We start from the raw sequence: 143,331 nt of genomic DNA, 5'->3' as shown, positions 1-143,331 counted from the left end.
AACTACACTGACTTGCCCAAGTTTCTATAACCAGGAAGCAGCAGAGCCAGGATTCCTTCTGACTAAAGCTCTCCATCTTTACTGTCCTTCGTATTTTTGAGGCATAGTAATTGCCTGAAGAATGAGCTTGTAATTCCCAGTAAAATGTATGCCATTGTATTTTTTAATTTCCTGGATTGGAAGTGAATATTCAGACCAAGTTGTGAGTCATTTGCTTGAGTTTTTTGGGTCAGTCTTCATGATAATCATTTCTTAAATATTTCCTGAGCAGATACCAGGTGCCAGATATGACTGCTGGAGGGACAGAGATAAAACAGTAAACAGATAGCCCAGCAGCCTTGTCTTCAAGGAGCCTGCACTCGAGCGGTGCGGAGATGGAGCATTAACACAGCAGGGAATGTGGACTTTGCCAGGTAGAGGAAAGCAATGTGGAGTGAAATAAAGCAGGGAGAGAGTAAGGGGGGGCCAGGGACAGCGTGCAATTTCAAGCAGTGTGCTCAGAGGGGGCTTCAGTGAGCGGAAGTCATCTGAGTAAAGACCCAGTGGAGGTGGAGTTGGGTGGCTGTCTGGGAAAAGCCCACTCTAGGATTGGGGACAAAAGGGACTCAGGTTTTCAGGTAGAATGTGTCACTTTTCTTCAGTTAATGGCAAAAGTAAATTAATTTTATGAAAAAGAGTCTAATGAGTTGTTTGGGATACTAAATGCGCCCCCCCCCCCCAGAGAGGTGGGGGGAATCTTTAAATTACTCTCTTGAGATACAGCCAATCTCTCTTGAAATTCGTGGTTACCCTTGAAGAGGGTGGTGCTGCCAGTACTAACAGGAGAGGATTTGCACCTTGATCCAGGTGGGGTTAAATGCCTATCATCACCTGCTGTGTACTTCACTCTATGAAGTTAGACCTCATTTTTTTTTCTTAATTAAAAAAAGAGAGGTTTTTCACTTCTGGCCTCTGAGGTTACATATCTGCAAGTGGTGTAATATCAGAATTGTTATTGCCCACTTCATGTTTTTTTCTTTGCCAGCCCTGCTCAAGGCCACCAGAGTTACTCAGAAAAATGAAAGCTTAAAAAAAAACAGGGTTCAACAAAACAGCAGCAGACTCACAGAACCCAAGAATGGCAACAGTTACCAAAGGGAAAGGGACTGCGGAGGGTGGGTAGGAAGGGAGGGATAAGGGGGAAAGGGGGCATTATGATTAGCACACATAATGTAGGAGGGGGCACGGGAAAGGCAGTATCTACAGAGAAGTCAAGTAGTATAGTGACTCTATAGCATCTTATTATGCTGATGGACAGGGACTGTAATGGGGTGTGTGGGGGGGACTTGATAATTGGGGGGAGTCTAGAAATCATAATGTTGCTCATATAATTGTACATTAATAATACCAAAATAAAAATTTAAAAAAAAAGACACCAGGGTTCAAGTCTTTGCTCAGCAATCATGGGAGAGTTGATTATTTTCTTTGGACCTGAGTTTTTAAGCTACAAAATAGGGCTGATAGCGATGGTATCTCCCCCTCACAGATTTATTGGGAGACCGAAAGACAATGTCTATGAAAATTTTTGTTTAATGATATAGGGGTGTAAAATGTGCCCTCTAAATTGTTTATTTGGCATATGGATTATTTTATGCTAATTATTTTAAGAAACAGAAGACTCAAGAAATTTTCCACTTTTGCTTCTCCCCTAACTGCCTAAAGAACTTAGATAGCGGACCTGCTCCAGGAAAGGCGCTATCAGCGCAGGTGACTGCCGGAGAGCGTGAGCTGAGTGTGGTAGACAGTGGGGGACGCGGCTAAGCCTGTTTGTTAAAATTCCTCTCTGTGCCCCATTGTTTCTTTCGGGTCCAGTAAACATTTGTTTACCAAACATTTACTGTGTTCCATCTTCCTGTGAATTGTCTTCCTTCCCTTTGAAATCCCAGGCTCCTAGCTCCCTCTCCTTTGCCCTGGAGGGCAACTAAGCCTCATTGCCTGACTGCCCATGGCTGCATATTCTGATGGGGCTCCTGTACATATGTGATCCAATTCTATTTTCTCCTATGAATTTGTCTCATGTCAGTTTAATCCTTGGACAAGTCAAAAGAACCTCGAAGGGTAAAGGAAAACTATTTCTCCCCAACAAAGCAAGATCACAGAAAAATACTACTTCACATTACAGTCGAGGCCAGCTCCTCAGGGGCAGGACCTAGGGGGTCGCAGCTGTGGTCAGCACTACCTGGGCTGTGCTGCAAAGGGCTCCATGCTCGTCACCCTCCGCTGGGTGCTGGCCTCCTCGGGGCAGCAGGTCCCTCGGCCACGCGGGCATTTGACAGAGCAACTCCTGCTACTTTTGAGTGATACTCTGGTGGGAAGGGCCCTAAAATTTCACAGGGTTTAATCAGCAGCCTTTTGTGTTCCCACCACCTCCACCCTGAAGGACTCAGACGTGAGTCCCCTGGAAAGGGAGGCCATTGTGAGAGGTGACAAGGTTAATTCGTGTATCAGGATCCACAAACTAGAAGTGGCATGGCCCACATCACAAATCTAGACCTAACTCAGCACACACATAGGGGAACCTAATATACACTAGCTAACCCCCCACTCAGCTTGAGATCACCTTAGCCTGGAAATAGGACCTGCTAGCCTTCTAAGGACACCCCCAGCCTCCTAGCCCAACTTGCCCCATTTCCCCATTGCTGCTTCCTACTAGAGCTCAATAAACTTCGCACTTGCCCCACATCCCTTGGGAACAGTGCCCACCGCTTGGAGCCCCTGCACTCTGCCGTCCATAGGTTGCTTTTCCTTGAATAAGGATGTCAAACTAGTTACCAGGTTGTTGCTTTTTCATTCTACAGAGGAAAAGGCCTCGGTGCTGAAGCCCTCTGCAGGGAAGCCTTGTGACTGGAGCATGCGTGTCCCACCTGGCTCCTTTGGGCTGTTTGCCCAGTGATAGCTGTTGGGGAGAGCATTTTCTGTACAGAATTCAGAAACATTAATGAAGCTGAAGTCATTCAAGCTTTTATCATCACCATGCGCCTACAGCTCTAAACAAAGTCAGTGGTACAAAGTTCCCCGCCCCCAAAGCCCCCCAAACCTTACACTGGTCTAAGCGCTAAATAGTCTCTGTGATTACCACGTTTAATTGTACACACAGACACCCACTTAGATACTCCGAATCAGCCCATTTCATCACTGAGTTTTAGCAAACACTGTGGCAGTTGATTTGGAGAACCCCCAGGTTATTATCCGACCCGTGAGGGCCTGGCAAAGGCTTCTGCTTACAGTGTCCCTCAGGGCCAAGGGCTGAGAGTGCGCGGAGCTCCCTGCCGCACACAGGCCATGGCCCCACTCCTGGCTGCATCATCTCTTCTGGCACTGAAACAGTTGATTTGAAATAAACCGTGGGATACATTTATGTTTTGGTCTTCATCCATAGTTCCTGGCCCGCAGCTCCCCAAACCCTTGGAATTTCCTGAACAATAAGAACAATGGGAGCATCTTTTGTTGTAACACTTGGTTTCTTTCCCCTGTTCCTGAAATAGCTTCAGAGCCGGTAAGGGTGAAATGGGTGTCCTGTTATTCACAACGAGCTCCTTTCAACCCCAGCTGAGTTTATATTAATGAGGCCACTTTCGGAGAGCCTCTAGGGATGGGGGCTGGGATGAGAGGGTCGGAACTTTCAGTGCCCCCCACCCCCCCGACTCCACACCTGGGGTAAGGGGGAGGGCCTGGAGGCTGAGTCCATCACCGATGGTCAATCATTTAATCCACTATACCAATTGTAACGCGCCTCCATAAACACCCAAAAGGAAGGGTTTCCGAGAGCTTCAGGTCGGTGAACCGGGATGTATCCACATGTGGGAGGACGGCACACCGCAGATCCATTGGGACAGCCTTTCTGCATCTCACCCTGTGTGTCGCTTCATCTGGCTGTGGATTCCCATCCTTTCATATCCTTTGTCATAAACTGGCAATCAAGTGAGTAAACTGGTTGCATGAGCTCCGTGAGCCACTCTAGCAAATTAATCCAATGTTGAGGAGGGGGTCATGGGAAACTCTGATTTATGGCCAGGTGGTCAGGGGCACATGTAACAAGCTGGACTTGCGATCGCATCTGAAGGAGAGCAGAGCAGTCTCAGGTGCCCAAGCCCTCCACCTGTGAGGTCCAACGCGGCCTCCAAGCAGTGTCAGATGGAGTTAAACTTGTGGGACACCCGGCCAGCCTCCGCTAAGAACTGGAGAACCGCTTGATGGCACTGAAAAAACACACCCTGGAAATGGTGACAGCACAGTGATTTTAAAAGCAAAGAAACAATTCTGGTGACTTCAGTTCTGTCATTTTATATAAGGACTTTAGAGTCTTATTTGCGTTTAAAACCTAAAACAGTGGAACAGTATGAACTTCAAGGTGTAGTGTTTTCTTTGGGAACAGTCCATTTCGGGTCACCCATGAAGTACTTGACTAAACTTGGATGGTATCTTCCATATTGCTCGTCTTTTCTCAGTGGTTGTTTTAAAACTAAAGAACGAATTGACAAAAATGATTATTACATGATTATTATGGAAAATGTTTCTGAGGAATAGAGGGAGGAGGTGTAAAAAAAATTATCTATTGTTCAGAGCATTGCACTTAACCATGGAAAAAGTTATAAGATAAAGGAAGTGAAGATTTCCCTATTAATTCCAAAACTAAAGAAAATAGCAACAGATGAAGGCTAAATATCTTAGTCTTTTAAATGGCTACAATTATATCATTTCCAAAATGTGCCTATTAAAAACTGAGGTTTATAGGAGGGAAACACACTCTTATAAAGTAGTAGTTGATAAACAGGAAACCCATTTACGTTATTATATATTTATAAGATGAGTCCTAACCTGCTGTGGAGACACCAGTAATTGGAGAGAAACTCCCTCATAATGGAGAGGCAAGCAGAGTCCAACACCGTCCGAGCACTTAGAGAGGCTCTGGATGTGGCTCTGGAACATGTTGTAAAGTGTATTCTCCTGATTTATTTAATAAAAGCAATTCTTGCTCATTATTCCTCTTATTATCATTGGTAACAATAATGACAGGGTGTTTGAACATGTTACTTTAGCTCTGGGATTGGCCAGAAGGACAAGCTTATATCCTACTGTTTATTACTCATCTAATAGTGGAGAACAGTGAACTGACTGGTGTGGCACCCGATGGAGAACAGACACTGCCTTAAGGGCTGGGGGCGGGGATGGCCAGGGCTACAGATGTGTGCTGCGGGGAGGAGGGAAGGGATCCTCCATCTACGTCATTCCTCAGCAATATGATGCTAAGAAGATGCTGGTCCTGTTTGTCCCTCAGATCTGTCAGCAGGATGTCAAACAATACGGGGCAAAATACTTCAAAACTGACTGTGACTGCTTTGCACCTTTCCCTGGCATCACGGGTATTTGAGCCCATGTTCTTGCGGTGACATGCAGACACCGTGGTGGCATCCTCCGTTATGCATTTGAAGAGACTGGTTAACAGGGGCAGCTGTAATATATAAGGAAGACAAAGCCTCTATTTTGGACTGTGATCTAGAAAGCTAAGCAGGGCAAACCCATCACACACTGAAGCCAAGTCCCTCTCTGTAAGAGCATGGGGAGAAATGCTCTCTGCTTTAAAAATCATGACTAGCAAATTCCCCATGTGCTGGAGTCTACAACAGGCTTACCCACATGCAATCTCCCCTGTATGGGTCTGGACTTCCTGTAGAACATGCGTTCAGCCCTTCTTGCCCTGGACTCAAGTAGGGACCAGCAAAAGCAGGCTCCAGCATTGACTTGGAGCTCAGCTCCTTCATTTACCAGACCCGGGATCTTTGAAAAGTTATTCAAATGTTCTGAGCCCCGTTTTCCTCACCAGTATAGTATAAACCGTAATAGCAAGCATACCGCCCATTGTGAGACTGACAGAAAATGAGATGTGACCAGCTGGCATACACGGCATTCAGCCACAGGTAACTACGGCTCTATGACTCCACCCAACTACATCCCCTCATGCTGTTGTTTTGGTGACAGTCCAGCCCGTGTGGGTCTGCGGCTCTCGGTGCTCTTTCCTGTACTCAGTCTCAAAAAATTCTCCTTTTCATGTTTTAGTAAAGATCAGAATACAGAGAGTGAATTGGACTATCTTCATGTATTGCCTCCCAAGGAACTTAAAATTCAGTTTGACAGCTTCACTGGTGTTTAAACCTGTGCTGAGGGAATTGTAAAATGACTCCCAGGCTTTAGATGGAGAAGCAGCCCTGGAGAAGTTAAGTGAATTGCACAGTCATGGAATCAGTTGGAGGTTTTTCTCAGTGGTACTGGAGTTTCTTTTTCCTCTAAGGGTGCTTTCCACTATTACCATGTTTGAGAACAAGAAAAATCCTTTGTGCAGTATAAGCAAAATGAATTGGAACACAATTGATAAGCAGAGCTCCTGACAGTCTACTAAGCACTTTCATACATACGCACAAAAATCTCCCTAATTGTGTGCATTGTTACTTGTGAGACAGGTATTCCTCTTACCCTTTTGCAGGTGGAACCGAAATTCTGAGATGTTCCTTGACCTGTCCGAAGGGCTGGTGCTCCAGCAAGCAGGGCCCAGGTAAGTGTGTCCCCAACACCACTCCCCCATCACCCATTAGACACGATTCTTGAACATGTGAAGTGAAAGTTGTGTGGTTATTTTGCTTAAAGTATATGTCCCCACCCACCCTCTTATCCCTCATCATCTATCCCCGCATCTTTTCTTTCAGCCCCTGCAGCTTCCAGTTTTCAAATCCTTGCTCCATTGTTAAGCCTGCCTTGACTCATACCTTCCTGTTGGATCTTAAGGCTGACTCTGTACATCAGCCATGTACGTACCCCTGACCCTCCAGAGAACATGAGATGTGAGGCATGAGCTCGTAGATGTCTATTTTATCTTCTGACTTTAAAACCCGTCCCCCAAAAAGGATAAACCAAGGTTTATGGAGACCCCCTCTGGGAAAGGAAAACAAACGCTTTTCAGGAGGGGTCCTAAAGGTCATGCTTCAGAGAGTCACAGCAGATTGACAGAATCGCCTCTGTCCCCAGGTGAGATGCAGCCCCAGTCCGCCTCCCCTCAGCCGAAGGCTGATCTTGCAGGCTTAGCCCACTTAACTCTCACCGCACAGTCAGGAAGGTACGCTGATTTCCAGTTTATGTCAACTGCTTTTCATATTTTAGTAAAGTTCAGAATACAGAGAGTAAATTGGACTATCTTCTGTATCTTCATGTTCTCCTCTGTAGTTTATTGTTTTCAACTCAAAATTGGAGTTTCTTGAACTCAAGATCCTGCTTTCTATTTCTTGGTAGGACGTCTCATGAGCCCAGCATTATCCTAAGTTCATAAATGTTTTATGAATGAGTGGATGTTTGAACAGATGAATGAATAAGGAGTACTGTTCAATAATTACTTGAATTTATAGCAAAAAAAATGCAATGATTATAATAATTACCATTTACTGAGTGTCTATTATGATCCAGTCACTCCTCATCCATTATCTCACTCATAGCAACCCTGCAGGGTAGAAATTATTATCTCTAATTTATAGCTGAGGAAACTGAGGCTCTTAGTGGCTAACTGCACACCCAAGTTAATATAGCAAGTTGCAGACCCAGACCTGATTAGCGCTAAAGCCCAAGCCTCACACCATATCTCAGAAGCAAGAACCGGGACACTTGCGGAACTGTGTCTGGCCTCACCTGGCACCTGCTCTGTGTTGGCCTCACCTGTAAATGAGGAGGTGAAGGGAAATCCCTTCCTGCCTTAACAGGCTTTTTCTTCTCCTCCTCCCCTGTTACCACAGCACCTTGGACACACTCTTCCCAGTAACATACTAGTCACATGAATAATTTGAACAGTGGACAAAATTTTCCTCATGGGTCTGTAGTAGGAAGTAAAATGCAGTAAAAGTTTGCTTGGCAGAGTAACCATGCCGAGGACACCAGGCTGCTGAGAACTACACCTTGACCATGTCCTGGGCCCCAGCATTGGGCAAGAGGCAAGCAAGCCACTCTGGTGCTTCTGCCTCCTCCCACCCCAGACTGCTCTGCAGATAAACTAGCAGAAAGATGCGCTTTGAGGTCTCTTTAGACCAAGAAGACTCTGGGATTATACGAGAATGTGAGGCTGGATGCCAGATTCCCACCAAGTGCTAGTAATGACATCTCTCTCAGGCAATTTTTGCGTGATGAGAATGTGGTGGTGCTTTTAAGAGGTTTCAAGAGCCTTAGGCAAAAGATGGTCTGATAACTATGGAATGAGGTGCTCTGAGGCTTTCATTTCATTATCTCACAGATTCTCTCTAGACCTTTGGGGTGTGGAGGAGGTAGTCATAGTGCTTCCCATTTTACAGAAGGGACATTGGAAGCCCAAGAGTATAGAACACAGAAGTTCCCAGTATTTATTCTGGTTTTGGCTTAGCATGTGATTACCCCAAATACAAGAAGTTTCCAAAGGACAGGGCAAACTAGGATTTACCTTTTGCATTACAGTGTAGTTCAATCTAGCATCACAGAAAATACTTATTTTAAGAATGCTGGTTGATGTGAGAACAACAGTCATGCTGACAATGCTGGTGGTGACCTTGATGACTATGACCATCACCGGAAGCCTGAATTAATTCAGGAGCAACAGCACAGACACTGGAACAGCTCACCTATTTCCAAGTCCTTAAATACCAAGGCCCAAAGACCCTGAAGAGTCCTCCCAGACTGGTGACACAACATCCCAACATAAGCTGCAAAAAAGGCAGGCAAGGAGTTTGGAATCAGCCTGCTTTTTAGTTAATAGTGCAGGTCTCTAGTCTATGGTTCTGGAATCCCAGGTTATTCCCTGAACTAGAATAACTGATTCCTATAGGGATGTCTGGCTCCGTCTGGGGCTCTGGCAGATGAGGACATGTACTGCTGAGACCCCCTTTTAAGAAAGGACTTGGGGAGTGTGGCCAGCTGATAGGTCCCAGCAGCAGCCGCAGGTTCCACTTCTGCTTTGTAGGAGGGGTGGGTGGGCATGAGGTGGGAATTCAAATGTGTAGCAATTTCTCCACCACTTGGGACTTTTCGGCTGGGCCATCTTTGCTCAGCAGCTCCCCACTGGGCTGGCAGAGACTTTGATAGGTGTACATCACGGGCTTAGGGAGCCCTTTGCACAATTCTGCTTCCTGCCCTCCTCTCTCACAGGTCTGTCTCCCTGCAAAGCCTTTTGCATTCCGACCTCCACTCAGGCCTGCTTTCTGGAGAACCCAAGCAAAGCACCTGCCTTAACCTGCAGAGTAGTAGAGGTGCCAAGTGCCTGAATGAAACTGGAAACATCAAGATCTTGTACTTAATAGGAGAAGGAAGAACCCAGCCCACAGGTCACCAGGAGGAGTGAGTAACATGACTAAGTGGCACAAGACCTGCATGGCAGTGGCTGGAACCAGGGCTACAGATAGGCTACCAGGGCCAGGCATCAGGGTCCCCTCTGAATGCAGCTAACTGCCCTAAGGCGGTAAAGGCAAGACACCACGCCTTTACTCCAGGTTCTAAGGGGCTGAGTTGGGAGGTAAGGCTCTCTGCAGTTAAGTGACTCCGAAGCTTTGGTAAATTGTTTTACTGCTCTAAACCTCAGGTGCCCCAGATGTAAAATGGGACAAGTAACACATGCTATTAAAGTTTACCTTTCCTTCAATCCCAAGATGATTCAGTTCTTAATTCCCATATCTGGATCAAGTACACTGATCTTCTTGACCTGGACTCCAGGCCCAAGGAAGAGACAAGACTCAAGGATGTCAAAAATGTCCAGTGCCCCATATGGTCTTGCAGATAGCTGACCCGAGTCCGAATAATAGCCTGACCCCACCCCACAGCTGGAGTTTACCCTGAGTGTACAGGGAGGATATATATCTGCACACAGTTATACTCAGTAGCCCTCAGTGTGTGATCTGGTGGAAGTTCCTTGCCAGAAAGAGAACAGCTCCACTCTAGCTTAGAATCAAAAAGGCTTGGTTAACTCCACAGGTGAACCCAACCTGAGAGCTGCAGAATCTCCAGCAGCCAGGACTTCTGGTTTCCATACTTCCCACACTGAGTAACTGTGATGGATACCAAGGAGTAAGAACTGAGTGCTTTTTTAAAACATTAGATTCACTGAAGTAGGATACATATCAAGAAATACACATAAATCCAAATGTTCAACATCACTGGTCATCAGGGAAATGCAAATCAAAACCACAGTAGGTGGTTCACACACCCCTAGATGGCTACCATCCAAAAGTCAGATAACAACAAGTGCTGGCAAGGACTTGGAGCGCAGCACTGCTGTGCTAATGGTGAGGATGTAGAATGGTGCAGCCACTTTGGGAAACAAGTCTGGCAATTCCTCAGACAGTTAAGCACAGAGTCAGTAATCCTGTGACCCAGCAATCCTACTCCTAGATATATTCCCAAGATCAGTGGAAACACATCCACACAACAACTTGTAATGTTCATAGCACAGTATTCATAATAGCCAAATACTGTAGAGAGCACAACTGCCCGTTGCCTGATGAATGGGTAAAAAGTAGTGTTATCTATATATTGGGATATTATTCAACCAGAAATGAGAAAAGAAATGAAATACCAATACATGCTACAACACAGATGAATCTTGAAAACATTCTGCTAAATGAAAAAAGCCAGTCACAAAAGACCACATATCCTATGATTCCATTTATATTAAATGTCCAGCACATGCAAATCTTTGGAGATAGGAAGCAGCCTAGTGGATACTTAGTCAGGAGGATGACGCTATAGGAGGGTGATAGCTAAAGGTACAGATTCTTTTGGAGGTGATGAGAAGTTTCTAAAATTGCAGTGACAGTTGCACAACTCTGTGAATATACAAAAACCACTGAATTGTGCACTTTAAATGGGTGAACTGTATGGTATAGGAATTGTATCACAAAGCCTTGCCAGGTGAGGCTAATTAGCCACATTTTGCAAATGAGGAGGTAACTGAGCGGAGTGTTGCTGGTGGGGCCAGGCAGTGACTGTGTGGCCCTTCCACCCAGCATCTGTATCCCGCTTTAAAGGAACAGGTAAGGCTGCCCCAAAGAAGAAGCAGAGGAGACTGTCTAGAAAAGGAGGGAAGGGAATCAAGAGGAGGCAAGGAGCGCTGGGACCTGGTCATAGCATCGTCTTCAGGGCTGCAGAGGCCAAGCCTGTCTTTGCCCACTCCCCAAACTTCCACCATCATGCTCTAGGCTCACTTAGGCCAAAGGGCAGGGAAAATGGAAGTTCCATGGCCAGGATCCTCACCTGCCTCTCGTCTGCTTGTGCACTGCGCATGTGCAATGCTAGCAGGCCCAGGCTTGCACACGTGTGGGCAATGCGCTATCACCGACTCCATATAAAGGGCTCTGCCCAGGGCTCTGGGGCTGGAGAGGTGTTGGAGAGGCCTGGAGGCAGACCGGATTCTAGCACTTGACCTGCCACCATGACAATAAAGCTTGGTGTAAGACCTTTACCCTCAACGTTCTGTTGTCATTTTTTGGTCTCACTGAATCCAGAGTGAACTTGCCCAGGGCTGAAACCCTCAGGTGAGACACCAAGGAAAAGGGATGTTCTTACTTTTATCCCCAAACCCATTCAAAAGGACCAAGAATACAGCCCCAGACACAGAGCCAGGATCCATGAGGCGGGACATGGGGAGATGAGGTGGGGGTAGAACCAGAAAGGAAGGAGCTGGTGGAGGAAAAGGGGGAACACAGACATGGCACAGAAAAGGTTTGGGGACACTGTTCCAGTGGAGGTCCTGCCCCCTTCCCAGAAATTCCGATTTCAGATTCCATTTTTCCTGAAGGCCTCCTGCTGTGCAGCAGGATCTGAGCTGGGTACTTTCCTGGGTGGCAACCTCTGTGGCTCCCCTTGGCACCCCTGTGAAATAAGAACATCATCCCAGGAGGGGATGGCGAGGCCAAGGCTGGCGGGGTTCGGTCCCACACTGGAACCAGGACCAGCCGCTGCGAGAACCTCTTCCTGACATGTCGTTTTAAAAAGGCAGTTTCAGGCTCACTCCTGACTCCTCATTTGAGCTACCACGAGACCACTCACTCATGCCACCCTTCCCAAGGCCTCAGTTTCCCAATCTGTGAGCACACGGTGTGGGTAAGGGCTCTACCGTAGCTTAAAGAAACTGCTAAAAAGAACAAAGCGGTGCTTGTTGGAATGTGGACCCAGGCAGGGGCATCATTCAGGTGTCACCCCTGGTCTGGGCCGAGATTGCTCAAAGAGTTGATCATAAAGAAAACTGCTCAGATGACTGAGACTCGGGCAGAAGATGTCAAGAGGTTTGACAAAGTCGTTCTGAAAGCAGAGGCTGGATGCCTCTCCATCACCAATGCTTCTGTCTCTGGGGCTCCGGCCCAGGCTGCACACTGTCAGTGTGCTTCAGTGTCCTTTGACAGAGAGCTGGTGAGCAGAGGAAACCTGCCTTTTCCCCAGATGCTGAAGTGCACGTTTGAGAGGCGGCCATCGGCACCATGCCGTGAGTGCTCTGACAGCTTCAACTTCTGAACATTTACTCAGCCGCCCACCCACCTCCTGGTGGCCTGGCCCTGGTCCAGGCTTCGAGCCTTATCTGTCAGACCCTTAATGAAAGCAGGAGCAGCTCTCTAATGACCCAGTGGCTTACTCTGGCTCCTTTCTTGCCTGGTCTACGTGGGCCCTCTCCCATGCCACCCAAATTCTGAAGAAAAGGTTTTCTTAACTCAGCAAAGGCCATAAACAAACAAACAAAATCTTTTGCTTCTATAGCTTTGGCTTAGAGCTTAGCCTCTGGAGCTAGAAGAGCTTAGCTTCAGCCCACTGTCCCTGGGTTGGCCACATCCAGGGTGCCCAAACCTCTCTGCCTTCTCATTTCTTTAGGTCCACATCTGTGCAGGTCTTGTGAATCCTTTAATCAGATCAATCAGGATAGCCAAAGAGTCTCCCCAGTCCATGCCAGTTAGAACACCAGGCAGGCACCAATGATGGCTTGGTAGCTCACATTTGCTGTCTTCTGCTTTAGAGGACCCAAGGAGCACAGGGCCTTGTATGACTCAGGACTCCCTGCCTTGTCTGGGTCAGATTGCTCCCTCCTCTAGGTCTAACAGCACTGACTATGTGTTCAGCCTCTTCAACAGCCCCTGTAAGGTTTTGTTAAGTCCTCCTAAGCATGTGAGCTCTTTCCCAAATACTGTCTATACATCTTAAGGAAGGGAGAATGTATCTTATTTATCCTTTATCATATTTCCCTCTCACATAGAGCCTAGCAGGTAGTACCAGTCATAATAGCTATGAGTGTCTACTCTGTTCCAGACACTGTTGAAAGAAGCTGTCAATATATTAGCTTACTTTACCTTGATTAGAATCATGCAATTAATTTTTAAGACAAAGAAATTTAACAGTTTTAAGGCAAAGAATTAAGGATCATATTCATTAAGTGACTTATTCCAGTTCATACAGCTTATAAATGCTAGAATCAGCATTCAAACCCAAGACAGTCTAAGAAAAAGCTGTATTAGTCAGGCGAGGCTAAACTATGCTGTGTAACAAGTAAACTCTGAAATGTCAGTGGCTGTATATAACAAAAGCATGTTTCTCATCCATGCAAAAGCTGCTGCTGATTCCAGTGCCTCTCCAGGATTGTTTTCCATCTCATATTTCCGCCACCCCGGTGTGTGGCCTCTGCGATCCACTGTCTGAAGAGAGAGCTGGGACATTGTGCTAGAGTTGTGCTGGGTCTTTCACGGTTAGACCTGATGGTAACCTGATCATACCACCTCCACCCACACTCCACAGGCTAGTCACTCACATGCTCCCACCCTCACTTCTCTATTTACAGGAAAGAAGAAACTCAGAAGCTGCTACAAAAGTTGATGTGCATTCTATGCTAAGCTGCCTCTAAAACCTAAAATAAAAAATGAAGTTCTGGCTGACATCAACACTAAGGCTGTCACTTGGATATAAAAGATTATGATGGGGGACGTGGCAGAGGGTTCCCTCTGGAGACAAAACGCAGACTTTGATACATTTTAATCACCCCCAAAATCCCCAACCTAATTATCCCCCAGACAGAGGAGCTGGCCTGCCCTTTCCTTCACCCCAGACTGATTGTTGACCTTCTGTGACTTCTTCTCACCAAGGTGCCCCTGGTATTCTCTGTAACTTAAGTGCCCACGTACCAGACATGCCAGTGGTGCACACAGCGGAGGGAGGAAGTCAGCAGGCAGACACAATATGTGCAATGCTGCATAGTGTACAAAATGTGTTCACATTCATATTCTCATCTAATCCTCACAACAAACCAATTTGGTGTAGCTCTTGGTACTTTCACCCATTGAATAGAGCAGGAAATTGAGCCTCAAGGTAATTAAATAACTTTCCCAAAGTAACATACTGAGATCTGATTCCAAATCCTGGGCTTTTTCATTCCACTCATACCCAAATTGCCCTACTCTTTTTATTTCCTGAAATAGATTTCAGTTCCCTGAACTATACTCACCATAATACTGATTTTGTGATACACTTTTATCCTTGTCTCATACATAATCTTACTGGTATGTTTAATTATTATTTTCAGTGACACAGCAAACTCCCAGAAACACCATCCAACACATGGCTTTTTTCTCTGTCCCATCTTCCTTGCCTCCCCCGTATAATGTAACAATTTACTAAATTCTATATGAGTCATTTCCTTGCTTTCCTTTTTATAGAATTTTAATTTACTTTATATGTATACCTAAATGGCATGCATTTTTACTGTATTTGTTTTAATTTTATAAAAAGGTTATAACTGCAGTAGGTTATATTTGGGGATTTGCTTTTGCAACTGAATATGATGTCCCTAGGCTTTATCCATATTGTGTGTCACAGCGGTTCATTCATGTTGAACACTGCATAATATTCCATTGAATGAAATATTCATATGATAACCTGATCATACCATTTCCACCCACACTCCACAAGCTAGTCACTCACATGCTCCCACCCTCACTTCTCTATTTACAGGAAAGAAGAAACTCAGAAGCTGCTGCAAAAGTTGATGTGCATTCTATGCTAAGCTGCCTCTAAAACCTAAAATAAAAAATGAAGTTCTGGCTGACATCAACACTAAGGCTGTCACTTGGATATAAAAGATTATGATGGGGGACGTGGCAGAGGGTTCCCTCTGGAGACAAAACGCAGACTTTGATACATTTTAATCACCCCCAAAATCCCCAACCTAATTATCCCCCAGACAGAGGAGCTGGCCTGCCCTTTCCTTCACCCCAGACTGATTGTTGACCTTCTGTGACTTCTTCTCACCAAGGTGCCCCTGGTATTCTCTGTAACTTAAGTGCCCACGTACCAGACATGCCAGTGGTGCACACAGCGGAGGGAGGAAGTCAGCAGGCAGACACAATATGTGCAATGCTGCATAGTGTACAAAATGTGTTCACATTCATATTCTCATCTAATCCTCACAACAAACCAATTTGGTGTAGCTCTTGGTACTTTCACCCATTGAATAGAGCAGGAAATTGAGCCTCAAGGTAATTAAATAACTTTCCCAAAGTAACATACTGAGATCTGATTCCAAATCCTGGGCTTTTTCATTCCACTCATACCCAAATTGCCCTACTCTTTTTATTTCCTGAAATAGATTTCAGTTCCCTGAACTATACTCACCATAATACTGATTTTGTGATACACTTTTATCCTTGTCTCATACATAATCTTACTGGTATGTTTAATTATTATTTTCAGTGACACAGCAAACTCCCAGAAACACCATCCAACACATGGCTTTTTTCTCTGTCCCATCTTCCTTGCCTCCCCCGTATAATGTAACAATTTACTAAATTCTATATGAGTCATTTCCTTGCTTTCCTTTTTATAGAATTTTAATTTACTTTATATGTATACCTAAATGGCATGCATTTTTACTGTATTTGTTTTAATTTTATAAAAAGGTTATAACTGCAGTAGGTTATATTTGGGGATTTGCTTTTGCAACTGAATATGATGTCCCTAGGCTTTATCCATATTGTGTGTCACAGCGGTTCATTCATGTTGAACACTGCATAATATTCCATTGAATGAAATATTCATATGATAACCTGATCATACCATTTCCACCCACACTCCACAAGCTAGTCACTCACATGCTCCCACCCTCACTTCTCTATTTACAGGAAAGAAGAAACTCAGAAGCTGCTGCAAAAGTTGATGTGCATTCTGTGCTAAGCTGCCTCTAAAACCTAAAATAAAAAATGAAGTTCTGGCTGACATCAACACTAACTAAGGCTGTCACTTGTATATAAAAGATTATGATGGGGTACGTGGCAGAGGGTTCCCTCTGGAGACAAAACACAGACTTTGATACATTTAATCACCCCCCAAATCCCCAACCTATTCTATTCTCTAATTATTGATATTATGAACAATGCTGCCATAATATGTCTTTTGGTGTGTGAGAAAACTTTATTTATGTAACTAGGGGTAGAATTGCTATGTGGTAGAGGAGGCACAGGTTTTCCAAAGTGGTTGTAACAATTTATACACCCATAAACAATGACAGCTTGGTGGACCCATATCCTCTGCAACATTTGGTTTGGTGAGACTTTTTAAGTTTCTAACTGAATAAATACAGTTCATTCAACTGTATTGATATGGACTGAGTATCTCTGTCTCTTAGTTGCACATGTTCCCTCTTCTGTGAATGTCTGTTGATGCCTCTTGCCCATTTTTCTGCTCTGTCATTTTTTGCTCTTCTTTTTGACTTGTAGGAGTTCTTTCTATGGTCTTGAAGCTAATTTGTTTGTAACTTGTCTTTTCAGTTTCTTTAAGGGGCCATTTAATGTTCTTTGCTCTGCATACCTGCAAGATTTACACTTTCTGTGATTTGTATGAGAAGCCTCTCCCTGTTCCACCATCTAAGACATTCACCTAAATGTTCAATCAAATTTAAAATTTGAAATCTAAAGTTCAATTTTTTTAAAACTTCTATTTTTGACAGTTAAGTCAATCTGAAGTTGTTTATTTTTATATGGTGTGAGGTAGGGACCAAATTTTCTCTTTTTCCATATGGATAACACTTTTTCTTTTCAGCTTTGTTGAAGAGTTCCTCTTTTGCCATCAGCCATGCTGCCTCTGCCACATCTCAAGGTTCCAGAGACGCACTCATCTGCTGCAAGGGTCTCTAGTCCATTCCAACCTTTGGCACTACCACAATGTCTTAATTACTCAAGCAGTGTGATGTTGGTCTCTCTTGGCTCTGCTTCCCACAGCATTGGCAAAGACATCATCTCTTTCTAGAACCTTCCAGTCCAAATGAATTTCCTTTTCTTCCTGACTTGCTCAGTCACAATCTGAGATTCACCTCAACCAAAGCGCTTCTACACATAGAAGTTGACAGGTCAAGAACTTGATCTTATCAGGCAGCACCCAGGGCACTCTTGCCTGGCTCACCCTACAGTGACCAGGGCCCAGGACTGAACACCTGCTCATCTCCAGCACTGGGCACCTCTGTCTAGATGACCCCAACAGCTCTGGTCACCTGTGGAGGCCCAGACAATATTCCAGCTAGGCAGAGTTCCCATCTCCAGTTTTGCTAAAACCCAGGGAAACTTGTGTGATGGAAAGAGAAAATCTCCCCAGTCTATGGGATTGGCTCTGCTTTGTGGATGAGTGAATCCTGCCTTCCTGGAATTTAACCCAGCCCAAATAAAAGAAACTGTAATTTCAGAGTTTCTCTTGGTTCTTCATGTATGTAATGATGGGATATCAGGGGTACAGGGAAACTCCTCAAAGGGACTTTTGGCTATGCAAAGAGAGATCTCAGAGGTCAGTGTGATGTAGAATTAAAGCAGAATTGTTTTGTGAGCCACTAACAGACATTTTGAAATTAAACAAGGTTGGACCCTGGAAGAGGATAGATGTGAACAAGGGTCTTCAGAGAAGGGGTCCTCAGCAACCTGGAGAGAACATGGAATTAAATGAGGACATGGCCAGTGAAAAATATCCTGGGTCACAGAAGGGCCTAGTTTCTAGAAAGAGTGGTATCCTTCAACGTGTAGTTTTTCCTGCCATACGCCACCCAGCCAGTATTCCTGACCCTTGGGAGAGTCTGTTAAGCCCAGTAGCTTTGGGTTAGTTTTGCTTCAGGGGAAGGAGAATGGACTATAGTCTGAACTCTAGAAAGAGAGGGATGAGGAAGAACAACTGCCCTGGCATGGGGGTAGGAAGTGAGAAGCAAAATGTAAGAGAGTTGAGAATTTCATAAGGGGAAGAATGAGAAGGCAAATGACCATGAGACTAGAAACCCCAAGCAGAATCCTGGGAAATGTTGGGGAGGGCTCAGGGAGAGACTCTGGGCTTCCCCTGGGGCCGGCATGCATGCCCAACCATATTGTTTGGATATTAAGGCAAAAGTAACAAACAGGAGACCAGAGGATGTGGATTGTTTAGTGATGCACAGGCCAAGCAGCAGCCAGGGATGTCATGGTCTTGAAAACTTATGGGGCTTCTTCAAGTCTGACCTGAGCCCCTCATTTCATGGTCGCTTTGTGGGAGGAGCAGAGATGACTAAGTGAGCAACCCCAGAAGCTGAAGGATTAATTTACCGAAGCTGAAAGACAAAAATCCATACCTTCACAACCTGTAACCTAACAACAGGCTCTTCTCTGAGCAGGAGCCAGCCAGGAGCAGACGTTGGTGGAAACTTCCCTGCTCCATCCATCTTCCCTGCTGCCCACAGGTATGAGCAGAGAGCATTTTTCCGGTCATCTGAGGACAGGCTGCACTAAGGCACTGAGCTACCATTAAAAAATCACTCTCTCTTCCTCTCTCTCTTTCTCTCCCTCTCTGTGTTCTTCTATTGTTGTAAAATACACATTTTAGCCATTTTTAAGTGTATATTTCAGTGGCCTTAATTACATGCACAATGTTGTGCAATCCTAACTACTATTTCCAAAACTTTCATTACCCCAAACAGAAATTCTGTGTCCATTAAACAATAAGTCCCCATAATAAATTAACAAATAAATAAACAACAGAACTTCCCCCACCCAGCCCCTGTAACCTCTAATCTACTTTTTGTCCATATGAAATTTGACTACTCTAGATGTCTCATATAAATGAAATCATACAATACTTGTCCTTTTCTGGCTTATTTCAGTAGCATAATGTCTTCAAGTTTCATCCATATAGTAGTGTGTATCGGAACATAATTCTTTTTTCAGGCTAAGTATTAGTCCACTGTATGTATATCCGTTTTCTGTTGATGTAGACGTGAGGTGTTTCCACCCTTTGACTACTATGAATAATGCTGCTATGAACACTGATGTACCTGTATCTGTTAAGTTCCTTCTTTCAGTTCCTTTGAGTGTATGTCTACGAGTGGAATTGCTGGGTCATAGGCTAACTATGTTCAGTTTTTTGAGAGACCACTAAATTGTCTTCCATAGCAGCTACAGCATCTTACATGCCACCAGCAATGCATAAGTGTTTCAATATCTCCATATCCTATCATTTACTATTTTCCATTTTTTAATAATAGCTATTCTAGTGGATATGAAATTGTATCTCATTATGTTTTGTGAATTCATTCATTAATTTAAATGAGTAGTGATGTTGAGCATTTTTTGATGTACTTATTGGCCATTTGTATACATTCTTAGAGAAATGTCTATTCAAATCCTTTTCCCATTTTTTAATTAGGTTATTTAGGATTTTTGTTGCTGAGTTTTAGGAATTCTTTATATATTCAGGATATTAATACCTTATCAGATATATGATTGGCAAACATTTTCTTCCATTCTATGAATTGCCTTTTTATTCTCTTGATAGTATCCTTTGATGCACTCAAGTTTCTTTGGTGGAGTTCAGTTTATCTAATTTTTATTTCATTGCCTTTTATTTTGGTGTCATAAGCAAGAAATCATGCCAAGTTCAAATCATGAAGTTTTCTATGTTTTCTTCTGAGAACTTAATAGTTTTAGTACTTTTATTTAGGTCTTTGATTTGTTTGAGTTAATTTTTTAACATGGTGCAAGGTAAGATTCTAACTTCATTCTTTTATATGAAGCATCATTTATTGAAAAGACTGTCTTTTCCCCCATTGAATGGTCTTAGCTCCCTTGTCAAAAATCACTTGGCCATGTACTTGAAGACTTATTTCTGGAATCTCTATTCTATACCATTGGTCTATATGTCTGTCCCTATGTCAGTATCACACTCTTTTGAGTATTATAGCTTTGTAGTAAGTTTTGAAATCAGGAAGTGTGATTCTGTCAACTTTGTTCTTTTTTTCAAGCTTGTTTTGGTTATTCAAGGTCCTTTGATATTCCATATAAATTTAAGATGGGTTTTTCTACTTCCACAAAAAAAAAATCATTGAGATTTTGATAAGAATTGCATTGAATCTGTAGATCAATTTGGGTAGTATGATCATTTTAATATTGTCTTCCAATCCATGAACACAGAATGTTTTTCCATTTATTTATGACTTCTTTAATTTCTTTCCGCAATTTTGGTTCAAGTCCTTCACCTCCTTGAAATCCATTCCTAAGTATTTTATTCTTTTCGATGCTATGGCAAATGGAATTTGTTTCCTTAATTTCTTTCAGATTTTTCAATGTATAGAAGTGCAACTGATTTTTGGCTGAATTTATTAGTTTGCTTTAACAATTTTTTTGTGGAATGTTTAGGGCCTTGTGTGCGTGTGTGTGTGTATATATATATATATATATACACACATACACACACACACAAACATATAATATTATCTGCAAACAGAATTATATATATATATGTCATATTATCTGCAAATATAAGTCATTTTACTTCTTTTTTCCAACATGGTGCTTTTCATTTCTTCTTCTTCCTTAATTGCTCTGGCTAGAATTTCTAATGCTATATTAAATAGGAATGGTGAAAACAGACATATTTGTCTTGTCCTTGATCTTAGGAGTGAATCTCTTTTACTAAAAAGTGATCCATTCACTCTGCTGAAATGAATGAAGTTTTAAATGCATCTGGGAGAGCATGTGGAAGCTAAAATCATGGTAACAAGTGAATGATTAATATTAAATCCTCCCTTTGGAAAAATTCTTACAAGATCAGATCTTACAGGAGGAACCTTGCAGAACACTGTAGTTGAACACCTGGAAAGGTAATGTGACTTGCCTAAGCCCATATTGCAAATTGGATACCAAGGCAGGACTAGAAGTCGGGACTTCTGAATAGCGTAAAGGTGTTAGTTACTCTGTAGCACACAGCAAGCACACAAAAGAAAGGCCTCTGCAGCTCTATAAATGAGAAAAGGATCTCAAGAGATGCAGGAGAGGCACATGAAGTGGGTGAAGCTTTGTGAAGCTAGACCAGTTTTTTTTGTTTTCTGGGTTTGTTTTTTTGCTAGACTCATTTTGAAAACAGGTTCCCATTACTTTATAATTTAGCTAGAATGCAACTAGAAACAAATTAAGTTGCACAGTCCCTACCTACTGGGGTTCAGGTTAATGAATTCATTCATTCATTTAAAAAAGTATGTGAGACCTACTATATGCTAGGTACTTGGAATAGAGAATTGAATAAATACGTAAGGGTCCTGCCTCAGAGAGCTGACATTCTAGTGCTACTCACTCCTAACCCCCTCTTGGAAAATTTCCTTCTTTCTACCTTTCTGTGGGGTGAGCCATGACATGCAAAGTAGGAAAATTCAACTGAGGTCAGAGATCCTATTAAAGGTTGGAACATGAAAATAACAGCAGCAGGGGGTAACAGCAACTTTGACAATTCTGAGGATGTGAAGACTCTCTAGTGGCTCCTGTTGGTCCTTAGGACAATGAAGAGTCGATGGTAAACTTACTCCTGGTGCTAAGTACTGGCTGATACAGTGGGAGGAGCCCTTCAGCTCTGCTTTTAAGAGATCCTTGGAGCTCACTCTACCTTCTCAGGTTGAAAACCCCATACCAAACCCAGCTGTAACTGGGATACTAGCCCTTTTTCTGAGAAAGGCATGGCCTGGATCTGAATGCCAGAAAATGCTCTTGTGGAGTTCAATCCTAGAAACTACAGAGGAAACAATCACAGGAATCCTCAGCTGGCAGCAGCCTGGCCTCATATCAGCATTCCGAGGGCTGCTCCTTGCAGCTGGGGCTCTCCGCTCCGCCTGCCTGAGTCGGTTGGCCCATGCTCCAGCCCCGCCTCACTCTAGAAGGCAAAGGGGAAGGGGCAGGGAGCAGGCCAGGTGAGAAAGCCTTCTCAGGACATGAGGTCCGTCTGCCCTTGGGTGCAGGGGAAGGCCAGCACCAAGAGTCGGAAAGCTTGGGCTCTGGTTCCCTGTCTTTCTTTAGCTAGTTGGTGCTCCTAGAATAAATCTTCACTGTTCCTGACCTCAGCTTCCTCATCTGGAAAGTAGGGAACTGTGTTAATTAAGGAAATACCAGCTACTATGCCACTGGGAGCCCCAAATCTCAGTGGCTTGGGACAAGAGAAGTTTCTTGTTCACTTCAAGCTCCCCAGCACCAGGGGTGGGCAGCTGCTCCACAGCATCACACAGGCATCTGGGCTGACAGAGACTCTGCCTTCTTCAACAAGGCTTCCCAGGATGCCTGGCAGTGGCATATACACATGCAACTGCTGGACAGGGGACGAGAAAAGTGAAGACTCTGTGGGACTGTCTAGGGACCATGTGCGTAAATGGCAAATATCACACCTCATTCATTCAGGACAGATGTCTCACCACAAGGTAGGTGGGGAAACAGAGGAGCTGTATTCCCAGGAGGGAGGAGAAGCAGACAGAGACCCTACCCTGGTGCAGCTCACCTTCTAGGGCCTCCCTCATCAAAGTGAGGGCCATGGAGCACCAGCATCAACATTTCCTGGGAATATATTGGAAATACAGATCTCAGACCCCACCCGAGATGTACTTAGAATCTATCCTGAGCTCCAGGTGGTTCATGTGCACATTGAGAGGTTGAGAGGGCTGTCCTAGGGAGGGGAAATGGTTCTGGTCTGGCGCCCCAGTTACTTAGTCAGCAAGGCCTATGGACTGTGGTGAGCCAGACTGGATTCTGCCTTTCCACTTGCAAGCTGCATAATCGTGGGCAAGTTACTCGATCAAGTCTCAGTTATTCCAATGGGAGCAATGCCAGTACTTAGTGCTCGGGGCTTGGAGATTATCAAATAAGATCATTTACAATCCATGTAAAGTCTTCATCACAGGGCCTGGTGTAGAGTTTGTGTCCCAGAGATGCTAACTAATATTAATCTTATGTTGCTGTTCTTTTTCCCACAAATGAGAGTCCTTTATTTTCCTTTAACCAACTCCAGCTCAGGGACAGCAAATACATGGCATGCATCTCCCTTTGTTATTCCCTATGTCCACAACAGACTTGCTAATCAGTCAAGACACTCTCCCACAGCCCAGGCTGGCCTCAGGGTCTGTCTCACACAAGGTCCCAGGTAGCTGTTACCAATTAATTGAAGTAAGTATGCAAGATAAAACCTGTTTGCCATCTCTGGGTGACTTAGACATTCTCAAGGACCAAATCCTCCCTTTACTCTCACCTTCATTCATATTCTTATGAATGACTGATTTGGGGGCAAGGAAAATGGGGAGGAGGGCAAAGACCAGCAGGACATGCCCAACCTAGGAGACCAGGAGCATGGTGGGATCATTACAGATGAGGGGATCAGAGGGGAAGTTGTTCTGAGGAAGGTACTCACTGGGGGTATGTTAGATCTGACGTGTCTTTAAGACATCTAAATGGGAATGTCAGAAGGTAGGTGAAGACACGAGACTGGATTTCAGAGAAACACCTGGGTTAGAGGCAAAGATCTGGTCACCATCTGTGGCAGACACTGTTGATTATCCAACAAGCATTTCCCTCTTTTTCTTAGCTAAATGTAGCCCACTTTTACTCACATGTATAGCCCGCTTTTACTGACATGTATAGCCCACTTTTACTGACATGTATAGCCCACTTTTACTCTAATCCAGCCTCTGATCCTAGCATTATGGGGGAATCTTGATGAGCCCAACACAGTCTTAGATATTTCCATTCCTCTTACCAGTGTTTCAGATTGGGAACGTAATGCAATTCTGGATGATGAAATGAGAGGGGATGTATGAAAAGAGAATTCTAAAAAATTTCAGAATTCATTTCTTTTTTAAAAAAAGATGAAAAAAGAATCTTCCTTTTGTCTGCCTCTGCCTCAAGGTGTGGCTCTGTGAGGAGGCATTGCACGCAGCTGCTGCAGCCATGTTGTGACCAGGAGGGACAAGCCTGGGGGCGAACACCAATATGCTAAGAATGGCAGAGCAGAAAGATGGAAAGAAACTGGGTCTCTGATGATAGCATCAAGCCATCCAATAATCCATCCCCAGAAATGTCCTCAGGACTCCCTGATAATAACGTGACAATAAATGTTCCCTTTATTTAAGCCAGCTGAATCAAGACCTCTGTTTCTTGCTGCCAAAGCTATTTCATCCAATATAACATCCATGCAGGTAAATATCTACATGACAGAGTGACCATTAAAGCCATGGGAGTGTGTGCAAAAATCAGTGGAGTGTGCAGGGAAGAGAAAAGTCATGGGGAAAGCCAAGAGTATGAGTGAGAGAAGAAAAGGAAAGAGCAAAGGAGACAGAGCAGGAGCACCGACAAGGGCAGGGAGGGAATCAGAACCACCACCACCACCCCCGCCCCAGCCATTCAGGTTAGCAGAATGAGAGGTTCAGGAAGAAATGCACGGCGAGCGGAATGACACGGCATGCAGAAAGAAAGCTGTGTTCACTCTGTAACAACAGAAGGGTGCAGAAGCCAATGGGAAGGCGGGAGGGGAAGTAAGGACTGCCTACTAGACTGACTGCCTCTAGGATGGTTTCTTTGACAGCCCTGCTCCCCCAGATACTATTCCTCAGTAGCAGGGATGACCCCAGAGTCCAGGACTTGGGAAACTTGGAACCAGTAGGTGAGAAAGAAGCATCTCTGTGGATATGAAAGCCACACGCCCAGGGCTTCCAGGACAGCGCGGTTACAGAATGCTGCCGTTGTCAGCCCCGTCCTGACACCTGGTTCTCACCCTATCTGCTGTAGACAGAACATGAAACACAGAGTTGTGTTTATCAGTTGTAACTTGAGGGAAGTCACTTTGTTGCATTCTTGTCACCAGGATCGGGAGCAGCCCCTGGCTTCCCCGCTCTCCTGCCTCCTTCTTCCTTCCTCCTTGCCCCGTTAGTATACTCTGCGCTTCCGGCCTTTGATCATAGGGCTCCTTGGGCCATGAATGTCCTTCCTCTTCATCCCATCCTGCTTTCTAGTCTCTCTTCCTGTCCTTCAGGACTGGCAACTCCTCTGTGAAGCCCTCCCCATCGCCCCCACCTCTCAGGTGGAAATCATCTCTGGCATTTAAGTGATCCCATTCCACTCGTCTTGAACCTCTGTTCTCCTAAGCACCAGGGGAAAGTATTTGGGGCATTTGGGGTCTCCAGGGAGGCAAAAACATAGACCCAGAAAGAAATTCACCTAAATAAATAAACACAAAGGCTGCACAAAGTCTGTTCTGTGTGCTTGCAGATGGCGGGCAGAGGGGAAGTAGAGAATTGACCAGACCCTCCTCCCAGAGACAAAATAGCCCTTGCTCTCTTCCCTTCTCAGATGACCTCTAGGGCAGGACAGCCCTGGCAGAGCAGGTGGGAGGGTCTCGAGACATAGGCCAGGAACAGTGCTCCCAAGCCAGCCTGGGCCCTGCTCGAGTTCTCCACCTGCGGAGGGTGATGACCCCACAGGCCTTGGGTGACTGTCCTCTTCCTTCGGGGCAGCCGCCCTCAGCTTGACCCCCTCCACCTCCCAGCCTTCTCTCCTGGGCTCCAGGCCCAATGTTTGGCCCTCTCTGTCCACTTCTCTCTCCTTCCTTGTCTGGCATTGTTTCCCTCTGTCTGCACATCTCTCTGGGACTCTGTCCTTGTCCTCTGTCGCCTCTCTTCCTCACTGCCTTGTCCCTCCCTGGCTGAAATGAGGGTCCTCCAAAGAAAACAGCTTTCCTACACACAAGGAGCTATCGACCGGGTCAAGCTGGAAACAGACCTGATGAAGATGGCTTCAAGGTGTCTGGTGCCGAGCAGCAGAGACAAGTCCACGTGTTCATCAGACTTGGTTGGACCTTGGAGTAAAATCACTGGCCAGGGTCCAAGAAGCCTGAGCCAGAAATGCAACCTGTCCTCTCACTAGCGTCTCTATCAATTTTTTTTTTATTTGAGCACTACCCTCAAAAGATGCATATCTGCCTATTTCTAAGTCGTAAGTTGCCTCCTGCTACCCCTTTGCCATTCCTCTACAGTGTTAGAACCTCCCAGCTGGACACAGAGCCATCCAAAACGAAGGCTGTATGTTCCCTATCGGAGTAGCTGTGAGAGCCATTGGATTAGGTTCTGGTCAATGGGATTTGAGGGCAAGTAACATGTAAATTCTGGACCATCCCCACCCCTCACTTCCCCCATGCTGTCCCTTGGAGCGTGGACTTGGTAAGAAGCCACCTTGGACTCTGTGGGCAAGGATAAGAGCTAGCAGTGGGGAGGCCACAGGAGAGGAGGGGCCTGGGCGTCTGGGGCTGATGGAGCAAAGGCTTCACACCAGGCCCCGCCGCCGGCCTCTAGACGCTTCTCCAGAGGCTAGTTGGAGTCCTGCTGTCACGCATCTGAACCTGTATTTGAACTATGCTGTACTCTTACAATAACATTGTATATATAAAATACAGACTATGAAAAGATGGTATTTTTAAAATAAACTTTTTATTTGAAAAGTCTAGGTTCATAGACAACTTGTAAGAAGAATTCAGAGAGTTCACATATACCCACACCCAGTGTCCCCTAGTATTAACTTCTTGAGTATGGGTAGGTTCATCACAATTATGAGCCAATACTGGTACATTATTATCTTTAAAACCCTTGCTTTACAATAGTATTTTTTAAATAAATAGAAAACTGCCTTTTTCTCCCTAATCCCATGCATCTTGCACCCCTCCATATATGTGCACCCTGGGGGGGAACCACTGCTTAGGTAGCCCCCGTGAGCCCTCTGGCTGGTCACATGGCACAGGAGCAAGGCACCGAGAGGGGACATGAGGGGACAGGAGGCCAAAGAGTGTGAGCAGTGGGCAGGTACTGAGAAATGAAACAATTGGCATCACCAAGGATCAGCTCAGAAAGCTGCTTGGAAGTCGGGCTTTGCCAGGACAGATGGGGACTGCTGAGAGAAGGATCTGGCATTTCTAAGGTGGAGCCTGGCCCACACGCAGACCCCAGAGCGGGATGGAGCAATGGCGGGTCGCGGAGGCTGTGAGGCATATTGGATTTGCATCAGGAATGCAGGCTGGGGAGCGGCAAGGGCCAGGCTGACTCAAGGAGGTGGGTGGGAGGTTCCTGTCCCAGGTCTCGGGTGCTTTCCTTGGTGCAGAGCCTGTCTGTCTGTTTTGGGGCCCAAGGCTGCCTGTTCTGCTGAGTTCTGTGCATCCTGGTTCCTCATTAAAACAGTGGGGTTTTCCTTGCCCCGTGGGAGTCCGTATATCTGGAGGGCAGCCATAATCTTGGAAAAAATCACAGCAAGACTCCCCTTTCAGGACAAGCCAGGAGATGGGAGCTTCTGGGAGAACCAAGGCCTTTCTGGAATATATATGGAACGCATTCACCGTGTACACTACATGCCCCATGCAGGCAGCTTCTGTGCAAATTCTGGTTCCCATCAGGGAGCGAGAGCTGAACCCAGGAGAAACTCCTGGTCCATCCTAAACTGAGGGTGGAGGAGAGTGGGCAGTAGCAGGACAAATTGGAGCCTGGGTACCCTGAGCCTTCAGTCAGTGACAGATGGGACAAATGAGGACAGCTGTAGTCACAAGGTCACTGCTCACCTGGGCTGCTTAGCTCTGACCAGGCTGAGGTCCTGGCTCTCGGCAGTCTTCGTGTGGGTGGGAACATACTATCAAGTACAGACAACTTTGTTCAAACCGAATTTTTGAACAAATCTCTAGCACCTAGAGAATGAAACTTACCCAGATATTGAGGAGGGAACTCTGTACTCGGGCTGGTTCTGCCCACATCCCCGACACTGTCTTCCCACTCTCACTCCAGCCCCCGCCCAAATCACTCACTTCCCCCAACATACATGGTTCAGTCAGATTTAATGTGGGTCATTTCTTACACACCACCTTTCCTGTTCCCATGCCTTTGCCCAAATCTTCCTATACCTGGGAGTGCCACCCCCAAACTCTCCTACCAAAATCCTACTGTCCTCCAACTTCTGAATTAATCCTACCTCCTCTAAGCTTTCCTGATTTCCCTGGCCCCCTGCTGGGAGGTGATGAAAGTCTCCCCACCCTCTGTATCCCCAGAGCCACATTTACTCCCTGGCACACAGTCTGCTTTATGTACAGCTGTGTCCAGAAAGAGACCATGAGCAGTGGGGGCGTGGACTCTGACCCCTTGGTTTCTGACCCTTTCACCCATCTCCAGCTCAGAACCGGGACTCCTGATGCATCCTACACTCAAGGTTGGGGACAGTGATCATAGCATTTTCTCTGTGTGGGAAGCACAGAGCTTTCTTACCTGTCCACCCTCTGAATCAGAACATCCCAAATGGACTGTTCTTCCCTGAAGGTAGGGGAGGCCAGGACTATGTGAGGACATAACGCTGGGTCTCGGGAACCATGAGATCAGCCAGGGATCCTAGGAATAGGCCTGTCAGACAGCAGGAGCCTCTGGACTCCGGAGGAGGAGGCTGGGCTGGGAGAAACTGGTGGCTCAGTCCTTGGGAAAGGTCACCAGATCCCCAAGTGGGCAGAGGGGCTGAGTTATGGATTCCCAGGAGGCTCTGTGGAACAGGAGGAGGCGAGGAAGCAAGTCCGGACATCACCACGAACCCATCCAGCCCCTCTTCCTGTTCCCGCCTCCCCGGTATCCCAGGGCTCTGCTTTCCCTGCTGCTAGAGAGACAGATGGGGGAGAGGTGAAGGCAGAAGGCAGAGGCCAAGGGCATGCTGGCCTTCCCTTTTTGGAATAGTCTTCAATACCCTTGTAAAGATGGGCTCCAAATACACCACCCAGAATTCTATTTTGAATCCAGAACAAAGCATATAAAGTTAGTACTCTTTGTAAACCATCTCTCCCTGGTACAACGAATGATCTGTTAAACGAATGTTTAAAACTGTTTCCTCTGTGGAAGGTTCTCCTGCAGCAGGTCAGCTGCCCTGTCAGGCAGTGTTCAGGGGCATGGCCATAGTTGCCACCTCCCACCTGTCTACCTCTTTTCTCCTCAAAAGGTCTCCAGAGACACCCAGCAGCCCCCAGAGTTGCTGGGCCCAGAGCTTCGGCAGGACCCGTTCCCGTCTTTAGCTTCCCCTACATCCTCCATGCCAACCCTCCCCTACTCCCTCTGCGCCTTTTCCCTCCAAGTGCCGCTGGGATCCTGGGATGGAAGGCACGTGGCAGCTCCATGGATTTCGCAGGCAGCTTCCACTCCCCCAGACTCTGAATGCTGGCAACCTTCACCCCAGTGCAGCCATGCTCTTGGGCTGGGAACCAGAACCGTTTAAATTCCTTTTCCTCTTCCTTTCCAAAGGCAGGTGGGGTGGGCTGGCTTTGGGAAGCAACGAAACTCCCCACCACTCTGGTGACGCTCAAACTCTGACTATAGTCGAGAACAAGAAAATTGCCTGGGATTAAGTTCTCCAGGCTTCCCTGAGCAAGGTCAGCTCACCTGCCTGGGAAGCCCCACCACCGTCAGGCAGAAATGGCCCAGATAATACAAAATCATGAAGAACCTCAAACCAATTCTGTTTGGTTTTGAAGAACCTGATGATTTTTTTTTATTTGCCTGCAACTGACCTTCCTGACTCTACTGAATATTAAAATCTATGCATTCCCTAGACAGGGGTGCAGGAATGAGATGAGATCTTCCTGATGAGATCTGGCCCATGTACATGAAAATGTCTTGAGAGGCTATTCTCTGAGAAATTTTTTTTTTTTTTAATCACAGGAATTGAAGACAGTCTAGGTGCTGTCTAGGTTCAATATTTTCTTTGCTTTGGAAACAAAACCAGAGTCATAAAGTATCAGCACTGGAAATCATTTAAACTAACCATTGAAACCATTATGTCCACCCCCGACCTTGTACAGTGAGGAAACTGGAGCCCACATGGTAGGTAGGCTGCAACTTAAGATGACAGCACGCTTCCCCGTCTTCATCAAAACCTGGAGTCATATTCCCTTTTACCCAGAAGCCAGCGGACATGCCCAGCTCCCTTCACCCTACAGCTCTTCAAATCCACATGGAGATTTCTGCCCAATTGTATTTTTATGCACCTGCTGGGTGTGTCCTTTTGTATGTGTCATCATGTACATTTTAATGACTTATTTCCCATATTAGACTGAAAGCTAGAGAAAACTGAGTCCTTGGGTTTTTTTCTTGTAAACCCCATGTTAATGACTCATTACTAGTGACTTCTCACTAACTGCCTCTTGGCAGCCTTCTCTGGTGTGCTCCAGCCACTGTGTGGAGTTCAAGTCCTGATTCTGCTCCTTGCCAGCCCAGTGATCTTGGACAAATAACTTCCCTGTAGAACTGACACCAAGGGAGGGCTTTAGTCCTCATATTTGTGTAACCCAGTGAGTAAAGTAAAAACAATGCAGAGTGAAACCCAGCTTCAGAATGCATCCCTTGGCACCCCATCACCTAATTATAACCCATTAATTAAGTTGATTAAAATTCTGAAACTGCTGCTGCACCCCCTCCCCACCCCCCACAATGACATCATCTGGAAAAGGGAGAAAATAAATATCACATAGGGTTATTGGGAAAGTTAAATAAGATAGGCCAGGTGACATACTTAGCACTTTGCAGACCTGTTTAGTACATGTTCACCCCCAGCCCTGTCATAGGTTAGGGAGTCAATGACAGATAAAAGGTCCCTGTCCTGAAATGCTTACAGACCCACTGAGGAGCAGACACTGCCTCCCAGTGTCTAGGGGGATGAGACTGTGCCACAGGGATGACCTTGAAGCCCAAAGCACTGAGTGGCAGACTCTCCTGTCACTGGCCCTGCACTGGAGCCATCCTGCTCTTCCAGGTGGCCGGGCAGAAGGGACAACTGAGGGTAACCACTCCTGCCCATGGGAGCGACTGGGAAACCCTGTCCATTTGGGTGCCCTCCGGTGGGCGAAGTTGTGCTGGTGTGCGGGCTGAGGGGGATTCTGTGTGTTGGGAAAGGGGAGCGGGGAGGGGACAGAGGGAAAGAGGGGATCTTTGTACACTAAGAGCAGCAGGTATGTCTCCTCCATTGGAGGAGAAACCAGCCAGCGACAGCCAGGCTGGACCCCATCCTCCTTCTGGTTTTGGAGGGCAGTGTGCCTCTTACACCCTGCCTGCTGGCCCCAGACCTCTGCAGCACCACCCACAGCTCTGCAGGCAACCCCGCCCCACACAGAGCCCCCCACACTTCACTGGCGCCGAGAGCACGAGCTGGCAGGAGAAAGGCTCTGCCTGCCTCTGCTCTCCACCCTCCAGTTGTCGCTCCCTCCATGCCCACCACCTTGGCAGGGGGCAGCCCCCACCCCCCACCAGTCTGATCCAGCAGGCACAGTTTAAGTTTCCACAGAAACTCTGACTTTCCTGGGGTTTGGAGCAGGCTGGGCAAGAAGGGTGGGGGATGGTTTCGGCCAGCCACAGTTCCAACTGCTGCTGGCTTCTGGAACCCCTCTCCTCCCCCCGCTTCTGGCAGGGTATGGCCACCATGGACGCTTGGCAGATTCGGGGAGGAGGGGGTGGGAGAGCCTATCGTGGTCCCTCTCCCTCCACTCCCTGAAGCCAGAAGAGCAACAATCACACTTGAATGTCACTGTCAGCCTTTCAAAGAACTTCCCAAATTTTATTTCACTTAATCCTCATTATTTCCCCAAGAGGCAGCAAGATAATTAAGATGAACCCCTTTGGCCAAAAGAGAAACAGAGTCCAGAGGGAGTGAAATTACTTGTCCACGGAACAGTGGAACCTTTCCCATGCCCCATCACCACCACTCCCTCCCCGGGTGACACACAGGACTCCCAGAGGTCCCCTCGAAAATGTCTCTGCACTTTCCACAGCCTCCCCTTGCATGAAAGAACCTGAAGGTGCCCCATTCAGGGAGCACCTGGGGCAGCGGGAGGGTGAGTCCCTACCGGGCACCAGAACTGCCCTCCCTTCTCTCCTAAAGAATGACTCCCCTCCCAATCTTGTGGAAATACGTGCTTTATGATCAACTCAGTGTCCTGGGCAAGTCTTTGTCTTTATCAACGGGAACACCCCAGAAAGAGAGAGGCTTTGTCTGTGTTTTTTTCCATAGGGGTAATGGGAAGCTTCAAACGGTAGAGGAAATTAGAGAAGATTGGGAAGCAGGTGTGCACAGTGTGTGTGGCCCGAGACAGGAGTTTTTGGGGTTCAGTCCATATCCGCCGACCTCTGGGAAGTTTCTTGTGTGGACTTACTGACCAGAACCCACTCCGGCTTAGGAAAAGAATGTCTCCACATGTTGCATCCCAACAAACCCATTGCACATTGAAAATACCTCAAGTTGAAAATGCACTTATGCACCTAACCCATAACTACTCATTCCTAAATCTACAGGACCAGAATGACTGAGTCCATCCCTCTGCCTCTGTGCCACCCATCTCTCAACTTCCCCCAGTGAGGAGTCCAAACCCTCATTTTGAAGGTTGCTAGGGAAGGAGATGCCTTGAACATCTGTTCCTGGATCTCTAGGCTCAAGCGAGTTTGATGTTTTTCTTTGGGTCTAGACTTAATCTTTCTGGCTGTATTTTTAAGACCTCTTCTGATCTCTGTGGAGGGGAGCAGGCATGGTGCCAACAGGCAGGAAATGAAATCACAGCGCTGATGGTTTCTCTCTTTCCTTTCCTTCCTTTCTGCCCTCCTCCTCCCCTATCACCCTGCCACCCCCACCCTGGGGACTGCTCGTTAGGTGTTTTCACTGCAATGGGCAGCCGTGTTTTCACTGCAATGGGCAGCGTCCCGTCCGTGTATGTGGTGCCTCTGTGGGTTACAGATTTTTGCCGTGAGCCTCAGGGCTTCTCTCCTTGTAGTCCTGACAAGGGAAATCCTATAATGAAGGATTTCACGGAGCTCTATGGGCTGGGAGAGGCTTTTCTTTCCATCTGTCACTTTACTTCAAGCCTTGACCTTCCTGTTCCCAAGCGCACCATCCCAGGCAGAAGCTTGTGCTGGGGAGTGAATGTGGGCTGCGACTGAACTGGGCTGCAAATGAACCAAAGCCAGTACCTGGAGTCCGGATGGCATTACAGTGGGGAACTAAGGAAGGCAGTGCACACTGCAGAGAGTGTGGATGGGAGGTAGGATGGGTGAGAAGAGTTAAAGAAAGGAGAGCCCCTCAGCTTCCCTTTGGCAGGAGGTCCTATATACACGAAGAATGGCAGAAGAGCCCAGCAGCCCCTGGCAGACCATCCCTAGTGGGACACTCAGGGATAACATTTTTACCAAAGACAGTAGAGGCCCTGGAGTCCCGAAAACCTGAATCTGAATACTGATTCAACTTTCTTGTTGACCTTGGGCCAGTCAGCTAACTTCCTTAAGTTTCAGTTTCTTCACTTGAAAGTGAGGGGTGGTAATGCAGACTTCGCAGATGAAATAGAATAATGTCTAGTGCTCGTCATAGCACCTGCAGACAGGTAGTGTGAAGCTGAGGTGGCTGCCAGGACAAGTCTTCCTCTGCTTATCAGGGAGTTATGTCCCAATAAATCCATAATCATAAATTGAAAATATTGCAAGTTAAATTGAAATGCATTTAATACACCTACCCTACTGAACATCATAGCTTAGCCTAGCCTGCCTTAAACCTGCTCAGCACACTTACATGAGCTCGTAGTTGAGCAAAATCATCTGACACAATGATTTATAATCACTGCCTGTTTTATAATCAAGTGTCAAGATCTCATGGGATTCATTGAATATTGCGCTGAAGGTGAATAGCAACATGGTTGTCTGGGTACAGGGCAGGCATACGGTTGTCCCCCCTTGTTATGGTTTGGCTGGCAGAGCTGCAGGTCGCGCCCTGCCCAGCATCACAAGGGGGATAATAGGGCGGATCGCTAGCCTGGAAAAAGATCCAAATTCACAATTCGAAGTAAGGTTTCGGTGGAATGCAGATCACTTTTGCACCATCATAAAGCTGAAAAAGTTTAAGTGGAACCATCCTAAGTTGGGGACTGTATGCCCTTTCAGAGGACAGACCCTCTCCACCTGGAAGGTAAGAGAAACCAGGAAGCCTGCTCTGGCCTCTCCCTACTGACTGGATGCCTGAAGCTCTCCAAAGGCGTCTCACCGGGACAAACAGCGGCTGGGAAAGCAAGCCCGGGGCTTTGATGCTAGTGAAGGGCCATCGCTGACTAACTTTCCCATGTCAGGTCGATAGGGAGACTGAAAAAAAACGCCCAGTCTCCAAGGCTCCATGACCAAATACCCACCCGGCGCTGCTTTCAAAGGGCAAAGCCTTCGAGATGCACAAGGATTGTGATTGTTTGAAATGTTGGTAACATTTCATCTTCCCAGAGACCTTGTTCATTTATCAGGGTTCTTAAAACCCTTTTGTTCATAAGCTGGTGGTGAGCACAGAAAACATTCTATCTACTATCAGAGCACAGCTGTTCTGCGACAGAGAGACTTAGGGACAAAGCCTTTGGAAAGGAAGGGGGGAAAATCCCACCAGGGGTACAAACATGGGAAAAGCAACCTGGGCAGAAAGGCGGCCTTGCGAGCAACAGCTGCCTAACCAGCAGTGTGAGAAAAAGAATTGCCACACTGACAGCGGGGCCCTGAGCTCTCAGTAAAACTGCGACCGAGGGAAGGCCCAGGGCTGGGCTCCTCTGTAGGGATCCTGGCAATCAGGCATGAGGCCCCAGCCAGGGCTCCTAAAAATGTTTGAAGTAGGTGTGGAGCCTTGAGTAACATCTTCTTAAGGGCCAGTGTGGCTGGAAAAAAAAAAAAAAAGCCTAGTGGAAAACTCTGTCCATCCAAGGCCACAGAAGCCCAGGAAATATTTTCTAAAAAGGGCTTTGATTGCTCCTGAAAGCACAAGACAGAGTGAGCCGGTCCAGGCCAAGGTAGGGACCATGTGACGCTAGCCATTGGCTGTATGAAGTAGGGGCAGACAGGTCGGGAGTCCAGGATTTATTTTCAGCTTTTAATTATTTAGTTGGGAGTCGTGTAGAACTTCACGAATTCAGATAAAGGGAAAATCACGTCCACGTTTGTGAAATGTCTTTAGAGTAGAAATTGTTTTAAATGTAATTTTATTTCATAATCAAAGCCAAATTCTAAAAGGGAAGAAAGATAAGTCAGTGGAGGTAAATTCAACACTGGAAATTAATTTGCCTTGCAATGCAATGCTCGTATGTTACAAAAGTTATAAGCTTGAGCTCCGGAATCAGAAAGACCTGGGTGTGAACTCTACCGCTGCATGACCTTGAGTAAACGTTCTAACCCCTCTGTGCCCGGGATTTCTCATCAGCTGTACTGAGAACAAAGGCACCTACTTCACAGGGTTGTTGAGAAGGTTAAGTGAGCTTCTTCTAATGTTTAGAAGAGAATGGGAACTTACAAAGAAGCCGCCATTGTAATGAGATGAGGTTATAATATTTTGTTGCAATCAGAAAAGCCCAGCCAGGAAACTTAGTGGTGGCGGTGGGGGTGGGGGGGTCTCAGCTTAACCACTAATTGGATTCCTTAAAACCTCCAGGCGTCAGTTTCCTCTGGAAATAATACCTTTCTACTCTATATCTGATGTGAATGTCAAAGGTCACAGAAGCTTATGAAGTGTGAGGACGTATATAAATATGATCTATGATGATTATAAAGTATCCCTATTATGCAATTTATTTCCCCTTGTTTAGTAAACACTCTAATGAAAGAACTTTGAATGATTAGCTGATTATTCTACCTGATATCTGAGATCTGATCTCTGGCTTTTTTTTGGATCCTGATTTTAAAAACAGCAGCAGGAAAAGAGAGACAGACAACCGAGGAAATTTGATGGTATTAAGGAAATATTGTTAATTTTTGTTAGTTGTGGGCATTGTATTGTAGATATACATGTGAGATATGAGAGAGTTCTTACACGTTATGCATGGAGTATTTACAGAAGAAATTACAGGAATATTGGATTTACTTTAAAATCTGTGTAGGAGGGGGAACTGGAGACAGGTGTAGATAAAAGAAAATTGGTCATATGTTAATAATTGTAGAGTTAGGACACATGGGAGGTTTTTATATTATATTCTTTATACTTGTAGAATGAGGGGCACATGGGAGTTTTTTAAACTGTAGTCTTTATCTTTATGTTTGAAATTTTTCCACTGTAGAAGGGGCAAAAATCCAAAAGGGAGATCAATGACAGCAGCTGAGGACCAAATAGAGTGTCCTCCCTAGGGATGATCAGATATTTTGGATATAAGGAAAATGCACAGTAGTGGGAGAAAACTGGGAATTAGCTCACCACGGACAAAGCCTTTGATGTGACAAGTCACTTAATTTCTTGAAGCTTTAAAACGAGCAGGAGTGACTCAATGCCCCTTTCAGCTTTAACATGGTATGCTTTATAAGGATTTCAAAATCAAGTAAATTTTGCCAGATTTTCTGTATGGAGTATATAAGTCTCACTTTCAGGGGAATGAAACCATTTAAAATGCACCAGAAATGCTCTCAATTTAAAGAATCACCGAGAGAGAATGTCTAGATAAGCAACCAATCCTTTGGTGAAGTGCGTACCTTCTTCCCCACTTTTTCTGCAGCTTGCAATTTATTAGTAACTCTTAAAGGCCAATTGACCAAAACAGAGTTTGGAGATGTTCTTCCAAATGCCACTGTAATGAGTTGAAGGTCACCTTGAAAAAAATACTTTATGTTTCAAACCTTACAAAAAAAATCTCTCAAAAACTGAGTCTACTTTCACATCTTAGCAAGGACAGAAAAATGATGCAACTTTCTTGGTGATCTTGGTTAGGAGCTTCTTCTGACTTCACACCACCACTGGGCACTAGCTCTTATTGTCCAAGATTGGAGATATAGACCTAGGAGGTAGAGATCAAATCTAGTCCACGCTGCTGCCTTGGAATCTTCTGGAAGTTGCATTTTCATCATCACTCCTTGTATGAGTCAGTTTTATTTTATATTCTCCTACAAGTGGAGGACAGAAGAAGAGTAGTTAATAAAGTGTTTTTGAGTCAATTAATCAAGGTTTTACTGAAATGGGTTGTCTCTCAGCACCCCTCATTGCCAACTGCTTCTTACCTTTCTCTTTGCTAATATAAAAGTGTGTTTACTCATACTTCTGACACCAAATGTGTGGGCTTTTCCACCACACCAACCAATTCTCTAACTCTCTAAACACTAACTTGGTGTCTTACAATTCAATTCATTTATGATACTAAATACCTGGAATTAGCACACACCCTACAGGCAAGACAAAGTGCTCAGGCCCACAGACTGTACCCACGTTAGATGCCAGTTAAAAGTACCATGTTGCCACCTGTAATCCTGGCCAACTGACTGTAAATTCAGGGATTCCCACAACACCTATCTCAGTTTGATAATTTGCTAGAATGACTCACAGAAGTCAGAGGCAGTTTACCTACTATTACCAGTTCCTTATAAAGGATAAAAATAAACAGCCAGATGAAGAGATACATAGGGTAAGGTCTCAAAGGATCCTGAGCACAGGAGTTTTTGTCCCCACGGAGCTGGAGTCACTACCTTTCTAGATACAATTGATTAAACCACTGGCCACTGGTGAACTATGAGTGGTCTTACTAGAACAAGAATGCTCCTATCACCCAGGAAATTTCAAGGGATTTGACAGCTGTGTCAGGAACTAGGGACAAAGACCATTTTTTTTTTTTTTGGTGTGTGTGTGTGTGTGTGTGTGTGTGTGTGTGTGTGTGTGTATTTATTACATCACAGCTATCCTAAAGACTTATAATAAAATTTTCTAGGGTGCTGCCTGCAAATCTCTCACTTCCCCCAAGAAGTACCTGAGTTTGGCTAGCAAGGATTCAACACTATTTTGTCCTCTCAAAAGCATCCTAACTCACTGATCTGTGAAAATGTAGATTATAAATGTCTTTGAACATCAATAAGCCAACATTTATTGAGCAAGTACTGTGTACAGGCACCTGCTAGGAGCTATAGGAGATACACAGGAGATGAAGGTCCCTGACTTCTCTTTGCCGAGGACAAGCCTGGGAGAAATCCCAAAGTTTGATGCCGGGGGTTTCAACACTGTGTTCAAGTCCCTGCTTGAGTCTTAGCTGCTGAGGACTTGGGCCTCTGCTTCGTTCTCTGTAATCAGTGACAATAATAACATTGACTCCTAGGGTCACTGGGAGGATCAAGTGAGATAATCCCTGAGAAGCAGTTAAACAGTGCTCAGCACATGCCAAGAGCTGAGTGTTGTGTGAGCATCTGAGAAATGCAACCATGAGAAGCAGCTAACTCCAGAAGACACCATACCAGAGAGGTGACACCTAACACCGAAGGCCAAATGAACAGCAGAAAGTGCATATTTGCTGTAAGAACGGACTGACTGGGCTGGATTCCAGAATGTCTGGGGCTTCTGTCACCTGAATGACTGGTCTAAGCCTCAGTCCACTGGTGAGCCCCGCCCTGAATGAATGTGAACTGGTCTGAATCTCAGAGTACTTAGGCTTTTTGTCCCCTGAAGAAAACTGAGTTCTACAGCTGTTGGGGGGTGGTTGGTCAGGGAGGGTTTCATGGAGGAGGTGGCAGTGTAGCCAAGGCTTCAAAGATGGATAGGGTTTCAGAGGTTAGTGGGCAGAAATAATGAAGAAGCCAACTTAAAGCCCACCCATCTCCTTTCCCTAGTGGCCCCTCTTTTGGGCGCAGTGTCTACAGCCACCTCTTCCAGGTTGGAACATTGTGCATTGTTAGGGACCCATCTTTACTCCTAAAACACTCCTGCTTTTGCCCAAACAGAAACCTTTTTCTTGCCTGGCTTTTGAGAGAGTTGCTACCTACATCCCCTATTTCACAGAACAGCCCTTCTCAGAGCTGAAGGCTGAGGTCATGCCAGCCCCTCCCTTAGGTTTTCTCTTCTCCCAAGGACCATGTTCTGCTGGTCTCCTAAAAGCCACGACTCACCTTGGTGCACTGCCCAGCATGGGGGTGCCAACCCCAGAGTGGGCTTTGAGGCCTCCCCTGGCAGGGCCCCAGGCCTGCGGCTGCCTGCTGTCTCTCCACCACCCTCCATCTCCAGAGTTACAGGACGTGGCTGTCCCTGGCACCCCTCCCCAGTTCAGAGCCGAGAATACATTCTCAGTACCCTGGCATCCCTCTCTGGGCTGCTGCAGATTTCAAGTGGAAAACAAAACAAAAACTGAGGAGTGTTTTTTATTTTACCACAAAATATAAGCAAATGTAAATCCCAACTCAGCCTCTTAGTGGGGTGAACTTGGGCAAGTTACCTAACCATTCTGTGCCTCAGTTTCCCCATCTATTAAACAGAGATAATCATGGTCCCTATCTCAGTGCTGTTATGAGGACTGAGTGCATGACTATAAAATAAGAATTTGAAGCAGAACCTTATACAGAGTGAGGCACTATTATGTCATGTGCTGCTACTGTGGCTAAGAAAAACAGGGTACTGAATCAGGCAGGCAGCAGGATGTCCCTTCACCTGGCTGAGCTTCAGTCTCTTTGTCTTCGTAAAATGGGGGTAATAATAGTACCTAGTTCATTCTGTCAGAGGGCCGGACGAGATGCTGCTTGCTAATGGTTTTAGGTCAATGATTAAGGGCTGTACTTTGCAGAGGTTAAGTCAGTAAAGGTTTATACTCTGTTAAAAAAAAGAAGAAGAAGAAGAAATAAAGAAGGAAAGAGAGAGGAAAGAGGGAATCAAGGAAGGGAGGGAAGGAGGGAAGGAGGGAAGGAGGGAGGGAGGGAGGGAAAGAAAGAAAGAAAGGGCAGACAGACCCTGGTTAAAAAACTAATGCCAAACCAACTCATCAGAGAAGCAAGAACCCCACAGCCTGGCCTCCCAGATGCCTGCATTTTTCAGCCCCCTCAGAGAGTCACCACACCTGTGTCATCTCAAATGCCCCCCACTGCACCCAGCCTGGGGTCTTGCATAGCACAATCCTTGAAGTAACCCAGTGTTGAGTGAGCAACATGCCTACCTGACCCCAAGGAAACCAGGAGAGGTAAAAGAATCCCTTTTAGAATTCTTCTCTACTTGCTCAACAGAGTTCCCCCATCTGGGAGGGTGGCTGCTGTGGGTGGCACAGATCATGTGGATCAGCACATGGCACTGAGCACAGTGGTCAGGAGCCCAGACTTTGGCTTTTCAAAGACTGGTTCAAATCTTGACTCTGCTAGTCAGTGGCTGCAGGATTTGGGTAATTTTTTTCCTCCTTCCTAGCCTCACTTTCCTCCTTCGTAACATGGGAATTGTGATAATTATTTTACAGTGGAATTGTGAAAATTAAATGAATTATCTGTAAGATGCCTAGCACTGTGTCTGGTAAATGCTTAATTAATTGGGGCCATTATTATCAACCCTGGATTCCTCAAAGCCCTGAAGGCAGCATTGCACTCCATTCAGGAAGTAGTTTAGGGAAAATCTATCTATGCCTTCTTAATTTTTCTGGTTGGGGTCAGGAGAAGGGTGTAGCCATGGCCTGAGCCCCTGGAGCCCTCCGACCAGTGGCCCAGCACCACCGACACACGTCCCCCTGCATCAGGGTCACCATGCTCCTCTGGCTGTAACTGTCAATCCGTCACCATCAACACCCCTCCTTCTGCAGAGATGTGAGCACACTGGCATTGTTTTCTCCAGCCAGTGGCTCCTCGCTGGCCTGTGATTGGTACCCCAGGCATCCCAGCTATGTCAGCGTGACTCGAGTTGTGTGTGTCTGACATCCACATGGCCCCGTAGAAGGCCGGCTCCAGCCAAAGGTTATTTGGAATGCTGCGGAACATTTCAGGGCTGTCAAGTTATCTTTTTGGGGTTAGGCCATTAAAGTCGCATCTGATGCTTTATGGAACAAATGAGATAAACTGCATGTCGAAGTTCATGGGGGCATAGAGAGGATTTTTATGGATGTATACACAGTGGCAGCTAAAAGAGGTAGTTTGTTTTTTCTAAAACTTGGGAGTTTTCCTTCCATGTGGCTCCTCCACTTCATTTCAAAGCAGAAACAACCCCCAAAAGCGAAGCATACAGTTGGCTGTGGTAGCAGATTCTGGAAGACCTGGGGCTGCTCGGTCAGCTGTCAAGAACATGGACCCATCTGTTTGGCTCAAAGCACCCCAGATTGCTGTCTGCTGATCCTTAAATTCTCCACCCAACCTTCATCACATACCCTGGAGAAAAAATTCTCTTTCAGGCAAATCTAACTCCCTCTTGGGTGCCTCTTAGCCCGCATGCTGAGGTCTCTCCATTCCCGTGCTTCCCCGAGGTGGCTGATGGTTCCTGCCATGCCAGCCCATCCTTAGCCCCCGCTGCAGAGCACGCACTTGCCTGTCTCCTTTGTCCAGAGCATCTTTCCTTTCCATCTCTGCTGCTAGGCGTCCAACCAAGTGGTCTAACTAAAAGTCCAGACAAATAACAGGCACACTGCCAGGTGAAGATGGGAAAATAAGCAGACCAAGATCAGAGGCTTCCCTTTCTCAAGCGGGAACTCAGTTGCCGCCGCCTCCATGCTGCCCTCTCAGTCATCTACTCAGTTGAGCTCCTCAGTCTCTCCCTTCCTGCATTCCCATAACATTGGCGTGACCCCTATTCCCCTCTCTCCTATATTAAAGTGAGAGTTATGTGTGCGTGATCCCTTTTACACTGTAAGGCTATTGAAGATAGGGGCCTCAAGATGTTCATTTCCTTTCTTGGACCTCTTAATTTACAGAAACAAGACTCCAACATTTTTCTCCTTCCACCCCCGAATGACCAAAGAATCAAAGTACAGTGACATCTGATGGAACATTACTTATAAAAGCAGAAAGTTGGTGAGGGTGGGCTCCCAAATGCCTCTTAATTATAGGAAGTATTAAATTATGATACATTCTTACTATTCAGAAGCATTCTGCACTTACTATGAATGAAATAGATCTGTATGTACTGGTGGAGAAAGACTCCAAGAGATTACTGTCAACTGAAAAAAAGAAAAGTCAGGTTACAAAACAGTACATTTGGCATGATCCTATTTTAAACTCTTACTCAAAAAAGAAAACCAAAAAGTAAAGATCTTTCCTATGTGATTAGGAAGGTGGTAGGTTACCTGAAAATGTTGGGAAAGTGAAAATCATTAAAAAAGTAATATAATATTTTAAACGTTTTTTTGAAGTGAATACATGTTTATTTACCAATCTCCTGACGTCTGTCTAAAGCTTATTTTTCTCACATGGGTCTGATGATAGAGCTCCACATCACCTTTCTTCTTTAAACCACACCCACAAGGTTTAAATCTATGATTTTTAGTTTCATTTTCTGTAAAGTGGAATGAGAACTAGCAGGTATGGATACAGTGATTTTAGTGCAGGCTCCTAAATCACAGTATGTACAAGCTGGGTGAACTTGTCCACTTAGTAAACTCCCCAAATATCAGCTTGTCATTCTGTAACACAGGGCATACATAAGAGTCGTCATAAGTAACTGAGAGGAGAAAAGATGATTGTGTGTGTACAATGCCTAGAACTCAGTAAGGCTTAGCTACTCTATGAAGTGTTTGGCTTTCCTATTATTATGACACAGTCAGAAGATGAAGAAGCACCAGAGGACCAATCTACCTGGGACTCTGGCCACCTTCTCTTTCTGCCTCAAATCTGCTCAAAGTCCACAGATGGGAGACATGAGTATCCTGGCATAAAGTGTAGGAGAATGAGAACCTTCTAGGTGATGGAATGGTACTAGGCGGCATGGCAACATACAGCTTAGTAAGTTAGTGTCTGTTCTAAAGGACATTACAATCTCATGACAATATATATGTGCGCTGTATTCAGTATCCAACATGTATAGACATAGATATTGGACACACATAATACACATGGGAAAGTAATAATAATATAGAGTATCAGGATATTTTCAGTTGTAAATGATTTTTAAAAACTAAGGAAACTCAAATACTACATTTTTTAATTGGCTCAGGCAATGGGTCAGGGGGACTTCAGGGGACACTTGATCAAGCCTCTGGTTCTAGCTCTCTTCGATTTTCTCAGCTCTGCCTTACTACATGTTGCAGGGTGTCAGCTTTGTTCTCAGGCTTACTTTCTGTTTGTATTAAAAAAAATTTTTTTAATTGTTCCAGCAAATTCCAGGCCTCAAATCTGAGACCACATCACCAAACCGCAGTGCTGAAAGTCATTCTGGACTCATCAAATTCATGTACACATTTCTTACTCACTCATTCTGGCAAGACTGTTGCTTAGCTTGGACCAGTCAGAACTCAGCCCAAGATCTGGTAATAGAATCAGTTCACTGAGTCCTTCTTTCGTGTATCAGACATTGTGCTACTTCTGCACAGCAACTCTAGGAGGTAAGTGGTTCCAGTATCTCTAGTTTGTAGTTGAGGAAATGGAGGCCCAGAGAGGTTAAGGAATTTTCCCAAGGTTGCATAGACTTGTAGTAGAGCCAGAATTCATACTTTGGCCCTCTGACTCCAGACCCCACATTTATAACCACTTAAACTATAGGGTCTCCTAAGATCTAAGTCCCCAAGTGGGGCCTGATGTGTAGTGCAGACAATATCTAGTGGGGAAATTGTGAGGGAAGAAAATGTGGCCAGGCTAAGGTGATGATGGAAAAGGCAGGCTTCAGCTCGATCTTAAGTCAGGGTGGGAAAAATAGACCCAAGTGAAATTTCAGAGACAGGAATCATATTATAGCAGAAATAACAAAGGCAATGGAGTCAGACAGTTGCCGGTTCTGCTACTTATATATAATCTGGGTGACCTTTTCCAAATTATTTGACTTCTCTGAGCCCACAGGTAGAAAAAGAAGGCATCAGAGTGAATCAAAGATCCACAGGGAGAGTCTAAGGAGAGAGGAAGTCATACAATCATGGAAACCCTAACAGGGGCTAGTAAGAGTCAAGCCCATTCCTATGGAAAAGTGGGAAGCCCTTTGGGAGAGTAAAGAGGAGGACGACACAGCCCAGGACTCACTACAGTGGAGTTGACATAGAGCTTTATTCTACAGCAACCTTACCACTGCCAGCTAGGAAACAGGAAAGAGGAGAATAAAGAAGCCTCAGGAACTGTAAGAATGTTCTAAGAAAGATAGCTCCTTACGGTCACCCACTCCTGGAACTGGGTGGGACACTGGACGACATGTAGCACACTCTCTTATTTTAGACAAGCAGACACTTATATATAGGGGCTTGTATGTAAAGTGCCTAACACAATGCCTGGTAAACAGTAGGTGCTCAATAGATAGTAATTATTATTTTTTGAAGTAACATATCCAAAGTCTCAGAAGTTGGTTAGTGATTTAAAAAGAAAAGGATAAGAATCCATGTCTTTTCATGCCCAGTGTAGTTCCTTCCTTTAGTTTTTTTTCTTCTATGACAGGTTTGAGATGAAAGATGCCAGACAGCACTAAAAGAAGGGAGAGGAAAGAAGAGTTATTTAGTCTCTGTCTTACCCAAAGCCAGCAACCAGAGTACCCAAAGTGGAGAACATTATCATAGAAGGAAAATGTTTCAATAAGGACTAGACAAGGAGTTTGGAAACCACGTCTGCCATTAACTAGCTCAATGATCTAACCAGGGTGAGCTCCGGTTTACTCATCTATAAAGTTAGACATTTGGAAAAAATAATGTTTCCTTCTAACTTTGAAATTCTATAAAAGTAAGTTCTGCTCTTAACACTGTAGTAGCTTTCTTTATAAGAGAATATAACTGAATTCTAGGGAAAAATTTACAGGGCAAAGGTCACATTAAAATGGAAAGTGAGAAAGGACATGAGAGTTGGCTTCAAATCTACGAAAAACTCTCTTGTCACACAGGGCAGGGTAGAAATAAGACCAAGGAGCACAAGCAGCAGAGGCGGGTTTCTGCTCAGTGCAAAGCAGATATTTTTCCATTTGTTTTGGGGGCTCTTATTAAGTGTATATTTTTATAATTGTTAGGTGTTCCACATGAATTGACCCTTTTAATATTATAAATTGTTCCTTTTTGCCTCTATTAACCATTTTTGTCTTAAAGTTTATTTTGTGTGTTATTAGTATAGTTACTTCAGCTTTCTTTTGGTTAAGTGTTTGCATGATATATATTTTTCCATTTTTTAACCTTAAACTTATTTGTGTCTCAGAATCTAAAGTTTGTTTCTTGTAGAGCACATATGGTTGGGTCATGTTTTCTTTACTATTCTGTCAATCACTTCCTTTTAAGTGTTCAGTCCATTTATTTAATGTAATTACTGTTAAGTAGGATTTACATCTACCTGTTTGGCATTTGTTTTTTATATGTATTATATCTTTCTGTTCTCATTTCCACTAATATCTTCTTTTGTGTTAACAGTATTATCTAGTGTGCTATTTAAATTCTCATTTTATTTCCTTTTTTAAAAGAACATAATTTTCTTGGTGTCATGGGGATTGCAGTTAACATCAGGTTAAAATGTAAAATATCTATCTCAAGTTGGATTCATATCAACTTAATTTCAATAGTATACAAAATTTTACTCCAATATAGCACTGTTCCATCACTCCTTTGTGCTATTGTCATACAAATTACATCTTTATGCATCATAAGCCTATCAACACAGTTTTATAGTTATTGCTTTTATAGTTTTATAGTTGGATTTTACATTAGATAGAAGAAAATTGTTACCAGAAAGAAAAAACCAACCCTACATCTATGTTGTCTCTTATATTTGCCTAAGTAGTTACATTTACCTGTGCTTTTTATTTATTGGTGTGGATTTGAGTTACTGTCTAGTGTTCTTTGATTTAAACAGGAACTCCCTTTTGTAGAAAGGTCTGCTAGCAACATATTCTTTCAGTTTTGTTTATCTGCACATGTCTTAATTACTTCTTCATTTATGAAGGTTACTTTTGCCACATACAGAAATCTTGGTTGAGTCTTTTCTTTTTTGCACTTGGAACATGTTTTCCCACTGCCTTCTGGCCTCCATGGTTTCTGATGAGAAATCAGCTGTCAGACGTACTGACAACCCCCTGTAAGTGATGAGCTGCTTTTTGTCTTGCTGTTTTCAAGATTCTCTTTTTGTCTTTTGAAAGTTTGACTATGGTGTGTGTAAGTGTGACTATTCTTGAGTTTATTCTACTTAGCTTCTTGGGTGTGTAGATTAATGTTTTAAAAATAAGTTTGGGAAATTTTCAGCTATAATTTATTTAAATATTCTTTGTGCCCTTTTCTTTCCTCTCCTCTGAGACTCCCACTATGTATGCTAGTATGCTTAATGGTATCCCACAGGTCTCTGAGACTGTTTATTTTTCTTCATTCTTTTTTCTTTCTTTCTTACACTGGATAATCTCAATTGATTGATCTTCAAGTTAGCTTTTCTTTCTTCCACTACTTCAACTCTGCTGTTGAGGTCCCCTAGTGAATTTTTCATTTTAGTTATTGTACTATTCAACTCCAGAATTTATAATTGGTTATTCTTAATTTATCTCTTTACTGATATTCTCTATTTCCTGTATTTAATTCCTTAGAGAATTACATTTTCCTTTAGTGCTTTGAACATATTTTATTTTACATAACCGATTGAAAGTCTTTGTCTAGTAGGTGCAATAACTGGGCTGCTTCAAGGATGGTTTCTATAGATTTTTTTTTCTCACTACTAAAGGCCATAATTTCCTATTTCTCTGTGTCTCATAATTTTTTATTGAAAACCAGACATTTCAAATAATATAAAGCAGCAACTCTGAAAATCATATCCCACACACAAATAAAAATTTGTTATTGTCGTTGCTGTTTGTCTACTTAGTGACTTTCCAGGACTAATTCTATAAAGTCTATATTCTTGGTCATGTGCAACCACTCAAGTCTCCATTTAGTTTGCTTCATGGTCAGTTAATGATCAGACGGTTTCCTTAAATGCCTTAAACCAATAATCTCCTAGTCTTTGCCAAGGGACTGTATATATGTATGTGGGCATACCTTCAGCAACCCGGCAGACAGTTTAAAACTTTGCTTAACTGTCACTTTGTTGGCACAGAGGCTCAAGATCAGCTGTGGCAAGTTATTAGGGCTTTCACAGGTATTTCCTGGGCACATGCAAAACCATGCACATGCATGTAGCTTTCCAGATTCCCATGAATATGTCAGAGCTTTTCAAATCCCCCATGGGTAGCAAATTCCCCAGTGTTTCTTTTAAATCTTTATAGCCAGCCTCTTATTAGCCCTAGTGGGTAAGTGGGTATTGCCACTTCAGGAAGTTAAATGTTAAACAATTGCCACTGATTGTTTTGGACAAACTGCTGGAGGTAGGGTTGTTCACAAAGAGCAAGTTCTGGGTCAAGTCAAATAATGACAAACCCTGACAATGGAGTTTTCCAGAGAACTGTAAGATATTCAAGTAATGACACTTTTCTGTCTTTAAAAAGGCAGTGATATTTGGAAAAATAACAGGACAAAAGGAAAACCTACCTTGGGAGGCAGAAGTCACAGGCAGTGGTGGTCTGGTAAAAAGCAAGGCACCCAGTCCCAAAGTCCAAAGTAAGGACAATCATTAATACAGAAATGAGCAAGACATATCTAAGGCCATTTAGAGAACAGAATGCATTTGTAAAACACAATAGAACATTGACAGGAGAAATAAGAAGAATGGGGAAATTGTAATAATGTAGTTTAAATGAAAAGAATCTGCAAAAACTTAACTTCTTTAGTTTTGTAAGTGAGGGGTGCTGCTTTAGTCCCAGCACTGCCACCGACAGGCCATGTGACTGTGGGAGTAAGTGAGCTGCTGTCCCTTAGCTGCTTTTTCCTAAGGAAAAATGGGGTGTTTCCCAAACTTTAATTATCTGTATACAGACTCCCTGATTTCTAAAAGCCTTATCTATATTTCACTTCTACAACTAACTCAATTTTTTAAAAATCGATTCCTTTTTAAAACATACATACCATTGTAATAGTTGTGAAATTATGAGTTTGATGTTATATTTTCCTCTGATACTTATTAAAAATAAACCTCAGACCATTAAAATACAAGTTGTTCCTCCATGGGCTAACTATTTTGCCCTAGAAAATATTTGATGTGTAAGGTCCTTTCTACTTCCGTGATTTTGTGAATGGATTTTTTTTTCCCTTTCCCTTCTACCCAGTTTGGAAGATTATGTATTATTAGTATGTCTCTGTGAGGATGAGGTAATTTGGAGTTAGAATGGCCCTGTTTGAGATTAAACCATGTTGGCAGCAGCCACTGGGTAACTGACCCATGGTGGTGGTAAACAGTGGGTAGAGACACTCCAGAGCCGAGATCTGGCACAGAAATATCCATATGGTCATAGAGTATATGAAATACATTAATAATTCCATGTATTCCCAGAGCTGGACTGACTCTGAGAGAACACAAGAAAAGAGAGTGCGACAGTAATAGTAATCCCCACTTAGCTTTATCCCAGTGCTTACTGTATGACAGGGCACTGTGCTACACACAATACAAACATTTGCTCCTGAAAACCATTCTGCTGGGTAGATATTATCATTCCCATCTTCCAGATGAGGAAACCTAGGCACAGAGCAAATAAATGACTCATCAATCCCCCTGCAACATCCTTAATGAGTTACTATAGGTCTTTTATTTGATCACTGAAGGTAACCCTTGCTATGTTGGGATGACTGCAGAGGAACCTCATTATATGAGCAGGAATTTGCCTCCAAATGTGTTATCAGAGACACACACCAGTTTTGTTCCCAAGGGCCTCAGAACATAGATAAGATCATCCATTGTTTAAGTCACTCAATTTATAGATGAGAAAATGGAGTGCAGTTTGGGGTTTCATTAATAAATTCTGCCTCCAGAAGATGGGATAACCATTTTCTCTTTCTGGTCTAGGTGAGTATGTTCTCAGTGGTACTTAGGAATACCTCAATGGTACCAGGAAAGTGGAGTGAAGGGAGGCAAATGGCAGTTTGTGGCCCTAGTGTGTTTTGTTGTGACCAGATTGTCTGCAAATTTCTGAATTTACTCTAAATTGCCCTTTCTCATTAGCCACCTGTTAAGAAAGATACCACACTTTAAGGCTACCAGTGAAGTAGTCAGGATCCAGAAGAGGGTAGCCTGCAGGCAAGGAGCTGACATCCAACCGAACAGCTTGTAGAGAAAGGGTAGTCAAGCTGGGGCGAGAATGGTGAATGGATGGCATCCTCAAATATCTGACCAACTGTCAGCATAAATGAGGGAGATGGCTAGTTCTGCCTTGATTCAGTGGCGAGAGACAGCATATGTGGGCAGAAATTGAGAGGAAGCAAGAAGTTCTGGGCTCCTAATTAACTATGTGACTTTCAATAAGTAATTTAACCTATCTGTTCTTCAGAATTCTAAAGGTACATAGTTCTTTGGGAAGATCCTATAAGGCAGAGGACCTAGCTCAAGGTCTACCAGTAGTAAGAAGACACTCACCAATGCTGCTAAGTTTAGATGCTGAGGAAGCATCTTGTTCAACCTAAGAATGCGAAGTATAACTGAGAACAGACAATGGAGATACCTTACAGGACATGAGGTCCTCATCTGTTTGAGCAAAGGCATCATTTTTATCTATCAGAGATGCTCTAAAAGGGTCTCCCTATGACAGATGGGGTACAGACTGGGACACCCATGAAGTTTCCTTACAACCCTAAAATGTTGTAATTGCATATGAGTCTTGCCCCAAAGTTATACAGCTTATGGCACAGTGGGGACTAGAACCCACCTCCCCAAAAACCAAGTCTAGTGCTCTCTTCATGACACCATATACCATACATTTCAAAAAGGGATGTAGAACACTGTTCAGGAACTATCCCAAATGTAATTATTTATTAATTACAGCAAGTTTCTCTTTCTCAGTAGCCACTTTAAAAAGGAAAATATGTCTACAAGCACATAATTTGTAATGCAAATAGTTTACATCTTAAGTGGGTTTTATTTGCATACAAAGTACCCCAGTGAATAGTTTCTCACATGTTCAAAGAAATGAAACGTGAGGAAAAAAAGTGGGACATAGTAGAAAGCTTTACTTGTTTATTCCTAGTTGTTAGGGCATGCCAGAGAGAGCACGAATGGATGTGTTGTCTAAAGATGGCATCTCTTGAGAAATTTGCTTTACTCTCTTTTCTCCAAAGGAGCCCCTTAACGTTCCATGCGTTCTGTGCAGCTCCGAATAAGCTCGTTTAATGAGGCCCACAGGCACTAAGATGCCACTTAGTTACCTAAAGAAGGATCTGCAAGTTAGGGTTCATTCAAAATCATATGTCTATATGTGCTCCAATAGGAGCTGTATTTGAATTGTAGAAATAAGCATTAGGTTAGTTTAATCTATGTACTGGGATTTCCTGAAGCACCCTGGAACAGTGATATATTCCATATATTTTTACATTCCGTATGTTTTTGAAGATTGCCATTCTGTTCTAGGATAAGCAAAATAGCATTCTCCATCAACTGGTAACATGCATCAAAGTACCCACCCATACAAGGAACTGGGTTTGAAAGGTTCCAATCTGTGATAGATTAATATCTCCCAGATAGCTAGGGAATGAGAATATACCTAAATCCACAACTTAAGAATTATAATGCAAAACACAAAATATATAAAACATGCTGTCATATAAGATTCCTATTTTCATGATGATGATGATAAAGCCATGGAGAATTTAGAAATGCAGAGCTAAAAGGGGAACTTCAGAATCATTTACTACAGCTAGCTAATTTTGTCGATGGATAACTTCAGAAATGGAAACATTAAAGTTATCCACAGGGCATTGTGCTGGTTGGTGGCACAGTATGAAGAAGATGTAAGTATTCTAACTTCTAGCCTAATGCTGTTTCACCAACATGATATCTGTGACAGGACAATATGTTCTGTATTGATTTTAGGAGACAACCAGGCTAATAATCAGAGGTCTATATTCTGCTGCCAACGTCTGGGAGACTCAGGACAAGTAAATGAGCTACTCTGACCTCAACTTCCCTAACCAAAGGAGTGAAACACTAATCAATACCCTGTCGGATTCAGGGAAGGTTCATTCAGACGAGAAACAGATGCTCTGGGAAATTCAGCTATTCAAAGAAAGGAATGCTTGTGCAGTGGTGGACCAAGAAAACAGCTCTATCTTTGGCTACTTTAATAGAACTAAGCAAACCCCAAACATGTGAGCCAGACATCCAACCAACCAGTTCCAATAAATTAGAAACAAATTAAGAGGCTAATTTAAGGACATAGTAAAAAACAGTATGTGATCCAAATAATAATCACTTGCCTAGACTGAGTTTTAAACAAAAGACAAATTTCCACGTCCCTGACTTAAGGTAAGTTGTGTAAGATGGGTATAGCATGTCATCTCATTGTCTGCTTTTTGCTCTGTGGCTTTGTTTTTTTTTTAAGATATCATGTATGTGATATTAATTTTTTCCCATGCTCAATCACTAGACAATGTGTTTCTCAGGGGAAGGGACTGTATTGTTCAAGTCTTTTTCCTTCTTGCTGCCTTCTGAAGCATTAATTCCATCTTAACTATATGCCCACCACATCCCCAGTGCCTCGCACACTGTTTGGCACATGGTAAGGACTCAGTTTGTATTTTTAAAAATGAATGAATAAATCACAAAAGCCACAGGCATTCATTCTCTCAAGCACAGAGATCTCAGCATATTTGACTCCTCCATTTAAACCATTTACATTCTACCTTAAAATATGAACCATGTTGCCAAATGCTCTGATGTATCTGTGTGCAGACCTGTGATGTTATCAGTTTAAGATATATATAATTGCTCGACATGATAACCTCAGTGAATACTGTATAGAATTTCAATTGCAGACTTCCAGACACAGAAGGCATATTCTGTAACTCGCCAACATGTCATGAGGTTCTACAGTCCATTCCCGCCTCCAAGCAAGACTGCATCTAGTCTGTAAAGAATAAGGCTTTCCTAAATTTGAAAGATTTTTGCTCAGTGAAACATACAGTCAGCCTAGGTAAAATTTTGTGTCCAAATGGAAGGTCAGACTTTGATTTCTTGAGGTACGTATGGTTTTCATCCTAACTGTAGCAAATTTCACTAGAGTTCCATTACCGATTTACTTAAATCATTTGCTAGATAACACAAAATTGCTGGCAATTACACTACAAAGAGTAATTATATGAACTTTTCTCACAAAAAGGCAAGTAAATTTGAGCCTTACTCAATATTCTGTTAAGGAAATTTTAGATTAGATATACCATTTTATTTAAAAAGAGGAACATTAGAATATACATTCAGAAGTAGGGGGGTAGAAAAACTTGCTAGCCGCCAGTTTATTGAAATCACACAATAGAGATCTTCTGTGATCTCAGGAAGACCCACATACCCAATGGCCTGCACTGATCAAATCCATGTTCTAGACTCCTCTCCCTCAAAATATATTTTAAAAATAATGTTTCACGATCCTGAAATAATTGGTGGCCATGGGATGCCAGATGTAAGACATTTCATCTGAAACCTTACATAAAACTAACCCAAACTATTTGCTTCAGGACATCTTCCTTAACACCAAAGAGTCTTGGTCCTGAGCTTGCATTTGTTGGTCAGACCAACTGGCTGCTCCCCAAAACGGAAACATATGTGGACATGATGAAGGAAAGGATTTGGAAGTTAGGCAAGGGAATTTTCTTGTTTCTTTTTAGTCTGGTGTGTTTTTATTTCCTCTAAGCCATAGGTATACCAAATTTTGATGACTTCTTATTTTCAAAAGTGCAAATTGAATGCTTTTGGCGTTATTCCCAGGACAAAAACCTAATTTCAGTATTCATAATTTTTTAAAAATCTGATGACAATTTTTAAAGAAAGATGAAATGAAGGCTCACACAAACTCAACGAAAGAAGGAAGAGACAGAGGAATTATCATTATCACCGTTATCTCATCATTCCTACATAGGGCTTTGAACAACTTACCTCTACACATCACAAAGAAATAATTTTTTGGATCGTAGCTGATGGGACCACAATGAAAGTGTGATTTGAGATAGCTAGCAGCAGAAATAAATTAGGCTTTTCTGCTCTAATTTCACATTCCACATGAAGCCCTCTGCTCTGGATTTGTGCTTTTCTGAGTTGTTTACATAATGCATAGGCGCAGACTTTGCTTCAAGTTCATATAAGAGCAGATACCCTTACTTAAGACTGAGCAAAAAGGAAACACATTCCTCCTATGAGTCTAAATCCAACCTAGCTTGGATTGTCTAGCATGCTTATACAGACTGCTTGCTTTCAGGTCAATCCTAAAACAGAAAGGACAGATCTTTCCAGAGGTGCACATTTTGAAGATTTAACTTTTAACAACAACCTGTTTTGCATTTCAAATCTCATTCCTTTTCATGACAACAAAAGACCACCATGAATATAATTTTAGAAAAACTTTCAATCTGCCTCCTGAATTTGTCACCAGGAAAAAAAAAGCCTCAACAAGAAAACGATTTCTCCGGTTTTTATTAATTAGTTTTTAAAAGTGTGGAGAATATGAATTCAGCATGTTGTATAATTATGTTATAAACTATACTAACAGATGCTGACAATCCTTGTGTTTTAAGATTGAAAAATAAAATATGAAATAAGGAATATTTATTATAAATATTTTACATTGCTTCAATTTGGTGGTAACTGATACAGATGAATGAAACCATGAAATCGAAAGAATATTCAAACACACTGGGAGAGTGGGCATTTTAAAGGGGAATGAAAGTTTGAACATGGATAAAATTGAAGTGTATAGAAAACAAATAAAAATGACTATTGCTCAAAAAATTTTTTCAGGTGGGGATAGTCTTGACATTTTACTAATAATTTAGATCTACAAAGTGTTTAATTTGACCTCCCATAACTTAAATGTCTGAAAGTAAGCTGAAGCAAAATTTAAAGGGCATTTTTGTCTTTTTAGTTTTTTAAATACTTCCCTAGGCTCCTTCCTTTTTTCTCAGTATTTTTTTTCTATTTTTCTACCTTTATACTCACAAACCAAGTGTTCATCAAATTAGATACCAAGAAGCTAGCACTCTTAAATACAGTTCTCTCAGATTGAGCTTCAACAGCAAACACTGACATTTTCATTAATTTTAACTTTTTTCTTTTTTTCAGAAGAAACAAAACAAAGTCTCTTGGGTCAGATCAGCAACCATTAAACGAAAAAGAAATAAATAATAAGTAAAAAATAGAAGAAATGTGTTAAAATGAAGGAAGAAATTACTGCTCATAACCAAACTCTGTCGTCTTAAAAAAGAAACACTTCCACACTTCACATCTGATTCAAACAGAAAGCCTCTCCTTTATATTTGAAACAAATAAAATTCTACCTCAAATTCACATTTTCGAAAAAGGTCCTGGTTTTCTGCATCTGAGTCTGGCAACAGTCTTTTAACCTCACTAAGGTAAAAGCCAGTTCACATTTACTATTTTTCTCCCCAACAGTCCCACTTAAGCTTCTTGTAAATTTCAGCATAAACTCAGAATTTCACCGTGGGTTTAGAAAATGACGTATTTCAGATATTCCCACCCCACCCCCAACCATTGAAAGATTAAAAGTATTTTACTCAGATTTAGGGAAAAGGAGGATGCGTGGGCTTACTCTGCAGTGGTAGTGTTCAGTCTTCGAAGTCTAGAAGGTTCTCCACGAGCACGAATACCACCTGGGTATCCAGCGGGTGGGAGGGGAGTCACCCTGAGTTTTTGCCCATCTATTTGTGGAGTTTTTTTGACAAGTATATTTCTAGACGGATTTGCTCCTAATCCATTATAATTCGTCCAAGGGGGCTCCCACACACTCTAGGGAGATAGATCTTACACGTAATGAACACAGCATCGACCACTCCAGCTGGTGTTCAGTGAGTGGGGCGGGGGGCAGGGAGGAACTTGTCGCGCGTGAAACACTCTTCGTGCAAAAGTAAACGCAGACCGCATATCCCGAGGAACAGAGACACATTCACGTCTCCCTTCTCGGAGAGGGTGGGAAGCGAAGAGGCCAGGCGTCGCGACCTGCAATCGCGATATTCATTCCGCTGCCGACAGCGGGCGGAACTGGACCACAACCCCCCAAACCCAGCTTTTCCCGCGGCCTGGAGCGGCTCCCGATTTCAAAGTGAAAAAATGACCTCCTTCGGGGTGGACACCGGCGTGGGGAGGGCCTGGGAGGAGGGCCGGCTCTCTGGCTCCGGGGCAAAGGCGCACAGCCTCTCCGCTCGTGAGCCGGCCCGGGAGCCCCGAGACCCCGGGCCGGCGCCCCCCGCGCGGAGCCGACCCCGCCGCCGCGCCCCGCCCGGCCCCCTCCCCCGCCGCTTCCTCCCGCTCTCCCGGCCCCTTCCCCCACGTGCGGCTGACGTCAAAATTCCGCGAAAAAGCCGCGTGGTGGCTCCCCGAGCGGAGGCGCGCGTCCGCCGCCCAGCGGCCCCCTCCCGGGGGCGCCGGGAGAGGCTGAGGACCCAGCCGGCCGGTTCCTTTCCCTTCCGGGACGCCGCACCCCGCCACCACCGCGGGCCAGAAGCCCCCGCACCCCAAATATTATTGGAAAATTCATTTTTATAAAGCGAATGCATTTCCAGAGCTATTTTCGGCCGCGTGAGGCGTGTCCTGCAGCTGAATCACACAGGAAGAGGGGGAAGTTCGGATCTTTCTCTTCTCTATTTTTTTTCCGAGGGAGGGGAGTAAGATGCTAGGTGGGTGAACAGACGGCAGGCGCGAGCCTACCGCCCCACGCCTGCGGCAGCTGCGCCGCGGGCTCAGCGCCCCGGTTCAAGCTGGAACGCCCCGGCCGGGCGATGAGCGCGCAGGCCCGGCCGACCCTAACGGCCGCGGGAGCCCGAGCGCCCCGGGGCGCGGCGGGGGCGCCGTGACGGGCCTGGGACACAGTCTCACCTGGAGTCGCTGTGCCCCAGCCTCGGGAACCTCCTTCCCCTCGCCCCATCCGTCCACCTTCTCGGGGCACTCCAGTCCCCGACCTGTCCCTCTTTTCCTTTCTCACGTTTTACCCATTTGCTTCCACTCCCTTCTATTACCTCCCCATTCCAACGTCTGCATGTCCTCTAGATCCTTCCCGGGACCCCGGGAGCCAGGAACCAACGCTCGGACACTTGGCCATGTACTTTTAATTAACCGTCGGTTTTTCGGTTTTGATTGCCTGACCATCCATCGCTCACTGCAGAGCGAACAAAGTCCTACTCTTGGGAAAGGGTGGTGGCCCCCATTCCAGAGTCTGAACACCCCCCCCCACCCCACACGCAACCCTGGCCTGCGCGCCCCTGCGCGGAGCCAGCAGAGTTCGAACTCGCGCGCCCCCGCAGCTCTGAGCCGACAGCGGGCTCACCTGGCTGGCGGGCATCCACCAGGTGACCTCGGTAGTCTGTGTGCTTAACGCTGCAGGTTCCTGCAGAAATGTGCCTATAAACACCCAACACCCGGCTGCACCCTACACCTACAGGGTTTTGTACACTGTCCAACCGAAACTCCAAAACGCGAAGAGTAGAGGGTGGGGAGCCGGCAACGGAGGGAATAAAATTCCAATAAAACCTAACTTCGCGAAGTGTATCACTGATCCTACAAGGACAGGATATTTTTCTTAGACTTGAGAGGTGATAATGGGATAAGGAAGAACCAACGTTCCCACTCTCCCCCCCACAGTGAGCAGGTTTGACTTAAAAACCAGCGTACAAGGCGCTTGGGCTTTTTCTCTAAACCTGTCCACTCAAAAGAAACGCGCTCGTTTGTCCAGAAAGCAACGTGCCTTTTCCCGCGTGCTGGGCGCAGTGCTTTTTAACAAGCAAAATTAAGGTTTTAACACATGGTCGGAGTGGCGATCTAAAGGGAAAACTTGGTTTGCAGTCCAAGCCTCCCAGAGACATTCCTGCCAACCTCCGCACCCTCTCACGCCCCACCCCGTGTGTCGGAGACTGAAAAGCGACTGGGGCACGGATTCGATGCTAGGTTCATGTTCGGGAACAGCCCGTAATAGGAAGGGGAAGTGAACGGGGGAACCTGAAGCGGTGAGCCTGCCACGCGGGAAGCGTCCGGACTCTTGGGTCAAGGTGCGTGAAGAGCGCCGCGGTGAGGGGGCAGCCGCCCGCGCCCCTCCCGGTCGCGGCCACCTTTCCCGTGCCCCTCTCCCCGCCAGAATTTCTCTGGAAAGCCAGACGGAGCGAGGGCCGGGCGCGGGAAGGGGCGAGAGGGCCCTCGGTCGCTCCCAAGCCCTGAGGTTTCGCCACCCAGGCAGTACCCCCAGGGTCGGCGAGGCCAGGAGGACGACCACCCGCCTCTTCCCGCCTCCCAGCAGGAGACCCAGGCTCGGGGTGCTGCGCCTGCAGGGAGGAGGCGAAAAGACGGTGCTTGGTTAGCCATCAAGCGATGTCAAGAGGCTGGAAGCCATCGCGGGCTTGTCCTTACCTGGCATTAGAGTTAGATTTATACTTTGAAAATACCGCTGTCACCCCTACAACCCCGGCAGCTTTCTTTGAACCGCTCCGATGCGGCTGAGGTGAAGTCTGAGTAATTCCTTCATGGGGTCTTACAACCTAAGGTAATGTATTTGCCCGGAGTGACTCAAAAGCTTAAGTCGGGAAGTCCAAGTTGACTAAAACCAATAGGTGATTGTTGGGGACCGCCTCTATTCCGAGGAATGCTGTACTCAGCCGGAGTGTCACCGGCGGCGCGGGACTGTTTCATTTTGAGTTGCAACTTAGGTTTTTTCAGTGAGCTTTTTTTCTTCCTGAAAGCTAATGGCTTCCACAGCAATTAGACATTTTCCTCGCCCGCCCCCTTCCCTCCCCTTTCTTTACCTACAGCAGATTGGGTACTAATTCCCGGGCTATTGATAAGGTTGGAGGCGCCCCGGCCGCTCGCCCGCCTTGGCCCGCCCCGGTCCCGCTCTCCCTCCGCCCTCCCTTGGCTCCTTTTGATGTAGCGGGGAACGCGTCCCACAAAAAAAAAAAAAAAAAGTAATCTGCCCGGTAACAATCAGCGCGCAGTAGCAGGAGCCCCAGAGCTATTGGCTATGCAAATAGAGGGAGGGGAGACGGCGCCCCAAACTCTCACTCACCCTTTTAAAGCTGTATCCCCCTCACTCTCCCGCCCGCCCTCTCTGCCCCGCCCTCGCTTAAAGGGGCTGGCCTTGTAGCCCGAGTTAATCGCTGAGCACCTCTGGTTTAGGCGCTCCCTGCCGTCTCGGTTCCACCTCCCCCTGCTTTCAGGGAACCGAGTGAACAGCTCACACAGCCCGCGCCCCCACCCGGCCCGCTGGCTATGCGGGCCCGGGTTCGGGTCCCCTCTCTTGGTGGAGGAGGCGCTCGGCAGACCTCCGTGTGTCCGGAGAGCCCCGCGACCCACGTCACGCTCGCTGCACGTGCCAGTTGGGCCAGCACGCTGGGGGTGCGGGGCGCACCCCCCTCCCTCCCGAAGTGAAGTAACACTGAAAGGCAGAGCGGGGGCGGGGGGTGGCGGGAGGAAGGAGGCGAGGAAACACCACCATATCCCCGGTAAGAGCCCTGCCCCGAGGATGCGTTGGAGCACGTGTCAAAGCCGACCGCGCTGGCAGTGTCCCCACCGCAGTCCCGCTCCCGGAGAGAAAGCCCTGGCGTGAACCCGGAGGGTTCTGCGGGTGCAGAACCGAGAGTGGAAGTTTGGGCCTCCTAGAAACGGAAGGGGTGGTAGTGTCTGCGCGGGGAGAGAGAGGGGGAGCCGAACCTAATCCCTCCTTTGCCCCCTCCCCTCCCCCTCCCGGGCTATTTCCTAGAAAGCTGTATCAGTGTGGCCACGTTCGGCTCAGACACCTTGGGCGGCTTGTCAGCAGATGCAGGGGCGAGGAAGCGGGTTTTTCTGCGTGGCCGCTGGCCGCGGAGGAACCGCCGGCAGCCCTGCCCCCAGGCTGCCACAGCCCTGGGCGCCTCACCCGTCTCCCAGTGGCGCCCGCGGCGCCCCCAGGAACGGGATGGTTTCTGCTCCAGGGTCACATTCTATCACGTCGGAGAAGTCTCCCCCTCCCTCCTAACACCCACCCCTTCCTCTTCTTCCTCTCCACACGCTTCTGAGAGGTGGGTGGGGGTGGGGTGGGGGGGACATTTTTCTGGTCCGTTTAATCGGGCTTTTGAAGCAGCTTCGAAATGATCAGGAACCTAAATTTAAGGGACATACCCTTTATCTCTGCGTGTGCGAGGTTGCTGTTTTCTAAGATCACCCTCCTTATTTTCCGCTTAAGATATCTATTTCTAAATTGTCTAAGCCCACCGCAACTTCAAGTAATCTGCCCGTCATCCGGGATCTTGGGCAGGAGTGTAAGAATCAGTTTTGAAGAAGCCAAAGCTGGAGGGTCGTATTTTGGCATGGGAACACCTCCAGAATATGTGAAATTAGAATAAATAGGAATCGGTGTTTTTTTTTTTATGGGTTCCCCTATCCGGGGCCCCTGGCATACAGGGCTGCATAGAGGCAGAGGGCCTCGGAGAGCTAAGGAGAGGGGTGGGGGGGGCGGGGGACCGCGTTTGAAGTTAGGTCGGGCCAGCTGCTGTTCTCCTTAATAACAAGAGGGAAAAAGGAGGGAGGGAGGGAGAGATTGAAAGGAGGAGGGGAGGGAAGGGGAGGCGGAACCAGAGAGGGGGGTGAGGCTAGAGGGAGGAGAAGTAACTGCCCAGCCAGTTTGCGTCACTGCCTCGGAGAGCACCAGAGAGCGAGCTGGGGAGAGCGAGACAAGTTTGCAGGGGAGGCAGGCAGAGTTAGCAGCCGCCGAAGCTCTTTTCTCTCGCCACCCACCCCTTTCCTCTCTTCTGCCCCAGCTTCTCTCTCTGCCCCTAACTTCCCCCCAAAAGCCCCTGTTTAGCCAAAGGAAGGAGGTAAGGGGAACCCTTTCCCCTCCCCCCTCCCCCCAAAAAACCCCACAAACTTTTCCAGTTCGGAGAAAGTAGGGGAGCGAGTGGGCACCCGGCTGACCATGGAGCTGCTGTGCTGCGAGGTGGACCCGGTCCGTAGGGCCGTGCCGGACGCCAACCTGCTCTACGACGACCGCGTTTTGCAGAATTTGCTCACTATCGAGGAGCGCTACCTTCCCCAGTGCTCCTACTTCAAATGCGTGCAGAAGGACATCCAGCCCTATATGCGCAGGATGGTGGCTACCTGGATGCTGGAGGTAGGTCTCTAGACAGACGTTCTGTCGGTCGCCACCCGGATTCTTGCCGCCCCCCAATACTGGGAGAGGGCAGCCTTCTGCGCCTGCCTCCTCGCTCCTGGGCGCGAGGTTACCCCACGCCCTTTGGCGAGACGCGTGGCTTTATTTCTGTCCCTCGTAGGATGCAAGATTAACTGGGGGAGGGGGAGAAGGAGGGACGAGGACAATCCGGGAGAAGCTAGGCTGTCCTGGGGCGGGGGTGGGGGAGCATCTCACGCGCGTGTGCTTGCATGTGGCTGCCTCTCCTTCCCACCCCCATCCCGACCTGTCTTTCGCGAAGCCGCGGCTGCTTTCCGTGCAGTGAAGAAGGCGGTAGGAGCGTGAAGTCGGGACCAAGAAGGAAAAAAGTAGCCCCCCAGAGGGCCAGAGCCAATTCGTTCTAGCCTCAGGTCCCCCCAAGCGGTGGCGACTCCGCGCTGGCACTTACGGGGGGAGGAGGGGGGGAGGAGGGGGGAGGAGAGAAACGGGGAATTCAGGAGCCCCGGAAGTCACAGCGAAGAAACGTGTGTTTTAGGGGAACCCGTAAGAACCACTTATTTAGCCTTGCTCCACATCTTTGCCGAGCAAGCCGTGTGCCCACGTATGCACAGCTCTGGACCTGCCGCGGTTTCGCCATGTTGCTTTCCAAACTCCGGTTGGAAAGGCTGGAGAACTCGCCCTCTCCCCCTCGCACCCCATTTTTCCGGCCACCCCCCTGTAATAGTGCCCTCTCCCTCAGCCCCCACCTCACCGAGGTTACTTACAGTTCGGCTTTCCAGTTTCCTCGGTGCGGAGATTTGGGTGGGGTAGGAAGGGGGGAGAGGTGTGTGTGTGGGGATATCGGGGCACCCCTGGAGGAGAGAGGCCAGAGCCCCCCCCGGTCCTCGTCTCTCCCCGCTTGGCACCGCGTCCCCCGGTTTCTGCCCTTCTGGGCCGCAGTCGGACACTCTCGCCGCGGCGCTCACCCCTCCAAGTTTCCCCTCGGGATCCAAAGCCCCAGAGGTCGAGATACAGACCTTTCCGGCACCCGAAACCTCCGTTTCGGGAAGCTTGGGTCCTCTTTAGGGTTTTCACGCCAAAAGGGCTTTTCTAGGATATTTCCTCGATTTTTAATTATTTTTTGAAATCGCCTCCCCGGCTCTGACTCCAGCCGCCGAGGCTGCGGCGCTCTCCCTCCCCCTCCCTCCGCCTCCCTCCCCACCTCTCCCCACCCACCCCCCTAATACCGGCGCCTGGGCCGCGGGGATCCCCCCGGACATTTTTTCCAATTGTCGGGAATGATAGAGCAGGGTCTGGGGGTCCGGTTGGGACCAAGAAGGAGCCCCCCGGAGCCCCCAGAATATTTTTATTGATTTTTTGAAAAGATGACGAAATCCAAAAAAGAGAGTGAGTCGGAGTGAGCAGAGGAGTCGGGACCAAAAGGGAGCGTCGTGGAGCCGCGGGCGGCCGCCGCGCGATTCTCTGCCTACCGGCCGCGGATCTTTAATTCACCTCTTTTAGGGTCGTCAGGAATAGTCAAGCACAGACGGACTGTTTAAATTTACCTCAATTTCCTCGTCTTTATTCTTACCACATTTTTTACTCCCTTCCCCCTCCCCACAAAGAAATTAAACATTTTTGGTGTTTCCATGGGTTATGCTTTTTCATTTTTTTTCCTCTTTTCCTGATAGTATTTACTCCTCTCGCCCCCAACCCTTCCCACTCCCCTTGTAGGTCTGTGAGGAGCAGAAGTGTGAAGAAGAGGTCTTCCCTTTGGCCATGAATTACCTGGACCGCTTCTTGGCTGGGGTCCCGACCCCTAAGACCCACCTGCAGCTTCTGGGTGCTGTCTGCATGTTCCTGGCCTCCAAACTCAAAGAGACCATCCCCCTGACGGCCGAGAAGTTGTGCATTTACACTGACAACTCCGTCAAGCCTCAGGAGCTGCTGGTAATGCCTCTTTCCCCTGTTCTCCAGGCTCTCTCCTGGCCTAAAATGCTTCAATGCTCTGTTGCCAAAACAAATTTTTAGGATCCACAATTACCCCACAACCGAGATTCTCACACTTGTGGGTGACATCTCTTTTAACACAGGGTCTTTTGTGTTCCTACTATGTGCCAGGCACTGTGCTAAACATCTACACGAGTAAGATCCTCATGGAGATTTGTGTTGGTGAGATTCATTTGCAGTTGTGTGTGTGCATACACATTGTGCGTGTGTGTGTGTGTGTGTGTGTGTGTGTGTGTAGGGGAGGTATGGAACACTAATTCTATTTTAATTAAATTCCGTATTTTCCATCAGTGAATTCTGAGAAAATAGTCAGACTTCTCACTTGATAGGAGGAATGTGTTCATGTGATAGTGTGTTGTGGTGTGCCTCCTAAGAACCTGGAGTTCAAAGGTCATGTCTTATCTACCTACAAAGTCTCAAGATACCTACACATAGTAGCTGTTCACTTAGTATCAGCTCACTGACTTTTGAGCAATGTCAAAATTTGGCCCTTTATTAAAGGAATCTGAGGCCTGGGTTCATAGCTCCAGTGGGGCTGTGACCTCTGTATAACCACAGGGGTCTTGTCTTGACCCTCGTTTTCTGCCAGCAACTGCCCCCCACCCCAACCCTGAGTCTACCACTTTCTCCCTGCAACTTCACATCTAAGACACCCATGTTGGAGCAGTATTGGAGTGGTGGAGCAGCCCCGAGTCACACCTTCAGTGGTTTGCACACCTTTTCTCTGCACTGTTTAGAGAAGGGGGCCCCCTCCTCCTCTTCCCCCACTTCCTCCCGTCATTGGCAAGGCCTGCACAAAGTCCATAGGGCCAAGACTGGCTCCAGGAACCCAAGGCTTTGTGAGGCCTTCCTTTCTGGGACTGTGCTGCCATCTAGTGGCAGACATGTGCAAGGACCGGGGAGGAATCGCTGGGAACTTAAGAGAGGGGCATGAATGACTTCACCTTTGAACCGCTGCCAGATTTCAGCTGCTTCTGGTTTGGTCCGAGAGGCCCAGAAAGGTGCTTTCTTCTGGGAGATCTGCTTCCTTTAATAATGGTACAAGACGAGTGGTTTATGCTCACATTCCCCTGTGAGAAGGAGGGGCTGGAATGTCGAGCCATCTTAGAAGACACTATTTAGCCAGTGACTTTTTTACTCCCAACCCTCTGTAAAAACCCGAAGCCGACTTTAAGGCTAGTAAAAAAAAAAAATTGTTAGACTTCGGAACCAGTTTGTTTTTCTCATGGGAGACGGGGAATAATAATCTTTGCTTTGGTTCATTTGTTTCAACATGAGGGGGTAATGAGGTGTTCTCGAGACACCCCAGATTTTCCAGGACCAGCCAAGCTAATTTCTATTGCTCCAAACAAACTTTCTTTTTTCCCATTCCCCATCTGTCTCCCAGAAGTTGGGATCTGGAGGAGTCCTCTTATTTTACAAATAAGAAAGCTGAGACCTGGGGGAGGGCTACAGGGCCAGAGAGCACTGCAGGTGGGGCCTGGGCACTGGGTGCTGGCGTGGCAAGTGGACACGAGTCAGGGTTCTTTGGGGGAATGGGAGAGCAGGGTAAACAGGCAGGCTCGTCTAGCCTCCCATTCTCTGAAGATGATCGATCGATAGATGTACATTCTCTGATGACACATACTAAGATTTTCTTTTTTTGCTTATTTCACTCTGAACACAATTCCCCAAAAGGACCTAAGAGAGAGAAACAAAGTTTTTTACTAGGTGGGCTGCTGGTGAGAGGCCACAGAGTTGGGGTTTTATGGTTCCCCTCAGCGTTTGGGTGAAGGACTCTGGCCTTGGCCAAGCACCTTCGCCTTGCCCCAGTCACCAGCATCTGTGAAACGGGGTTTCTAATGGCTGTCCCCGTCCTTCAGTCATGATGATAAAGGCCTGAGAAACATTTAGGTGCAAGGATGCTCTGGCTGCGTGTCATTTCCCCCCAAGAGTTCTGCATCTTGCACGGAGGGGAAAGTGAACAGCAGAGAGAAAAATGGCACTTTCTGGCACCAACTACAAGCAAGCTAATTGGTTGCCAAGGAGTTGGGCCAAGGAACCCTATTTTGAGCTTTATCTGTGTGCATCATTTTTCAATGAGGACTAGAAAGACTGTTAATCCAGTGATAAAGACATATACAATAAATTACTATCAAAGGGCCACAGTGACCTTGGTACCTTATTGTAGGTTCACTTTCTGGGTGCGCAGGCGGGCGGCAGCACCGAGCGGCAAGTCGGGGTTGGGTGGGGGTGAGGGAGCTGGAGAGGAAGAGAAACAGAAGAAAGTATAATCTTGGCAACAGCTACCTGGGCTCTCATTATTTTCAGCAGGACCTGACATTTGAAGCATAAGGAGAGCCGTCAACAACTTCAAAGCTTTAGGGGCACTTTGACAAATGCGCCCGCCTTACAGTCTAGCCTCACCCTAACGAGCATCATTAAAACTGGTCTGGATCCCAGCCCCAGTTCCTGACACCAGGTCAGCCGTGGGGTGTTATACTCTTCTCTTCCTCCCTTCCTCACCAGGAGTGGGAGCTGGTGGTGCTGGGGAAGTTGAAGTGGAACCTGGCGGCTGTCACTCCGCATGACTTCATTGAGCATATCCTTCGCAAACTGCCCCAGCCCAATGAGAAGCTGTCTTTGATCCGCAAGCACGCGCAGACCTTCATTGCTCTGTGTGCCACCGGTAGGAGCGGGCTGCAATGTGGGGTGCGGAGGGAGTGGGGGGCTGAAGAGCCCTTGGGGGGTGGTCAGGGGGAGGCAGGTGCGAGAGGACAGTGCTTAGGTTTCATTCCTGGACTGCTTTTTCTTTATCTGAGCTGGTATATTCTCTTTGCTAAACTCATAAAGGGTTTATGAGGACAGGTGTGGTAAGGGGGGAAAAAACAGTGTCTGTTAAAATATTCTTTATGATGTCTTAAGTGCTCTTTGAAGATTATATGTACTGTTCTTTGGTTGTATTTAAATCTTTAATCTTTTGAGGAAAAGGATGACTTGGAGATAAGCCCAAGAGGAAATTTGAGGGGTGGGGGCAAATACAGGTTAAAGGAACACTGTCAAGATAAATTCACTGCCTGCCCTGATAAGTAGTAAGGGAGGCCAAAGCAATTTTTTTTTTTTTACCATAGGGCATTTATGGCCTTCTAGCTCTTCCCTCTGCTCTGTGGGGGAGTGAACCTGCCTGGCTTTGAGCAAGGACTCACCTTCTAAGCCCCGGGTTCTGATGCCCTCCCTTCCCACTGGGGTGTTTGGATTTACGTTGCAGCTTTTAACCTAGCAATTGCAACTGGTTTTTTTCATGCCTTTCCACCCACCATATAGATGCTGCAATTGCTACATTGTTCTGAAGGGCCCATTTACTTTGCCTTTTCCTAATAAACTAAATGCAGTGGTCAGATACTCTATTAAACTGAACCTTGGCCAGTTTCTGCCTCTCATTTCTTCTTGGAAGTGACGGTGAGAGAGACCCTGAAACCTTCAACACCCAGAGAGAGTCACAAGTTCCTATTTTCACAATCAGAAATGTTAGGTAAAGAACTAACCATTTGGACCAGGGTTATGGGGAGGTGGGGTTATGGGGAGGGCACAGAGTTCAGCTCAAGTTTGCCAAGAGTAACCGAACTGTGTAGGTGAGATTGGGAGGGTTAACTTTTTTCATGGTAGCTTGTTAATGGTATTCATGAGTCTATGCAGGTGATCATGTAATGTGCAATATGTATATGCTTTGTGTTCTTAGTCAAAAGGTCAGGCGTTGCTACTTATCACTGGGTGACCTTGGACAGGATGCTTAACCTCTGAACCTCTACTTCATCTGCAAAACACGCTTGTTGATACATGATCCCATAGCCTTTTCAGGCTGGTTATGAACAGGAAAATCAGGAGATGTGATGGACAAGCCAGTCTGTCGTGAGCCAAGGACTGTGTAGATGAGGTGCTACAACCCTAATGGTGACAATGCTGCCGTCCCCAACTGTACCTGTTCCTACTAAAGTGGCTGTGATTGCTCGGGAGCTGCCCTCACTGGCCCCAGCAGGGCCCCAGCTCTGCCTGGCCTGGCCTGGCCTGAGTTCATGATTCCAAGCTGCCCACATTTGAGTCTGCAGTGGCTTGGGCTTCCTCACACTGGGCTGCTTTAGTCCTGCCCTTCCCGATGCAGCCGGGCCTCTCTCTGGGAGGGTTAGCTGCCCTTCCTGCAGCCCTGGGCCATCCCTCAGAGCCCCTGTGGCTCCTGGATGCCTGTAGACAGTAGCCATTCTTTTGCTGTCTCCCTTCTGCTGTCTGGCCAGGGCCTTGGAGGTCAGTCCCTCATTGACTTGTCATTTTGTTTCCTGAGCACTGCTGTCCCTCTCCTCTCCGTTGTCATGATTCCCTGTGGGGGAAGGGGTCAACCAGTCCTTTTTTCTCTGGCCCTAGGACAACTGACCCCCTGACCCTCAGCTCCCCCATTGCCCAGCTGTTGATAGCCAGAATTCTGTTTTGACCTTGTCTCTTGACTGACAGATCTTTTGGGATCTGCCCGCCCATTGCTCCTCTCTGATCTCTGATTGGGGTAGGGATGATGGGTGGGATTACCTAGGCATGGGCAGATTCCCAGATTCTGTAAAGGCCCATTCTCTAAAATTGGGGGCCCTACCCCCGACCTTCCACTCCTGGTTTTCTTGCCTAGATCCTTGGGATGGGTCTCTACTTTGGGACAGAGTAAGGGGTCTGGGATTCGGGCATTAAGGACAGAGACTGGAAGGGAGGCAGAGGAAGTCACGAAGACTCCCTTTTGGGAGCTTTGAGCTAGCTTTGGGCAGGGGATGGGGAAGGATAGGAGAAAGAGCACCTCCGATGAAATGAAATCCATGTGCTAAGTAGTAAGCCTCAAGTGTGGACTGCTCAGAGCAGGACTGGTTCTCAGAAGTTTCCTGGGTCTAGAAAAGATGGGCCTATCTCACAAGGCACTTCTTTTCTGATTGGTGTTTGAGTTTGAACAATTAGGTTACAGAATCCCCACTGCAGGGCTGTTTAGGCAGCTAGTCCGACACAGCCCAGGGCTGCTTCCTTTGGAGGAAACACCCTCCAAGTGCATGAGATTCCACCCTTTGGGGCCATCCTGTGACCAATGGGGCCGCACCTAGCACTGGCTGGTGAGCAGCAGGTGTGAAGTGGCAGAAGCAGGGGTAGCTGCCCAGAGCCTCTCCGGCCTGTGCCTCACCCCACACCCCTCTCATTGTCCCTGGGTCCTGGGTATTCTGGCCAGGAGCTGAAGAAGCACCTGCAGCCAGGGGCTTAGAGGCCTGGGCAGGCCTGGAGGAGATGGCCGCCCATCCTCAGGCTAGTTTAGGGGAAAGCTGCTTGTGAGAGGGCTGGTGGTAGCTCTTGGGTCTGTGAGGGGAGTGCATGTGTGTGTGAAAAGGGAAGAGGTCCAGCAGAGCACCAGAGCCCCCGGGGGAGGGGGAAAGAGAACCAAGCAGCCTCCCATTACAGGCTGGAGTGAAGATGGTGGCCGGTCAGAGAGGTGCCCTTTCCCTGCCCTGCTCAACCCAGAATGGCTTCTGGTGGGGAGCGTCTGCCTCCGACGGCCTGGAATCCCCTCTGGGCTGCTGGTGGTCAGTGGGGTCTTGGGTGAGGGTGAGACCTTCATAACCACCAGCTCCTGGCTTCCCTTTCCCAGAGTGTGATCCTGGGGCCTTAGCAGTGTGGGGCCTAGCATCCCCCTGGTTGCAGCCCTGATAGTAGAGCCCCCAGGTCTGCAAATGAGGAAAGAAGACCATTTGAGATGACTCAGGACCACACTCCAGCATTAGATTCTTGACGCATGATATCATGCTCGACAGATGATTCCAGTTAGTCTAAAAGAGCCAATGACGTTGAGTTCGAATTTGGTGTGGGTGGGCGGGGGGGAGGAGGCAGGTCCTTTATCTCCGGACTCACGGCACCCCACATCGCCCTCATTTTGCCTAGGAACCCCACACAAGATGCTGCACTTGGCTGTGCAGTGCGCGTGAATAGCTGCCCAGGCTCCCCACTCTGGGAACCCCAGGGATGGATGATAAAGCCCATGTGCTCCCCCAGGTCTCCTGGTCCCACCAAAGGTGTTTCATGACTTTCCATCGCAAGGTGTAACCACAGCGAGACAGTGGTGGCCACAGGGGGTCGCTGAAGTACCCCCTAACCCAGAAAGGAAGGTGTGCCTTGGTGGATGACTTGACACCACCTTTGCCTGTGTGAACCTCTGCTGCCGGCACAGCCGAGGGGAAGTGGTGTGGGGAAGCAGGCAGCTAGGTTCTCTAAGCTTGGGGACATGACCCAGGCTGTCTCACGTACATTTGGCTGTAAGATGATGAATGAGGCGCAGGCAGGCCGCTCGCCACCCTCCAGCCCCTCACACTCCACCCCTCCCACCTGGGCTTTTGGAATTAAACCTGCATTAGCTTGTCACGGCAGTCCTGCTACACGGTCATGCTACACGGCATGTGCTGGACCTATTCTGGGGGTTGCAGGTGAGGTACGTGCTGCCCACGCCTTTGGTTGACCGTCCTTGGTTAGCTGACCAGTCTGAGAACAGCCTGGCTTCTGGCAACTTCCACCTGCCTGCAGGTCGGGGCAGGGGGAGGCAGGGCCGCCTGGCCCGGGCATCTCCTGTTCACTTCCTCCTCTGAATGAGTCTCTCTCGCCCCCTAGTGGTGAAGTAGGGCGGTCGATCCTGTGGTCGAGGCCTCTGCCACCAGGTGCAAAGCAATTAATGCCAAATGAGCTTGCCCTGCATGGCCACACAGTCCGCCGTTTTCAACCTGCTTAGCTCAGAATGCTTCCTTAAGCGAAATCTTCCTAAGAAGTGTAGACACCAGGTTGATGAATGTGGAGCTCCACTCGCTGCCCTTGTCCCGCGTGCGGAACCGGGCGGGACCGGGCACTGGAGGCATCCTTGGGGAGGGGCGGCACACAACTTGCAGGCGTTCCAGCTGGGACTGGTCCCCGTCTCTGACTCCTGAGCCAGGCCTTCTGGTTTGGGCTTTTCTAACACTTCTGATAGGAAAGACGACCCTGTATTCCTCAGGGGGATGTGGGAGTGACCTTGAGGTACTCTGCACTTTCTGGTGTAAAGAGCACTTTTCTGGTGTAAACAGCACTGGACCCACAGTCCTGGAGTCTGTCTCTCAGCCCCAGCCCTGCAGCAGCCATCAGCCCAGTCACCTGACCTCTCAAGCCCTCACTGACACCCCTGGGAAAGGAAGTGCTTTGAGACAGATGTATGGTGCCTTCTTCTCTACTAATGCCATTGCTACTGCCTGGATGAGCGCGCCCAGCACCTCAGCTCCCAGCCTGTTTGCAGGGCTGAGGGTCCTTGCCTCCACCATGTCATCGGCAGGGAGGAGGGCTTGTCAGAGGATCCTGGAGTGTGCACATTGCTCCTTGGCTCTGGGGAGCCCTGCCTGAGTGCTGGGAAGGTGTTTGCCCACCTCAGTCATGCACTGAATGCTTGTGCCCTCCTTTTGTCCCGTGGGGCCTCAGTTTTTCCCACTCCTGACAAGCCAGCAGGAGACTTTGCGGACATACTGAGGTCGTTTTGGGGACATATGCAGAACTGCTAGTGAAAGGCTCTCCAGGCAGCATACAGCCCTCTGTTCTTCCCAGCCATGGCTGCTGGGTCTGCTGCACATCTGCGTGTAGTCTAGGGAGGTGGGGCCCCTTTCTCCTCACCCTGCACATGCTGCACAGAGCTTCCTAACTGTCAGAGCTGCCCGTCACAATCCCACAGGAAGTTCCGGTGGTAAGAATAGTGGCGAGGATGGCATTTATTGCTCACCATGAGCCAGGCACTGTGCTTCAACATAGACTGTTGTAGTTAAGTCCTCAGAACAACCCTGTGAGATGGGTATGATTGTTATCCTTATTTGCAAGTGAGAAAACGGAGGCTCAGGGAGGTCAGGTAACTTGGCCATTTTTGCACAGGGGGTAAGATGGTGGGACATCAGCCTCTGCCTGACTCCATCTTCCAGTTCTTGGAGCTGTTTGGCCCTGATCCTTCCCACCTGGGAGGCTCCTAAGTGACTCCGGTGCTCCTATGCACATAAGCACCTCCCTCCTTTGAGAAGTTTCTGCAAAAGTTACCCATGGAGGATGCACCTAGCCTTTTAGAGTGCATTGAATGGTGTTGTATTACCACATTTTACATCCTGGTGGGGGATCATTCATGCTGCCTGTAACAGGAGGAACACATTGTAATAACAAGGTCAGAATGGATCAGCAGGCAGTGTTCATTGCTTTTCACTCTGCCTCAGGAGAAGGAAGGGGTCTCAGGAAGTTACCATATCTCAACTTTCGGGTGAGCACTAGAGGGTAGAGATGGGCCCTCCGGTACAGCTTATTGGCAGTTTTGAACACAAGACAGAGATTGCTAAGGGGTTTTTACTTGCTATTTTATTTTGCTAAAATAAAGTAATATCAAAAGAAAGTTCTATAAACTTAACATTTCTCCCACCTAATGGGAGGAAAATTTACATGCATTTTCTATTCATTGTCCTAGTTCTATATGCGTGTGTATGTACATATTTCTGTTTATGTATTTATGGGAGGTTATAATCTTGATTATAGCATGCATGAGTGAAGTCTGATTTTTCTGCCTCACTCCCAATCCAAGTGTATATTGTAAATATTTCTCAATCAAGTTACATAGCCAAAGTTGAAGGGTTCCAGAGATGGGTAAATGGAGTTGGGCTGAACCTTCTAGCATGTGGATGGAGGTTAGCTAACTAGAACTAGTACAAGGACAGAACCCTTCAGGTGTTTTATTCTGTTGTATTTCTCCCTGCTGTTTCAGACCGGGTGGTGGGAGGGCATCCCTGAGTGTGGTCCTGGGGCTTAGCACTGCGCAGGGGAGGGGGGTGCCTTGTGGCTTGGCTGGCAGGTGGAAGCCGTGCTATGTTCTGCTGTTTCTTCCCTGTTTTCCCTGGGAGTCATTCTTATTCCACATCCACACATAAGTAAAAGCAAATTAGAGCTGGAAGGCACCTGGGAGATTAGCCAACCAAAACTGTGAGGGAAGGAAACATTTTATAACACAAATCAGGATACATGTAGATGTACACCAAACTGATACAAAAGTGTCTCAAAACAGTATTGCTCTTACTACATACATTACTTCCTGATGCTTCCTCTCCTACTCTGTTCAGTTAAACAGCCACAAAAAACATTGCTGGTCATGATCCCCAGATAGATTTCATCACCTAAAATGAGTTGCTGCTGATCTAATCCCATCCCTTATAGACAAATGGGATTCCAGGGAGGAAGTGACTCCCCCAAGGTCCCACAGCCTGGACCTGGCTTTTTAGTGCTCAGCTGTCTCCTGTTGAGTAACTCAGAGAAGAGCTGGACACTTGGTCCAGGATCGGAAGGAAGGCCTTGCCTTGCTCCAGTGGACGGCAGAGGAGCGGCAGCAGATGGCCAGGGTCCCGGCAGCTCCTCTCTTGCCAGGGGAGCACTCTCTGCAGTGCCTCTCTGAGAGGTGGCCTGTTCATGTACACAGGGCTCCCCAGTTCTGGGGGCTGGGGGGCAGTGTCCCCAGGAGGACTCCCCTCAGCCTTTTCCTAGCACTACAAGAAGGGAGGTACATAGGCACACCTCACGGGATTATTTATGCTTTGCCTTACTGCGTCTTTGCGGGTATTTGCAAATTGAAGGTTTGTGACAACCCAGCATCAGGCAAGCCTTTTGGCACCATTTTCCCGACAGCATTTGCTCCCTTCATGTCTCTATGTCACATTTTGATAATTCTAAGAATATATCTAACTTTTTCATCAAGGTTTTATTTGTTAGGGTGATCTGTGCTCAGGGATTATGGCTAATCTCAGATGACGGTTAGCCTTTTTTAGCAACAAAGTATTTTTTCACTAAGGTATGTACATTGATTTTTTAAGAGACAGTGCTATTGCATACCTAATAGACTACAGCATACTATAAACGTAACTTTGATATGCATCGGGAAATAAAAAAAAAAAAAAAACCCTACGGACTTGCTTTGTTGCGATACTTGTTTTACTGCCGTGGTCTGGAACCGCGGCTGCAGCATCCCCGTTGTATGCCTGTAGTCCTTCTGGGCAACTCTAGTGCCTGCTGCACCAGGACCACCCATCTATACCCACTGGCTTCCAGAAGTTAATTAATTTGCTAAAAATAGGAGTTGGTTTTGCATTCAGCAGGACCACAGAGACAGACATGTGTGAGGTGTGCTCCCTGGTCTGAGACTGGGGGCAGAAGGAAGGGAGAGCCAGGGATGTCTTCCTCCCCTCCCCTGCCAGATGCTCCCACCCGGGGCCTCAGTGGGCCCAGGGCCATGGACTGGCCGCCTCCACGGCATGATTAATGTCACAGTGGGGAGCTGACAAGGTTACTGGGCAGAGGAGCACTCCTGTGAGCTCACGTGGAGGGAGACCTACAGCAGAGCAGAGGCCGGGGAGGGAGGCTTTGTCACCAGCCACGGGGTAGAGGCCCCAGGGGAGTTAGTGGACAGCAGGCTTTGGGTGGAACACCTTAATATTCATCCCTCAAGAGGCAGAAATGATGAGTGGGCTAAGGAAAGAAAGCCAAGGACAAAGACAGAGAGACGGCCAGGCCTGCTCTGTGCACGGGCTTCAGCCCAGATGGGCGGTGGCATGTGCATGGGTTCAGTGACCCAGCAGTGTTTCCGAGAACACTGCCCACTTAATGCTGGGCAGTGGGGTCACCCATAAAAGTGCTTCCATGGAATATGTTGTTACAACAGGGCTTTGTCTAGGAAGAAGGAAATAGTAGGTAGAACTGTTTTTGTAGGTTGAACCTAATGTTTATGCTATAATTTGAAGCGTGACCATGTCTTCCCACTACCCCCTCCCGCCAGCCCCTCTTCTACTGCTACACCTGAAAAATTCATCGGAGTGATGCTAACACCAGAGGCAGCTTGCTTGCTGCAGGTTTGCTCCACTCCAGGGCTGGTAGGATGAGTGATGAGACTATAACCTGTTTAGCAGCAGCACAGGGTGGGATAGGGTGGTTTAGACTCAGAAGTCTCCGGTTTCTCATTCGCACTTTGAGTAATACTTGTGCACCTGATGTGGTTGATGTGCGGACCAAACGGGATATAGTGTGAGCGGTACTGTGCATGCTGGTAAGCCGGGAGCTGCCCGCAGCAGCAACAAGAGTGAGGTGTGGGCATCCCCTGATCTCCCCTGATGGATGAGGCAGTGGCCAATCACCGTCACCCAGCCCCAATGGGAGCCCTCAGAGGACCCAGGTGTGTGGTTTCCCAAGCTGAGCCCTTATGCACAGGAGCAGCCTTGTATTTTCTCCTTGAAAAATGGGAGTGGAGGGGGTTTGAGCCCTTCCATTTTTTCCCTGTTTTGCCCTTTTCTCTAGCAACCACTCTAGTTCACCAGCAAGAAAACGGCATCTTCAAATCTAAAATCTAACCCAATCCACCTGATGAGGCTGCTATGGTTAATACTGAGGGCTTGATGAAATGTCTGTCCTCCGGCTTCTGAGGGTTCTGGCACGAGACTGACAGTTGGGAATTGTGTGAACCTGGCCTCCATTACCCCATCCCCTCCATTACTGCTGCTCTTGTTTCTTTTTTTTTTTTAATAATCTTTTATTGTTTTAGGCCTTGTTGCCTCTCCTGAGAATATAGCAGGGTCACATCAGGATTATCATTCTCCATAAAATCACACCTACTCATGCTTTTTCCACCTTCCAACCTCTAGAGCCCTCGGTTTATCTCACTGGTTGGGCACACGGGTTGTCTTATCTGGACTTACCTCCCCGCTCTGCTCTTGTCACCACCCCCAGGGGCGACTGCCTCACTCCCCTTCCTGTCCCACAAGAGCTGGAAAGAGTATCCCACATGTGCTGACCCCTCAGGATTGTGGGAAGTGTCGGGATCCCCGAGTCCTCCACGAGTTTCCTGTGTGCAGATAAGCTCTCTGCCTTCCCTGCGTCAGTCTCCTCTGTTTAAATCTGGAAATGCCACAGTGGTGGAAAATAAATAAATAGCATCTCATGAAGGAAAGACTCAGGTGATGATGCTTCTGTAGGGGGAGGGGCTACTTGTGCAGCTGACTCACCCCCATCCCGTTTCTGAGTGTCTCCCGGCTGGGGAGGTACTGGGTCCACACTCCTCCTGGGCTCTGACCTTCTGCCTCTGGTTCTTGCAGACTTCAAGTTCGCCATGTACCCACCATCGATGATTGCAACTGGAAGTGTGGGAGCTGCCATCTGTGGGCTGCAGCAGGATGAGGATGTGAGCTCGCTCACTGGAGATGCCCTGGCGGATCTGCTGGCCAAGATCACCAACACAGACGTGGTAGGTGGAGGCCGCCTTCTGGCTGAAGACCAGACGTGTCTTTTCTCAGCTCAGGGAAAGAGGTGGTGGGTTTGATGGTGATGTGTCGTGTCAGGTATTTTCTATCTTCGTGGGTTTCTGTTTCCTAAGATCGACATCCAAAGTAGTACAACATTCCGCAGGTGAGGCCTCCTCTTAAGGTATCGGAAACCCGGTGTGCATAAAATAGAGAAAAGAACTTACTAAGTGGATGCAAACCGGGAGGGAGGGCTGTTTACTGAGTTTTCCTTTATGGCCTGGGCTTCCCCGTGGGTCCCAACTGCTGCTTCATCTCACCTCCATTTGCGTTCCTGTTGCCAGGCCGCCTCTAATACAGTGTTGTGCTTATGGGACCACCCCTGCACGGAGGGCTGGGGCAGGGCGGGGCAGGGACACCAGAGCAAGGAGCTCCAGTTTGGAGGGAGAAGAGATGCAGGGGGGCTCCCCCTCCCCTGCCTTGGAACTGTGTCTGGCCTTGACAGACCTGGCAGCCCCTTCCGGCTCTCACTTCCCTTTTGTTCAATGCGGTAATGGATTAAAAAGCACTTTGAAAAGAATGAAGTGCCATACAAATTCAAGGAACTATTATTAGCTATAGATTTTTCCATTCTGCCTCCCCTGTGGACTGCCCAGAGGCTGTAACACTGGTTGCCAGAATGTGAAGCGCCTCAGAAGAGGAAAGCTTCTGAGACAGACCAGGGTCAAGTGAGGCTCTGATTCAACTGTAGGAAGTTGCAGTCCTTAGAAGGGCTGAGCCAGGGTGGTTCCCAGAGGTCAGGGAGGCAGTTCCTGTATTTTCAGCTGGAGGCACGGAGGGTTGAGGTAGCCAGCCTGGGGGAGGGGAGGGCAGTGCCTGAGCCTGGGACTAGAACCTGGAGGCGCTGACTCTGGGCCTGGGAACTTTGCGCTCCACCCTTGCTGCGGCTCTGGGACCTTTTTGTTTGAAAAAGGCTTTTGGTTTATAGGCAACTTGCAAGAGAGGTATCAGCTCATAATCACCATGGAGAGGCTCAAGAATGCAGGGAAACTTTGTGATGGCCCCTCTGGACGTTCCTGGGGGATTCTGAATGCTTTGCTGTGGGAATGTATTGAGTTAAGGGATAATGTTTACAGGCCTGTGGCTGATGCCCCACCAGGGATTCTGAGCAGAAGGTTAAATCTCAGAGAGCCTAAGGCTGCCGCTAGCTGGTGTTCTCACCCCGTCCACCTATTTGGCCTTGTTCTTTGTTACCATCTCAAGGAAATGGCTCAGGGAGGCATTGAAGGGTCTGATGGAACAAATTGGGGTACTGCTCTGAAACAGTTCTTAGGCTTTTAAAATGCTGGCTCCAAGACAGGCTTTTTAAGCACAGTTTCCAACATGCAGATTGGAAAGATTGCTCCAGTGCAGCTTCACGTGAAGAATGCCTCTCTAATCCTCCAGGGGCCAATCTGGGACAGAACTTAACATTTATAGAATGAGCCGCTTCCTTCCTTTTCTATCTCCTATTAAGGCTGCCTGACAAAAAGGACTCCTAACCAACTTAAGACAAGCCCTTCCTCGACCCCCGCGACAAAAATGTCAGTGACAAAGGTTTGACCCCCAGGCCTTGTAACCTCTTGCGGATATTTATAGACCTGCTCTCGTTGGCTGGTTGCCCACCTTCTCCAGCCTTCTCCCACATCTTTCTACCACTGGTTTCAGATGGGGTGCCCCTGAGGCTCTTGGCTGTACCTTGCTTTTCTGGGGCACAAACCAGTCTCTCTTCTCATACCAGAGAACCTGCTTGCCCTTTTCAGATACTGTGTGACCACTCTATCCAATCAGCTGTCATACTGCTGGGAGGGTGCCTCCTATAGATCTCAACCCATGCCTCATTGTCATGAATGGGCTCTGGGGCTAAACATTTTAATACTAAAAACCGAGCATGAACATAGGAGAAGGTAAAACCCCTACCACTTTCTCAGATAAAGTGTGAGACCTCAGTACATTGCATCCTTAGCACCCAGAGGCTTGTTCACTCTCCTGGGAATGTTCTCAGTCGACAGGCTTGAGCAGCGTTGAACTAGGCTGTGTGTGTGTATCAAACTTCCAAGTGCTAAGTCTCCCATCCGTTAGCCTGTGTGCGCTTAAGAGCTAAAGCTCACAGTGAAGGAAAAGCAGGACCTGAATTTAGAATGTATTAACATTTGGAGGGAGGTGAGTGTTGCTTCTTAAGTTGTTTGCCGTTTCTAAGTCAAAAGTGGTGTATTTCAAGCACACACTTACTCTCCTTAAAAATTTTTGTTCTTAATTTCTGGAAGTATTTGTTGAAGGCCCTCTTGTTGCAGACTGCTGCATTAGGAACAAGGCATAACACATTAGGAGCAAAGCCTGGGGTGGACCCGAAGCCTGGTGGTTGAAGTTGGGGTGGGTGGGTACTGCACAGAAAATCAGAGGTGAGCTTCCTGACTTTAAGGAACTTGGGGATTGTATGGAGAATCATGAGTAAACCATACAAAACCCTAGCAAGTTAAGATCATAAGTGAATGTATGCTCAGTACTGTGTTACGAGCTAAAAATGCAGTAGGAAATCAGCCCAGAGGAAGGAGCTCCCCAGGCCTAGTTTAAAAGCAGGACTCCTAGCAGAGCAAATGTGGTGATAGAGAATGTCCTTGGAATGGAGGAACAAAATGTGGTATGAACATGTGCTAGAATATTATTATTGTACCTTAAAAAGAAACAATATGCTGAATGCTACAACATGGAGGAGCCTCGAGAACATGCTAAGTGAAATAAGTCAGACACAAAAAGGCAAATATTGTATGTTTCCCCTTACATGAGGTCCTAGAATAGTCAAATTCATGGAGACAGAAAGAATAGAGGTTACCAGGGCCCAGAGGGAGGGGGGGATGGGGAGTTAGTGTTTAATGGGGACAGAGTTTCAGTTGGGATGAAGCTGTGGAGATGGATGCTGGTGGTGGCTGCACAGCAGAGTGAATGTCCTTCATGTCACTGTCCACTTAAAAATCATTACGGTGGCAAATTTTATATTATGTATATTTGCCACAATAAAAAATACATATACATACACATGCACACATAACACGTATATATACAATATTCTCCGGCCACACTATGAAATTCCCATGGGCTCACGTTGCGCCCTCCCATGGAGACGTCAGTACACTGGACCTCATTTTGCCCGGCTGCCTGAAGTGGCCCCATTCCGTGCGCCTTGTTATTTGAGATCCCTCTGAGTTTACAGTGTCCCCAGTCTGCAGATTGTCAGGGATCAGACTGTGCAGAAGGGTCCCCCGAGCCCTGTGAGGCAGCGGGACGAGTCCCGGCCCCCGGCCCGCAGCAGGTAGCTTTGACGGGAGGGACCCGTGCGGCCCCGAGAAAGCTGATCTTTGTTGCTCCCTCTGGTTGCCAAAATAAGCCGGAATGTCTCATTCCAAAGAGAAAGCTGAGTGAGAAGCCTGACAGTTTTACAGGGAATAAAAGTCTCGGAGGGTGGTATATTTTAAGTACTTTTTCCTTCCACTCGTAAGTGTTGCTAAAAACAGACACTAGCCAGAGAGGCAGTTCTGGCATTTTGGGAACTTCTACCGGGGTTTCTGTTGCCACGGGTGAGTCTGAGAGGAGGTAGTGACTGTCCTGGTCCCCGGGGAACCTCTCCCTCCTTCCCCCGGCAGAATCGGGGCTCCCTTTCCGTCCCCTTGGCGCTCTGCTGTGCTTCTTGCCAGCGTCTATCCCACTGTTCGCTTGTCTATAGAGCCTCTTGAACAAGACCCAACTTCTACTCCGCCCTGTATCCAGAGCCCCTGGCAGAGTCCTTGGGGAATGATGCTGAAGAAAGGGAAGGAAGGAGAAAGGAAGGATGGAGCACAAAGGCTGGGCAGATGGGTTTCCAGTGTGTTTCTGAGTCTTTGATTTTCTCAGGTCTTTTGGAAAGCTGTATATTTCTTAACATTAATTATATGCCAGGGTCTTCTGGGTTTCACATGACTCTGTCTTAGAGCAAGCCACTTCATTTCCTTAGGGTCGTCCTGGCTTGTCCACATATGACTGAAAACAATTGCCAGTGCAGTGGACTAAGTCTTAATTTTGACCCCATGTCATCCGTGGGCTCCCAGCTCTGTCCTCATCCTCAGCTGGAGGCACTGACTCTCTCACAGCACACCTGTTCTAAAGGTCCTATACTGCCGAGACTGTCTTCTGGGACTTTACAAGGCCTGTGGTCCAGGAGTTGCTGGAAAACAAGCCAGGGGTGGGGAGGTGGCAGGAATAGAACTGGAGGCCGATGCTTCCCTCTACTGCCCTGTTGTTTCTGCGGGCCTCATTTGGTATGCCCGGAAATCAGCCAAACAGCCTGCAAAGAAAGGAAGAATGAGATAGTTTCCTAAGTTGTCTCTGCCTGAGTTGGCCGCGGGTCTGGGGCTCATTCAGCCCTTTGTCCCCCTGTTGAGTGCAGTGCGTGTGTGGTGACAATGGAGTGATGCAGTTACACTGAGGGCTGATGGTAGGAGTTCCGTCAGCCCATTCATGGAGGCAGGGGAGGGTGCAGGGCGCGGAGCCTGAGCCAGCAAGCAGAGGAAGTTGGAGGCCTGTGTGCAGAGCTGGAGATCACAAACACTGCTGTCAGGGCCCTGGGGCTGGGGGGGCGGCTGAGGGAGGGGGCCTCATCGTGGGGGCTGGAGGTCTGCCCGACCTCCAGCGCTGTGGAGTGCCACCTGTCCGGGCTGACAGACGAGCATTATGGCTTTCTTTTAATCAGCTTAATTTGGGGCATCTTCACACAATGACTGGTGCTTTTGAGGCTGCCGGAAAGCAGAGGTCCCCGGGCTGCTGCACTTTACATGCATGTAGCATCTTTTCATCGGAGGTGCTGTGCTGTTGGTTTTATTCCGGCCACTGTTGGGTTTTTTCCGGCCACGTGGGCTCGGTTTGCCTTGCTTGGAGATTCCCTGCCCTGTATGTCTTCACTTAGAGCTGGGAAGAAGCAAGGCTATGTGGGGAAAAGAGTTTTGAAATGGGAGGCTTGCCTTTTGCAGGCCAGGCTTAGCTTTGAACTAGATGTGCCTGGGGAACAAGCCAGGCTTCAGCTCAGCATGTAAGATGAAGGTATCAGCTATTGGATCTCTGAAAACCCTCTGGATGCCCAAACTCTCCGATTCCACAGTGACCTTTGTGTGTCCTCTCACAGTTCTTACCCTTGGAAATACTGTAATGCTGCCTTTCTCAGCTGTGCCTCCTGTATCCCTTCAGGCTCTTACCTGCCCTCCCCCATTTCCTCTTCTCAGGGTGTCCTGGCAGCAGGCCTCATGGGATTGCAGACAGGGCCCCTCCCTCCAGGCCATTGCCTGTCCCCCAGTCCCAGGCACTCACAGGAGACCTGGACCTCCATGGCAAGTGTGGGGCTGTGTGGGCTCACAGGTTGTAGTGTCTGCACACATTCTCCTCTTCCTTCACTTTTCCCAGCGCATGGGAAATTCGCCTCCGCTTTGAAGTCCAAGAAGGGTTCCTACATGGCTAAGTGAGGGTATTAAAATGCAGGGAGTGTGTTCTGTCTCAAGGAAAAGGGGATGCTGATGTCTTGGGCCACCGTCAGAGAGTAGAATGTCTGGCATCACTTATACAATACACAAGACAGGCTCTTGCCCTTGGGTGCCTGTACAGGTAAGAACAAGAGATCCATGCAGCTGGAACTTGAGCTGATGACAGCTTGTGAGGAAGTGGGACCTGAAGGAGGGTCGGGCGAAGACAGCTTTCCAGGAATGTGAGGTGTAATTGACCCCAGGGAATTTTAGCTTCCTGCTCTATCACAGATGAATCTAGAAGAGAGTAGGGAAAGGGTTTCAGGGTCCATCATTTCTGGGGTAACTCATCATTTTTCTTTTCAAGCAAGAGGTATAACAGATCACGAGCAGGCCGGAGTCAGTAATGCTAAGGAAAGAGTGTGTGTGTTACACGAAATCTTACTTCATTTTATTCAGGAAAGCCTGTGTGCTCTTGGCTGGAACCTACATACATGTGACCCCGGATACATGTGTTCCCTTAAGCCCCATGGCTCTGAGTCCGTGACTGCCATACACCCCAGCCTTCCCTCCAGGGCCTTCTCAGAACTTTTCCTTTAAGTTCTCAAGCTACTGCATGGGAAGGAACAGTATGAATCTGGTGACCCAAATTCCCAGAATTGGGAAGAGCTTGATTTCTACATGGTCCGAAATCAAGCTCTTCAGCCATCAGGGGCGCTGATGTGGCTGACACAGGGAGGATCGTGGAGTCCTGCATTGGTCATATTTTTGGGGTGGTGATGTGCTAACCCAAATTACCTCTCCATGGGGTCAAAATAACCTCTGAGGAAGGAAAGCCAGGCAGGATTGGCCAGGAGGCCCTAGGTTCCTTCTCGTGGGGCACGGCCATCCATTTGAACTTCACATCAGGAAGTCTTCCCCAGGGGGTGTGCCATGTGAAATGTGAAGCCCTCTTCCAGGAGGCCCCCTTGCCGGCACCAGACAGGCACTTCTTTTTGGATTTAATGTTTCAGAACTATTCACACATGCACATACATGCACATGCACAGCCCACACGGTCCCTCCATCAGCCGAGAGTCCCCTGTAGATACCCGAAGCTCCTGAAGGCTATGTGCTGTGGATGGCATGTGTTCATGGAAACAAGCATACAGTTGCTATCTCTACGGTATGGAGGGGGTCTGATTCATTCCCCCTCCCTCCTAGAAAAAGAATTTACACATAACCTTCCTCATCTCCAGAAGGCCCTCTATACTAGGGGGTACATCTCACAATAACTGCCTGGATTCAACTCACTCTTCTAGACAAGAAAAAAGGAAAGAGAAAAATAGTATTAAATTCTGTGGCCCAACATTCCTCCATGAGGGGGTGTGAAGGCAGGTGTGGGGGACACCCTGCTGCTGCTCACTCCCGTGGGGTGTGCCCACCCCCACGCCTGCCCTTAGCACTGTGAAGGTCCTAGCCTTTGGTGCTGTGTTATGCCACTGGCATGGCCCCTGACGACCAGCAAGGTCCTTCCCGTGGTGCTCAGCTGGAGAACGAGCTATCTATTTCTAGCCCAGCTTTGGAAGTGAAGTTGAATTCATTGTCCATCTCTGATGTGGAACCTTCTGTGCGGACAGTCAGGAGTAGTTTTTGACTATCATCCTTTTTTTGCTTTGTCAGTTCCCACATCAGCCTTGACTTGACTTTAAAAGATTTCTTTTTTTAGATTGTAAGGTGTTTAGATACTGTCTGCTGAAATCCAAGTGCTCTCAGAAACAATATGCCTTTAGCTTAGCACCTAGCAGAGGAGGTAAGCAGCCTGGCAGGATTCTGATCAGTGGTAAGTTAGGGGGTCAGGCAGGGTGGGGTGGAGTGACCAGGAGCAGTTGCAGAAAAACTGGAGAGATGTCCGTGGGTCCATGGTTGCCAGTTCAAGTCCTCAGCTCATTCAGGGTGGCGTGGGGACCCCTGCAGCCAGGTTGCGTCTGTTTTATTTGACACTCCACCCCACTGCCAGACACAGAGCAGCCATAGCCCCTTCACCAATCTGAGCAGATGCTAATCCGAACCTCATTTTAAAGAAATCTTAAGAATTCCTTCAGATTCCCGGACTGATTGATTGTTATTGGTAATAAATGATTTTCATTTATTGAACTTAGCACTTGATATATGTTATCTCAGTTGATCATGGATGTTTCGTTTTCTTTATTTTACAAGCGGGGAACCTAGATCAGTTAAATAGTTTATCTGTGGCCAGCAAGTGTGGTGGGTAGACAGCAAATACCCCCTGCTTCTTGTCTGTCTTATATCCAGGTGATGTTTTGTCTCTGCCCTTAACACTCAGTCTATTGTGGTTCCTAATCTTAGTTTTCAGAGCAAGCTGTAGTTTGAAATATGAAATGGATGAAAGAGAGGACAGGAAAATTTGGGGGTATGGAAACTTTGTTCCTGAGTAGTTAGCTCCAACTCTGTTTTAGATCTTTGGAAAAAAAGATAATGCTTTTGTGCTTGGTAAACAGGAACATCTGGGCAGTGAAAACTGCACAGTGAAACAAACAAAAGGGAAGCATGTGTTAAACTGTGGAAAGACCCAGGCAGGATCCACTTAGCATATTTTCCATATACTGCTTAAGAAAGGGCAGAAAAGCAGCCTTGCAGAGAAGAGAGTTTGGAAAATATCTACTTAGAGCAAGTTTCTTCAGTTCACGCCCCACTTGCTGGCTTGAACCACAGTCCCTCCCTAGTGACACCCCTGAATTGCCACAGCTTCCCATGCCAGCCAGCTCATAGGAGCTTCTGCCTGAGGCAGACACGCTCTGAATTTTTCCTACCAAATATAGGCTAATATCAAATCAGTGCTGCATATTCTTGCTTACTCCCAAATGGGGCAGCTCAAGTGTCCAGAATTTTGTAAACATCCTGTGTTGTGTTTTCATGCAAGTTAAGAGAGTGATAAATAAGCAGAAAAACAGATTTGTTTTTTGTTGTTAAGCCCTTACTCAGTTTACGTGAGGGTCAGTATAGTTCAGATCATTCTCTTCTGTCTTGTCTGTTCCTCAGGTGCCATGTTTGTCTAGTTCTGTAGCATCTTCTGTAGACCGGCTCTCCCCTTTTCTCTGTTGCCTCACAACTTCCCCAGGCAGAAGGCATCTAGTTGGCACTTTTATTCCCAGGCATTGAATGCCCATCAGTGACTCACCATCTAGGACAGCTCTTCTCAGAGTCTTATGTGTGAACACACCACCTGGGCTTCTGCTAAACTGCAGACTCTGATTAGATTGATCTGGAGTGGGCTGAGATGCTGCATTTCTAAAAGTTCCCAGGTGATCCTGGCAGCCCATGGAACCCCACGTGGAGTAGTGAGGTTCCACGAGACTCAAGAACACACCTCCTGGACTTTGTATTTATTCCTGCTGGAAAACTAACATGAAATTATGCAAGGCTTGACCATTTTATGTTTTCTTCATAAAATGGCCTGTGCGCTGTTGATCTTGCTAACAGCTCTGGTCTGGTCTCTCCTTCCAGGACTGCCTCAAAGCCTGCCAGGAGCAGATTGAGGTGGTGCTGCTTAACAGCCTGCAGCAGTTCCGTCAGGAACAGGATGCATCCAAGTCGGAGGATGAACTGGACCAAGCCAGCACCCCTACGGACGTGCGGGATATTGACCTGTGAGGATGTCAGTCGGGCCGAGTGGGAGAGACATGTTCAACTCTGCTCTCTCCTTCTCTCTGGTTGTGTTTTGTTCTTTATGTTTTAGGATGAAACTTAAAAAAAAAAAAAAAATCCACCCCCACCTAGACCATATTGGAAGATCTTTTAGAAAGTGAGAGAAAAAGGTCCTATAAAAACAGAATAATTAAAAGCATTTGGTGCCTATTTGAAGTACAACAGAAGGGAATCCCTTGTATATGCGAACAGTTATTGTTTGATTATGTTAAAAGTAATAGTAAAATGCTTACAGGAGAACCCACAGAGTAGCTAGAAAAAATGTACGCCTGCAATATGGGGACAAATTAGAGAAGACTTTTTTTTTCATGTTATAAACTAGCACATATACACCCCTTTTAGGATAATTTCAAGGAACTGCATATGCCATTTATGGCATGATTAGATTGCGAAGCAATGAACTCAAGAAGGAATTAAAAGTGAGGAGGAGCATGATAGGGAGGGAGGACAAAGCAATCTCGATGTGATTGAACCATTTTGGATGTAGAAGCACCTTGGCTCTTGGCCATCTGTTGGTTACAAGAAGTCAGGAGAATTTCTGGATCTCTAGTTACGAACTCTTGCTGTCTACAGTAGCTGCTACCTACAAAAAAAAGTTTTATTTTGCCAGTTGGACACAGGTGATTAGATCCTGGGTTTCCTATTTCTTGACATCTTGCTTCTTCCTCCAAACATGGTTCATTGCAGACACCACCATGTATGTATGGAAAGGAGCAATCTAGGTATGGGCCATAACCAAAACTACTCCCGCAGTGGAGGCAGATGGAGACCAAGAGTGGGATCTGGAATGGGATCTTCCCTCTTAATGTATTAGAGAGTAATGTGACCTTGGCATCCCTTATTAGGAAGAAACTAATTGTTGGCGCTAATTGGCATGTCTGGTCCAAGGCTTAGCATTGTCATAAACCATTCCATTCGAAAAGCACTTTGAAAAATTGTTCCCTGGGGATATATGGGATGGTTTATGCAAGTGATGCTGAATAGACTCCTCCCTTCCTCTCCTGCCCCCAGTGGGTCACTATTCACTTCCGGTTTCTGACATTGGTACATAGTTCTGGTGTTCCCACCAGGAATCAAGAGACACCCCTTTCCACTGACATTCCCATCAACAACATTCCTCGGAAAAGCCTCAAAACAAAGATCTGCTACCATTTTGATGGCACAGAAGGATCTTAATTCCCACCTATGTATTTTTCCTTTGGACATGGAAAGAAAAGTTATTGCTGGTGCAAAGACAGACAGCTGAACATCAGAGTGTGGCATTGTGTTCCCTTTTCCATGGTTTGTTAATTTCACTGCAAAATTTTATTCAGCGTACTTGAATTTTTTTTCCTCTCCACTTCTTAGAGGCATTCAGTTAGCAAAGAGGTTGGAGCAACAACTTTTTTTTTTTTTTTGCACAATTATAATTGACAGGTAATGAAGCTATTTGTTAAAATATTTGCCTTTTTTTTAAGTAAAAAAGAAAAATCAGAACAGGGCTGCTCTGAAGAATTATTTTATACACAGATTCTGCCTTGTTTCATAGTGTGAGGGTTGAAGAATGGAGAAAAATCTAAGGTTCTCTTATTTTTCATTTTATTGTGTTCAGTTTTTTATTATTTTTTTTTTTGCGCTGCTAAGAAGCTAAGATCATACATCCTATTCACATTAACAGTACCTAGCTGTAATGTTTCACAGAGTGTGCTGCTATTTTATAAACATTTTTATAATATATTATTTTACTGCTTAAATTCCAAGTCCTGAAGTAGATGGTTGAGATGTGAGTTCTCCGTACTGGAAATGCCCTTCCATAGTTTGTTCTGGTAGCGTATTCATGGGTTTTTAAAATTTTTTTCCTTTGGGTTTTTTTTTCTCTCTGATCACATTCTTCAAGGACAGAGTATTCTTTACCTCAGGTTTACTGGACAAAATCAACACCTACGAAAGAATGATTCACATTTTTGTTTTCATAATACCTCACAACCGTATAGTTTCTGCTTGGGAGCCCACTGGAGTGGGGAGAGGAGAAGTCTGGGGAGGAGGCGGCAGGTCCCTCTCAGGCGGAGGGCAGAGTAGATTGGCCCCAGGGTCTCACACCCAGGGACCTTTTCAGTCATGAAGGTCATCAGGCTTCCATTCTAACTCCGGTATCCTCATCATGATGGAAAAAATACAACTGAACCAAGGGATTTCCCCTCCCTGCCCAAGGCAGACATTTAGCACAAACGATGCAGTGGACTAGGAAATCAGAATTTGCACTTAGGTACCAGGTATCAGGAGACAGATTAAAGAGAATTCCAGCAGGCTATTTGGAGATCCTCATCTTCTGGCCCTTTCATCTGCTTGAGGTCCTTTCATCTTGAAAAGTTTCCCCCCTTTTCCCTTCCTTGGCATGGGCATCCCCAGTTTGGGATGAGCTCAGAGGGTTTTCTGGGGATGCGGCTCTGCAGCAGGCAGTTGCTGGCGCCCCTTACCCACCTGTTGGGCTGTGGCAGGCAGCGCTATGCAAGGCCAGGTCCTCTGCTAAGTGGCACTAAGTGGTTTTCAGGTATTCAATTGCATTGAACTGGCATGATTGGAAAACAGGTCAGATGAGTATTGGATTGCGTGTGGAACGCAGGCGGAGAGGCTGCTTCTCTACAGAGATGCAGTACCAAGTGAGTCAGTCTCCAGTATACTGAAGGGTGTTTAGAAGGGGTCAGGACTTGGAGAGTCAGCATGGCCCTAAAATTCTAGGGAGTTTCTGGTGGGGCAGCGGGTGGTGGATGCGGAAGGTTTGGGGAGGACAGCTGAGCAGCCAGAGTTTTGTCAAGAGCCCACTTGGTGCAGGACACTCTTCTGGGCCCAAGAACTTGCCTAGAATGGAAGAGGCATGGTCCCTAGAGTTCTTCGGAGGCTTGGAGCCTGAAGAGAAAGCGAGGTGCACATTCACTGAGTAGTGACTAGCGAACGGAGAAGCTGACAATGCAGGAAGAGCAGGCCAGCCGACCCCTGCTGCAGTCTGACTACCTGCAGCCCGAGCCCCTGGTGCTGCTGGTGCTCCTCCCCACCCTGGGCCCGCTGTGCTGGGAGCTGTGGGGCTGCTGGGAAGGTGCTAGGCACCTTGGCTTTCTGCTGGCTCCCTCCTTAAGCAAAAGAAGGAAGCCTGGACTCAGTGATGTGGCTGATACTGACCTTGGGTCTTGGTGTCCTCCCTGGGAGTTCGGTCCCAGAGGACTTCAGTTACCCTCCATGGACTTTTTTCTTTCTCACCTCCCACGAAAGGGTTCCAACCCAGTCTGGTCTTTTCCTGCCTGTTGTCTTCCTCCCCCTTCCTTACTGGCTCCTCGCTCTGAATTTTTGTTGTTGTCTTTCTCCATCACTGGGGGTTAAGTTGTTCCCCTAGCCTGTCAAATTATGTTCCTTCCCCCATTTTGGCCAAATTCTAAGGGGGAAGATCGTAGTATGCCAAAAACATATGCTAAGCATAATTCAGTTCCATGCGGGTTCGTAACAGCCAAGAAGCCTGCAGGTGGAAGCAGGGGACAGGTCCTCAGCACTGTCTCCACAAGCTGAGAGGAGCTTCTCAGAGTGTGTGTCAGGGGGTGCTTTTCTTAGAGGAGGCTTTATTCTGGAACTGCCCCAGGACCCCACTGAGGAGCTCACCACAGCTTACAGGTGCTGCCTGTACTCCGGGCTCTGTACAAGAGGCTCTGCTCTGCTGCTTTCCCCACCCAGGTCAGGGGCAGGTGGGACTTGGGGCAAGGGGCCCCGACTGCATCGCACTGCATGCCTTTGCTTGCAGGTGGGCTTCCCTTCAGAGGCAGCTGTAGCTTTCCTGTGGTCCAGCACTGTTAGGCATCCCATTCTGTCCTGGGAGTTCTGGGACTGACAGGTTGAGGACACTGGGCAGGATTGGATGACTCAAAGAAGGCAGGGAATTTTCTCTCCATGGGCCATGGGGCAGGGCTGAGACAAGAAATAGACTTGCACCTTATATCATGTAAATAATGATTTTCTAGTTCAAGAAGATAATGGTAGTGTGGGAATGCGAGGTAGGAATGGGGAGGAGGTCTGAGTAAGCCAGTTGGCTTCTAAGCCAAAAGGATTCCTTTGTTTATCTTTGAGACAGTCCAACCCTGAGAATAGCTTTAAAAGGGAAATTAGTGCTGAGATGGTAAAGTCCCTGAACCGTAGCTGTAGAATGGGTGCAGGCTTCTAATGGTGTGGGCGCAGAGCAGTTTTCAAGAGCTGTTCATGCCATTGTCCAATTGTACAAAATAGGGCAGGTGGACTCAAGAGGATGCTTATGACTTCCTCATACCATGTGGCTTTTCATGATTCTGGATTCTAAACAACCCAGAACAGTCATTCCGGCCAGAACTATTCTACATTGGTGTGTGTCTGCTTTTTTAGACCTGCCTGGGCCATCAGACCCTGTTCTCGGCTCAGGTTTCAAGAAGCCATCAGCAAATGTATCCATGTATGCTGGAGGTGCAACATTTATTCCTTTGCCTGCAGCCTACTTTGGGGAAAAAAAGTGCCTTACTGACTGTAGCCATTACAGTATCCAGTGTATTTTGACAGGTGCCTGTCCTATAAAAAATAAACGTTTTGTTTTGTTTAATTGGTTTTAGCTCTTACTGCTTGCTGGCCAGCTCTTAAATCCCCAGCAAATCAACGGGCCATTGGATTTTTTCCATTATGTTCATTACCCTTGTACCATGTACCTCAGATCTCTCTCAGTTACAGTTTCTCGTCTTGGACTTCTTTTATTATTATAAATTTTTTTTTTTTTTGCTTTAAAACAAGTGTGATGCCATATCGAGTCAATGTTATTCTCTCACAGTGTACTCTATAAGAGGTGTGGGTGTTTATTGGGTCGGGATGTTAGCAAGTGCTAAAGTAGCATGATCAGTATAAACAAGGTTTTTAGGAAGTATGGAAAAATGTTTTATCAGCTATGATGATGGTGACGTATAGTCAGCTACCTTTTAAGAGGTCCTATCTGTTCAGTGTTAAGTGATTTTAAAAAATAACAATCTGTTATTCTGACTAGTTTAAAGATGGATTTGAAAATGGTTTTGGATGCAATTAGGTTATGCTATTTGGACAATAAACTCACCTTGACCTAAATTATCTGGCCATCTTGACTCATTTGTAGACCAGCAGTCCTCAGAATGAAATCCAGCCTTTTCACATCAAAACCCTGTTAGCAACAACTGGTAGTGACATAAAACACACATACTACCCTGGAGGGTGATCTATGTGGGCACCTGTATTATTACAGTACAAGTAATTGATTACATGTTTTTTTCCTTTTGGGTCACTCAGGCAACCACCTTATAAAGCAAAGGTCTCTGCATACTTTCATAATGTGGGAAGGTCAGTGCCATCCTGACTGGACCTCAGATTCTTAGTCCCGTTACTCCAGCTACTCACTCTGGGTTGTGAGTTTGCACTTGCAGGATTGGCACTGTAGCTGTTAATATGCCCCACCACCACTCCTTGCACATGCCATCTGGTAACCCATATGTCTCTCCCGTGCAGAGCCCTGGATGTTTAAGGCTGGGAAGCAAGCAGACAGCAGAAGCTACATCCTGCACTGGCTGGTGCCGGAAGCCCTCAGTGCCACCTCCAGAGCCTAGAGGTTCTCTGGAGAATTTGACCTCTGCTGCTTTCCTGTCTTCTGCCTCCTGTTCTTTATGGCTCCCATCTGATCCCTGGTCTCTATCCTCTGAGGACTGAGACACAGCGGCCCTGTGGTGGAAGGGTGGTGGGGCCGAGCTCAGGAGAGTGGTGAGCCCACACCGAAACCACTTACTTGGCCCTGGCCCTACCTGCCCCTGAACGCCTCAGCTCCCCAGACCAGCTTCTTCCCCAGAAGTGATGGGTAATGTAAAAGGCAGTGGTCATTAGCCATTTTGATGTTACTATAAAAATTCATTTTCTCTATAACTCCTTGTCTCAAAGTCACTGAGGGCTGTTTCCCAGTTTAATTCTGACCTGGATGGCTAACAGTAAGATTAATACTGGTCATTGGGAAAGTCCAGATTAAGACATTCCCTGTTAGTCTCAAATTACTCCACTTAATGGAATTTTTAATCCTACAAGGACTCTAGAAATCCCCTTTGTCTCCATCCCCCATTGATAGCCACTGCTCTTGGAGACAAGCAAGGGTAACTTTTTTCTTGGGTTTCTGCCTGGTGGTGTCTGCTGGGCCTCTTGGGAGTTTCCACCATCTCTGGTTGCCACTTTTAACCACCTTTGGAATTCTCTTCTGTGTGACCTGTTGTGCAGCCGCCCCCACCCCCTCCCACCCATCTGTTTGCTCACAGGATTGGCGCTGTAGCTGTTAATATGCCCCACCACTCCTTGCACATGCCATCCAGTAACCCACATGACTCTCCCGTGCAGAGCTCTGGATGTTTAAGGCTGGGAAGCAAGCAGAAGCAAGCCCACACAGCTGACCAGGGACACATCTAACAGCCTTTACGCACGCTTTCAGACCCATTTCATCTTACAACTGGAAAAATCTCAACCTCCAGACAAACGTGCCCTTTCTGAAAGTGGAAGTTAGTGACAGAGTGAGGACTTAGAAACCCCAGGTTTTCTGATTTTGCTCTGGTACTTTCATTTTTCTGTCTTTCCAGAGATCTGAACTTGGTTCTGTGCACAGAAGCAACCCCAAAATAACATGTCTCAGTTGGCACAAGTCATGAAGCAAGTACTCAAAGCTGAATAGTCCACTAGATTATTTTCCCTGCTTTCACAACAGTAACAACAGCGAAACTACTGGTGACATGGGGCATGGAGGCTCCTACATCAGGAAAAGCTGAGCGTCCACAGCCAGCATGTGCACAGGGCCTATGTGGGCCTTCATGGAAAAAGTAGAGGAAATAGTCCATTCCTGTGGCTGACCTTTTCCGTGGGAAGCAGAGCTCACAGGCCCGTGGGACTGCGTGGAGCTGCAACAGCATGCCTGCAGGGCAAACTGATACCCAGGTGGGGGGGCGGGGGCACTTCCCAGGGAGACAGGTTTCCTTAAGCAAATGAGTTTTAGGAAAACACGTCTGGTGAGATGCAGCAGAGTTTGGAACAGTAGAAACAAAGTTTGACCTTTACTGAAAAATAAAGGGATGGGAAATGATCTCAAAAATGAAGGGAAAAAATGTTCAAATAGCTGGAAGAGCACACATGATATAATGGAGTTTAAATACTGTAAATCCACGTGTTATCCCCACGAAACAGGATAAACTCAGCCATAAGCAGCGATCGGGGATTCCCACGTACCTGGTTTCTCCCGAGGCTTAGAGAATCAGGCTGGCAGTTTCCAGCGATGATGTGGCTTTCGCGCTGTGGGCTCGGGCCGCCCCTGCAGCAGAGGGCCGGATTCTATCTGCTCTGACCCAGGCTCAGTCCAGTAGAACCGAGCAATCGGAGAAAACACCAAGGCAGAGGTCCACTGACTTCCTCTGGCCCTGTCTCAGGCTCCCAGAGCTTGGAGTTTATGCTTCTCCAAAATGTGGCCTCCGTTTCATGTGTGGTGACTGGCTTTGGCTCTGCCTTTTACTTGTCACCCTGGCCCCCCAGCAACCCAACCCCTGGCCTTTGTAGAGGTCCACTCAAGGGTCTAAGAACAAGGCCCTTCCGGCGAAGTCCACTAGGTGGCAGTAATGCCACAGAGGAACAACTGAAGAGAACCAGCGGAACCAGGGGTAGGGTGACTGCCGGGTGGGAACCCCTCTGTCCAGCAGACCTGAGGGGCCAGCCAATACGCCCCGCCCCTCAGTACTGCCACATTACACCCCCATCTGGGAGCGGCTGGCGAGATTTATGACTTCTGACTTTTCGGTGTCTAATTCAGAGATGGCAAGCTGGTAGTCACCACCAATCCCAGCCTGCTTAGTTTGACTCCCACCGTGATTTAAATTGCCTTGGACTCCCTTACTGATTTAAATGAGAGCTTCTGAGTGAAGTCAGGATTTTAACGACTCTGGGTAAATCTATGTCCTGGCAACAACAGGCCCGTGAGGCAGTAAGGCTGCAGCTGAGGGCGATCCGACCCCCTTTTCTGCTCCCCAACACCCACCAATCCTGTTTCCCACTGATGTCCCCTGCCTGTCCCTTAACACATCTGCAGCCCTGCAGCCTCTACAGTGTGTCTGTCAGTCCTCTGGCCGTGAAGAAGGAGCCCTGCCGGTGGAGCAGAACTGGGGCCCTCCCTTCACTTTTTGAAGTGAAATAAAAAGACCTCCACATCTCATTAAGTTTTGTAATCTTCTTTATTTCTTTAAGGGATTTTAGTTATCAGAAAACTGGGGGCGGGGCCAGATTCCTGAAACATCTGTTGAGACCCCAGTGCTTTCCCACACCGAGGTCTGTGGGTGGCCAGGTGGACTGGGTTCAAAGACCAGCTTTTCATCTGCTGCTTGCTTTTGTGGCCACTTCCACTTCTCCTGGCACCATGGTGACCCCAGAAGACAAACCTGGGAGACTTGTAGAGCTGTTGAAAAAGCACAAGTGCCATAGCTGTGCTTCAGCTATCCCATCCATTAAAACGATGGCTTTTCATCATCCCCTTTCACAGGGGAGTCCTGGACAGTGCCCACTCATTTGATAGGTGGGGACTGCTTATGTACCAGGCATTCTGCACTGAACACCTCATTCAACAGATGTTTCTCCGTCCCCTGCTTTTCCAGCTATGATGTCCCTGCACTCCCTGATCTCAGTGGCAGAAGTAGACAGCAAGTCACAGGACTACTAGGGAGTGTGGCAGTAAAGAACACAAGCGCTGTAGCAGGCTGCCTGCTCAGGGATCCCCACCAGTCCACCCATGAGCTTTGTAACCCTGAGCACGTTATTTAGCCCCTCGGTGACTCGGTTTCTGCATCTGTGAAATGTGCTTAAATAATAATAGTACCTTCTGAGTTAATTAATTTTAGGTTTTCCACAGTGCCTGGCACATAGCCAGAGCTAGATCAATGTTTAGTGTCAGCAAAGCTAAGGCAGAGTGTGAGAGAGGCACCTAATTCAGTCTTCCTGAAAATCAATTCCACAGACAGGTACCAGTTGTTTAGCTACTCAATATTGCCAGTTTAGGCACTAAGGGAGACTTTTTAGACAATAAGCAGCTAAGTGCATTTTGTAGTTTTAAAAGAGCTTTTCAAAAGCTTCTGTTATAACCCTTACAACCCCCAGGAACCTGATGCCTCATTTCGTAGCCAAGAGATTTGAGGGCCAAACAGTAAGGAGTCAGGCTGGGACAAGAGCCCAGATGCACTGCCTCCAAGTATCACGCATCTCCCGCCACGCTGGGCTGTGTGATTTCCTTGTATTCTGCTTACTGAAGAGTGCAGTGAGTGAGGCTTTTGGCTGCAACGGGGAGGGTGGGATGATGACTTTGGTTGTCGAGATCATCGGGAGATCAACTGTCTGTGGGGAAGGCACTGGTGTGTGTATACTCTGCAAGCAGTGTTTTCTTTTCGCGGCATTTTTTGCCTTGCTTCTCAGTCATTCTTCATAGTAGTTCTGTTCAGGTTTCTCCCAGTACACGTGTTTTATCAACATGGAACCACTGTGGTTCACAGCCCAGAACTCACATGTGTGGAAAGGTACCTGTCTTCCCCTGAAAGTCATTTTGCTTGCAAGACACTGATTCTCAGGCCATTTAGTTTGCTCTCCTGGTTCCCCAGGTCTGCACCTGAGTTTGGCTTTGCTTGGCCACAGCTCTCAGGGCAGGATGGAGGCGCAGGCTGGGAGTGTGATCCTTGGGCCTCCACTTCACACCTGCAGAACCTGTTAGGGATCAATGACTTTGCAAACAACATAAGTAAACTCCAAAAGTCCCTTGGTTGACATTTGCAGCTGTTAAAAATAGTAAAATGTGTGGGCATTGGCCACTGCCTCAGTTTGCCATCAACTTACAATGAAAGCCAAGCCTAGACTAAATCTTACAGCATATCCATAGACATTCAGCAGACAAACAGCAGGCCCTAAACAGTTCCCACCTTCTGTCCCCTAGTGCTGTGACACCCAGCACTCTGTCTCTCCCATCACCTCGCATAAAGGGTCCACTCCTCCAAGCAAATACTCCAGAGGTAGGATTCTCTTAACTTGGAGTCAGCGACAAGCAATGAGGCTTCCTAATCCCATGGCCGGATGGAGGGCTGTTGAAATGATGGGAGCTACAGGTCAGAGTCCCTAGATTCTTCACTGCTCTTTCAGAGGTGAGGAGGGTCTAAGATGTTCAAGTAACTCAATACACCTGTCTTGATTTCAATGAGGCCCATATTTAACTTGACAGGCTGCTATTTTCAGCAATAAAATTTCATTTCTGAAATTGAGAATACTAATCAAAGTATCCATTATCTGTCAAAATACAGATAACCAAAGTCTCGTGTAATACGGTTCTCCTGATTAAGACACCAGGGGGTCACCCTTAGTGTGCACCCCTTGATTAAAATGTGTTATGGACTGCATGTATCTCCCACAAATTCCTTTGTTGAAACCTAACTCCAGTGCAAAGGCATCAGGAGCTGGGACCTTCCAGAGGTAATGAGGTCATGAGGGTGGAAGCCTCACAAATGGGATCTGTGCCCTTATAAGAAGCCAGAGGGCTAAGCTAGCTCTCTCTCTGTCACATGAGGATAGAAGAGAAGTTGGCAACCTGCTGCTGGAAGAGGGTTCTCACCAGAACCCGGCCATCCTGGGACTCTGATCTCAGACTGCCAACCTCCAGAACTGTAAGAAATAAGCATTTGTCGCTTAAGCCACCCAGCCTATCATATTCTATAGTAGCCTGAACTGACAAAGACAGAATGCTTGCAGCATCTGGGTTATATGGCACAGGCTGCCCATTCTGAAATATTCTAAAGAAGGGTGCACCTAAAGGAAACATGGTAACTGTGGCTTTCAGACTTTTTTTGCTACTCTTGGGTGACAAGAAATATTCTGCTGCTCCCATACCATGCTAGCCAAAGGATCACCCAACCTTCTGTCTAGGGTGCTATATATCCACTACTTTTCCTGACCCCCAAAACTGATGTCATTTAAAAAATCACATTGCTAGTTTGTCCCTATTCCTCAGGGACCCACCAACATTTATGTAATTGTTCCCCTCCAACACTCCCTGCCTCCTCTGCTCAGCCAGAGAATGGAAGAACAGCCACAGCACGAAGGGGACTCTGTGGAAATTGTGAATGTTCATGGTTTAACTGCCATGGTAACCAGCCTCCCTTCACCTGAATCCACAGAAAAACAATGTTCCCCTCCACCCCTGTCTTTTTGGGCAGTAACATTTGCATATTTAACACCTTTAAAAATAATCAACACAATATTTATATGTTTGTATATATCTGCAATGGCTGATTCTTGTTGAAGCCCAGTTTGGAGGTGGGACCTTTGGGAAGCCCACCAAGGTCCGGGGGACAGGGAAGCCTTTCCTTATGTCAAGGTCACTTTCATTATTGTCCAAGGAGAGAGATTTTTTGTCTTAGCTCTTTGTCAGCTTCCCTTCCTTATAAAAGGGGACAAAAGTGCAGGGGAAAATACTGGAGGAAAAGCCCTGATGATTATTTCAAAAAATACCATCCTGCGGTGGATGCTGTAACCTGAGGCTTTGCAGAGCTTCCTGCTGTTCTTACTTTAGGATCACTTAGCAGTGTAGGCAGCGGTCAGAGGACTCATGGCTGCTGCAGGTTTCCATTCATGGCTCAGCTCCCTGAGCCTCTGGACATCTGGGTCAGTACCTTTCTGGAAAGTCTTGATGCCATCAGTGTTTTAAAAGCACTCATTCACTTACATTTTCCATAGTCTCTGTTAATTCAAAATGAGGACACTATGGAAGGGTTGCTTCAATATGGGCTTCCTGCTGACTTACTTGTCCATACCCTACATCTTTCCAGATACTAGGGCCAAGAGACCAGGATTTCAGGGCCCTGAAGATCTTCTCCTTTCCTTAGCATTGTGTCAGGGCTCTGGCAAAAGCAAGAGTCTTGGCCTTCCCGATCAGCAGCCCCAGTGCTGGCCGCCTGCCTTGAGGATCACTAACTGTGCCGTACATTCACACCTTACATGCAAACGGTCACTCCCCTAGGACAGGGAGAGTCAGGATGCTGTAGGGGAAAGAGAGCTTGTCTTAAGCAAGAAGATCTGGGTTTGAACCCAGGGCTGCCATGCATTAGCTGAATGAGCTCTGAGGCTCTGCTTATTCTCTGTAAAAGAGGAAAGCTTGGTGGGCAAAAGAATTAAGTGAGGAAGTCTATGGAAAGTGCCTAATATATAGGAAGCTTCAACAAGAATCAAACAGTGTAAACATAAACAAACACATCAATACTGTGTTAATTATTTTTAAAGGTGTTACATATGCAAATGTTAACTTCCCAAAAAGGCAGGGGGGTGCAGGCATAGCGGTGGGGGTGGGTGGGGGGTGAGGGGGTAGGTGAAGTATTGTTTCCCTGTGGATTCTGTGGAGGGGACGACTAGATACCATGGCAGTAAAACCACAAGTATTTACAACTTCCATAGCATCCCCTTTGTGCTGTGGCCATTCTTCCAAAAAGCAATGAACTTGGGCTTGGGGAAAGTTCTCTTCTCCACTAAGTGACAGGTAAAAGGCAAGGCATGAAAAGGGATTAGTGGATACATGTATTCAAACAAAGGGGCGTTTCCCAGAAGCACGCCAGGCCAAGAAGGGATCCTTCCACTAGCCATCAGCAGAAAAGCTTTTGACTGGCAGATATGATTTTTTTGGAACTAGTAATAATGGGGGACTATGGTGACAGATGTCAGATGTTGGCAGAGTGGCTGCCAAAACAAATCTCCCTCCACCTTCAGACATCAAGCTGATGGGGCACTGGGCACAGTGGGGCTGGCAGTTCTTTCTCCCTTGGATCATTGGTCACATTATTATTCTCAGTCGCTGGACAAAGCTGAGGTTTACCACGTATTTGTGATTTTCTGTTGGCCTAGAAATTCTGTTTTTCCATCAGGGTACAGCATGTAATCAATCATGACAGTGGGTGGAGCAAGAAAATCCCCTGCCAGTAAAAGTCCAAGACTTTCTCTTTTATTAAATTTGCATAGGCCACTATAATTTCCAACTTTGAAGTAACAGAAGGAGAAAGCAAAGTAGTAATGTTAGAAAGAACTTGATTAATTACAAAATCACAATTCTCTGTTGATCTTGAAGACTCTCAGTTTATACTCATATCTGATGTCGGTTTGTGCATTTTTAGTCTTAAGCTTAAAATCTTTTTGTCTTTATTCTGGTGAGTCTTAAAAAGCTTTATCTTAGAATCATAAAGTGACATAATCAGAAGTTAACAGAACAAATACAAGAATACACACTACCTGTCAACTAAGATTATTTCTGAATATTCAGAGTTCCACTCTATTAAATAGTAATAACAGTAAGTTGGCTTGCCTTAGGATTTACAGTGGCTACATAATAGGACAATACATATATTCTCCCTTATCTACTCTCTGGATAATTTTCTTTGTCAAAGACGTCTTGCTTAATTATCTGCACCTCTTTGTGGAAGAAAATCCTTTAGTAATGAAAAACACAAGCATTTTTAACATTGTAAATGTCTTCTAGAGAAAACCTGGGCACAAATGACATATTTCTTGTCTTTTTTATATATATGTACATATGTAATTTTTCTTTAAAATCAGGCTCATAGTGAACAGTTGCCTATCCTACTTTTTTTTTCCATTTAATCACATATCAGGGGGATGTTACCATATCATTATTCTTTAGGAATATGATCTCTAATGATGACAAATATTGATTGGGCCTCTACAATGCATCTGGCATGATTCTAGGTGCTGAAGACATAAAAGAGAACAAGATAGTCCCTACACTTGAGGAATTTTCATTATAGCAAAGAAAGGCAAGCAATGGACCTGTAAAAACAGTAAATAAATGATATAATTTCAGATAAAAAAATAGGATGATGGTGACTGGGCAGGCTACTTTGTTTGAGGGAAGGCTCCTTGAGGAGGTGATTTTTGAGTTAAGATTTGAAGGCTGAGAAGGAGGTAGGCACACACACATCTTGGGAAAGAACTTTGTAAACAGAAGGAAGAGAAGATGCAAAGGCCCTGAGGCAGGCATGAGATAACATGGTCTAGGAGTAGAGAGAAGCAGTGTGGCTGGAGCTTGGTGAAGAGCAAATAGGGAAACGGGACTGGAGACCTTGGAGGGCAGGTCACTGAGGCCTTGAAGGAGTTGGGTCTTTATTCTCAAGGTAATGAGGCTCCAGAGAGAATTTTCCAGCAAGGGAGTGACACGATGAGATTATACAGACATCACTGAGAAGACTGAGTAGGGGGCAGTTTATTGCTGAGTAAAAGTCTAGCAGCAGAGCTATGTTAACAGGTGATCAGTCATGCAGACAAGAGATGATAGAGATGATGGATTACAGGATGTAGTAAGGTAACAAGGGGGAGTGACAGACTCAAGGCATAATTTGAGGATACAGTCCACAGAAGGTTTCCTTTTTAGGTTTTTAGATTTACTTACTTATTGAGTTATCAATTTTTAAAGATTTGAACAACCCAATAAATACTTGATTCAGGCATATATAATAAGACTGTGCACCCAATATGAATGAACCCACTTTCTTCCCAAACAACACAAAAAATATTTATACAAAATGACTGTGGCCTCACTCACACAACAAGTCTCCACAAATTTAAAAGACAGATATCCTTAAAGATCGTTGAAGTCCTGGGGATTTAATTCTGTAACTATTTTAGTCTTACTATCAGAATAAGAAAAAAATCCTGCAGTGAAAAAATTATAAACCAGAAGAGTACAGATTTCACTGACTCTGATTAACCAAGAGGCTGGCATTTGGTCAATAGAATTGATTTCATGTGCTATTGTTGAAAGTATTTAAGTCCTGGGGAAACTGAGGCTAATCCACACTTTCCTCCCTGATCTCATTTTCCAAGCAGAGAGAGTATTTTCACACTTGGCTCACCTTCAGTGAAGACTATAATTAAATCTTTATTTGAGCAAGAAAAGGTAACGAGAGAACCCGACAGACACACAGAGGGAAGCAGACACTACCTACCTGGTCCCTGGTCCGTCAAGCTGCCAGAGTACCAGATACCTTGCAGGTTCTGTTTTTAAAATAAAACCCTTTCTCTTCATAGTTCTCTGACTATATAGTCGTAAAGCCTAACTAAAAACAGCCTTCCACTCTGTCTCACTTAATACTAATAACTCTGGGTTGTAATTTCTATTCTACAGATGAAGAAATTAAGACATATAAAGGTTACCTGATCTCCCATCTCTGCAGATCCAGAACTGAGTCTGACACCAGGTTGCTATGCTCCGGGTGGTTTTTCAAACTAGAGCTCTGGGAGTAAGAACTGGCTCTGTTTCATCATTTCCCTGGCTCCTATCAAAAGAGTTGAAACTTAGTTAAGGATTCAGTCAAAATTTGTTAAATAAATAAGGAATATCTGTTATGATCAGTTTGTCAAATGAATCACTTATCTAAAAAATTAGATGATATAATGGGAGAAACTTAGAAAATCATAAAGCACTGATATTGATTTAAAAAACGATCCAAGAAATATGTTTAAAAATAATTTTTCATAAATTTTAAGAATCAGGGGGGAAAACGAGCTTTCAAAGAATGGACATTGCCCTTCATTATTCCCTCAATGGACTGGGGACTGCCCTGCAGCTTAGAAGATGAACAGGGAGTTTGTTTAAACTTTGTTTAGATAGCAGCCAGAAATAACCACTGAAAAACTTCTGTTGACAACCTGTCAAATCACGTGTTTTTGTTTCTGATGAAAAATGGCGCTTTGTTGTGTCACATTGTGGGGAAATTGGGGTTCCTTTGGCCAGGATTCCCACTGAGCTTAAACCACTAGATGTAAGTGGCCTGTTGCTAGGCTACTGCTTCCACACCCTAGGCAATAAGCTATTACTGCGCTATATAGAGAGCCCCGCCCAGTACTCTGGGCGGAGGCAGAGACTGCTAGTGCTCGACCTACTGCTGGGAGAACAAGCAGGGTAATAAACCCTTTCAGCCCAAGAACGTTTTACTGTCATTTTCTTTGGTCACACTGAATCCATAGTGAACTTGCCGGGGGCTGAAACCCATTAGCAAGACACAATATGACACAATTCTGGATTTGTTGGTATAGGCTAAGTTATGCTTGTATTATTTCTTGAGTTTGTATCATTTGTGCTTTCCGTTTCTCTGTAGTTTCGGTCTACAAGTTCCCTCATAGCTCTAATCCATTTCATGGTGTCTCTTGATGCTTTCTGCTTTAGACCTCACAGCTGACCTTATTAATTACATTTTTCTAGTTCCAATTTCGAAGAGGCTCCATTGGCCAGACTCATTCATTCAGGTATTCATAATACATATATATGCAGTATCTACTGCATGAAGGTAGTGTACCCCCTTGGTATTCTGGGCTCCCTGCTAGGGCTCTCTGAATTCTCTCTCCACACTCATTCTGAAAATGTTTTCCTGGGAGCTTGTTAGAGATGCTGAAGGCTCCCACCACAAATCTACTAAATCAGAATTTGTATTTTAAGATCCCAGGTGATTTGTGTGCATATTCATTTGAGAAGCATGGCTTTCCACTTCTAGTTCCCAAAATTGTCCGCACCTTGGAAACAGCTGGGGATTTAAAAACTACCGATGCCTGTGTTCCTCCTGCAGAAGTTCCGACTTAACTGTTCTGGGGTGCAACCTGGCATTCAAAAGGTCCTAGATGGTTCCAATGTGCAAGTAGACTTAAGAATTTCTGAACTAGTCCTGTGTCACCAATGACCAGATGTGAACTTAGCAACCTGCTTAGTTTCTCTGTAGGCCAGATTTCTCGTCTCCTAAGTAAAGATAATATAGCTCACCCCACTTACTTCAGTGTTGTTCTGAGGGCCATATGTGATTATACATGTGAAACTGTTTTGAAATGTGTGCCTATAAATCTAAGTGTGCCTTGTATCAGTGGAATTCTCTAAACCCATCTTCTCATATATAATTGGGAATTCAAGGGGGAAAGAAAGGCACTATCAAACAGAATTTAGGTAAAAATGCATGGAAGACAATGTAAAAGTAATATTATCAAGCTTTACCAATGTAAAGCTAACATGAGTAATTCTTACCTGTGTGATGTCTGAGAGCTGTTACCCATTTTACCTAGCATGTAACTGAGGATTATTGAGGTTAGGTCTCCCAAGGCGCTGGGAGGCTGTAAGAGATACTATTCACCGGATGCTCTTTAAAAAACAGCAGGAAAGACTTTAATCAAGACCACTGCAATGGGGGTGAGATTGAGTTCGAGTCCAAATACAAAAGGGACCAATGGAGATAGACCTATAGCCGGGGAAAGGTGAGGGAGAGAACGGAAATTACTAAAAGGAACTTGGTTAGATATTACGGGTGAGCAGGAAGAGGAAGCTGATTAGAAACAAGGGTGGAGGAAGAGTAGCTTGATTGGAAATCAAGGGTGAGGGGATTCTGGATAAACTGGCTCCTCAGAACTCTTTGGTAAAACCGGACTCAGCAAGCCAAGGATGAGGCCCAGCTTGGAAGAGGGCCCCAACTAAGAGGCCTGACTAAAGCTCTGAGGGTGTCCGTCCGCGCGCAGCTGCGGACTGAAACCTGGGTGGGTCCCAGTCCGCAGCCCGGGCTGACCCTGTCCCCAGTATCAGGTTAACAGCTAAACCGCACAGGTCCGATGTGCTTGACAGAGTAGAACTACCGTGGGATGGCTCCTGCCTGCATTCTAACCTGTAATCAGAGCAACTCCAAATCAGAGCTGTCTGCCAAGCTACACCGAGTCCGCAGCGGACAGGCTTGCCCGGGCAGGAACCGCCCGCACCGCGGCCTCCAGGGCGGAGCCCGCACGCACCTGCCGCGCACCAATCAAAGGCCTGCGCGCAGGGGCGCAAGCGCCACGGCCCTGGGCGGGGCCTCTTCCTTTCCCAGTCTCCTCCGACCTGGCGGTCTCCCGCCGCGCTGACTGGCTTTCTAGTGCTGACGTACGCGGCCGCCTCGGCCTATCGCCGCCGAGCCGGCCGGCGGCGAGGCTGGCGGAAGTGGTGTAGGCGAGGAGGTCCCGCAGTGCGGAGCAGCGGGTGGCAGGGTGCCGGGCGGGCGGCCGGGCTGTGGCTTACCCCCGGGCCGGCCCCAGGAACATGACGCGCTTCGCCCTGACCGTTGTCCGGCAGTGAGTATGGCTGCGGCAGGGTGCATTCCTCCTTTTCCTGGAGTTCCTGGACGGGTGAAGGACCGAAAAAAAAAAAAAAACCCTCTGCTCTGCTTGCTCAGCCCTCGGAGGGTTGTCTGGGACCGGGCTGTTTTCTAGGTATTTTCGTTCCGGTTACCCCATTTCGACCGCTCTTTCCCCTAGCAGCGCTGAGGCAGGAGGGCAGGTCTTCAGTAGCGTCAGTCGCGTGTTACATACAGGTCCCCGGCCACTTGGCAGAGCTAAAGCTCAAGAAAGACAAGCTGGTCTCCGGACTTTTCCGTGCTCCCCAGCAGATCGCAAAGAATCTGCAGAATAGCTCATCCAAGGAAGATATTTTTGATGCTGGCTACCTTCCGCTAGGCACTCTCTGCGTCTCGCTTTCCCCCAAACCCCCGTTTTCCTTTCTTTTTTTCCAGGGCATTTAGCCCCGCGGGCCTATAGCTGAGATTTATTTCTTCCCTTCAGAGTTTACATTGCTGGGGCGAGACCTCCGCCCTGGTCTCAACCGACCGCTTCACAGCGAACAAATATTTTTATCATGACATTACACGGAGCTAACTGCAGATATGTCTTTGTCTCTTATCTTTTTTCCTCCTTAACACTTACTTGCTGAATGTTAGTGGGAAGTGAAATTCAGGGTGGTTAAGAGCACAGATTTTTCATGCAAGATAGACCTAGATTAGAATCCGGGCTCCAGCCGGGAGCCTTGCGACCTGGGCTTGGTGTTATCCGATTTAATCTTTACGACCTCAGTTTCCTGATTATAAAATGGGGTTAGTGTGAGAATTAAATGAGAGAAAGGTAGAATGACGAGCACAGTGGAGGGGAAGAAATATATCTGAGAATTAAACAGCATGCTTCTATAAGGCCAACTATAATGAAAATGCAGTTAGTCTTCAAATGTGTATGTACAGTTTACCAGACCAACACTTGAGTAAGCACTGTGTGCCAGTGGACTGGGTTACACAGATAAATACCATCGTTGACTTAATGGAGCACTTGAGAAACACTAAGGTGTTTTAACCTTGTCAGGCTGACTTTAACTGCTGTCCTGTTTATCCCATTCATCCTTTATAGGAAGATAATCTTGGGAATCATCTGAAGTTGTCCCCTTAGGATTCACAGGATTTTAAAGACTGAACTAGAAATTGAGTTCGTCTACCTCCCTTCTCCATTTTGTAGAACGCTGGATGAGGCCGCCTCATTTATAAAATGCTCCATTTTAACACCATGACCTACTTAAGCTAATCAGCACCAGAACAGGAACTAGAGTCCTGATTGCCGTTTCTTCCGATGTTAGAGCACTTTCTGTGTCTTGACCCAGCCATCACAGCATCCGACATATAATTGAAACTCAGAAGTTGTAGGAAATCTGAGTTAAACCATCCCTTGAAAAATAAGGTGATGACTCTTTAGATTCTTAATAGATGATATTTGCATGAATGTGGATTTTATTGCCTCCCTGCTTCCTAAGGGCTTGATTTTTAAAAATTGATTCCTTATAGAAATATTTGAAGAATCAGTTTTAAAAAAAGTCAATAAAGTATCATGTACTAGGCACAGATGTATATTTAATTCTGACAACAATTCAGTGAGGTAAGAACTGCTCAATTTGCAAGTGAGGAAATTGAGACATAGAGTCACATGGCAAGTGGGGGAGGCAGGATTTGGACAAAGCCATATGACTGTACATCCTCTTAACCACTATGCTCTTCTGCTTCCTACTTTACTGAGTTAAACCCTAGTATTTGTAGATTGCTTGAATCTCACCAGCCATTTGAGAGGCTACATTTTATTTCTCCTAATGTAATTATGAAGAATTATAAGAATAGTGTGCTCTGTTCTGTTTTATTCAAAGTGAAAAAATGACAATTCTTTTCCGAAAAGAAAGAATTTCAGACTTGATTGGTAATCACCATAGTTAAGTGCAGTGATGCTTAATAGCATCAGCAAGATTGTGCATCATTTAGCACAATATAGGGAGCTGGCACCTGTGTTTTCTACTACCTGATTGTGTAAGACAGTCAAATGCTTCGAAATTGATGCCATGATCAATATTTTTTGAGTTGGATACTTTTATTGAACAGTGTCTCTTCAGATAATGCAAGAAAACTTTTAAAATGCAATTTCTCTAAGTTCAGCCAAATCCCTTATAAACCTTGTGCTGTGAGTGTATGGGTGTTTATCTTCATCATACTTGGAAGTACCAGTGTGTATCACTTTTAGGATAGAATGCCTAAGCTTTCAAAGTTTAAATCTACTAATATTATTAAACTAAACTAACTTTTCATGAGCTTATAGCACAGCATTATTGAAAACTCCAGTATATGTAGGTTGGCATTTCCATCAACTACAAACACGATGAGGGCCCTAGTTCCCTTGAAATCTTAATGTGTAGGTGTCTGAAAAACCATCCCATTTCACTGCCATTTTTAACTGACTCTTAAAACAAACAAAAACTTTCTAAACTAAATTTTATTTATTGTAAAGGTGATGAAATAGTAAAGTTATTGATAGCAAAATTAATTTATTTTTCTTACTCCACCTCCTCTGACAGTTACTTACTGTTGAATACTAGTCATTTTTCTGGTCATTAATCAAGCAAGCAAAGTAAATATTGGGTCACCTGTAAACTTTTATAAGGATATATGTAACTGTTGTGTTGCTGTGATATTTGTGGGAATAGGGTTGATCACTTAGGAGAGCCTTAGCAACTAGTACTAATATATATACAAAAACAAAAATATATCATGAATTGGTTATCTTACATTTTTCCCCCTCAGACCATCCAGTGAACCTCTTTGTGTTACTAGCCCTTGAAATCTTTTCTATTTTTAAATGAATTGATTGGTGTACAGGCATTAAGATAAAGCTGTATTCATGATAAAATAACAAGTGAGGCATTTTCCATGTACACTAAAGTATATCTGTTTTGAACACTTGCCCCAAATATATACTAACTTTCCATGATTTCTCTCTCGTGGCAAACTGAGTACTTGTCTATTGAATTTGAATTCTTTACCAGGATAGGATTGGGTAATTGTGCTTCCTATATGACTTCTAAAGAAACGCTATAGAATATAAACCTGAACTAGCAAAATAAACGGTCTTTTAAAGTGAAGAACAGTGTGATAATCTACAAAACCAGTGATGTATGTTTGTAGGGCCTGTAAATGGCTTGTCATGAGACTTAACTACTTGGCATAAGCATTTGCATTCTTGCAAAGTCCGGTGTTCTGTTTTGGAAATGGATCACACTGCAGGTCTTGCAAATGAGTGGTGTTATTCCTGACTCCTTCAAATATATTCCTCTGACCTTTCAGCTCCCTCCACCTTCCCTGCTGCTGTCACAAGCCAACTTCGGTTAAGGGAAGTAGATTGGTAGTAAAACTATTTTAGCCATCTATTTTTCTCATTCCCCAAAAAATGAACTTTAAACAGTTGCTTTAAGGGTTTATACAAATATCTTGATAAAGCTGATAAAAGCTATAAAGGTAAATATTTATGGAAGTTTTTAGAAAAAAATTAAATTTTCAGATTCCTACTCTGTAATATTTATAAAGTGATTCAAAGATAAAAAAAAAAAAGCCCAAGGAATGCCAGTAACTTGTTAATAATGCAGTATGTCTGCAGCAGTCTTTATTGACTTACAGCTAAATGAAATTCTTCATTATATCTAGCTGGTTTTTTTTCCTTTTACTGTAATGGCAGTGCCATTACAAAGCATCAAAGTATTGGGATTCCAGTTTTTATAGGATGATATTTTGATGACATAATCTTTTATTCTGGACCTTTTATCAAATCAGCCACTGGAATTGAATTAAAATCTGAGCTATCTTTTCAGGAAGCGTACAAAAAGTTATCAGTTTTGCTGAACTTTGATTTGTAAAGATGTGGAGTGGCAAAATAATTAGATTTCTCCTTACCCTTTATTTTAAATTTATAAAATGAGCAAGAGAGTTTATGATCCACATAAAGTATGCAAAAATCATTTGAGGTTCCTATATAAGAGTGAATGTGGGATAGAAGGGAACACTGAATTTTGTGGGAGATGGAATTGGGTACAGAGCCACTGTCTAAAGATGATATACTATTTAAAAAGCAGTTCTTTTATTCTTGATCTCAGCAAGATTACTAGGCAGAGACAGGAGTGAACCCAGTGTTTAGGAATCATTTTCTGTATTAGAAATGACAGCTTCCCCATTGGTTGCCTTGGATGCTTTGTCTCTGTGGTGAATAAGAGACTAATAATATTCTCTTTCACTTCCATTTCTTTACCATCCTGAACGAATTTTGGAGTATAAAACATCTTTTATTAATATTAATGGCAACAGTGATAATAATGGCTAATCAGTGGTAAATGTTTCTGTGTAATTTCACTTATTTGTCATACCTTTTTTTAAGTTTAACCAGCCTGTGCTTACATATTTAGAGATCAGGACAGTTCTCTCCGGTCTTCCTGTTCTCTCACTTCATAGGTGACCACATTTATTAGTTTCTTGTACAACCTTCCATTGTTTCTCTATGTAGGTCCAAAATGTTTGTTCTTATTTCCTGCCTTTCTAAAAGATAGCATTCTTTTTATATTTTTGGCACCTTGCTCTTTCTACTCAATGTATCTTGGTGATCTTTCCATATCCTTACATATGTCACTCTCTTTTTAGGGGACGCAGTTACCTAGCACTCCATTATGTAGATACACCATTGTTTACCTCTTAATGGACATTTAGGTCATTTCCCATCTTTTGCTATTAGGTATAACACTGTAGCAAATATTTAAATATGGATGAATGTAGGTCTTCCCAGTAACAGGATTGCCAGATCAAGGGGTAAACCGATCTGTCGTTTTGATAAGTGTTTCCAGATCTCTTCTTCTCCTCCATCTGCATGGTACACACACTGAGGTTCTGCCATTTCCCAGGATCTTCCCCACGTTGGGCATGTTAAGGGGACACGGCCTCTGGCTGGGCCTTTGAGGAACGGAGCTGACGCAGACACACAGCTAAAGAAGTCAGTTAGCATGCAGATGATTACCTGGAGTCGGGTATTTAAATGGGGTAGGTGGGGTGGAATATGATGCCCAGGAAAGAAGGCTGTGTCGAATGGCTGGCTGTTGTTGGGTCTTGAAGAATTGAGAGTGTATTAGCCAGGTCTGGCACTCTGTTTTAATAAGCCCTCTGGAGGGTCCTGATACACGCTCAGGTTTGAGAACCACTGGTCTAAGAGGTTGGCCAACAGCTATTTGAGCAAACAAGGGACAGGGTTCCAGGCAGACACCACATTTGTGACCCTGACTCTAAGGTCTGATGGAGTTCTTTTCTGGATCTGAGGAAATCAATCTGCGTGAGGTTCTTTTCTTTCTAAACTAGTGCATCACTGAAAACCGAAGCCAGAGTGATGAGCCTTCATAGTAATCAGGGCAGTACAAATTAAAATCAAGGTGAGATAAACTGCTCAGATCAGACACTGAGAACTCTTACATTTCCAAGTGTTGGTGAGGATGTGGAGCACTGTGGGGTGAGGGCAGTTGGTGTAAGCACTTTGGCATTATGTAATGAAGCTGAATGTTTGACTCCAGGTAATCATCTGCATGCTAACTGACTTCTTTAGCTGTGTGTCTGCCTCAGCTCCAGTTCCTCAAAGGCCCAGCCAGAGGCCGTGTCCCCTTAACATGCCCAACATGGGGAAGATCTCAGGCCCAGCGATTCTAGTGCTGGGTGTGTGCCACTAGGCATGGGGCAGCAAACCTTTAATTAAAGGGACAGATAGTAAATAGTTTAGTCTTTGCAGGCCCTACAGTCTCTGAAATTCCACCTTACGATATGAAAGTAGTCCTAAGCCATACGCAAACAATGAGGGTGACTGTATTCCAATAAAACTTGGTTTCCATAAAGAGTTGTTTGCTGATTCTTGGGTGGCTCTCAAACCTGAGTGAGCATCAGAATACTGAGTGGGATTATCAAAATAGATTGCTGGGCCCCAACCTTCCATTTTCTGATTTAGTGGGTCTGGGATGGGGCCACGAATTTGCACTTCCAAGTTCCAGTGGCAGCGATGCTGCTCTGGGGACCATACTTTGAGAACCTATGGCCTAGAGAATCTGATGCTCTCTGAACAAATATATTTGTGGCAGCACAGCCTCAAACTGCAACAGGCTGAATATCTAAAGGCAACAGAGCATGTATACTACATTGTGGTAAGTTCTTAGAGTGAGTGGTGCACAGGGACGTGAATGCCAGGGGTGCATCCACACTCCACACACTGAGGCACTCATGGTGTGGGCCAACAGCATCGCACAGAAGACTATATGTAGTAAGAAGCCCTTCACTATAACTTCAACAGGCAAACCAGCCAGTGCTCGCTTGGGTGGGAAAGCTTGGAACAGCGGCAAGCAAAGGAGCATGGAGACACCCAAGGAGTGGGCCGCTGGGTGGGAGGACACTGTGACTGGAAAGGTGCCAGGCCTAGAAGACTGGCAGTGATCTGTTACCTTGAGTGGTGTTCCCTGGGTGCTCGCTTTATAGTTACTTATTTATATTGTTTATTTCACAATTTTTAAAAGCTTAAGTATGTTTTAAGTTAAATTTTTAATTTCTGTATAAGTAGGTCCCAAAACGACATAAATAGAACTCTTTTGAGTAGTTCACTCGGTTGTCACGAGTCCAATGAGATAGGGACACATACCCCCTTTTACAAATGAGGAAACAGAGGCACTTGCACTTAATCCAGCTCATAAGTGGAGAACCAGAGTAGCTTTGTTCCTGAGCCTGACACGTGGCAATGAAGTTTACTTTAAAGGATTTTCACCTCTCATTGATGTAGAAAGATACAAATATGGGCCATAGACATTTGATTCCAAATGAGGAAAAAACTGGATCTGAAGACACCTGTTTACCATATGTGTACCCACCCTTTGCAGTTCTGTCGGTGTCCACACAGAGCAAGCAGCCAATTCCTTGCTCCAGGGCAGCCCTGCCCCCGTGGTCTTTTGCCTCCATCTGCAGTGCTCAGCACATTGAAAGGGCTCAAAGAAGTTTCATCTGACTCCTTGATAGCTTGTCTTGTGGTTTGCGGTTATTGTAGGACCGCCCTGTCCTGGCAGTCTGGTCCGCGGGCTCCTCCTCCAACCTCAATAGATGGTTATTTCGTGACAGTTTCCAGTCCTTTCATTCTTCTGGTTGCTTCAAAATTGGTTTGGTTTTTTAATTCTTAAAATTGTAGTACTCAGGCATCAGTTCTTCAGCATGCTTTGCAAGATAGTTCACAGCATTCCAAAGTGGAATGGCTTGGGGAGACTGGGGCTGCAGGTTACGGGCTTCCTGCCCACTCTGTTGAGATTCCCTTGCACGTCTCATTCAGCCCAGCAGCCCACCGATTGCCTTTCGTGTTTTGGTCCTGCTGCCCATGAAAGTATTTTGGCCCACATGTTTATTTTAAAAAGATTATTTTAGCAGAAGTCATATAAAAATGGAATTTTCCACCTTTAAGTTTACTTAAAATCGATTCACGATCCAAATATTTTGTGATCACAAATATTTTAGAAAAAGTTTTATTTTTACAGGTTATATTATGAAATATTTTATTACAAGGTTCATATGATATCACTATGAATATCATTACCCTTTGTTGCTGATTTTTTTCTCACTTCAGAAATGACCTGATTTGGTAATAAAGCTCTTTCCCCTTTCTATTTTAGTGGAGAAACAAGATTTAACAAAGAGAAAATAATCCAAGGTTGGTACACTCTATTACTTTAATTCTCCTTTAGTAGTAATGTGATATGTGAGCTAATCAGATCTGATGGGTGGGCTGGGGTCAGCTCTGTACTGTGAGCTGGGATGATAGAATGAAAGCATCACAGTCACAGAAGTACGGTCAGAGCAGATGGTAACCAAGAAGAGTAAGTCTCTGAAGTGAAGTGGATGCAAAGAGAAGTACGCCAAATTATTTATGGGCAGCTTTAAAGTGGCCTGGTCAGCTGATTAAAGAGTTATTTTGGGTTTAGCTGCCTTAAAATATAGCTGCCAGGATTTAAAATGATTTCATATTTGGAAACATAAGTTTACTGGCCGCTGTTAATGGTATTTTTCTGCTAAGGGAATTAATAGTATTTTTAGTAGTAATGAAGTTTTGAAAACAAGAGATTTAAAAAATTTCACTCGGGCTTGTTACTTTATTCTGAACAGATTCTTTGTGCCTTGTTCTGTTAATTTGGGTTCCGATTTTTTAATCTCCCTATCATCCAGCTAGTCTGGCTTTCAAAGACTATCTTGGGTGAACTTTCAGCTGGACAGGCTATTTCTGTGCTGTGATTATAAAAGCCTTTAGGTTTTTTTTTTGTTTATATTCTCTAACTTTATAAGTTAAATGCTTAATTGTTTAAATGATAGTCTCCTTTTACAAAAGCATTTTTTGGTTAGGGACTTCTGGGGTTTGCAGAAACTGATTTTCCAGTGTCCCTGACTCCCTGCTCTGGGAACTAGTCTGATAATGATGAACCTTTGTTTTCCAGTGATGTGTGCCCCACCCAAATTATCCTTTGGAGTTGCATCCCTTACACCTTGTCCTGTGGTCCTGCTCATTTGTCTCTTGTAATATTTCATAATATTTCATTTATTCCCATGACAGTTGAACAGGAATGAAAGTTTTTATGTTCACACCTATTTTTTAGGATGGTTTGTATTCTCTAACTTTGTAAGTTAAATGCTTAGTTGTTTAATGATAGTCTCCTTTTTAAAAAGCATTTAAGGCTTATTTATTTCTAACTGCCATTTTTCTTGCGTGCCTACATTTTTAATATGTAGTAATTTCATAGGTATTCAGCACCAGATCTCTTAAATTTCCATTAGGACTTCTTCATTGACCCATGCGTTATTTAGAACTGGTTTTTAAATTTCCAAATGGCTAGGCTTTTTGTTGTTGTTCTTCCTCACTGATGAATGACTTCCAGTGTAACTGACAATATGGTTTATTTGGTAATACTTCTTAGAAGTTGGTTAACATGGTCAGTTTTTATAAATTACCATTGTATGCTTGAGAAAATGAATTTTTAAGTTTGTATGGAGTTATATATCAATCAGCCTTGATTTTATTGATCAAATCTTCTGTACTTTACTAATTTTGTAAATTTACTAACTTGCCTGAATGAACTAAATAATGTCAATTTATGAGTCAGATATGTTGAATTTCCCAGTGTGATAGCCAGCTTATCCTCTAGATTGGAATTCTGTCAATCTGTGCTTTATATGTTCTGCTTTTATATAGTTAGAGACTATTTTATTAGGCATGTACAAGTTTCAGAATCTATCTTCTCAGTTGATCAGATCATTGATCACTTCTAGTGAGCCTCTCAGGCCTTAACTAAGACTTTTGTCATGAAGTTCTGCATTTCTGAGAGTAATAAAGCTACTCCTGCTGTTTTGGGGTACGAGTTTGCCTTGTGTGTATTTTTCCATCTCTTTTCTTTCAACCTTTTTGTATACTGATACCTTAAGTGTCACCTCATGAACACTAGTTAGTTGATTTTGGTTCTTTTTTTTAAATACAATCCATCTTTTAATTGGCAACAGTTGTCCATTTTTGTTAATTCTGGTTATTGATACATTTGGACTTCTTCCTTTAGTGTTCTTCTCTCCTTTTTTCTAGTTTTCCTTTTTTTTTCTTGCTTTTTACTTCTAAAGTGTTTATTTTCTTTCTCTTGTCCAGCACCTCTTACCTTCCCTAGTGGCCCTGAAATGAGGAGCCGTTTCTATCCTTTTTTTTTTTTTTTTTGAGAGGGCATCTCTCATATTTATTGATCAAATGTTGTTAACAATAATAAAATTCAGTATAGGGGGGTCAATGCTCAATGTACAATCATTAATCCATCTCAAGCCTAATTCTCGTCAGTCTCCAATCTTCTGAAGCATAACGAACAAGTTCTTACATGGTGAACGAATTCTTACAGAGTGAATAAATTCTTACATGGTGAACAGTACAAGGGCATTCATCACAGAAACTTTCGGTTTTGATCATGCAATATGACCTATAAACCATCAGGTCAAATATGAATATTCATTTGATTTTTGTACTTGATTTATATGTTGATCCCACATTTCTCCTATTATTATTATTTTTATTTTTAATAAAATGCTGAAGTGGTAGGTAGATGCAAGATAAAGGTAGAAAACATAGTTTAGTGCTGTAAGAAGGCAAATGTAGATGATCAGATGATCAGGTGTGTGCCTATGGACTAAGTATTAATCCAGGCTAGACAAGGGCAGCAAGACATCCACGGATGCAGAAGATTTCTCTCAAAGCAGGGGGGGTGAGGTTCTGAGCCTCACCTCTGTTGATCCCCAAATTCTCACCTGATGGCCCCCCTGCGACTGTGCCTGTCTTAGGTTGTTCCTCCCTTGAGGAATCTTACCCGTCTCTGGCTAACCAGTCATCTTCCGGGGCCATACAGGGAAATGTAAAGTTGGTAAGTGAGAGAGAAGCCATATTGTTTGCAAAGGTTAGCTTTTTACTTCTTTGCAGATTTATGCCCTGTGGCTTCTATGCCCAGCACTTGTCTCGAGGTATCTTTACCACCTGGAGGAATTATGATACTCGGTAAATTCGATATGAGGCATGAATTCTATTTAAGGGTTGTAATTAGGAAGGAAGAAGAAAAGCTATAGAGGTAGCATATGGAAGAAAACATGGGAGGATTGATTATTTCTTTGACATATCTTCCTGTAGAGTACCTTAAGCATGTATAGGTTTTAAACTACCAACTAATTTGCACTCACATATTAACATAATAGGAATACGGTGACATAAACAAAGCAAATCTATAATTACCATCCATCTCCAGTGAAGCCAAGAAAACCATTTAGGCACCCTAGGCATTTGTGAAAATTTGTCTATGATATGATGGATATTGTCCAACTGTACTTGAACAGTCTGAGAAAAATCAGACAAATTAAAGCAGCCCATTTCTGGGATTTGTTCACATCCCATATGTTCTTTTAACCGTAGATAGTCTATAGTCATAAGATTTTGGAGTGCTACAACTTGCACCCCTCCCAACTCCTGGTTGAGTTCCAACAGTACAGATCCGGTCAAATTCGTTCTCTCACTGTATGCACATGCCAGCCTAGACATCTTCCTTCTCATTCCAATGGCAAGTCCAGGAAACGGTGGGGTGGACGCAGCCACAACTGCAGCATCACCCAGATCCCTGTGGAGGCTTTTTGATGATCATCCCCTGGCACGAGTCCTCCAGAGAGTGCTGATGCCAGAAGCTCCTCCTCATATCATATCTTAGTTCATTTTCTGGGTATCCAAGCTAGGCCTTGATCTTCTGCATAGAAACAAACAAACCTTTTGCCCACACTTTGACATGCCCTCTATACCACTGTGCAGAACTCATTGGAGGTCAGCACACAGGGACTGCTTTTTTTTTTGTTTGTTTATTAAGAGAAAGGAATATTATCAGAAAAGAGTACCTCCATAGCTGATCATCTGACACCCTTTAAGTGATCAACATTAAGGATATTTAAAGCATGCGTTGATCTTTGATTTACCAATAGTTTTATCCTATCAAGGAGTAATCCCTCTTTTCTTTCTTTCTTTTTTTTTTTTTAATCTTTAATCTACACTTACATGAAGAGTACTATGTTTACTATGCTCTCCCCTGTATCAGGTCCCCCCCTAACAACCACATTACGGTTACTGTTCATCAGTTTAGCAAAATGTTGTAGAATCCCTACTTGTCCTCTCTGTGTTGTGCAGCCCACCCTCCCCTTTCTCCCCCCCCATGCATGCTAATCTTAATACCCCCCTTCTTCTTCCCCCCCCTTATCCCTCCCTGCCCACCCATCCTCCCCAGTTCCTTTCCCTTTGGTACCTGTTAGTCCATTTTTGGGTTCTGTAATTCCACTGCTGTTTTGTTCCTTCAGTTTTTCCTTTGTTCTTATACTCCTCAGATGAGTGAAATCATTTGGTATTTCTCTTTCTCCGCTTGGCTTATTTCACTGAGCATAATACTCTCCAGCTCCATCCATGTTGCTGCAAATGGTTGGATTTTTCCACTTCTTATGGCTGAGTAGTATTCCATTGTGTATATGTACCACATCTTCTTTATCCATTCATCTACCGATGGACATTTAGGTTGCTTCCAATTCTTGGCTATTGTAAATAGTGCTGCAATAAACATAGGGGTGCATCTGTCTTTCTCAAACTTGATTGCTGCGTTCTTAGGGTAAATTCCTAGGAGTGGAATTCCTGGGTCAAATGGTAGGTCTGTTTTGAGCATTTTGATGAACCTCCAAACTGCTTTCCACAATGGTTGAACTAATTTACATTCCCATCAGCAGTGTAGGAGGGTTCCCCTTTCTCCACAGCCTCACCAACATTTGTTGTTGTTTGTCTTTTGAATGGCAGCTATCCTTACTGGTGTGAGGTGATACCTCATTGTAGTTTTAATTTGCATTTCTCTGATAATTAGCGATGTGGAGCATGTTTTCATGTGTCTGTTGGCCATCTGTATTTTTTTTAGAGAACTGTCTGTTCAGTTCCTCTGCCCATTTTTTAATTGGGTTATTTGTTTTTTGTTTGTTCAGGCGTGTGAGCTCTTTATATATTCTGGACGTCAAGCCTTTATCGGATCTGTCATTTTCAAAAATATTCTTCCATACTGTAGGGTTCCTTTTTGTTCTATTGATGGTGTCTTTCGCTGTACAGAAGCTTTTCAGCTTAATGTAGTCCCACTTGCTCATTTTTGCTGTTGTTTTCCTTGCCCAGGGAGATATGTTCAAGAAGAGGTCACTCATGTTTATCTCTAAGAGGTTTTTGCCTATGTTTTTTTCCAAGAGTTTAATGGTTTCATGACTTACATTCAGGTCTTTGATCCATTTTGAGTTTACCTTTGTATATGGGGTGAGCCGATGGTCCAGTTTCATTCTCCTACATGTAGCTGTCCAGTTTTGCCAGCACCATCTGTTGAAGAGACTGTCATTTTGCCATTGTATGTCCATGGCTCCTTTATCAAATATTAATTGACCATATTTGTTTGGGTTAATTTCTGGAGTCTCTAATCTGTTCCACTGGTCTGTGGCTCTGTTCTTGTGCCAGTACCAAATTGTCTTGATTACTATGGCTTTGTAGTAGAGCTTGAAGTTGGGGAGTAAGATTCCCCCCTACTTTATTCTTCTTTTTCAGGATTGCTTTGGCTATTCGGGGTCTTTGGTGTTTCCATATGAATTTTTGAATTATTTGTTCCAATTCATTGAAGAATGTTGCTGGTAATTTGAGAGGGATTGCATCAAATCTGTATATTGCTTTGGGCAGGATGGCCATTTTGACTATATTAATTCTTCCTAGCCATGAGCATGGGATGAGTTTCCATTTATTAGTGTCCCCTTTAATTTCTCTTAAGAGTGACTTTTAGTTTTCAGAGTATAAGTCTTTCACTTCTTTGGTTAGGTTTATTCCTAGGTATTTTATTCTTTTTGATGCAATGGTGAATGGAATTGTTTTCCTGATTTCTCTTTCTATTGATTCATTGTTAGTGTATAGGAAAGCTACAGATTTCTGTGTGTTAATTTTGTATCCTGCAACTTTGCTGTATTCTGATATCAGTTCTAGTAGTTTTGGAGTGGAGTCTTTAGGGTTTTTTATGTACAGTATCATATCATCTGCAAATAGTGACAGTTTAACTTCTTCTTTACCAATCTGGATTCCTTGTATTTCTTTGTTTTGTCTGATTGCCGTGGCTAGGACCTCCAGTACTATGTTAACTAACAGTGGGGAGAGTGGGCATCCCTGTCTTGTTCCCGATCTCAGAGGAAGTGCTTTCAGCTTTTTGCTGTTCAGTATAATGCTGGCTGTGGGTTTATCATATATGGCCTTTATTATGTTGAGGTACTTGCCCTCTATTCCCATTTTGCTGAGAGTTTTTATCATGAATGGGTGTTGAATTTTGTCAAATGCTTTTTCAGCATCTATGGAGATGATCATGTGGTTTTTGTCTTTCTTTTTGTTGATGTGGTATATGATGTTGATGGATTTTCGAATGTTGTACCATCCTTGCATCCCTGGGATGAATCTCACTTGGTCATGGTGTATGATCCTTTTGATATACTGTTGAATTCTGTTTGCTAATATTTTATTGAGTATTTTTGCATCTACATTCATCAGGGATATTGGTCTGTAATTTTCTTTTTTGGTGGGGTCTTTGCCTGTTTTTGGTATTAGGGTGATGTTGGCTTCATAGAATGAGTTTGGGAGTATTCCCTCTTCTTCTATTTTTTGGAACACTTTAAGGAGAATGTGTATTATGTCTTCTCTGTGTGTCTGATAAAATTCCGAGGTAAATCCATCCGGCCCCGGGGTTTTGTTCTTGGGTAGTTTTTTGATTACCGTTTCAATTTCTTTGCTCGTAATTGGTTTGTTTAACTTTTGTGTTTCTTCCTTGGTCAGTCTTGGGAGGTTGTATTTTTCTAGGAAGTTGTCCATTTCTTCTAGGTTTTCCAGCTTGTTGGCATATAGGTTTTCAAAGTAGTCTTTAATAATTCTTTGTATTTCTGTGGAGTCTGTCGTGATTTTTCCATTCTCATTTCTGATTATGTTGATTTGTGTTGATTCTCTTTTTCTCTTAATAAGTTTGGCTAGAGGCTTATCTTGTTTATTTTCTCAAAGAACCAGCTCTTGGTTTCATTGATTTTTGCTATTGTTTTATTCTTCTCAATTTTGTTTATTTCGTCTCTGATCTTTATTATGTCCCTCCTTCTGCTGACTTTAGGCCACATTTGTTCTTCTTTTTCCAGTTTCGATAATTGTGATGTTAGACTATTCATTTGGGATTGTTCTTCCTTCTTCAAGTGTGCCTGGATTGCTATATACTTTCCTCTTAAGACTGCTTTCGCTGCGTCCCACAGAAGTTGGGGCTTAGTATTGTTGTTGTCATTTGTTTCTATATATTCCTTGATTTCTATTTTGATTTGTTCATTGATCCATTGATTATTTAGTAGCATGTTGTTAAGCCTCCATGTGTTTGTGAGCCTTTTTGTTTTCTTTATAGAGTTTATTTCTACTTTTATACCTTTGTGGTCTGAAAAATTGGTTGGTAGAATTTCAATATTTTGGAATTTACTGAGGTTCTTTTTGTGAGCTAGTGTGTGGTCTACTCTGGAGCATGTTCCATGTGCACTTGAGAAGAATGTATATCCTATTGCTTTTGGATGTAGAGTTCTATAGATGTCTATTAGGTCCATCTGTTCTAGTGTGTTGTTCAGTGCCTGTGTGTCCTTACTTATTTTCTGCCCGGTGGATCTATCCTTTGGGGTGAGTGGTGTGTTGAAGTCTCCTAAAATGAATGCATTGCAGTCTATTTCCCTCTTTAGTTCTGTTAGTATTTGCTTCATATATGCTGGTGCTCCTGTATTGGGTGCATATATATTTAGAATGGTTATATCCTCTTGTTGGACTGAGCCCTTTATCATTATGTAGTAACCTTCTTTATCTCTTGTTACTTTCTTTGTTTTGAAGTCTATTTTGTCTGATATTAGTACTGCAACCCCTGCTTTCTTCTCGCTGTTGTTTGCCTGAAATATGTTTTTCCATCCCTTGACTTTTAGTCTATGCTTGTCTTTGGGTTTAAGGTGAGTTTCTTGTAAGCAGCATATAGATGGGTCTTGCTTTTTTATCCATTCTATTACTCTATGTCTTTTGATTGGTGCATTAAGTCCTTTTACATTTAGGGTGACTATTGAGAGATATGTACTTATTGCCATTGCAGGCTTTAGATTCGTGGTTACCAAAGGTTCAAGGTTAGCTTCTTTAGTATCTTACCGCCTAACTTAGCTCGCTTATTGAGCTGTTATATACACTCTCTGGAGATTCTTTTCTTCTCTCCCCTCTTATTCCTCCTCCTCCATTCTTCATATGTTGTGTGTTTTGTTCTGTGCTCTTTTTAGGAGTGCTCCCATCTAGAGCAGTCCCTGTAGGATGCCCTGTAGGGGTGGTTTGTGGGAAGCAACATCCCTCAGCTTTTGCTTGTCTGGGAATTGTTTAATCCCGCCATCATATTTAAATGATAGTCGTGCTGGATACAGTATCCTTGGTTCAAGGCCCTTCTGTTTCATTGCATTAAGTATATCATGCCATTCTCTTCTGGCCTGTAGGGTTTCTGTCGAGAAGTCTGATGTTAGCCTGATGGGTTTTCCTTTATAGGTGACCTTTTTCTCTCTAGCTGCCTTTAAAACTCTTTTCTTGTCCTTGATCCTTGCCATTTTAATTACTGTGTGTCTTGGTGTTGTCCTCCTTGGATCCTTTCTGTTGGGGGTTCTGTGTAATTCCATGGTCTGTTCGATTATTTCCTCCCCCAGTTTGGGGAAGTTTTCAGCAATTATTTCTTCAAAGAGACTTTCTATCCATTTTCCTCTTTCTTCTTCTTCTGGTACCCCTATAATACGAATATTATTCCTTTTGGCTTGTTCACATAGTTCTCTTAGTGTTGTTTCATTCCTGGAGATCCTTTTATCTCTCTCTATGTCAGCTTCTATATGTTCCTGTTCTCTGGCTTCTATTCCTTCAATGGCCTCTTGCATCTTATCCATTCTGCTTATAAATCCTTCCAGGGATTGTTTCACTTCTGTGATCTCCTTCCTGACATCTGTGATCTCCCTCCGGACTTCATCCCATTGCTCTTGCATTTTTCTCTGCATCTCATCCCATTGCTCTTGCATTTTTCTCTGCATCTCTGTCAGCATGTTCATGATTTTTATTTTGAATTCTTTTTCAGGAGGACTTGTTAGGTCTGTCTCCTTCTCAGGTGTTGTCTCTGTGATCTTTGTCTGCCTGTAGTTTTGCCTTTTCATGGTGATAGAGATAGTTTGCAGACCTGGTATGAGTGACCGCTGGAAGAGCTTCCCTTCTTGTTGGTTTGTGGCCTTCCTATCCTGGGAGAATAGCGACCTCTAGTGGCTTATGCTTGTCAGCTGTGCGCAGACAGGGCTTCTGCTACCTGCCCGTTTGCTATGGAGTTTATCTCCGCTGTTGCTGTGGGCGTGGCCTGGCTGGGGCTGCTCCTCCAAAGTGGTGGAGCCCCGTTGGAGGGGGAGTGGCCAGGAGGGTATTTATCTCCATAAGGGGCCTCTGTGCTCCCTGTTGCCCAGTGGGTTAGAGTGCCCAGAGATCCCCAGATTCCCTGCCTCTTGTCTAAGTGTCCTGTCCTGCCCCTTTAAGACTTCCAAAAAGCACTCTCCAAACCAAAACAACAACAGCAACAATGAGAGAGGGAACAGAACAAAGAAAAAACCCGCAATTTTTTTTTTTTTTCCTCAGGCGCCGGTCCCAGGCACCCACTCACTGGTCCTGCTGCCCTGCCTCCCTAGCACCGGGGTCCCTGTCCCTTCAAGGCTTCCAAAAAGCACCTGCCCACCGGTCCTGCAGAGAAAAACGCGCGATATTCTTTGTCTTCAGGTGTCGGTCCCAGTCACCTGCTCACTGGTCCTGCCGCTCTGCCTCCCTAGCACCAGGGTCCCTGTCCCTTTAAGGCTTCCAAAAAGCACTCGCCAAAAAGAGAAAAAAAGGGAAAAACGCGCGATTTCCTCTGTCCTCAGGCGCCGGTCTCAGGCACCCGCCCACCGGTCCCGCAGGGAAAAACACGGGATAGTCTTTGTCCTCAGGCGCCGGTCCCAGGCATCCGCTCACCGGTCCCACCGCCCTGCCTCCCTAGCACCGGGGTCCCTGTCCCTTTAAGGCTTCCAAAAAGCACTTGCCAAAAAGAGAAAAAAAAGGGGAAAACACGCGATTTCCTCCGTCCTCAGGCGCCGGTCTCAGGCATCCGCCCACCGGTCCTGCAGGGAAAAACGCATGATATTCTTTGTCCTCAGGTGCCGGTCCCAGGCACCCGCTCACCGGTCCTGCTGCTCTGCCTCCCTAACACCGGGGTCCCTGTCCCTTTAAGGCTTCCAAAAAGCACTCGCCAAAAAGAGAAGAAAAAAAGGGGAAAAACGCACGATGTCCTCCGTCCTCAGGTGCCAGTCTCAGGCACCCGCCCACCGGTCCCGCAGGGAAAAACGCGTGATAATCTTTGTCCTCAGGTGCCGGTCCCAGGCACCCATTCACTGGTCCCGCCGCCCTGCCTCCCTAGCAACGGGGTCCCTGTCCCTTTAAGGCTTCCAAAAAGCACTCGCCAAAAAGAGAAAAAAAAAAGGGGAAAAACGCACGATTTTCTCTGTCCTCAGGTGCCTGTCTCAGGCACCCGCCCACTAGTCTCGTAGGGAAAAATGCACGGTAATCTTTGTCCTCAAGCGCTGGTCCCAGGCACCCGCTCACCGGTCCCGCCGCCCTGCCTCCCTAGCAACGGGGTCCCTGTCCCTTTAAGGCTTCCAAAAAGCACTCGCCAAAAAAAAAAAAACGCTCCGGTTTCTTTCCATCTGCTGGGAGCTGGGGGGAGGGGCGCTTGGGTCCCTCTGGGCCGGGGCTTGTATCTTACCGCCTTCGCAAGGCGCTGGGTTCTTGCAGGTGTGGATGTGGTCTGGATGTTGTCCTGTGTCCTCTGGTCTCTATTTTAGGAAGATTTTTCTTTGTTATATTTTCATAGCTCTATGTGTTTTTGGGAGGAGATTTTCACTGCTCTACTCACGCCGCCACCCTGGCTCCGCCCCTCTATCCTTTTAATGGCCACCTTTACATCTTTACCATTCATACTTGATAAAATATAACTAATATTTCTCTTCCCCAAAATGCAGAGAGCCTAAGTTACCATCTGGTATCTCAGTCTTAACCTTCTTTAGCCATGCAGGCATTATCATTTAATTGTTATTTGGATAGAGTTTGTTTTGATTTACATATCTGTTTACCATTTTCTCTTCTCACCATTTTTTGCATTTCAAATTCATTCCTGAAGTATCTTCTTTGAAAGGTCCCCCAGTGTAGTAGCTCAGCTGATGGTAAAGATAGTTTCAATCCTGTCTGTTCTAGACAATTCTATTTGTATTCTATTCAGTCCTTTTCAGTCTAGACAATTCCAGACTGGCTCCCTTAGCACTTGGAAGATACTATGCTGCTGGGTTTCAGTTTTTTGTTTTGACTCCTATTGTTCTTGTTAAATCTTCTCTTAGCCAAAGGGTGTTCCTTGGCAGTAATCTGTCTTTCTCTGTTACTGCTTTTAACATCTTTTGTTTGATTTTGTTTTTCTATAGTTTCACCTTTATACATCTAGGAGGAACTTGTTTTTTGTGTTTTAATTTATCCTGCCTGGTGTATATTGTGTTTCTCTTACCTGTAGATTTATGTCTTCCCCCATTTCTAGAAAATTCTCAGCCACTATCTCTTACATTTCCTCTACTCCATTTTTCTCTCTTCTATTTCTGGAGTTCGAGTTAGCTGTGGGTTAGGCATCCTCGCCCTCCATTCATGTCTGGGAGATCTGGGAGGCATTCTGTCTGCTTGTGTCAACTGCGTTTTGAGCTCTGTCTGGAGCTCACTAGGACCCTCTGCACTTGAATCATTTTATCCACTGAGGCATTTTTTTCCGCCTTTGCAGCCATTCTGTTTTTTATTATTAAAAGGTCTGTTTGGTTCTTTTAGAAAACTGCCTGGCGGTTTTTGATGGTTTCTTGCTACTTATATTTTGTGATCCTGACTTTGTTTTATTCACAGTTTACTGTCTGCATTTGCTGATTCAGTGTCTGAAGTATTAATGGCTCTAAGTCTTGTTATTTGTTATCTCTCCTAATTTTCATTCGTGATGGGTACTTTCTTGTGTGTTAAATCACTGACCTATTATTTGCTCTAAATTAGTAGAAAATTGTCAGCTCTGAGAATGATTTACTCTGAAGAAGATTTGCATTTGGTTTTACCTCCAACCTGAGACTACAGTAGCCTCTTTGCAGGACCTCTGCCTTCTGGGAATGCCAAGTTCAGTTCTCCCTCCTTGCTGCCTCCTGCAGCTGGCCTCCTCCCCAGCCAGCCCCCTTCCTGTGCTGATATCCAACCACCCCATGCTTCTCATGCTGATATTCAGGCTCCAGCTTTGGGGTATTTTGGTTGCTTTGCTTTGCCTTGTGGAAATTTTCCTTATATCCTATGAATAACACACACACACACACACACACCCTATCTGGTCCTTTTCTAGTATGAAGACCTTCAGAGTGTCTCATCAACCTTTCTCCTGGAAATAGAGCTTCTGAAGCATGTTTAAAAAAGGAAAAGGAAGGAAGGAGGCAGGGAGGAAGGAGAAGTAATACAATCCCAAACATTTGGGCAATGAAGATGAAGGAAAAAACCTGTTAAGTGCGGATCCTACCACCCAAACCAGCTCTTGAGCTGAGACCTAAGGTCAGAGCCAGCATTAACGAAATAGAGCCAGTGAAGAGGTGGGCAGCCTGAGCGAGGGAAGGCTAGAGAAGGCGGGTCCTCCTCATCTGCACATTCCCATTGGGCAGACACTCTTTTGGGAAACATTTGACTACCTGAGCCTTGATGGGACTATAACTTGATTTTAACTTGTTTTCAGTTCTCTGGAAAGTTATGTACAATATATCCAAGGAAATATTTTTAAACACAGATAAATGCTGTTTATATTGTCTTTCATGTGATTTTATTGGCATTCCATATATGAATGTTATCGTTCCTTCTCTTAATATCACAGGACAAGGCGTAGATGTGCCGCTTTCAGAAACTGGCTTTAAACAAGCAGCTGCTGCTGGTATATTTCTTAATAATGTGAAGTTTACTCATGTTTTCTCCAGTGACCTCATGAGGACAAAACAGGTAAGTTCAGAGTCACAGTTTAGGCTGAAGAGTCAAGTTGTTAGTAGTTGTAACCTTGAAAGATCTGCTACCAGAGTCTGCAGGGAATTCAGCCTCACACAGATGTCACCCCTCCCCTCCCCGGGACAGACCTTACTTCTCTTTTCAGTTTAGTTTTGTACTTCATTTTATTTTGGTAAATTCTAGATTAGAGTAGCTTGGGGAACATGTCTTACAAAATGTCTAAAAAAAAAGACAAAGACGGTTTTACAAGAGAGAGTCAGCAGGAACACCAGACAGAATTTAGCCCACAGAGACATCAGATATTGGAATCCAGATCCAGTTAAAAAAGGAAAACAACTACATTACTATGAAGAGAAAAAAATATGTTTGAAATACCTTTAGGCAATGGATCTCTATAAAACTCGCCCCAGAGATTTAAAACAAGAACCAAACCAACTTCTAAAAGTTCTATGGAAGGAGCCTCTTGTGACGACCACGCTGGGGTACGAGGGTCGGGATGGAGCCTCCCCGCTGTAAACAGCTTGAAAGCAGGACAAAGTCTGTGGGACAACTGTCCACAGACATTGGTGCTCAGGCCACATGGGCCTGCGACCCCCGAATGAAGTGAAACATATGAGGTGCGCCCTCCTATTGGCCTGGTTTTCCTGCTGGAGCAATTTCCAAGTTCTGGCAGGTGAATCCAGTGGAGCCCAGTAGTCTCAGTGAATTGAAGAGACATAGCTTGGAATTTGTGGAGGTTAAATAATAAAATTTGTGAGGCAGAGTATTGGGAGAGGGCTGCACAGAGAAAGAACTCTGGGGACGTGCCTAGGGATCCCTCATCTTTGGTGAACTGTGAACCTGCACATGTGGAGGGCGAGCTGCGTGAGGCCAGGTGAAACACAGCTTCAGGCGAAACACAGAGCAGGTCCCGGAGTTCACACCTGCCAAGGGGAGAGACTTGTTGACTACACAGGGCACAGAGTAGAGACTTCAGAAGGATCCCACCTCACCAGTGCAGCCGAACTCTCCTCAGAGGAACATGGTGAGGAGAGAAATAGTGGATATAAAAAAAGAACCATGTTTATCTTCTGGAGATGAAAAATACAGTATTCTGAGATGAAAATTCCAGAGGGTGGGAGGGAAAGGAGATTAGACATGTGAAAGAAGAGGTTTGAACATGAAGACAGAAACAGAATATTCCAAAATTAACTATGGAAAGAAAAGAGACTGAAACCGGGAAACTGAAGAGTTTCAGTGAAGCATTAAGACAATGTCAAGCAATGTAATTACATGTAGTATTTGAAGTCCTGAAAGGGAAGTGAGCGTGGTGGTAAGTATGAAAAAAAAAAAATGAATAAAGACAAAAAAAAATTCCAAATATATACCCAGTGAAAACACCTTCAAAAAGGTATTTTCAATGTAGGATGCTGATACAATGGGCTATCTGTATGGAAAAACACGAACTCTGACCCTTACCTCAGACAATACACAACAATTAACTTGCATAGATCATAGAAACAAATCTAAAAGCTAAATCTATACAACTTCTGTAAGAAAACACAGAAAAAATATTTGTGTAAAAGTTTCTTAGGACAAAGCACAAGATGCAGATTGAGAGGAAATTATAAATATGTATAGGATATACATATATGTGTGTATATATCTGATGTATAATATATATAGCTATATAGATGTACATTTGTGTGTACATACATATATATAATTCAACTCAGTAATTAGACACTCTACTTTAAAATGGGCAAAAGATTTGAATTTGACCATATACTTCACAAAAGAAGTTATATCGAAGGCCAATAAACAGATGAAAAGATGCTCAGCATAACTGATCATGACAGAAATGCAAATTAAAGCCCAATGAGATACTATTACACAAACACTTGGCTAAAATAAAAAAGGTAAAAGGATGTGAAACAAATAGAACTCATATGTTGCTAGTAAGAACATAAAGTGGAGAACTACTTTTGGAAAATAGTTTGAAAGTTTATATGGTCCAGCAATTTCAGTCCCAGAACTTTATCCAGGAGAAATAACATATGTCTACACAAAGACTAGGACACAACTGTTTAGAAGCTTTATTTACAAGTGGCAGAGTGGAAGGAACCTGTATGTTCAGTAGGTGAATGGGTAAGTGAGCTCTGATACAGTCATACTGTGGAATACAACTCAGCAGCAACACGGAGGAGTCTCCAAAACATTATACAGAACAGAATTAGCAGACAAAACAGCACATACTGCATGATTCTATTTACACGAGAGTCTAAAAAAGACAAATCTAATCTGGGTTGCCAGGGGCCAGGAGTGGGAACTGTTGACTGGCAAGGGCACAGAGAAATCTTTTAGGGTGGTGGAATTCATCTGTATCTTGATTTTGATGGTACTTAGGGAAGTGTATATGTTTGTCAAAACTCAATGACCTGTACACTTAAAATAGGTGTATTTGTTATAGGAAATTATGCCTCAATAAAATTGATTTAAAAGAATGGAAAAATTTTTTAAACCTAACACAGAAACCTCGAGATGTACTAAATTAGACATAGATCGGGCAGAGCTGAAAGATGATTAGCTTATAGATACATATAACATAGGAAATGAAATGTAGCAGGTGATAAACAGATTAAAAATTCAAGAGTTTAAAAGAAATGAACATGATGGGAAGGTCAGGTGTTTTTCAGAAGGGAAGTGTCAGAGAAAAAGGCAATTTTGGGAAAGAGGCAATGCTCAAAAAAGTCACAGTCGATAATTCTGCAGAATTGTCGAAAGATAACAAGTTATCTCATCTGGAAAATAAAACAAATCCTAGTCAGGTGTAATAAAAAGAAATGCACATCTACACTTATCGTAACAAAATTGCAAAACTCCAAAGAATAAGGACAGACATGCACTGAAGACCAATATTAGACTGTCAACAAATTTGTCAGTATCAGTAGTAATTTCTTTATTGTACTGAGAGATATAATAAGGATTAACTTAGATTTTCAAACCTAGCAAAAACATTTTCTAGAGTGTATGTGAAGTGAAGACATTTCAAAGGCTTAAAAAAACTTTCAAAGGTTAAATGAAGGAGGAAAATAACTCCAGTATGGAGGTATGAGTTTCAGGAGAGAATAGTGAGCCAAGAAATTGATAAAGGTATGGGTGAATATATGAACAAATACTGCCAATATAAAACACATGATATTTAAGTTATGGGGAGGGGATTAAAAAACAAGGCAGGTTTGATGACTTAAATTAGTTCTACATTTTTGCAAGTACAGTGTCTCTTGTCAGTCAAAAATAACCAGGCACATGACGAGAGAAGGAAATGTGAACAAAAATGAGCCAAAACAAAAGACAACAGAAACAGCTGCAGGAGTTATCCAATAACCTGAGTTATTACACATGGACTTGAAGATAACTGTTGAAGGCATACATAAAAAATGACATTGACAATGTCAGCACAGAACTGGAAACTATAAGCCAAATGCAAATTCTAAAACTGAAATTGTAACTGCAGTCCAGACTCAGTGGATGAAACAGTTCCACAGCAATTCAGACATACCTGAATGGAGAATTAATGAACTAGAATCTTTTCTGTAAAGGGCCATATAGCAAATATTTTGTTTTGTGGGCTGTGTGGTCTCTGTTCAACCCTGTTGTTGAACTGTGGAAGCAGCCATAGACAATACATAAATGGCTGTGTTCTTATAAACCTTTTTTTTTACAATAACAAGTGATCTGGATTTGGCCTGTAGGCTTTGTTGGCTGACCTCTGAACTGGAAGCTAGGGTAGAAGAAAACACCAAAATACAGCATGAAGAGTCAGGGATGAGCAGTGCAGAAGAGAGGAAGCTTTTCCAAAGAAATGTTTTCTCCAGTTCTTTTTTTATTCATTTTGATGAATAAAATTAATCTTGATGTTTTGGCCAGAAGGATTATGAGAAAAGAAATAGTTGTCTTTCCATTTTTAGACCGTGCATGGGATTTTGGAGAAGAACAAATTTTGCAAAGATATGACAGTAAATTATGATTCAAGACTTCGAGAAAGGGTAAGTAACTTACTTACTGTTCTTTACCACCAACTATCATCAAACCACCTCAGTTTATCACGTGGCTAAAAATTAAATATATTCCTGCTAGGGATGTGGAATCAGCTAACACATGCTAAGAATCTACTATGGGACAGTCACTGTTATAGACTTGTAGATAGTATCTCATTTACTTATTAGAATATAAGATAGGCATCTTAAATTACAAAATCAAGGTCTGCTCGTAAGAACTTTAGTACGGAAGATTTTGAAGTAAAAGTGAAAAGTTCTCTCCTCAGCCTCCATAATCCTACTGGCCAGTGTAGGTGTGAATAGACTTTCTTGTGCCCATTTCATATTATCAGAAGTCAATCTTTCTCAAGCTGCTATTTGTCTAAAGCCTTACAGGAATTTTGGATCTGAGATTTGATCCCCAGTCTCCACCTAGAGCAGTATTTTTAGTGTGCTTTGTACTCGTGTCTTGTAAGCTGGTGAATGTCCCCACCAACCCAATGAGTGCTTCTGGACCTGGATAGAAGTTAACAGAGTGGTGAGGGCATCTTTACCGAATTGCCTTTCATAACCTGAGTGTGTTCCCTGGTATAATCCCAAAGAGATGCTAGCACTCAAGCATAAAAACTGCCTGGAAAGGCTCACTCTGTGCCTGAGAATCAACGCTTGGATGACAAAAATGCTCCGAGTTGGGTGGAAAGCTGCACAGGGCCTGTCACGCGGGATAAAATACTATTGCCACCCGGGCCATCTCTTCCCTATGAGGGTGTCAGCCTCTTCTGTGGTTTCAGTTAATGGGCTTAGGATTTCCAAATACGCAGTTTTAGCCTGGGCCTCTCCCCTGAGCGCACACTCACACATCCGAGTGCCCACTGTTCGTTTCTGTCTGCGTGCCCCGCAGCTACTTCCAGCTAGCAGACTGCAGTCCACTCGGCCCAGCTCCGGCCTGCCCAGTTGCTCAAGGCACTGGCCCTTGACTGTACTCTCCCCAACCCTGCACAGCCTCTCAGCGTCTTGTCAGTTCTGCCTCTGAGTAGTTCTGGAATCCTTCATTTCTCTGCGAGCCCACTGCTGCCATCCTGTTGCGGTTCAGTGCCACCTGTCACCTGGATCACTGGAACAGTGGTTTTCTCCTGTTTTCAGTTTTGCTCCCCCTTTTCCAAACACATCTCTAGACTGCAACCAGATCTTTGGGAAATTTGGTTGCTGTGCCTCTGTACGAAGCAGTTCATTAATTCTCTTTTATTTTCAAGCGGTTGTCCAGGCTCTCCCCTGCCCCTCAGCACACCGAGTCTGACGCTGCCCCCCTCTGCCTCCTTCCTCTTCCCTGTGCTGCGGCCCCCGCTGTGATATCAGTGCGCACTTTCATGGGCCTCGCTGCGCTCTGGCGCTGGGCCTGAGCGTGCAGGTGTGTTAATCTTCCCAGCAACCCAATATTGTGACGATTCAAAAACCTAATTTTTAAACCCTCATTTCACAGTTGCAGAAGCTAAGGCACACAGAGGTCCAATCCCTGCCCAGGCACAGAGCTTGTTTGTGGCAGAGCTGGATTCCATGCTCTGGACCTCTGGTCACTTGCATGGATCTTCTCCAAGTTGCCCAGACACGCGTGCTCCTTCCCGACTGAGTGAATCTGTACTCCACCCTGCCTGGAATAGCCACCCCCCAAACCCGGCCAGCTTCCCTCCCCCTGAGGCTTTGGCTTTCTGTGGTACCCTTGTCCAGACTGGCCACTTCTGCTGTGTGTGTGTCTGTGTCCAGGGTGCCCCTCCACCGCTGCCGCCCTGGGTGAGTGTGCGGCAGCCTCAGCCAGGCTGGGAGCCATGGGTCGTCTGATGCCTTCCTCGCCGCTCCGGCTTCACCGCCTGGCATACTGCAGCATAGCAGTTGGGTAGTTAACGAATGGATTTTTTCACTCTTGAAAAAACAAAGCAAGTGATGATTTTTAATGTCCTTGTGATAGAGGTTCTCTAGATATAGTTGAGGATGTCAGAATTTGGACTTGGGGATTGGAAGAGCCCCTGGCAGACGTGCATATACTCTTACAAAAAATGTTTTACTCTTGGACCTCTGTCTGCTGGGTGGTGTTGGAATGTTTTGACATCCTCAGTGCCAACCAAAAATAATAATTTATCTCTAAATATTTTATTATGCAGTAAGACCATATCCTTGTAGAGAATTAAAAGTAAGAACAGTTTGGGAAAACGTTAAAATTTCCATCATGCACACACTGAATATTTGATATGTGTGCTCTTGACTTTTTTCTTGTTTGTCAGTCTGTCTGTATCTCTCTGTGTATGTATTTTTTTAAAAGTAATTCTACTCTGTGTATAGTTTTTTTAACCACCTCTTCTCACTATATTTTTCATGCCCATAAATGCAGGTCAGTATAACCACCTAATTAGTGACTGTATTATGGATACATAATTATGACTAATCTGTGGATATTGCATAATTTATTTAACCAAGCTACTCCTGGTGGGCATCTAGTTTGTGACTAGATTGTCCACTGATGTGAATATTAAAATAAATATATTTGAACACATATCTCATACCCTTCCTCAAAATGGAATTGCTGAACATGTACTTTTAAAAAATCTCATTCCATTCGTTCACCATGTAAGAACTTGTTCGTTATGCTTCAGAAGATTGGAGACTGACGAGAATTAGGCTTGAGATGGATTAATGATTGTACATTGAGCGTTGACCCCCCTATACTGAATTTTATTGTTGTTAACAACCATTTGATCAATAAATATGAGAGATGCCCTCTCAAAAAAAAAAAAAAAATCTCATTCCAGAAAAGCTGTGCCAGCTTACACTCCCACGAATGATCTGCAAGCATGTTTTTCCCATGTCACACTAGCTGTTAGTAGTCTCTTTGGTCTTTCAATTTAATAACTTCAATTTAATAATTTAATAAGGTGCCGGTTTAATTTTCACATTACAGATTCCTAATGAAGTAGATTTCCTATGCTTCTTAGCCATTGGTATTTCTTTTGTGACTTGGGTGCCCTTTGCTAAGGCTCAATCTCTGTAAGTCTGAAAAGCTAATGAGCTTTGAAGCCACATAGATCTGGGTTTGAATTTTAAGTTTGCTAATGATTGGCTTTGAGAGTATAAGCCAGTTGCTTACCCTCTCTGAAACTTAGTTTTCCACTTTTAAATATGGAGATGCAAATACCAGTCTCAGAATGCCCTTTCTAGGATCAAATGGGATAAATTGTGTGAGGCACACCTGGTGCTTTGCATATATTAGTTTCTAGCCCTGGAATCTGTGCAGATCCTTATATTTGTCCAGTAAAGCTCCACCATCTACATAAGTTAGCTTGAGTAAGTTATTCCATACAGCCTGCCTGGACACAGTGTACAACTCCAGCTGCATTTTCTAGGGTTCATGGCACTCTACTGAGTATTATCCCCATTGTAGGTTCAGAGGCAACAGAATAAAGTAAGTGGAAGGAGACCAAACTTCTTAGGATGATTGTTCCAAGTTTGCCATAAACGTGTACTTATTGTCATTTTGCCACTTCATTTGAGGCCCTTTTGTCTGTTGGACCATTGCAGAAACATGGGGTCGCAGAAGGCAGGGTGCTGAGTGAGCTGAGGGCAATGGCCAGGGCGGCTGGGGAAGAGTGCCCCGCGTTCACACCACCCGGAGGAGAGACTCTGGACCAGGTACGCAGCCCTGGGGCAGGTCACCCTGCTCCAGCCTTGCCAGTGTCTGGTAGCCGCAGACGGACTCGGCCCATCAGTAAGATGTCTCCAGAGCTTAGCCCATCATTTGGAAGTCGTTTGGTTCACAAAACCACTGTGTATGGTATTGTTTAATTTCTCTTTTTTTAAGCTTTCCTTTCTCATTTACCGCTAAGTTCAGTCACTACTGATAATGGATTTAAGGGGATGTGTCGGCATATGGTGCTATTCAGAAAACTGTGAATGTGGAGCAGTAGCTTTGCAGTGGCCGGTTCAGGAAAGCAGGGGAGGAGCCGTTCCAGGAGACTGGTGGGTAGGACACTTCAGGGGGCAAAGCAATTCAAGACTCCGGGCTTTAAGCTGCTGCTGCTGCTGCTTAAGTGGCGGGTGGCACCACTGTGCTCCCATTCCTCTGGTGTGTTCTGCTTCCGAGTTCTTCGTTGGTGATTTCCTCCCCATTCTTTCTGTTCATAATTTTTGTGTAAAGCCCTTCTATAATTTAACAAGGAAAAGACTTTTATCCTTGTCCTAACGGAGGTGCCGGATGTCGCTTCCTGGTTAACACTATCTTATGGGCTTCTGTTTACATGTGATCTCCCTAGACTGTGCGTGTAAGGGATCAGGTACTGCATCTCGCTTGTCTTTGTCCCCCTGTGCTTCCCTATTTCTAGAGATATGATTGGGCTCATTAATATCTGTGAAACTACTGATTGAATGAAAGGAATCGAGTGTCATCTGCTTACATAGTACTTAGGTTGACATAGAAAAACCCCGTTAGTTCTGCTTTACATGTATGTTTTAAGAGGACCATTAAGGTCACTTTATTCACTTTTTATTTCTTTTCCTGTAGGTGAAAATGCGTGGAAAAGAATTTTTTGATAGTCTCTGTCAGCTGATCCTGAAAGAAGCAGGCCAAAAAGAACAGTTTTCCCAGGGAGCTCCAAGCAGCCGTCTGGAAACTTCTTTGGCAGAGATATTTCCTGTAGGGAAAAACTGTGCCTCCGAATTTAATTTAGACAGCAGAGCTCCAGGATTAGCAGCCAGTGTCTTAGTTGTGAGTCACGGCGCGTACATGAGAAGCCTGTTTGCTTATTTCCTGACTGACCTTAAGTGTTCCTTACCAGCCACTCTGAGCAAATCTGAACTTGTGTCAGTCAGTCCCAACACAGGGATTAGTGTCTTTATCATAAACTGTGAGAAGGGACGAGAAGTCACACCAACAATCCAGTGTGTTTGTATGAACATACAGGACCATCTAAGTAGAGTGACTGAAACTCCCTAATTTGAAATCTGCATCCAAATCTTACAGGTTTGAACCTCTGAGGTGGTAGCACCTGTGGCTTTATTTCCATCCTCTGCTAATGCTGATTTGGAAACAGTTAAAAAGCTGACTATAATCGCAGGTCATAAAACTCAAAAGGAATTGTGGTCCCATAAAGCACTAATGGAAAATCATTTAGAATTGACTTCTTGTCCAAATATAGCTGGCATTTCCAGAGTAATTTTACCACCCTGCTCAGTTATATCCCTGGACTATAAATGGATGATCACAGAGTACTGCAAATTGAGGGATTAATAACTATGTTACTTCTTTTAAAAAAAAAGTTGATATTTTTCTTTAATATCTGGACAATCTAGCCTGTTTTATTGGCTATTGGTAAGAATACTGTGTTTTTTACTGTCTCCTTCAGTGCTTGGAAGAAGGAACTATATATAATTGTTACTGTATATTTATAATCATAACATGTTCTATTTAAGAAGTCTCTTAAATGAAAATTTCTTACCATCCTAGGTTTATTAGAAGCAAAATGACACTAAAATGTAGAGATTAACAGTTAAAATTTTTTGCCCTAGAGGCTTTGAAATGTGGATGAATGTCGATTATGATTGTGGAATGATCTGGTGAGGAAGGATTTAAAGCATCATTTGGTTACAAAACATTGAAAGAAGGAATCTCTGAACAGAAGATAGAAGAGCAGCTCTTTTGCCATAGGCTGAAGAATTTAGCTGTGGAAGACTCTAAGGGAATTAAAAAATTACTAGTGTACCACACGTAGCCTCAGAGTGAATGAGGGCGCTCCATGGGAAAGCAGTGCTTGGCCAACCACAGCAGAGGTTTTCTGGTGGAAGGTGTAGATGCCTCCTTTTTCCACCAGGTGCCACTGGAGGAAAGGGATTTTTGTTAACCAAGTGATGTCCGTAAAATTGATCCTTCAAAAATCCTCATCTAAATGAAGACAGTGTTCACACGTAGTTTGCTTTTATATCATGTTGGTGAATGCTGTATCAGTTTGTAATATTTGTAATTAAGTTTGTCAGTTAAGGCTAAAATCATGTATAGTCTAAATTCATGCTGAATTTAAGTCACATAGAAAGTTCAGTATCATACTGTTCTCCCTGCCCAGCTCTACCAGTTTCCCTACCAGGATGGGAACAAAGCCCGTGGCTGAGTCCTAGAGGAAGTACACTGCAAATGAAAACTTGAAAAAATAACCAAAAAGGACAAATAATAGTAATATTAATTCTTATCACCCAGAAATGATAGCTCCACTCTTATTTTTTTAAGAAGTAACACAAGCGATGTAAGCGAGGTTCCCTCAATCAGCTCAGCCCTCCCTTCGCGTTTATGTAGCGCAGCCACCACAGAGGGTCTGTGTACACATTCACCATTCTGTACTTTTTCACCTGTGGTCATAAGGAAATGGTTTGTTTTGGTGTTTTTATAATGTACATAAATATCATCAAGCTATCTGTATTCTTTATTTTCATCTTGGAGCTCTGTGCTGATATGTATAGATCGAGTTACTATAACCTCTGTATTCTACTGAATAAATAAAGCACATTTTGTTTATTAGCAGACACTTAGGTATATTCGGTGTTTCCCTATAGAAACAATGTTCAGGCAACAGCGTATTGCCTCCCTCTCCCTGCCGTGTCATAAAAAATGTGCATCTCCAGTTTGAGAAGAATCGAATCGCTCTTCCGAATAGCTCTGTTCACGTAGGCAATTTACCACCTCTCATCATCACAGGAGGAACTGCAAGAAGAAAATAAATACACCAATGACTTGCATGGCCGGTTCCGTGTCTGTTGTGGCCTCTTCCAACAATGACAGCAGCTTGGCCGATGGATCCCTGAGGCACAGACTCAGTGTTGCTGAACAAGCTATCCATGTCCAGCCTACTAATCTGAAGGAACACAAACACTGAGTACTAGCTGATGGAGAGAGATACACTGTATTTAGGATGTGTTCTGCTAAACATTCTAATGTAACACTCCTCTCAAATGGTGAATCTTCTGTGAAGACACCATAAATTGAATTGCAGTTTTGAACAAAGGTCTGTGATTTCTCATCAGGCCACGGCTATACCCACCCGTTAGCCTCTACTAATACCAGAAGAGAATTCCTAATTGCCAGAGCACCACTGGACACCTTAGACTGGGTAGCCCGACCATGCTTCTCACCTCTCTGGCCACCACCCAAAAGCTTCCAGTCAAGAAGCTGCTGTGGAAGAATTGATGAGGCTGTCTAAATACAAAAAAAAGTTGTAGAGATCTTGGAAAGGTTATTTTGATCTCTGTCCCTCCGTTTTTTAACTTGTGGAACCCAAGTATCAGGTATTTGGAAGCCTTTCCTGTGAAAACCTCATATATGTGAAGAGTGGATGGCACTGTGCCAAATCCAGCCAAGAAGAGTCTGAGCAGAACACTTAGACAAAGGGGAACTAATTTCTCATCTTTCAACCCACTATGTCTCTATTTGCTGGGTGAGTCTGTTCTTGGGCCTCTCGTTTCATCAAAACTTGGAACAAAATCTCTTAAAATAAGGAAGAAAAATATTTTAAACAAAGGACGGACTGATTTCTCATATCTCAATCATGACATGCTTAAAGAGGAATCCAATGCTTTTATTTATTTTTTGTCCTCTATTCTTCCATTCAGCTCTTCTTAACCACTTCCACCAAAGTACTCCTAAGGACAAAGGGGAAAGAATATGTGTCCCTTCCCTTTACACCTAGTAAAAGTTAGGTATTAAAAAAAAAAACAAGATGTCTCTCTCCTCATTTCCTTTGAATTAAAATTTAGCACTGATGAATGTAGGCGACAAACCCTTTGATAATGTCAGCACTATCTGATTTTTGTCTCCAATAGAAATGATAAGTAATCATTACATCATTTTTCCAATGTTGCAGATGTCTCTAAACCTTCACCCCCATCACTGCTTCAAAATTATGGTAGTTTTTAAGTTCTGCTGTGAGATCTAGTCATGTGTGTCTCAGTGAATAAACAAGTATGTTATTATTGAAAAGTTTAACAATAAGAAAATGGGTCTAATATTTTTCACTAGCAGTATTTGAAAGTTCCTGTTTTCCACATCTTTGTCAACACTTTCAATACTGTCTGACGAGACTGTGTTAATTGGATGAATGAAAAGTATGATGTCATTATATTAACGAGCTTCTCGGTGACAATGAGTGGGCATTTCTTTGAAGTGTGTGTGACACTCAGGAGCCCTCACTGGAGGACCAGTGTTTATTCGTTGCCTGGTTTTCTCTCGGACTGCGTGGCATTTTCTTAGCTGCAGGAGTAACGTCATTAATACCTTCCTGTTTACTTGCCTTTTACATGTGTTTGACTGAGCATGTTTTTCATGTAAGTGCTTTCAATTTTAATTCAAATCAACATATCTTGTCCTTTATGGTTTATAAGGTTTATTTTGGTCTCTTTCAGAAACCTTCTCCACTGAGTTCATATAGTAATCTCCTTTTTTTCTTAGTCTTAGAGGATTTTTTGCATATTAAATCTTCACATTACCTGGAGTTTATTTTTGTATGGTATAAGGCAAGAATTTAGTCCTTCATTTTTTTTTTCCATGTGGTGAAACAGTTACTCTAACACCATTACTAGGAGTCTGTCCTCTTCCAGCTGATATTTCTCCGGAGCTGCTAGAGTCTTTCTGTGGGTTGTGTTCTGCTTTAGTGAGCTTTGCATTCCCATAACATCATCATACTTAGTTACTGTAGCTTCACAGCTGAATATATTTAGGGGGAGTAACTCCTTTGGTACATCTTTATAGTTGTCTTGGCTATTTATGCACCTTATTCTTCCATAGAATTTTATAATCAATTTCCAGAAAAATTCCATTGCAAATTTATTTGGAATTGCATACATTTATTAACCTATCTGGTCATTCAATAAATATTCAAAAAATGGCATACACATGCTAGGCTCTCAGAAGAGCTACTAGAACTATTAATAAGAATGAATAGCAGTGAACAGCATCCCCAACCTTGTGAAACCTGTATTCCATCAGGAAAGACAGGTCATGATGTCACATGTCAGAATGTGGTCATTTCCAGAGAAAAACAGCACCGCTAGGACTTGAGAGGGGACAGAGGGTGCTGCTTTATTTATGGTCAGCACAGCAGGACTTTCTGAGCTGGCGTCCGAGTACCGAGGGTGTGAGCGAGCCCTGCTGACTGGGGGAGAAGAGCCACCCACATGGGTGGGTGAAGAGGGCAGAGGCCTGGGGAGGGATCACGCTTTGCATGTTTGCCCTGCACAAGGGGGTTGAGAGAGGGCTGGGGGAGGAGGGCCAAGCACTGAGGGCTGGGGAGGTGGCCCAGCCACGTGGCCGATGCTGTGGGGGCATTTGCTTATGGGCCCATATCTGACGGGACCGGGCGGTGGCCCAGGAAAGGTTTGTTGTCGGACCTGCTTTCAGGTGCCAGGCTGGCTGTTCTGTGGATGAGCCAGACGTCTAATGTCCCTGAGCTGCTGTTCCTTCATTACTAAATGGAGAATAACAAATAATGTGTGTGTGTTTGGTAACCTTTTGGTTTTGTTGTGTCAAACCTACAGAAGGGTGGCAAGAATAATACCAGAACTCCTGTGTCCCATTCCTCCGGATTCACCACTCGTTCCCATTTGCCCCATTTGCTTTTTGTCACTCACTGTGTGTGTGCCCGTGCGTGTGTTTGTTTTTCCCTAGACACATTTGAGAGTAAGGTGGAGACATCATGCCTTTTCCCACTCCAAAATTTCAATTTACATTTGAAGGCTGTTCTCGTATACAGCAAATTCAGTATTGATACAATCCATTATCCACAGACCATATTTAAATTTTGTCAGTTCTTCTAATCATGGCTAATTTTTCCCCAGTCCAGGACGGCGCACTGTGTTCACTTGTCACTTTTCATGCTCCTTTGATCTGGCTCCATTCTTGAGTCTCTTTGTCTTTCTGGATCCTGTTATTAAACAAAAGTAATATAGGCCAGTTATTGGGCTTTTCTGATACTACTTACTAGGTTCAGGTTATGCTTTTTTGTCAGAAGCACCCCAGAAAGGATGTGTCCTTAGGGAGTCAAGTCAGGAGTTAATGTGTTGTCCCATCAAGTCTGTCTGCCATAAAACTAACTCTTATTTGGTTCCTCATTAAGTTTTCACCCACTCTTCTAGCCTCCGTTGATCATTTGCTGACTCTATCTTTGTTTTTATATTTATTAATTGGTATTATTCAATAAGGAAGAACTTTCCCTTCTCCCCTATTTACTTATATCACTGTGAACTCAGGGCTTCTTATCCAATGACTTTAAATCTAGTACTATATTTATTTTATGCTCAAATTGTCCCAGATTTGTGCAGTGGAATTCCTTTCCAGCTATCTGTTCTGCTGTCATAGTCCCATCATTCTTTAAGCGCTCTACTTTCCGGTATTACAAGATGCTCCAGATGCATTCTTTCCTAACCCCGGTCCTGGGAATTAGGTTTTTCTCCAAAGTGCCTTGGTTCCTTCTAGTGGAAATGGCGTTTAGAACCCAGATCTGGGGGCCAGGTGTGCTCATTGCTAATCTAGGTCTTCCTTGTTATCACTGCATTGAATTTCAGTGTCTGAATATACCAGTTTATCTACCATACTGATGAGCACAGGGACAGCTTCCAGTTTGGAGCTATTATAGAAAAGCTGCTATGAGTACTTATGAATCCTTTGTTGACCTGTGCTTTGTCTTGTGTAACCATGTAAGGAGGTCAGCTGCTGGGTTATGGGGTAGATATGGATGGATGCTTAGTAGATAAGAAACTTGTACCATTTTATGCTCTTCAACAAAGTAAGAGAGTTCTGGGTGCTCCACATCCTTACTAACATTTACTGTTGTTAGTCTTTAATTTTAACCATCTTGGTGGGTGTGTAGTGGTATGTCACAGTGATTTTAATTTCTTGTTTCCTCGTTAACTAATGATGTGGAGCACTTTTTCACATACTTATTGGCTATATAGCTTCCTTTGTGAAATGTCTGTTTCTTTAAATTGTGTTTTATTTTTGAATTTAAGTTCTTTATAGATTTTCGATGTTCAGATTCTTTGTCAGCTATATGTATGTATGTGTACACTTGTATATTACTTATAATTTATTCCAGCCTATTTGCTATAAAATATTTTTCTTAGTGGTGTTTTTTTATTAGATGTTAATTTTCATAAGACCGACTTACCATTGTTTTTGTTTTATGGTTACTGTTTTCTAGGTTCTAAGAAATCTCTTCTTTCCCTTGGTTATGGAGATGCTCTGTTTCTTCTAGATGCTTTATAATTTTACCTTTTATGTTTGGGTCTTTGATTCCTCTGGAATTAATTTTTGTGTATGGTGTGAGGAAAGGGGTTGAGGTTCATGGTCTTTCATATTAATATCCAGTTGTTCCAGCAGCATTTGTTGAAAGAAATTTCCTCTGCCCCTGAATTGTTTTGGTTCCTTTGTCAAAAATCAGTTGAATCACATAAGTGTGGGTCTATCTTTGAACCCTTCCTTTTGGTTTTCTTTTGCTGTTGCAGGTCCTTTCTATTTCCATATAATTTTTTAGTATACTTTTTAGATGTACAGAAAAGTTGATTTATGGAAAAGAGTTCTCATATACTCTGAGCCCTGTTTCCTCTATTATTGATATCTTACATTAGTATGGTGTACTTGTTATAAGTAATGAACCGGTATTGATACATTATTGCTAACTAAATCCATCATTTATTCAGATTTCCTGGTTTTACCTAATGTCCTTTTTCTGTTCCAGAATTCCCAGTCCCATTTTTAGCTATGACAGTTTATCAGACGTTTCTTGTTTTTTGATGACCATGGCTGCTTTGAAGAGTAATGGCCAGATGTTTGGTAGTGTCTTACTCAACTGGAATTTAATATTTTTCTCATGATTTAGAGTGGGGTTATGGTTTTTTGGGAGAAGTGCACAGATGCAATGCATCATTCTTACCACATACTATCAAGAGTACGTGTTATCAATGTGACTTACTTTATTTGATTGACTGTTGATTTTGACATTGACCTTGACCACTTAACTGAGGGAGTGTCTGTGAGGTTTCTCCACTTTTTTTTCCCAGTGAAAGGGTACTCTTTTTTCTCCATTAATATATGTAACCTTTGGAAGGAAGTTACTCTGTACAGCAGGGATTTATGCTCTACTTCTTGAGGACAGAGTATCCATATAAACTGGAATTCTGCCTGAGAGAGTGGAATCTTCTCCCCTATTTATTTGTTTATTCGATCATTTATTTTTCTCTGTAAGATTTTGGACTTTTGAGTTGTTTTGAGACTTGTTTATTGGTCCAGTTATGTGCTCTCTCTGGATGGACATTCCATATGTACTTGGAAAGAGTATATTCTGTAGTTGTTGGGTTTAGTGTACTATAAATGTAAACTGTAAAGTTTGTTCATAATGTTGCTCAGATATCTCTGTCCTTGCTTTTTGCCTACTTGATCACTCAGTTACTGAGAGAGCACGTTCACATTTCCAGCTAAGACTTGTACTCATCTATTTCTGCCTTCGGTTTTGTCATTTTGCTTCATGAGTTTTGTTACTTTGTTTTTAGAAACATATTTATAATTTTTATGTATCACTAAGACTCTGGTCATTTTTTAAACATTCTTTTTTCTTAAGATTAGATAACATATTTTTTATACTACATGGCTATTTCTTCTTTCATCTCCAATCTACTATTAAACCCATTTAATACATTTTTCATTTCAGACATTGCATTTTTCAATGATAGATTTTTTAAAAAATTTCCTTTATCTCCTGAGATTCCTGATCTGTTTGTTCCTTTTTATCATGCTTTCCTTTAAAACCCTTACACATATTTGTAATAACTGCTTCAGAGTTCCCTGCCTGCCAATCTTAACATCAGTGGCATGTATGGGCAGGTTCTCATGAACACCGTTCTCTTGACTGGGAGCCACTTCCCCTCGCTTCTTCTCATGGCGTGTGGATGATGCCATTCATTGCATCTGGGTTATGTCATCTTCCTTTAAAGCATGTTTAATTTTCTTCTGGCAGACAGTTAAATTAGTGGCAGATCATTGTTGTCTTGTCAGACTTGGTATAATTCTGTTAGAGCAGGCCTATTTCAATTATGAACTTAGATTTAGCGCGTATCCCTTTGGGGCTCAGTCCTTACTTCTAAGAGGAGGCCTTCCTAAGGTCTCAGTTAAATACTGGTGCACTCGGTGAGTCACTTTACTATGGCTTAGCTGGATTCGTGATGTTTCTCAGCCATTGTGGCCTTCTGACCGTTTGCTGTCATCTCCCAGCTCTGTAGCAGATGACCCTTGCTAGGTCTTGCTGCGTCCTTACCTGTGCATATGCAGCTCAGTCCTTGGCCAGAGGCCTGCAGTGAATGCTCATACAGACTTCTGAAATCTGCCCTTTGCATAACTTCCTCTTCTCAGCTGCTCTGCCCCATGCTGCTCAGCTGCTTTGTCAGCTCAGTGAGCCCCCTGAGTTCCATCTCCCCACCAAGCATTCCTAAGGCAGAGAGATTAGATAATCATGGGACTTAATTTGTAAATGTCTCTTCTCCAAAGACTGTAGTCTTGCACTACTCCATGCCTGAGAACAACTGCTTCATATATTTTGTTTTATAGTTGTTTCAGCAGGACAGCAACTCAAGTACAATTTACTCTGTCATGGCTGGAAGTGGAAGCTATGTGGTTATAAGTGTTAAGTTAGATACGATGTACTAAAGGGTATAAACATTAAGTATACAAATATGTCTATGGTTATGATGATACCTGTATCCTACAAGGATTTATAATTCTATAGGCAAGGTAAAGATTTGGCTTTAAATACAGGAAAACCTGCCTATGGTTAAGTCTCTAAAATTTCCAACAGCCAGATGTATATAACGTATCATAAAATTTACCATATGTGTACATATGATAATATGCACATTTTTCTTCTCTTTCTCCCATCCTCATCCCATTAAATCTGTTGTGTTCAGTAGCTTTTTGTTTTCCTTTTTGAGAGAACTTTCATGGACAAAGGAACTCTTCCAAGCTTGTGGAAGGGAAATGCCCACAGGACAACTTTTTTCTCTACAGGATTTAGTTCTGTAGAAAATGGAATTCCTGTTTATTCCCAAATGGATATTTTGGCACAACTCCATTTTTATGGGTTATCGGCTTTTAAAATCCTTTGGGCCAGAAATAAAACTAAGAATCACTTGCCCTTTCTGCCTTTTATTTCAGAAATACAATAGAGAGATAAACTTTATAAACAGAAGCCAAGTATCTGTTTTGAAAAAGACAGAACTTTTAAAACAATAATAAGTCTGCTTTATGTGATCAAAGAAATGTGGCATTTGTCCCGTACTCCTGTATCTATCCTGATGGCTGTCACCCTTCTCTAATGTACAGTATGGAAGACTGGTACTCAGACTCTTAGAGGGACATAACCAGAAGACAATCCCCTTAGTAGACTTTGTCAGAAGGTCATTTGAACACCAGTCAAAATAGTGAACCCTATACTAAGTTTTTACATTAATTGTGAAAGGGAGAAGCTGATAGCTAAAGTCAGGTCATGAAGAAGTAATTGTAGACTTGAGCCGATGAACATTTGCACGCAAAGAGATGTAAATGTGTAATGTAAGAGGCATCTTTGCTTCCCGTGTTTTCACAGCTCATCAGAGAGAGAAGGAAGAATTCTAGGGACACCAGATTCAGAAAGAGAAGACACATAAATTCAGTATTTTGGTATCCTGCTATGATGAGCACAGGGCAGTAATACTGTGTGTCTTCAGTATATATCACATCTGATTTACTGGGATACTGATGTGGTTGTGTCTGGGTATTTCTTAAATAAAAAATAATTCTTTAAGGGAAAAATTTTAGAGCTAGAGTGATCAGAAACCCAAAATTGATAAAAATAATTTTCCTGTTTTCATTAATTCTGTCTGAATCAATCAAAATTGCTGAGTCTATTTATGAATGGAAAAATTTTTAATATTTTGAAATGCTGATATTTTTCACTTTGCTTTCTCTGGGTATTTTCAATGCTTCCCTCCCACATATTCTAACATGCTTTATATATTATCACACAGCAAAAGCTAAAAGAAGCTGAGATAAATTTTATTTTTCTTTCAAACAGAAGAAAGGAGAAAAGTGGGGTTACATTTTTATAAATATCTATAAATATAGAGCAATAGGCAAAAATCTTCCAAATAAATAAATAAATATTGCCACATGTGAAAGGATATAGGCAACTTGGGGGTCTACCTTGGCTCTGCCAAAGAGAAAACCCCTGATAAGTGGCATTGAGTTTGTGAGATTACAACCAGCTTTCTACCAAAGTCCTTTTGGGATTTTCCATGGAGTGATCAGTATTGAGGACCTTCCACTAGCTTTTGTACAGAATAATATCTCCAGTGGGGAATGAAAACCATATAAAGAAAACAATTGCCATGCACTGCTATATAGTATTATACACAGTTTTAGTATTTCAGAATAGGAACAAAATCCTTCAAGTTCAGCTTAAAACCATGAGGCAGAAACAGCTATCCAAAGTTTAAGTAAAAAGAATGCACCAATGTCTAACATTGGGTACATAATGGCAGTAGAAAAAAAAAGGTGATTTGGAAGAAGCTGTTGTTTTCTACTTTGCTTGGTAATATTCTGCTCTTTAGGTGACCGTTGAAACAGAGGTAGGAAAATGGGACCCGCTTGTAGGAAGACAAATCCCAGGACTGGGCTAGGGTGAGGTCTGAGCATCAGCCCTCCTGTCTGGGCTCCTCAGCTGTTTGACATTTGGGGTTTGTTTTTCCTGAGGGTAGTACTGGGGCCCCTGGAACTGAAAACTGTCTTCATTTAATGTCCCCAGAATTTCCAAGGGGATCAAGATCCAGACACGTCAGCTGAGGAGTGTTTTAAATGACCCCCTACACGCTGCTGTGGGGCAGCAGAGACCACAGTGAAAAGCTGGCAGGTTGGCTTTGCATAACTGCTATACTGAGTCCTTGGTTATTGGACTTGTCCTGTGTCCTTCATGCCACCTCACATACACAAAATGACACAATTTGCCAGGCTACAGAAAACCTAACCAGAGCAGTCCGTGGCTCAAAGTCCTCTCCTTGGATGTAATTCATCCAGAGTGGATGATTACTCAACCTGGAGGCAGAGACTTAACTAAATGCCTCTTAGGAGGGTTCAAATTTATTTTCACTTTGAAAATGTATTCCCATTTCTTAACAGGGTAGATTTCCTTGAGCTGATACCAAAACTGCTCAAGCCAAATTCCCTAAAGGCAAAGAAGGGGCCGGGCCGGGGCTGTATCATGGACCACCTGGGAACAGAGCCGGGTCCTTTTCGGCCCTCTGGCTCCGGCTGCTTAAAGGGAGCGGGCATGGCAAGGGCGCCCACCTTGGAGGAAGGTCGATTTCTGCCTCAGTTCTCTGAGCATCCAGTGGTTAGGTTTTGACCGTCCTGCCCCCAGTCTTTTGGACAGCTCCTCTCCAG

The 143,331-nt window shown here is 44.8% G+C and overlaps 3 protein-coding genes and 2 long non-coding RNA genes across 10 annotated transcripts in view; 2 read left to right on the top strand and 3 right to left on the bottom strand.

The window, feature by feature from the left end:
- Positions 1–35,220: 35,220 nt before the first annotated feature.
- Positions 35,221–61,723, bottom strand: LOC108403977 (uncharacterized). Its single transcript, XR_012125935.1, has 4 exons — positions 61,130–61,723; positions 43,459–44,650; positions 42,152–42,210; positions 35,221–37,225 (listed from the first exon to the last, which is right to left on the bottom strand). It is a non-coding gene; the product is annotated as an uncharacterized lncRNA (long non-coding RNA).
- On the top strand, positions 57,115–88,980 carry CCND2 (cyclin D2). 2 transcript variants are annotated; one of them, XM_017671362.3, is made up of 6 exons: positions 57,115–57,261; positions 60,113–60,347; positions 62,079–62,294; positions 64,863–65,022; positions 74,510–74,658; positions 83,683–88,980. In XM_017671362.3, exons 2-6 carry the CDS (start codon positions 60,153–60,155, stop codon positions 83,827–83,829), a joined length of 867 nt encoding a protein of 288 aa, XP_017526851.1. In that variant the 5' UTR covers positions 57,115–57,261; positions 60,113–60,152; the 3' UTR covers positions 83,830–88,980. The 2 variants fall into 2 exon arrangements, with proteins under 2 accessions (XP_017526851.1, XP_036864921.1); XM_037009026.2 differs by lacking the exon at positions 57,115–57,261 and adding an exon at positions 58,689–58,704.
- A 3,136-nt stretch (positions 88,981–92,116) lies between these two features.
- LOC118970666 (uncharacterized) lies at positions 92,117–101,748 on the bottom strand. Of its 2 annotated transcripts, XR_005058708.2 has the most exons (4): positions 101,619–101,743; positions 100,991–101,201; positions 99,136–99,257; positions 92,117–92,350 (listed from the first exon to the last, which is right to left on the bottom strand). It is a non-coding gene; the product is annotated as an uncharacterized lncRNA (long non-coding RNA). The 2 variants fall into 2 exon arrangements; XR_012125910.1 differs by lacking the exon at positions 100,991–101,201 and having other exon boundaries at positions 101,619–101,748.
- A 151-nt stretch (positions 101,749–101,899) lies between these two features.
- Positions 101,900–133,405, top strand: TIGAR (TP53 induced glycolysis regulatory phosphatase). 4 transcript variants are annotated; one of them, XM_073223714.1, is made up of 6 exons: positions 101,900–102,057; positions 109,775–109,812; positions 122,705–122,826; positions 126,780–126,857; positions 130,389–130,526; positions 131,395–133,405. In XM_073223714.1, exons 1-6 carry the CDS (start codon positions 102,026–102,028, stop codon positions 131,824–131,826), a joined length of 840 nt encoding a protein of 279 aa, XP_073079815.1. In that variant the 5' UTR covers positions 101,900–102,025; the 3' UTR covers positions 131,827–133,405. The 4 variants fall into 4 exon arrangements, with proteins under 4 accessions (XP_073079815.1, XP_036864922.1, XP_073079817.1 ...); XM_037009027.2 differs by having other exon boundaries at positions 101,901–102,057; positions 130,416–130,526; XM_073223715.1 differs by lacking the exon at positions 101,900–102,057 and adding an exon at positions 102,064–102,195.
- Positions 133,406–141,887: 8,482 nt separating this feature from the next.
- Positions 141,888–143,331, bottom strand: part of FGF23 (fibroblast growth factor 23) — a 9,418-nt gene continuing 7,974 nt past the window's right edge. Inside the window, exon 3 of the mRNA XM_017650910.3 lies at positions 141,888–143,331. This exon is cut by the window's right edge and continues 953 nt beyond it. The gene's annotated coding sequence lies outside the window, so the exon portion shown is untranslated.

This window comes from Manis javanica, chromosome 15, assembly GCF_040802235.1.
Source record: "Manis javanica isolate MJ-LG chromosome 15, MJ_LKY, whole genome shotgun sequence".
NCBI classification, from domain to species: domain Eukaryota; kingdom Metazoa; phylum Chordata; class Mammalia; order Pholidota; family Manidae; genus Manis; species Manis javanica.
Note: the sequence above shows the minus strand (reverse complement) of the source record. Positions and strands in the feature narration are given on the sequence as shown.

Bases quoted from the DNA above. Each gene is read 5' to 3' on its own strand.
- CCND2 (XM_017671362.3), top strand. From the start codon at position 60,153: ATGGAGCTGCTGTGCTGCGAGGTGGACCCGGTCCGTAGGGCCGTGCCG. The intron at 62,295-64,862 runs GTAATGCCTCTT...CTTCCTCACCAG, and splicing joins TCAAGCCTCAGGAGCTGCTG to GAGTGGGAGCTGGTGGTGCT. The intron at 74,659-83,682 runs GTAGGTGGAGGC...CTCTCCTTCCAG, and splicing joins AGATCACCAACACAGACGTG to GACTGCCTCAAAGCCTGCCA.
- TIGAR (XM_073223714.1), top strand. From the start codon at position 102,026: ATGACGCGCTTCGCCCTGACCGTTGTCCGGCA. The intron at 102,058-109,774 runs GTGAGTATGGCT...TTTCTATTTTAG, and splicing joins GCCCTGACCGTTGTCCGGCA to TGGAGAAACAAGATTTAACA. The intron at 130,527-131,394 runs GTACGCAGCCCT...CTTTTCCTGTAG, and splicing joins GAGGAGAGACTCTGGACCAG to GTGAAAATGCGTGGAAAAGA.